General features: G+C 51.8%; 13 protein-coding genes across 19 annotated transcripts; 7 read left to right on the top strand and 6 right to left on the bottom strand.

The window, feature by feature from the left end:
- Nucleotides 1–1,541: 1,541 nt before the first annotated feature.
- On the top strand, nt 1,542–10,487 carry LOC128269374 (proton-coupled amino acid transporter-like protein pathetic). The gene is made up of 6 exons (XM_053006820.1): nt 1,542–1,661; nt 5,113–5,212; nt 5,316–5,386; nt 8,221–8,307; nt 8,377–9,186; nt 9,260–10,487. Exons 2-6 carry the CDS (start codon nt 5,204–5,206, stop codon nt 9,666–9,668), a joined length of 1,386 nt encoding a protein of 461 aa, XP_052862780.1. The 5' UTR covers nt 1,542–1,661; nt 5,113–5,203; the 3' UTR covers nt 9,669–10,487.
- A 371-nt stretch (nt 10,488–10,858) lies between these two features.
- Nucleotides 10,859–12,494, bottom strand: LOC128269375 (ras-related GTP-binding protein C). The gene is made up of 3 exons (XM_053006821.1): nt 12,353–12,494; nt 11,461–12,278; nt 10,859–11,397 (listed from the first exon to the last, which is right to left on the bottom strand). Exons 1-3 carry the CDS (start codon nt 12,353–12,355, stop codon nt 11,088–11,090), a joined length of 1,131 nt encoding a protein of 376 aa, XP_052862781.1. The 5' UTR covers nt 12,356–12,494; the 3' UTR covers nt 10,859–11,087.
- Nucleotides 12,495–13,778: 1,284 nt separating this feature from the next.
- LOC128268522 (phosphatidate phosphatase LPIN2) lies at nt 13,779–26,212 on the top strand. Of its 4 annotated transcripts, XR_008269151.1 has the most exons (6): nt 17,308–17,573; nt 19,356–22,381; nt 22,458–22,809; nt 22,874–22,977; nt 23,772–24,461; nt 24,957–25,097. XR_008269151.1 is itself a non-coding variant. In XM_053005643.1 (5 exons), exons 2-5 carry the CDS (start codon nt 19,524–19,526, stop codon nt 25,207–25,209), a joined length of 3,567 nt encoding a protein of 1,188 aa, XP_052861603.1. In that variant the 5' UTR covers nt 13,779–13,800; nt 19,356–19,523; the 3' UTR covers nt 25,210–26,212. The 4 variants fall into 4 exon arrangements, 3 of the variants coding, with proteins under 3 accessions (XP_052861603.1, XP_052861602.1, XP_052861604.1); XM_053005643.1 differs by lacking the exons at nt 17,308–17,573; nt 23,772–24,461 and adding an exon at nt 13,779–13,800 and having other exon boundaries at nt 24,957–26,212; XM_053005642.1 differs by lacking the exon at nt 23,772–24,461 and having other exon boundaries at nt 24,957–26,212.
- A 218-nt stretch (nt 26,213–26,430) lies between these two features.
- Nucleotides 26,431–28,124, top strand: LOC128279162 (unconventional prefoldin RPB5 interactor-like protein). Its single transcript, XM_053017881.1, has 2 exons — nt 26,431–26,499; nt 26,565–28,124. The coding sequence occupies exons 1-2, from the start codon at nt 26,431–26,433 to the stop codon at nt 28,122–28,124; spliced, it is 1,629 nt and encodes a 542-aa protein (XP_052873841.1).
- Nucleotides 28,125–28,171: 47 nt separating this feature from the next.
- LOC128277255 (dolichyl-diphosphooligosaccharide--protein glycosyltransferase subunit 2) lies at nt 28,172–30,824 on the bottom strand. Its single transcript, XM_053015700.1, has 3 exons — nt 30,727–30,824; nt 30,390–30,634; nt 28,172–30,328 (listed from the first exon to the last, which is right to left on the bottom strand). Exons 1-3 carry the CDS (start codon nt 30,737–30,739, stop codon nt 28,667–28,669), a joined length of 1,920 nt encoding a protein of 639 aa, XP_052871660.1. The 5' UTR covers nt 30,740–30,824; the 3' UTR covers nt 28,172–28,666.
- A 1,171-nt stretch (nt 30,825–31,995) lies between these two features.
- Nucleotides 31,996–61,287, top strand: LOC128279161 (uncharacterized). The gene is made up of 9 exons (XM_053017880.1): nt 31,996–32,053; nt 42,523–42,609; nt 49,228–50,965; nt 51,044–51,176; nt 51,250–51,540; nt 51,616–53,464; nt 53,591–55,436; nt 55,520–55,722; nt 55,801–61,287. The coding sequence occupies exons 1-9, from the start codon at nt 31,996–31,998 to the stop codon at nt 58,980–58,982; spliced, it is 9,387 nt and encodes a 3,128-aa protein (XP_052873840.1). The 3' UTR covers nt 58,983–61,287.
- An 833-nt stretch (nt 61,288–62,120) lies between these two features.
- Nucleotides 62,121–63,296, top strand: LOC128279160 (uncharacterized). The gene is made up of 2 exons (XM_053017878.1): nt 62,121–62,351; nt 62,423–63,296. The coding sequence occupies exons 1-2, from the start codon at nt 62,121–62,123 to the stop codon at nt 62,798–62,800; spliced, it is 609 nt and encodes a 202-aa protein (XP_052873838.1). The 3' UTR covers nt 62,801–63,296.
- LOC128267835 (ATP-dependent 6-phosphofructokinase) lies at nt 62,821–71,683 on the bottom strand. Of its 2 annotated transcripts, none has more exons than XM_053004779.1 (7): nt 71,352–71,683; nt 70,743–70,923; nt 69,027–69,523; nt 68,730–68,838; nt 65,226–65,414; nt 63,867–65,152; nt 62,821–63,779 (listed from the first exon to the last, which is right to left on the bottom strand). In XM_053004779.1, the coding sequence occupies exons 2-7, from the start codon at nt 70,890–70,892 to the stop codon at nt 63,638–63,640; spliced, it is 2,373 nt and encodes a 790-aa protein (XP_052860739.1). In that variant the 5' UTR covers nt 70,893–70,923; nt 71,352–71,683; the 3' UTR covers nt 62,821–63,637. The 2 variants fall into 2 exon arrangements, with proteins under 2 accessions (XP_052860739.1, XP_052860740.1); XM_053004780.1 differs by lacking the exon at nt 68,730–68,838 and adding an exon at nt 67,735–67,843.
- Nucleotides 71,684–72,594: 911 nt separating this feature from the next.
- Nucleotides 72,595–88,150, bottom strand: LOC128268025 (14-3-3 protein zeta). Of its 3 annotated transcripts, none has more exons than XM_053005020.1 (7): nt 88,027–88,150; nt 79,205–79,327; nt 79,006–79,119; nt 78,797–78,923; nt 78,603–78,726; nt 77,480–77,643; nt 72,595–76,672 (listed from the first exon to the last, which is right to left on the bottom strand). In XM_053005020.1, the coding sequence occupies exons 2-7, from the start codon at nt 79,264–79,266 to the stop codon at nt 76,517–76,519; spliced, it is 747 nt and encodes a 248-aa protein (XP_052860980.1). In that variant the 5' UTR covers nt 79,267–79,327; nt 88,027–88,150; the 3' UTR covers nt 72,595–76,516. The 3 variants fall into 3 exon arrangements, with proteins under 3 accessions (XP_052860980.1, XP_052860978.1, XP_052860981.1); XM_053005018.1 differs by lacking the exon at nt 77,480–77,643 and adding an exon at nt 78,105–78,268 and having other exon boundaries at nt 72,597–76,672; XM_053005021.1 differs by lacking the exons at nt 77,480–77,643; nt 88,027–88,150 and adding exons at nt 78,105–78,268; nt 82,887–83,002 and having other exon boundaries at nt 72,597–76,672.
- Nucleotides 88,151–88,699: 549 nt separating this feature from the next.
- Nucleotides 88,700–89,750, top strand: LOC128267536 (mRNA turnover protein 4 homolog). Its single transcript, XM_053004390.1, has 2 exons — nt 88,700–88,791; nt 88,861–89,750. Exons 1-2 carry the CDS (start codon nt 88,764–88,766, stop codon nt 89,706–89,708), a joined length of 876 nt encoding a protein of 291 aa, XP_052860350.1. The 5' UTR covers nt 88,700–88,763; the 3' UTR covers nt 89,709–89,750.
- Nucleotides 89,751–89,784: 34 nt separating this feature from the next.
- On the bottom strand, nt 89,785–95,363 carry LOC128279159 (mucin-17). The gene is made up of 4 exons (XM_053017877.1): nt 91,710–95,363; nt 91,442–91,639; nt 91,040–91,365; nt 89,785–90,969 (listed from the first exon to the last, which is right to left on the bottom strand). The coding sequence occupies exons 1-4, from the start codon at nt 95,361–95,363 to the stop codon at nt 89,979–89,981; spliced, it is 5,169 nt and encodes a 1,722-aa protein (XP_052873837.1). The 3' UTR covers nt 89,785–89,978.
- A 1,637-nt stretch (nt 95,364–97,000) lies between these two features.
- Nucleotides 97,001–97,815, top strand: LOC128267707 (tetratricopeptide repeat protein 36 homolog). The gene is made up of 3 exons (XM_053004597.1): nt 97,001–97,161; nt 97,227–97,412; nt 97,499–97,815. The coding sequence occupies exons 1-3, from the start codon at nt 97,029–97,031 to the stop codon at nt 97,735–97,737; spliced, it is 558 nt and encodes a 185-aa protein (XP_052860557.1). The 5' UTR covers nt 97,001–97,028; the 3' UTR covers nt 97,738–97,815.
- Nucleotides 97,816–112,319: 14,504 nt separating this feature from the next.
- LOC128279158 (multiple C2 and transmembrane domain-containing protein) lies at nt 112,320–121,759 on the bottom strand. The gene is made up of 14 exons (XM_053017876.1): nt 121,612–121,759; nt 119,332–119,531; nt 118,592–119,260; nt 118,340–118,531; nt 117,948–118,096; nt 117,565–117,883; nt 117,296–117,492; nt 117,037–117,217; nt 116,783–116,961; nt 116,162–116,281; nt 115,998–116,097; nt 115,824–115,930; nt 115,549–115,756; nt 112,320–115,463 (listed from the first exon to the last, which is right to left on the bottom strand). The coding sequence occupies exons 1-14, from the start codon at nt 121,757–121,759 to the stop codon at nt 115,383–115,385; spliced, it is 2,850 nt and encodes a 949-aa protein (XP_052873836.1). The 3' UTR covers nt 112,320–115,382.
- Between the last annotated feature and the right edge of the window lie 137 nt (nt 121,760–121,896).

Here is a 121,896-nt window from a genome sequence, read left to right as displayed (position 1 = left end):
AAAAATAAAACAGGAAGACTTTGCCACTATAGCACGGCGCAGAACGCATATGAAAAAACGGGCTCTATAGTGGGCCAACGTGTTAGAGCTTCTTTTAAGTGATCTCTCCCTCCCGGACATTGTTGTCAGGCGCGAGTAGCTTTCACGGCGCACAGTGCTGATTTCAAGTGACCGTAGTTAACGGCTTCGTGCGTTCATAAATATGACACTCGACCGACCGATTGGTGCATCCGCGCGATACTAGGAGTGGGACCGGCCCGTAGTTTTCGGTGGTACTGCTGTGTGCGCGAAAAGATCTGTAGACTAACTAGCTAGTCTACTGGTGGGCTTCTCGCTGTTCTGTCGCCATGGTGACAAGAACGAAGTTGCGCAGACTGAACGTGTTATCGATGACGTAGTCATCGACGAGAACTGCGCGCGCGCGCGCGACAACTAAGCGCGAACAAATACACGTTTGTTCTAATAGCAAATGCTGGTGCCTGCCTTCTTCAGCGTGATCAGTTCTGGTCTATTGCAACCCCCCGTTTGTTTGCTAACGACACACTATTTGCCCACCTTTTTGCATTCTTGATACACGCGAGCGAGCCCTGCTAATGCGTCGATTCTAATGCCTAGCGGTGATGTCTTCCTTTTGGTTCGTTATTTTGCAATTCAAAACCCGGCACACTGCTGTACTCGGTGTGCGATTTGTTCCTCCGTTTTGTTTTAAGTATTCCATCTTTAGCTTTGGCGGTCACACAACTATCGCCGCTGACTTAAGAAACGCAATGCATCATCATCGAACGCCGATTGCTTTTGAACTTTGCTTGGCTTACTTGATGTCTATTTCCTAAGCGGTGACGTCAGATGCACATGATACGGTCACCGAGTGACGTTGCAAAACACAATCTTGTGTCAATTTTTTTCAAGAAAACTGTGATTTACCCACACGCCCGATACATTTCGTCGTGGCATTTTTGTGATAAGAGCGATAAGAAAACTACACGCACACACATTTTTGTTTGGCCCATGGTGTTGGCGGCTCCCTCTCGTGCTTTCTCGTGGTGGGCCCAACTTTATTGAAACCCAAATTCCCGTTCGCATGAATATTATTATTTGTCCATTTTTGTCCCGTCGTCGCTAACCCTCGTGTCGGTTAAAACACGTGGCACGGGTTTGTGATTTTTCCAGTGACTGGCACGCCAATTTTTCCTATGTTGCATCATTTTCTAAAACGTTGGCCAAAACTTGCCTACGTATCACCGAAGGTACCGTTGCCGGAAAGAGTTCTATGTGCAGAAGAACCTCCAGAGAGCACAATCGGTTGTAGTAGCTCGAAATGAAAACCGCCCGAGAGAGGGCGCCAAGACAGAGACAGAGAGCGAAAGAAAGAGTTAGAGCGAGCGAGAGAGAGAGAGAGAGGTTCAATAAATTGTGACCTCCAAAAAAAGATTAGACTGCGTTTTCTCCGATAGGGCACCGATCGTAGTAGTAGTGGTGGTGGTAGTACTGCTAGAAGTGTGGTAAAACTCCCGCGGGGGCTACAAAACACGCTAGACACGAGCGTGGTCGCGGCACACTCAGATTCAGTTCACGGTTGACAGTTGGCGCTTGAAGTCGGCGAGGGGACTCTACGCGAATCAATCCGAGGCGGCGGCGGCGTAGCGATTCAAACGGCACAGGTACACCGCGGTTACTATGATAGAAAATAGGACACAAGAATAGCTCATTAGAAAGTTAATTTAGCCCAAGTTCAGCTTCGCTGTGCGCGTCTAAATGCGTCGCCCTAGACGAGTGTGCAATAAGTAGTGAAAGTGATTGCCGCGTGCCCAGACGGATGCATTACAAATGCAGTGCTCGAAACGCAGTCGAATTCTTGTGTCGGTTTTGCTGCGGCGTGCCGTTCGAATTAGAAGCCGATAAAAACGGCGTACGCTGGGTGGCGTGGGCCAGCCAGAGCAACGATTGTGGTCGGCGCAATTCTGAATACCATAAACTCGTAATCAAGCGTAATGGTTAGCGAGTATAGGGTTACAGTTTTGCGTCGCACGAGAGTCAATTTCTCATCCCATTAGCCTTTCCGGCGACGGGTATTACATTGTTTGGTTTTTGATCGACTCGCCGTAACTTTTAACGTACGGTCATTACGTAAAGTCACGGCGCTAGCACGATCGGGCGCCATGCCCTGAAGATCCGTTCCGTTTTACTTAGGAAGGAAGTTATGACGTCCAAACGAGCGTTATCGCGGCCGTGCGAGAAGAACTCCGTCTCAGCTAATCGGGATGCGGTGGGCAAACGGTCCGGCCCACTCTGCTGCGGCTCTGATAAGATGTACAAACTGTCGGTCAGAGCCCGGCCGTACTGTGGCGCAGAACCATCAGAACCACCCAGAGCGAGGTGCTAAATGTCGGTAGAGTAAAAGAACCCTTTAAGACATTGGTGCCAGTTTGCTAAAGAGAGGCGCAAATGGAATTAGATGTAATATGGTTCGGCGTGGTGCTGTCACGGGCCCATTTTTGATGTATTGTTTCCCGATAAAGTTATGCAGCTCGAACAAACCATCCTGAGTAGTTTCAAATCGCGAAGCATGCTTCTAAGTAAATTTTCTTTTATGATGAACCTGGTCCCGGCAATTTCATCAGCTTCTACCCAGGACGACGCTGGCCGCCGGGGTTCCACGATGTCAGCAATAATTTTACAGACTTGTTTCAGGTTTCCGCGACCACGCCACCCGTGTGCCACATGAGTATTCCATTTCACAAGCACTTTGTTATGCCAAGTAAACGAAATTTGCTTCGGTCAGCTATACTTTTTCGCAATGCCAGGAAACCTACCGTAGCTTACTTACTGAAAACTACTCGCCATTGAGTTCCACCACACACATACGCAAAACGGGTATTGGCACAAGAAAAAAACATTTGAAATCTATCGAACCATACAACGACAACGCTGGCTGGCTTTGAAGCTGGAAACCACAAGCACGGTAGCGAACGAAATCAATTGTTGAAGATTGGAGCACGCTTTACATGTCAAAACTAACAGGACATGCAAAACGCCACAAGAGTTATCAAAATACTACAATCGGAGTGAATTATCTAGCCCTTAACCCAGACCTCAGACTGTTCTGTTTTGCATTCTCGGGCTGGCGGCAAATATGCATAACACGTGCGGTTGTTTGAGCACAACATCTCGGCGCTGCGCTCTGTGTGTCAAGGTACAAAGAGTGTGCTGATAGTAATCTGCACCCTGGGTGCATCCCGGAACACAGATTGGATGAAATTTGAACCCTAAACTTCAAAATATCCGTGTCACAGGGGTGAAACACTTTCAATCGCAAAGGAAGTAAAACACACGTAAACGGGTATTGAATTAATTCTTTAATTAAAAACGCGCGTAGATATAATTTAGAGGTATGAAAAATAGGATGCGACGGGACGCTATCTGTAAATTAGACGGTCCAACGATTCCATATTGGAAACGTAATAAGATAAGATAGTAACCGACAGACACCGTTGGCTCAGTGACAATCAATAGCAAACGGAACGAACGTGGTAAGGTAACGGCGATGCGATGGAGAGGCCAAGTGGTCCACACAACGGCGGAGACTTTGTTGTCACCCGGCTTGGACCATAACGGCCGCCTGATGGCCCCATCCGTCCGTCCAATGTAGCGCAAATATTGATTGCGCCTATTTTAACGATTGTTTTGTTCCCAAGACCTTCCCGCGTCCTGTCCTGTGGTGGCTTCCAGCTGTTATTTTGCCGTGTTTTGCTTCGATGATGAGCGAAAGATTTCAAATTGTCTGTTGGTGTTGGTTAATCAGAGCTCATCAGCCTGTACGTGAGATTATCAACAGGCTGGATTACAACAATGGTTGCCCCTCAAAGTAGTATCCTGTCAAGTGAAGTACGGATACCATAAATTCCATCGAATTCCATGGCGCGTTTCGCGTTGCGTGTTGTCCTAGGTGTCATAACGGTGTATAGCTGTAAAAATAGACCACCTTTGGGTGCTCCTCCTCCTAAGCAGTAACTGCGTTCCGGGGTGGTTTGGGTCCTTGTTTCTTATCTTGTTCGTGACGTCAATGGACCGCAGTCTATTACGGGCGTGGACAAACAAAAAAAATACAGTTTATGTTTGACGTGCCTGGCCGCTGGGGTGTGATTGACAAGCTGCGCCTGCGGTCACATAGAAAACCACAGTTTTAAAAATGGTTCAATGATCTGTTCTCGTACTGCCGTGCCTTGTCGCTTGACAAAAATTAGCCTTGAAAAGGAAAAAATAAACCTGCGACCAGAAGCAAATATTTCGTTACCACAGCATAGAAGAAAGTGTTTGGCTCGGAAGTCGATAACACCCTTTCGCGCGCACCAATTTACCGCACTGTGGAATGTCCTCGTGCAGTTTCGGAACTAAAGTCTATTGGAACGAATCATCGCAGTTCGATTTGGTTTTCGATTGTTTAATTTCGTACTGCTCGTTATAAATATTCATCACGCCACCGACACTCCGACGGCTGTTGTTAATACAACACAACACAACATCGGCCCTGGTGGTGGTGGTGTTTGTGGCCAGCCCGCCCAGCAATCATCGTGGCACTAAAATGACAAGGCCAAACTATAATTTTGTCCATTATATTATCCCCTGCTCCTTTATCAATGATCGATCGGAATATGGTTAGACTTCCCCGGGTCCGTTCGGCGTGGACTGCCATTCAGTGATCGTCACTATGCATTCAAGATGGCGATCCAACGGTCGCTTCATCTTGCAACATACCGCGCACAAATTGAAGCCTAATCGATCTATCCCGCCGAGCCGGGATATGAATAAAGCCCCAGACGGCGGCGGCTGGCGGCATAATTTCCTCCAATTGATACACGGAACGATGGCCGTGCGCGGTCTTAATGGTTTGTCAATTATTGTACTCTCCTCCGGCGGGCTCCCGGCTGCTGCCACCCTCACTCGGTCACGGATGGAGTAATAAATCAAATTTGTTCCCAACTATCCGAGGTCGCGTATTTCGAACACGCAGACGCACGCACGGCGAGCTTAATCGAAAGTGGTTCGTTTGCACAACTATTGAAGACTAATTTGTTCCCGCTTTCGGGCCCTCGCTTTCTTTCTCTCGCGCAGCTACCCCTGAGTTAACCCGAGAGTTTCGTGTGAGTCGGCAGCCGGTGAGCAGCGCAGCAGAATCCTGGGATTCACGGCGAACGACAGCAAAATGGTCAACGTAAGTACACACTGTCTCTCTCGGGGTACTCTGGCACTGGCAAATTGGTGCGAGGCTCTCGAAATGCAATGAAATAATGCCCGATTTTTTTTCCACACCACAGGAATACACGGGACCTCCTCCGCAGGAGATGGAAACATTCCTGCCTCGAGATGGCAAGAACGGCACTACTGTGTAAGTGGTTAGTCACTAAGCCTAGGGTATCACGGAGTTGGCATCCCATTTTGGGATCATCTTGAACGTATGAATGTACAAAAAATGACAAATATTTCATAATCATGCAAGGGCAATATTTTAAAAGATTCCCCAATTACGCTTTCCATTCCATTCCAACCAAACATGTTCGCCCAAAGGCAGGATTCAGGGGGATTAATATGTTGCATGCTTCCCACGGAACGCAGACTGCTGCTGGGCGATCGATAGGGACGATCATAAATCAGTGTGAATCCTTTGCCTTTTGCATTCCTTGCTTTCTACCTCCAAAAATGGCACCCCAGACCAAAATGGTATAAACTCTCGGCCGACAAACCTGATTCCAGCGTAAGCAGCGATGGAACTAATTCGTGGAATAGTAATTCATGAATTCACCTCATTTTTAATAAACTACGTTAAGCAACCCCCAAGTTGCTCCAAGGATTTGCAAACAAATCGCAAACTCGGGTGTGGTGATAAAATTAAGGTAGAGCGACAGATCCGCCACGGGATGCCACCGAATGTTGGGATTAAAAATGTTTGATTTTTGCCCTGCACCGGCTCCCAGGGTCCCATCTGCTTGATCGATCGCGTGGAATTCGTTGTTGCCAGAAAGCAGCAACCGCGGTTCTGAAAGCGTGTGTCATGAAGTTTCACTCTTTCTCCTTGACTTTTTCATTTTCTGGACGTGGCCACTATATACCCCCCGCTGCTTGCTCGTAGACTGCAACGTTTTCCAACACGATCGTTCGGCAGCTAGCTTGGAGTTCGGTGGTACGCTGAAAGAACGAAATAATTTCGTACATTCCATCGCAGGTCGAGCGCAAATTATTAAACATCGGCGTCCGGCGTAGTCGTCTTCGTCGTCGGGTCAGTAAAAGCCGTCACGTAACAACTATTAAGAAACCCTTACCCTTTTCCACTTTGCCACTGAAGCAATAAAACATTGAAAGATGCAGTGCGCCCGAAAAGGACGAGATCGCCAGAAGATCGGTCGAAAGAGGGAAAATCGATAATGAACAGGCAATATTCGAACAGTGCCCGGCCAAGTCCGGGCCGCAGGGACTCGAAAAAGCGCGCCAAGAAACCGGAAAGTTTCACATTTTCGACAAGAGCTGCTGACACCGGTCCTCCAGGGGTGGACACCGAGGCGTGGAGAATAAATTAATTTTAGGATGATTGCATGGCCGGGAGGAAATGATAAATAAGCCAGCGCAGTGAAGATCAAAGACGCATTGGTTCACAGGACATTGCGCTTATAAGTCTATTCGAATGCGTAGTTTATGTGTCTAGTTTGAGAAGTTTGTATCTTCGATTCATTGAAACCATCAAACTGGGTTTCAGTTTAGCTGCAGAGCACAGCCGCAAAGTAAAACGGCTAACGATCGGTTATTACTGATCGTAATGCTGGCGGTTTTCCTCCTGCAATGGCCTGCAATTTCCACATATTCGCAACGCCGCTTTATATTGCGATGACAGAGACGCAGTGGAGCGGCTGCAGTGTGGTTGCACACCATGCACCATGCTGCGCTTTTCGATGCACCAGCCACATGGAGAGCGCACATAACATAAGTGGCAAGTGGACCATTTCTTTCACTCCTCCATTTTGGCTATTGTTATTACTCTTTTGCATACGCCTAAAATTGCACCATACCGTTTGTTCTCTCTTTTGCTACATAATGATCGTCCATTACGGGGCCCCATACGGGCGTATGCGCTTTATACGGGGGGCAGGGCTTGGTTTTCGTGGTCATGTTTTTAAGAGAAACCCTAAACGAAAGGATAAAGCTTGATAAAAACGTGCAATTATGAGTATGTGCGCGGGGGCTTTTACATTTCTCATACTCACTGGCAGAAACATTTTCCTCCTGTTGGCTCCTGATGGTTACTGTCGATCGTTCCCAATCCAGCCCGAGAGCCGCTAAAGTTGAGCGTGTAGCTGTAGCCGACGGTTTTTGGCATGTTTTTTTGCACCATGGAAAAACGCTACCAGTTTGAGAAACGGGCAGGCAAAGCAAAGACCGCAATCCGATGTTCAAAAATCGCAAGTACAGGGCCTGGCACAAGGAGCGGTGCGCGGTGGACAACGCGAAATTGCGCGGTTCCTCTCCTGATGTGTTCTTTCGTACCGTTGGAATCTGTCAAGCCGTGCCACTCAGGTGCTCCCTCCCCCTCGTCCGTTGCCGTCGTCGTCGCCCAGCACAAGACAAGATCAGTCGACACCAAGAAATGTGGGTTTTGTCCACCGTACCCGCGTCAGTAGGTTATCAGCGGTTCACCGAGACGGTTCACCTTTTCGGGCTCAGCGCATAAAACGTGGTCTGCGACCGTTGCGCCGCGAAGTTTAACCGTTTGGGCATTTGAAAACTACCCCTCGTGCCCCCGAAATACGGAGTGTCGATTGGGGCCACCAACAAGTAGAGAGGGAGCGAACTTTTTGCGTCGGCAGTGTTTCGGTTTTGTTGTCCCCAAACAGGCACGGACAGGCCCCCGGCCGTGTTCCAAACATTATCGCACAGTGCGTGTGTGCCTCTTTAACATGGCGTCGGCAAACAATAACAATAACATCGAGGAGAAAATTGGCATGGATATAAGGTGATGTTTTTCGTGTTTAGGCAAAAAAAAAGTGGATGAAAACTGTGGTTGGGGACAAAGAAAAGTGTTGTCGAAGAGGTTTGACATTTAACAATCAAACAACGTAGCACGGCATTCATTATAAGCTCCTATCTGCAATGCTTACTTTGATACTTTCGAGTTGCTCCAGTGTACAAAGAGGAATAATGCTCGTGTCCTTCATACGTTTTCCATCACCGCAGGTACAAGTTCACACCAGCCAAACCGGATGTCGAGGCTAACGCACCGTTCGATCCGTTCAAGGAGAGGAAACTGGAGCATCCAACCACGTGAGTAAATTTGACCAACCTGTGCGCCACAAAGTGTAACTCTCCGTTTTGTTCTGTCTAAAACCACAGCGATGGCGAAACGTTAACCCATTTGCTGAAGGCCTCCCTCGGCACGGGTATCCTGGCGATGCCGGTTGCCTTCAGTTACGCCGGATTGGCCGGAGGCATCATCGCCACCGTGTTTACGGCTTTCATCTGCACGCACTGCGCGTACGTGCTGGTCAAGTGTGGTCACACACTGTACCGTCGAACGCACCGGACCGCTATGAGCTTTTCGGAGATAGCCGAGGTGGCGTTCGAGAATGGACCGGCCTGGGGTCGCCGGTGGGGCATGTTTACGTCCTACTGCATCCGCTACGGTCTATTCATAACGTACTTTGGAACGTGTGCAGTCTACACCGTCATCATTGCCACCAACTTCCAGCAGGTGATTGAGCACTACGGCTACCCGGTGAACCTACGTGCCATGATTGCGCTCCTGCTCGTGCCGCTCATCCTGCTGTCGTGGGTACCGAACTTAAAGTATCTGGCACCGGTTTCGATGGTAGCCAACGTGTTTATGGGCGTTGGTTTGGGCATCACGTTCTACTATCTCGTCACGGATATGCCGTCCATTGACGAGCGGCCACTGTTCCTTCCCGTCGTACAATGGCCCGCCTTCTTCGCCATCGTCATCTTCGCGATGGAAGCCATCGGAGTGGTGATGCCATTGGAGAATCAGATGAAAACGCCTCAGAATTTTATCGGAATCTGCGGAGTGCTTAACCAGGGCATGGCCGGTGTAACGCTCATCTACATTTTGCTCGGATTTCTCGGTTACGTCAAGTATGGCGATGCGGCCCTCGGTAGCATCACGCTGAATCTTCCAACGGAGGAGATGTAAGTATGGGTATCGGCATTGGGTTCCGAACATTGATCGTAATGTTGCTTTTTTTTTTTGTTCACTTTACAGTCCCGCCCAAGCCGTCAAGATCCTGATCGCCCTTGCCGTGTACTGTACCTTTGGACTGCAGTTCTACGTGTGCCTCGATATTGGTTGGGTCGCCATCAAGGATCGTTTCACCAAGCGACCGCGGCTGGTGGAGTACGTCATGCGTACGCTGCTTGTGACCGCCGCCGTACTGCTTGCCGTCGCCGTGCCAACCATTGGCCCGTTCATCGGCTTGATCGGTGCGTTCTGCTTTTCCATCCTCGGTCTGCTCATACCAATCGTCATCGAGATGGTCACGTACTGGGAGGAAGGCTTTGGACCGGGCAACTGGATTGTGTGGAAAAACGTGGTGGTCGCACTGTTCGGAATCACTGCACTAGTCTTCGGCTCCAAGAGCTCAATTCAAGATATTTTGGCTCTATACTCCTAAAACGTTGAAATAATATGAAGACTAGATTTTTCAAATTTTGCTTTCAATAACAATTACCCGAGTATGGCTACTGTTTCAGCACAGCTTGCGAGTAGCTTTTGGTCTACTATATGATGCAACCCCCGGCTTAATCGAAAACCTACTACGACGGAAAAGAAACTTGAAACATGCGTAAACGCGAGTCGTTAGAATCGGAAGAGTCTTGTGATGCTTGTAAACCTATACATAGAGAAGAGAACCATGCGGAACTTAAGCCGAGCAACCATCGACACAAGTGCCTCCTACGAAACAGCAACGACTGAGAACGTTACCGTTTTTTTGTTCATTTCGATCATTTTCAATCCACGTAGTATGGCAGGCTACTGCAACATCATTTCCTTTCCGTATTACGAAATGTAGCAAGCGTAGCATTATAATGGATACTTTGACACAGAGAGACAGAAGAATTTAACTTCGCCGAGAAACAAAGCATATCGCCGGGAAGAGAACTATGCAAATGATCAAATCATCGCTAGGTTATGCAAATCTTTACTACTGTTGGTTCGTGTTTACTATGTTGCACGCGTGTTTTGTTTTTGTCCAACAAATTACTATATCTCCCTGGTCCAATGATACTGCGGCGAAGGCAATTTTTGCAACTTCTTTTCATAAAAGAAGCATATTTCCCGCCATTTGCCCTTTTCTATGCCTTTGTGTGAGTTTCCTTATTTGCTGTTTCAATTGAAAGCAGCGCAAAAAAAAACAAAAACAGAACAGTTTGCTTTGGGCACTAGAAGCAAAGATTTCAGTTCGAACCTTAGCGGCAATTGTACAAAAGACGCTCAAAATCACTAGTTACAAAATCGTTTACTTTTCTTCTTCATCAACCTTATTTTTTCATCAACTCATCTGCATGTTGTTTTTGCATCTTTATTAAACCATTATCAGTAGTATGAAATCATTTTCTCATATTTGGTTGGATTAGCGTAAGGAAGATTGAAATTTTTTAACTAAGAATTCCGTTGCGGAGTTACAACCAACGTTGTTCGTGTACCATTGTACCAGAAGTGCAACGAAATAGCAAACGAATAAACTAAAGCATACAATTGTGAATAATGTGTACATACCTTCGTATCACGCCACGGGTCATTTCATCTTGGGACTCGACACCTTCCGATATTCGGATCACAGCAATAGGCATTTCATTGAGAGAATTTGAATGTATATTAATTTGACTCAACATCATAGAATCTGCCATCAGAACGTATTCGCAAACAAAACAAATATTTCAACGCAAGAGAGAAAACTTTTAACCTAGTGCGTACACTGTACAAGATTGCTTGAAGTTAGTTTGGCTCACATTACATACTTCTTTTTAGCGTACCGTCTCTATCAATTTCCTTGCGATTTCCCGCTCGGCGGCTTTGCGTAACAACTCTTCTAGGCGCTTCCGTTCATTGACGATAAGGCCGCATTCACTTGATAATCACTCACATTATCTGACTCCTGTTCTAGGGCATCGAGCTTCTGGTGTTTAAAGCGGAGCTCGAACACTTGCGTTATTGCCTCGCGGAAGCAAAGAAAATTGTAATCGATAACTCCCTGCCGGGCAAAGCTTTCTTCGCGAATAATGCACACGAGAGCTAGGAATTTGTTCACTTCCCTAAGGTACAGAACCGTACTGTTGTTCATTTTGATGATGCTCGAACTTTGGTTGTCGAACGCTGGCACATCCGGATTGTCTCGGGACCTGCAATAATCAAACCGATTTAGCAAACAACAGTTGGCCACGGTACGGAACGGCTTCACTTACCCGTATATACACGACAAATCAATGACAACATCAATCATATCGCAACACAGCTCGTAACTCTGCATATCCACGGGCGTGGCATCGGTCGCAATGTAAATCTTCGATACCACATCGAACAGGAATGCCTTTTCTATGCCAGAGTTATGTATGAACAGATTCAACAGATTTTCCAGCGCAGCCAGCTGTGGAATCAGCTTTTGGACTACTTTTGAAAAAGCTTCGAAAATCGAGTGGTCATAAATCGACGTGAGGTGGAAATTTAGATGGACCCCTTCTAGGCCGGCATCGAGCAGATCGTCGGTGGCACGCGAATGAATGTCGCGCTGGGATTCCATCTTAAAATCGTCACTAACGCCATCCACTTTGTGAATAAAAACCTCAAACTTGATCCGTGGGTTGACCTTGTACGCTTTGGTTACGGTTTGGTTCAGCTTGGTCAGTGCCTCGGAATAGTCATCCTGTGCATCGATCACAAACACTAGCGCTCCGCAGCCTCCGAATATCATATCCGAATCGAACGTCGGGTCAAAAAAGTCGATCTGTCCAGGAAAGTCCCATATTTGGAACTGAACGAAGCTGTTGTTGTTGATGTCGTCCTTCACGATTTTATTGGTCGATTCCAGAAACAGTGTTTCGTTTGGAGACATCTTATGAAAAACCACCTTCTGTATCGAACTCTTGCCGGACCGACGCAAACCCATCAGCAGTATGCGGGGCTTATCGTCCGATACTCGGTTGCTATCGGTCTCGTGATCGAAATCCCCGTAACCGAAGTCTTTGGGAAACGATCCCACCTGTTCCTCTTCGTCCTGGTAACTCTGTGGTAATGGTAAACAACATTTGATTTTAGGCAAAGGGCCGAGCTTGACCGTTTTGCACAGTGTTTACGTACCATTATTAGCTGATATTTAGGAGGAACTGTCTTGTTTCTTGTTACGGACTGGCGAATCGCAAAGCGGCACAAATGTTAAAAAGCAAAACACACAAATTACGTCGAAGCAGCGACGATCGCCTTTAACCTTTGTGTACTGATTTGACACTTTTGATAAGGATTTCGTTTGACAGCTGTTCGATCAAAACACCCAAAGTTTCCGCCCCAAAACGCCCAAATATTCAAAGCGTGAATTTAGATTCTTTTGTGGAACAGGCGTTGAAGGATATTTGAAAAAGTACTGAAGGATATTTTGATTTCCTAAATTTATGCTCAGAATTTCCCGTTTCCACAAGATTCAGAAAAAAACCAAATGTCAAACCACATAAGGTCCAATACAAAGGCTATTCAAACTTTCGGACGTTAATTCGTTCACAGTATTTTAGTTATCAAAACATTATGTTCGTTTCACAAACATTGAATCATCGCCGTCAGGTTCAATTATGCACCACAATAATGGGTTCCACTTGTTGATCATTCCGTATGTTGAAAAAGTGTCCTCAAATGCCTCATTCATCTTTACGCTTCACTGTGTTGTGTTACCGTTTTATTTTTTATGCCTTAATTTTTTGTGGGTTCTATTGTTCTCAGGGTGTTCTCCCAGCACTGCGAACGTATATATACAGCAACAAAAAGCGGTAAACTCTAGTTTGTTTTCGGCCAATCTCGGAATACACACGCCATGCCGAACACTAAACTTTTGATCATTTTAGTTGCGTGCAGCATGTCTCAAGTCTTGGCAGCGCCGCAAGAAGAGTGAGTATGGACACGGATTTAAAAGATCTCCAATTGTAACTTTGTGCAACATTCTATGTAGAACAATCCGCTTTGGAAGTGCTGATCCAGCCGGTGAAATCAGCGCAGCAGCCGTTACAATGGAACCCGACAGTATGGTCGACGCAGACATACCAAGCGATTTGCTACTACGGAAATAGGAACCGTTTTCGTGTACTACGGAACAATAAACGGAAACGAGCAATTTGGTTTTTTCATCGTGCACAAATTGCAACACACAATCGAGATTCGTTCGCAGAGTACGCACTGTCGCAATGTGGCTGACAAATCTATCGCCTTCTCGCTTTGGCGGACCCGGACTGTCAGAAACCTGCATCAGCTGTCAGCTGTCGGGCCAGACGAGGTTCGAAGAAGAGTATTGTTAAAAAAAAGTTATTGTGCGCTCGGTAGTGAATAGAACCACTAGAGAGTGGTTAGGAAGAAAAAGTCGTATTGTAATAAAAAGTGTTGAAATGCGTGGAACTAGAAGCTAGACAATATCAGGCAGAGAGACTATTGAGACTGTGAGAATCACCAAATCCAGTGCACTGAAATCCATTTCTCGGGAAGCTTTAAGCACTATTCTAGAAAACTCGGTGCCTGACTTCCTGCCCTCAACCAATCTGTGGTTTGTGGTAAGTCGCCTTTTTTTCTAGCCCGGTATGACAATTTTGGGTGAGTAATCACCCATCCAAACTGTAGACACAATGGTTTGCCGCAGTTGGCACGAGCGGCAAAAGCAAATTGTGAATGCATTAAAATATGTGTTGCTGAAATCCACCCTTAAACGCGGCCACAGGAGAAGCATCCATCGATCGATAGCCTTAAGCCAAGACAAGGTAATAATGGCTTAACCCGCTTGAGAGCCGAAGGAACGGTTCCTTTGGCTGTGCATCTTTTCGAAAACAAAGAAGAGCGTCGCATTGCGAACGAACCTGTCCCGTGTGCAGCTGTTCGCGGCGATTTTTGCTGTGTGCGTAATGGGGAAACGTCGATCCGCGTGCCGTCGTCTGGTGGGACACATGTGTATTAATGCTACACTGAGACCCGCTCCGCTCCCCCGTGGCCGACCACTCCACTTAGCACAACATTGAACGCGTCCAAGCCCCATTCACACGCATCACCATCACGCCATCGTCGTACGATACATCAGCCGATGGCGGTGCAAGCACGGCACTTTACATGCGGTGCGTAGGGAAAACCTGCTTCATTTAATCGGGCTTATGATGCAGCCAACAAGTTTCGATTTCTTTTTGCAAGGCAGGCACCACCCCAGGCTGTCTGCGCGTTCTCGTCCTTTTTGTCAATGCGCTTGGGTGAAAATCAGGACGTTGTCTTCAATACTTTCGTCACGCCGCCGCGGAGGATCGATGACCTCTCGGGGCAAATCCTTCACGGAAGCGAATCGCGCGCATACCGGTTGTGTGACCTGAGTTTGAGGCGTGACCGTAATTGAGCTCCAAATTTGGGAGTATTGGCCGCCGTAAGGCTAGTAGCTATCTTTGAAATGTGTAACCTTTTTTTAGAAGCCTAAATTGCCGGAAAGGAAATGATGAGCATTTGAAGCGCATGTACCATGAGCGTAAGGCTTCAGGTGGCACCGTCTGGACTTTGGTTAAAGGGTACTGGGAAGATACACGACCAAGCTGTAGATGATTCATGATGTCGCTCAAGATCATTCGACTACTCCTTATCAGTCTATAAACCGAAATGTTATCTCATTGGACAAAAAGTTTGCTTTCTGAAACTGATAGACCGTATCAGGTACCGTTTCCTTGTTTGACGTCACTGTGCCATGAGGAAATAGCGAAACATAAGCAACAAGAGCGCCAGATAAAGCATAGCCGAAGGTCAGCAAGGGTGCAGATCATGGGCGCCACAACGTTACGCGCAAAACTTTGCCAATGTTTATTGATTTTTGCAATTTTTACATCATTGCTAAAAAGAATTATCGGTACGCAGAGGTGCCGGAAGCGGATTGGACTCCGCGATAACAGTGTGTGCCAATGACTCAACAAGTTTCGCCCACACGCACCTCGTATCTCATCAAAAACAAGTCGCGACTTCGAAAACAGAAAGCCGCCGGCGTCCGTTCTAGGTTCGAAACTACGCCGCAGCTCTCTAGTGGTATGGTGGCCCTGGGGGCATAACACTATATTGATCGTTGCATATTTGCGTTCCATTTTTGCATAACACATTCTCCGCCGCCGATCTGCGTGAGAACAGTCGGGACGAAGAAGCTGTCCCTGCGGAGTGGATTTTTTTGTCAGTCGGTGTTTTCGCCTATGTCTCAAAGGCTCTAAACGGGGGAGAACACGTTTTCCTATCAGATACGGCACGTGAAATCTTCAAACTATATCGGCAGCACAAGAGCTGTACCACACTCGAACCTTGCGGCCTCTTGATTATTTTCAATTTATTTAAAGCCATTCGACTTTCGCAACCGACGACTTTAAGGTTTGCCAAATCCGCCTCATTAGTTCGCGTAATAACAAGACCTGTTCGCTTCGTACGCGCTCTCGCTCTCTAATGCCGGCAAGTTGTTTATGTGTTCTAATGCCTCTAACCCTCGCATGACGCATTGTGTTTGTGCTCTGCTGGGGCGCCTCTAACCATCGTCACGATCGGATCGCGTTCAACCTTGGTTGGTACGTTGCTCGGCTCGCGTCGTTGTTTTTACCCGGCCACTACTGGTCAGGGCGCGCAAAGTTGTTTACTCGCAACTAGTCGTGCCCCCCAACGCAGAATTTCAACGCATAACACCTCCAACCTTATCACAGCGTCCTGTCCCGGGCGTATTACAGCAACTGATACAACAATGTCGTGCGAAAACATATTGCGAAAAGGTATTACTATTTTATCTCTCTCTCACCTTCCAATACGATAGAGAATACTTTAAACACCGTTAAGTCTTCTTAAGGTAACATAAAAGCTTCTACTTTTGGATTCTTTGGCCGCTCTCCACCCGCTGGCGGCAATGTACTACAAAAAATCGTTATCAATTTTGTTTTACACGTTTCTTGCTGTATTGTCTGTTTCTGCCACTTAATGCTCGAGGCACGTTGTAGGTGGTGCGCCTTGGCCATGCAGCAGCGTGTTCCCAATCCTTATTGCTTCCGTATTGCTGTTCCCCACGAATTGGCGACGATCACGTGTCACGCAGGGTGAGCCTTCGGCAAGCGGAATGTCGACAGCGCGAAACTGAATCAAAACAACAACACACTCGACCGGAAACGGTGTGCTTCGTTCGAATAGAAAGGTAATCTACAAAGAAAGCCACCTAGTCGGTCGTAGGACCGACCGACCGGTTCCCCCGGAGGGGCGACAGTGGCAAGGAGTTTGGCGCAGCATCTATCAGGGTTGTGTGGAAAGGTAGAGCGGTCTATTACGAGAATTGTGTTCAAGGACACCGGCACATTACTGGCGAGGAAAACATGTTATTAATATGCTGACGACAAAATTAAAACGCTTCGCTTCCGAGCAGTTCTTTTCCTATCCGCTTAGCCACCAGAGAGGAAATTGAGGTCGAGTCCGAGTGTGGTTTACGGTCATTGTCTCTAGTCTCGTGCGCCTAACCTTCGCCGATCATCGTTGTTCTGCACACACAGCCTACCGATCGTGCTCGATAAAACGATGCGCGGAATCGGCGGGCCGCATTTTATCGCACACGAAGCATTCGCGGAAACATATCCTCACTGTGCCTCATATCACCACGCGTTCCTAGAATTCATTGTGTGCGCGAGCGCTGTTGTTGTTATGAATGGGTTTGCAAAAACGCAAAATTTCGTCCGTCGCCACCATCGGAGGGCGGCCACGCATCTGTACCGTTGCCGTTACGAAACGGCCGTGTCTCTAGGCGATTATGGCAGCGGCGGCGGGTTGTTTTTAAGTTTTGCCATTTGTACAGTTCCGACCCGCGCTCGCATTCTGTCGGGGATCGTTCAATTGCGCTGAATTACAATTCGCGCGCGCGCGGCTAGGTGCCGATCGCGACACGCTTAGTGTGCACGACTACACGTAGGCAAGATGCGATACGCGAAAGTGGTGGCGGAATACTGAGACACCAACCACTATTCGCGCGTTGTGTCCGTGACCGCCGCCGCCAGCCAATTCGCAGTGGCCAGTCGCAGATCAACCGCGAACCGGCGTAGAAGTGTTTCTGCTTTTGCTTCCCGGTTCAGTGCTCGCGCGACTCAGTGCGCGGCCTTCGCATAAGTTTGGAACTGATAATTATCGTTCGAAACGGAAGATTAGTACGCATTAGCGATGTGATTAGTGAAAGATTAAACGTGAAAAAGAAACATTTAAACAAAGCGAACCAAGAACATCCTGCTCCTGTGAGAGGAGCTGAACATTGATATTAGAATTGGTTGTGTATTCAATCGTCGTAGTTCTATGTTAAAGAGAGGTAAAATGTGAAACTTGAGTTTACTATCCTGTTCAAAAGCTGGGATCACATTCAAACGTGAAGATCACGTGCCATGAAAGGATGGAAAGGATTTTCTTGTTTTCTGATGTGAAGCCTACTGAGGGAAATAATCATACTAAAAACAGTGAGTGGCCTACTACGTGTGTCTTCCTTCAGATTTTTGATACATTTGTGTCCTGGCCTGGCCGCCCGGCGTATGCCGAAAGTAATTTCCGACTTTGACACTGACCGACCAACCACGACGTGTGTGTGTGTAGCACGTTGTCAGCCTCAAAAGCGGAAACTATTTTTGTCGTTGGCAAAGGTTGATGTTTGTCCGTTTCGTTTTCGGTGTACCGTTTTTTTTTCTTCTGTATTTCCCGTTTTCAATTTTCGCGGTACAGTTTTAAAAATGTCGGAAGTACGCGGGGTTGGTGGCCTGTGGGGTCTCGGAATTTCACGCGCGTGCTACGGACCTTTTTCCTTTCCGCGAATGAGCACGCTTTTCAGAAATCCGGAAAAGACCGGTCACCGCCACCGTGGTCTGAGATGCAAACGGTTGCAAAAAGGATCGCAGTAAGCGTTTTCGAATTGCACTTCCCAAACAAGAGGCGCCCGTTTGCCGTCAGTGTCTACTATAGAACGATAATCATTCGAGTACGGAGTTTGCAAACCGCAGTGGAGCAGCAACAAGAGTAGCCTATGGTTGAGTGGCAGCAACATGACTCTCGCACCACTCACTAGTCCAAAGGTCGGGTTTGCTTTTCCCGTAAAGTAAAGCCATTAGCGCGGGGCGGGATTGGCCACCGCCGGCGATGGTGCTTCACTCAACAGGCGATTGACGCGAAACGCGACCCGCGACGTGGATTGGTCGATCGCGCCCCGTTTGCATCGGCGGTTTCAGCTGATCGGTAGAGCATCAGCTGATCGCGAATGAGCGGCTGTTACTTTTCTGCTGTGCTCGTGCTGCCTCGCAGGTTGACCCAAATCGGCTTTCAACGTTTGCCCCGCAACAAGAGGGCAGAGGTTTACACATGAAGGTGACTCTGTACACATCTTCTTCTTGTTAATAATGTCGAACCGCCGCCGCCAGACTCACTGCCGACGGCTGTGGGCCAGCCCCACTTTTGCCTTTCCTACGGTCATAATTTGGCTCATTGAAAATTGTGCCTAATCGAAAAGGCGTATTACGCGCTACCGTCGTCGTATTGCTCTAGAGTTCTCCTGCAGTGCAATTAATACCACCGAGAGCGAGCTCCAAGCTTGTGTGTAAAGGTCATTTTGCGTTATCGACTGAGACTGATTAGCAAGCCTTTTTTGCACACTCATTCTGTATCGCCAAGAGCCGTCCTCGTCGTTCTTTGTCAACAGCGCAAACTTGAGCCAACCCCAACATCCGCATCCGCAACCAACTCTCTGGACTCTCTCTGGACGGCTGGCTCAAAAAGTTTTGAATGCGCTGCTTGCTTTGACTACACCGATTACCGATTGAACCGATATCACCGAAGGAGCCGTATGCTTGACCATCGTATGCTCAACCAAAAAATAACATTTTCCATCCTTGACTGCGCTTTCGGGGCGCTATTGATTAAACGTGCACACCCAAGGCTTATTACGCAAGGTCAAAGTACGCGCTGTAAGAACCGGACGTGCCCGATCCGATCCGATGGGTGGATAAATACGATGTTGGCCTTCATTGCCTACTTCTTCCCGTTATTTTTTTAATCTAATCTTTGGCCGGTGTCTAATTTTCTTCCCATTTTGCTTTTGCTGACTTTTCAGATATCTGTACCGAACGTGAAACGTCAAACTACTGCGGTGTGTAATTTGTGAAAAGAACAGTGGCCGCCCCCCCAAAAAAAAAGGGTGAACGTTACCGAAGCTAAGCACGTGCCCGTGACGGCATCCGATTGAGTCATCTTTGGTGTCGCAGAGCCAAAACGCGCCAAAATGAATAGCATAGTGAATCTGTTCAGCAATTTTAGGGAATTCTACAGTGAAATCAACGGGGCCACACTGACCGGCGCCATCGATGTGGTCGTGGTGGAGCAACCGGACGGTTCGTACCAGAGCTCACCGTTCCACGTACGGTTCGGCAAGCTGGGCGTGCTACGCAGCCGAGAGAAGGTGGTCGATATCGAGCTTAATGGCGAACCGGTGGAGCTGCAAATGAAACTGGGCGAGTCGGGTGAGGCATTCTTTGTGGAAGAGTGGGACGATGATGACAGTGAGGTGCCCGCGCATATGGCCACCTCACCGATACCAAGCCATTCCTACCTGAGCAACTACGAGGGTGACGGCGCAACCGGTGCTGGCCCATCGGGTAAAGGAGCAGCCGGTAGCGAGGCTGCCGGTGGTTCCGTGGGGCCGGTGCAGCACGCCGAAGGTTCGGTTATGGTAATGATGCCCCTGGGAGGAATGGGTACAAATGATGTACCCATGGTTGTCGTCGGCGGTCTGGTGGACACGGAAGAGTCGATGCCACGGCCTCGCCGTAATTCGGTTGATCTCTCGAACGAAATGGCCGATCTCGAGCGGGCCAAATATGAAAACCAAAGATCCGAGTACCTCAATCGGAGGCATACCGATAATGTTACCAATAGACCGGACTTGTCGCTGACGAAGAAGGAGTACACGATGCAAAAGTTGCGCCAGGAATGGGAAGCCGCTACCGAAGCGGAACAGGAACAGATCTTTCACATGGAAGGTCTAGACGATGGAGCGCCTCCGGCTGACTGGCAGAACAGTACGCTGCTACCCAGCGGTGAAGCTGCATCCGGTGACGTTCCGAGCCAGCTCCGAGAGGATAAGCAATTTAAGCCCATCGATGCTCAGCCAACCACCGGTGCTAGCGGCGAGACACCGGAGATGCCTTCAACGATAGCCGGATCGGAGTTGATGGGTGATTTGGCCACCGCAGACAGTGGGCTGGATTCGAAATCCAAGAAAAAGCGCAGGAAGAAGTCGATTTTGAAAAAGAAAAATGCTCAAAGAAAAGGCTCGACCAGCAGCAGCTCCGGTGGCGGCTCGAATCATTCAGACCAGAACGATGCGGCGGAAACGGACAGCTTAGCAACAACTGCCTCCCAAGCCACGGTGTCCACGGGTAGCAGTGGTTCCGCCAACGTAGCTACCGGTGGGATAGATCCCAAGGACGACGACACCGGTTCCTCCTCGGTGGCCGCGAAAGAAGACCGCGAGTCACTAAAGACGAACGTGATGGTCCTTGCCACACCACACCATCATCACCCGGAGCTGGATATTCATTTCTTCAGCGACACCGACATCGGCAATGGCACCAGCCCACAGCAGTCGCGCCCTTCAACGCCCATCCAAAGCGACACCGAGTTCGAGATTTCACAGCGCGAAAAACCGGAAACGGAAGACGAAAGGTTGCTGTATGATTCGTGGAAATGGGGCGAGCTACCGACCAAGCCGGAATCGAAAGTAGGCGATCTGGAGGTGGCAAGCAAGCAAGCCCAGCACAACTCCATGCTGAACGGTCTGATGAGCTTCATGAAGTACAACAACAAAAAGAAACGGCAGAGTGTCCCGGACGGACTGTACCTGTCGGATTTGGATAAGCTGCGAGAACCGGAGATTGCTCAACTATACTTTCCACCGCTCTCGATTCGGAAGCAACAGCAGCAGCAGCAGCAACAGCGCGGTGGCAGCGCAGACGAAGAAGATCGTGAAAGTGGCAACGGAACATCGATACCTCACAGTCCCACCTCAATGGAGGAAGGTCCCGGTGGCTTCAAAGGTTTGGATTCCGATTTCGATGAGCATCACAACACGGAATTGCAGCGGAACCGTGCAGAAGGAGCACATTTCGCGGGCGGCGACGGCGGAGATCAGAGAGCAGTCGAATCGATTGCTTTGTCACTCTGTGGTGGTTTGGACGCTGCCGATGGCCCATCGGACGAACACTTTGAGCGCAATCGGTTGCAGTACTCGAATGTACTCGCTGATCCTGCAGTATTCGGGGACCCCGACCTAGTGGTCCGGATGAACGGCAAATACTACAGCTGGGCGGCCGCCTGTCCACAGGTCATGACATTGCTGGCGTTCCAAAAATCGCTTCCAACCGAACTGCTGGACGGGAAGAAGGGGAGCTCCAGCTCCGATCCAGAGCAGACGAAACCGGACGATGGGACAGAAATCGATCCGAGCGACGCGAACAAATTGCAGCAAATGCCACAAGCTCAACAGGCAACGCAGCAAAACGTAGCCGGTGGCCGATGGTGGTACTGGCGACGTTCGAATGAATCGAAACCGCCTCCGGCGAGTGATTCGCAGTTGCAACTAACTCCGACAACACCGACCGGGACCGATGGCAATTTAAAACCATCGACGGCTGTTGCAACGCAAACCACTCGTTCCAACTCGCTGGACGATGGTAATGAAGCTGATCCGAGTGCCACGGCAATCGTGGGCGACAATGCGATTCCGTTTGGGGCAGGAGTGGGAAAAACCGTCGATGGTCATAATGGTTCTCTTTCGTCCGACGATTCCGAGCTGGCGATGAACAAAACGCAACCGGTCGCCATCGTACCGGGAGTGGCGCCCGATGGCAGTGTCGACAACAGTATGGACAAGTTGCTCTTTTTGGGCGGAGAAAAGTATCGCAAAACACTGCGACTGTCGACGGAACGTATTAAAGCGCTCAATCTGCTGGACGGTATGAACGAGGTCGTGTTCAGCGTAACCACGGCGTACCAGGGCACTACCCGTTGCAAGTGCTACCTGTTCAAGTGGAAGCACAGTGATAAGGTGGTGATCTCGGATATCGATGGAACGATTACGAGGTAAGTCGTCAGTGAAAGTATCAACCCATCTTTAAAGCATCGGCGCTAATGACAGTCCTTCTCGTTGCACCCACAGATCGGACGTGCTCGGTCACATTCTCCCGATGGTCGGTAAATCGTGGGATCAGATCGGCGTCGCCCCGTTGTTCTCCAAGATCGAGGAAAATGGGTACAAGATGCTGTACCTTTCGGCTCGTGCGATCGGTCAGGCGAAAACCACTCGCGGTTACCTGCAATCGATACGGCAGGGTGACGTGAAGCTTCCGGATGGCCCGCTACTGCTCAACCCAACCTCCCTCATGTCCGCATTCCACCGGGAAGTGATCGAGAAGAAGCCGGAACAGTTTAAGATTGCCTGTTTGAACGATATCCGCGAGCTGTTTCCGGAGAAGAATCCGTTCTACGCGGGCTACGGCAATAGAATAAATGTACGCTGGGCAAAGGTTTGCGCTGTTTCCAGCCGCTACATTGATACTTTCCTTCCGCTTTTAGGATGTGTGGGCCTACCGGGCTGTGGGTATCCCGACATCGAGAATTTTTACCATCAACCCGAAGGGCGAATTGAAGCACGACCTGACCCAAACATTCCAATCAACGTGAGTACTTAAAACAAAAGTATTGCATATAAATATTATGCATTGTTACATATCATTGTACACTTCCATTCCTCACATACATATCGTTGCATTATAACACCACAAAGACTTAGACCTGAATATATTTTTGCATGACACTCCAAAGCGTTTGATGTACACCATAATAGAAATAGAAGACATATCGAAAAAATAGAATCGCATCGAATCGAAGATAGACACAGAATCACTTGGCCAATGAATGATCATGACAAAGAATCGGATCTTTTAGTAACTTACCTGCAAGAAGGGAGAACACAATTGAACTAAAAAGGATACTTATGACATGCTTTCAAATGGGTGTGGCTATTACATACCGGAATCATTGGTTCGATCGTTCGGGGAGGACACAAAAACAGCGGAAAGGGTTTTGCGGATAGCTGAATAATGTTCATCACAGAGAAATGGTTCACTTTACACGCTCATGAGGAACACACACCCCACAAACATGTAACCAAACATTTGCACGTTTGAACTGCACATTGAAATTGGTTAATAACAAATTGTTTCAAATTTACATCGGTGCTCGGTGTGCAGTGTTAGCATAACTATATTTCTTCTCTTTTGTTTTCAATACGGTACCCTAGTTTGATATTCTTCTGTGTTTTCTGTTTGTTTATTTTACGATGCTAAATGGCGCTCAATTCAACCCTCCAACCACACAACCGCACCGTTTCCTATGGGCGCGCCTTCCTTTTCTTGTGTTTCGTACTGATACCATATTACTCCAAACTACTCGGCAAACATTATGACGCCAGATACACCGGCCAGTCGCTCGTTGTGAACGATATCTTTCCACCGATCGAGCGCCCATCTCCGGAGTCTGATTACTCAGACTACGATGAGGATGAGGACGATTTTGATGAGGAATTCGTGTTTAACTTCGAAGCGAGTGGCGATGAGCAGCAACAACTAAAGCGGCAGCAGCAACAGCAGCAGCAACAGCTACCAGTAATGCGTTCACCCAACTCCGACTTTGCTGCGTATCGACCGTTGCAAGGATGACTTCGAAGAGAACACGGTGCCGGTGGCGTTCGAACTTGCCATGACGACCGGTCTATCAGCGTTTGCCATTTTGCAACCGTGCAACCGTCTCATTACTTCCCGGTGACGATTGTAACTCTTTGACTGATTATGTTCGCTAAAGCGAAAACGCTGTCCCCCGACTTTTCCGTCGCTTCCCGATTGTTGTGCTAGTTGTCCAGATTTGCTATTTGTGCCATGGGGACCACCGAACACGTTAATACGGGAGATAAACTAGAGGGGCTTTGGGTAGAATGCTAGTCGGTGGCCCATCATGAACCAAAGATATAGAGAGATCGTTGTCCGATGAGGGATGGCTAACCGTTCGATAGCCGCCTACCCCTTGTGCGATCAAGCGTGCCTCTCTCTTGGCACAAGTCTTCCGTCCGCAACCCTACCGGGTTGGGAATTTTGTTATAAACGTGGTAAGCATTTTGCGAATTGTATGAAATCGCGTCACCGTCTCACATTATTCGGATAACTCACTACTTACCCCCCATTATCATGTCTCTTGCTCTCTCTCTCTCTCTTTCTCCCTCTCTCTCCCTCTCTCTCTCTCTCTCTGTAATGCGCTCTTGTCTTATCATCTCGGATGTGAATTCTTTTTCGAAATTTGTCTCTTGGCTTGAACCATCTACTAACCCGTTCATTAGGTAAATCGCAAGTGTGTTTCGGCTGTACAATGCTCGGAGAGGTCTCATTGTGGCTCTACGGAGATGCACGCATGTAATATTTATTGGCAAATCATCGCTATTTTTTCCGCTTCCTCGCTAAACATATCGTGTCTATACTGACGGCAATACAATAAAATAAATCGTGGTATGCAAATCAACTCGACACCACGAAATAACAGACTAACAAAAACGGGATGCGTGTCTGTCCAATATCGCTAATTATTTCTGTTTTGATTCTTCACGCAGTTACTCTAATATGGCCTACATCGTCGATCAGCTATATCCACCCATTAAGCATATGGAGGAAGAGGACAATGAGTTCACCAGCTTCAACTACTGGCGTGAGCCGGTCCCCGACATTGATTTTACTACTGCTGCCTACGATTCTCCGTCTGGAGATGCTTCCTCATCAACCGCCGCTTCCGGTGTGCCAACGGGCAAGATAACACCAACGGCGACGCTGATCCAGCAAGCTCTGCCTACCATTCCTGAGAACTAAGCGTCGACGGAACACGTCGATCGATCACGCTACAGCTACAGAGCATCAACATGGGTTTAGGAGGAAACGTAAAATATTATAATAGCGTTCGCGATGATTAAGCTGTGTAGCTTCGATGATATTCAACGCTTTGCCACCGCCGCAACGCTTAGTTTACGCTCCCGTGACTAGAGGGAGAAAAGGCAAGATTTCTCCGGCGCCCATCCGTACCGTTTTCATACGAGCGCAGTCAGGGTGCATTCTAGTTTGACGACTTCGGTCGAGTTCTGAGTCGTGTTAAAAGTGGTTCCGAAAAATAGGCCAAGCAAATTAGCGACAAAACATTGATGTAATACGAGGAAAGCCTGTGCGATCTAAGCAATCGCGTGATAAAGATGGCACGTAAAAAAAAGGATAACTTGTTCTGTAGAAGCTTACGATTAAGGATCTTAGCAACAGCTGCTTTTCTATGCGCTGTTATGGAGCCGCCACGCAGAAAGGAGAATTGTTCCGATGTTTGGTCTGTTTGCTTGCTCTACAATATTCAAAGTGAATTATGTGATAATTTCTATTTATTTTTTTAGCCTTTGAAGTGCTGATAAATTTAAGATTTCTTTTTTTAAACAACAGCAAAGCATGTGTTACTCAACGTGTTGCATGAGAAATTTACTCGACACATCGGGAAGAGACAGTTAAAAGCCAAAACCAGTTTGATAGGAAAAGTAGCTAGCACTTTCCTAAATGAGAAAGCAACGCCACAAGGCAAACTCGCAGAATGTTTCGTTTAACTTTATAAAAGCAATAAAGCACACACACATCGAAAAAAGCTAAGGACAGGTTCTTTTGTTTCAATTAGCTTCTTTGTAATTTTATTGCAATTCAAGAAACAGAACGTCGGGCTGAAAGTTGTACACGAAAACATTAGCAAGTCGCATCGCTTTTGCTGGAACAAATGTAGAACGATCACATTATCCATATCTAGCAGGCAAGTGAAAAATAAATCGCATTGCAACGCATACCATACACTGCAAATACACACCAATGTTTCATTTATTCGCAGCCCGCCCGGGAAATAAAGTAACTCCGAAAACAAACGTCGTCATAATGTGTTAGGTACAATTGTAACGGCTCGATTTGAATTGTGCCAAGTGGAGGCTTGACAACTGACTTTGACAGTCCCACAGTTGACAGCGCGCGCGCTGTGCTGGGATTATTTGTTTACTGTTTTTTAACTCCGTAGCGATGGAACGTTCGGTGCCGACCGGTTCAATTCCGAATCACCAGTATTTGTATGGTAAAACGTATGCCGATGTAAGTAACTCGTAATTTTAACAACTCATAGAGAAGTTCTAACATTCACTTTTTGCTAAGCTTAGGCCCTTAAAAGTAATGACGAAGAAACGGCGCGCTGGACTGCGTACCGGCAGGAGCACGTGGAGCTGAAAGAAAACATCCGAATGTACCAGCAGTCGCCTCGAACGGACATACTTATACCGGTGGGCTCTAAAGCCCTGCTACCGGGGCAGCTTTACCACACAGGCGAGCTGTTGGTTAGCCACGGGAACGGATACTTTTCCGAGTGTTCCTCGGAGCAGGCACAGTCCATAGCTGACCGGCGGATTCGAGTGGCGAACGATATGCTGCAAAAGTATGAACGAGAGCGAATGTTGCACAGCGACAAGCTGGATGCGCCATTCGTGCGTGAAGCATTCGCCGACGGCGGCGGTCAGGAGATACTGGAGGTTTACGATGAGGCAGCAGAGAAACGCTGGCGTGAGGAACACCGTCACCGTGTGCGAGAACACAAGCAACGTGAGGCCAGGGAGCGGGCCGAAACGGAAAGTACAACGAAAAACGAAGACGGTGATGAAGACCTGCTTAGGCATCTGGAAGAAATGGAGCTACTGGAAGAGTTGGAACATGAAATTGACCAGCTAGACATCGCCCCAGACGACCCAGCCAATGAGCAGTTGCAACGGTTGATGCAAGGTGAAATTTCCTTAAATGAAAAACCACGGATTGCACACCAAGATACATCTCAAGACAATGATACAGAACAACAGAGCAACGGTATCAAGGAGCAAGAAGAGGAAATCGAAACCACGGACGACGAAAGCACCGGTTCCAGGGAAGATGATAAACAGGATGAAGATAATGATGAAAATTTGACCGCGGAGTTCCAACGGCTGTTGGATGATACGAAAAACTGTGGTGAAGAAGAAAAAATCAACATATTCCGCGCGAAGCTGCGAGAGGTGCGACAGCAACTGTACGCAAACTCAATTTCGATTGTCGAAAAGGTGGACCTCTACCAATTGCACGAAGAGATTGAAGAGGCGCTAGATTTTCTACAGCTCCCTTCCGAAGAGGATGGCGCTATAGCAGAGGTACGGGACGAACCTGAGCTAGAAGCACCCGCTACGAAACGAAAATCAAAGAAAATCAAATTTGCTGAGCATGATCAGATTAAACTGATCGATGGACGGAACTCGTCCGTCAGCGAAAGTGGCGAATCGACGATCAACGGTACTGAAAAAACGCTCTTTCTGCCCATTGTTCACTCACCCGACACACTGCCAGAAGCGTATCGAGCGCATGGCACGGGAAGTACTGAAGAAATACTGTCGCCGGCGGATATCTACAGGCTGTTTGAAATGGAAACGGAAGTCAAAGTACCGTCTACTGTGGGCCACAGAAAATCGATTCTTAAAAACAAGCAAATTTCCCAACAGGAAACGAAACAGGAAAATCCAGTTGTACCGAAGTCCAATCGAGCGAGTAGACCACTGTCAAAAGTTACGCCCTCCGTGGCCATAATTGGTGAGATAGTGGAGCATGATGATGCCGTCACGGATACGAAGGAACCGCCACCCGAAAGTGATCCCAAGCGGCGTACAAACAAAAAGGTGAGCCGTTTCAAACAGCAGCGACAATAGGGTTCGGGGATTGAAGTACTACTAAAAGTTTATTTCATCGTTTACCTTGTGAATTTCTACTCCTTTATTTAATGCAAATGTGAGAAACATTGGGAAACAAATTACTTTCGTTACACACCCTGCATGTCGACCGCGGTTTGTTCAGAAGTTGAAATGGTCCACAAAAAGAATTGGGCTGAAATGGGGGACGATACCCAACGTTCGCGAGATCCTCTAATTTCGATGTAGGGCCTCTTGGTAAATGCTCTAACTTAAGACTGGTTTGCTGATCCTGATCCGGCCCTGCTTTTGCCGTGATCCCGGCTGGATCACGTTTTGAACCTCTTTTTTTAGGGAATGATTTTTTGTTCTCATCTGTAACTTCCAGTCGGCATTACTTAATGACTCAATATGGTGTTGCCTCGCTAGGAGATCAATCATTTGTCAATCCCTCATCTGCTGCTTCTGCTTCACATTCAGTCAGTCGGAGAATTGTGGGTGTGCTTATTCGAACCTCGCCACAGCGCCGTACCGCGCAGATTCCCTAACTACCCCGGTCGGCTCTACTTCTCGCTTCCTCCACGAGCTATTTTGCGCAGCATACGGTTACCGCAGAAGAACGTGAACAGTGCAAGCGGAATAAGGTAGCGCATCGTTTCGAACATGTTCAACCGTAGCCAGAAGACACCGAACAGCGTGAGAATGGCACCGAGTCCAACGTGGAACCCAAGCGCACCCAGCGACAGGGGGAAGTTCTGAACGTTCACTCCCAGTTTGGCCCACAGGAAAAAGAGAATCACGAGTGGAGCCACGCACAATCCGGTGAACAAGTCGGAGACGAACCGGGCCGGACGCTTCTCCGGAGCACGGAACTGGTGGACGATTTCCGGCAGCGGTTGGCGTGAGTTGACACCAACGTTGGAGCTTTCCTTCGTTGCTGCATCCGTCAGGGCGAACTTGAGCTCGACATCGGCCACGTGCCACTGGAACGAGTTGGCCAGCAGGGCATCGCCGACAATCAGGTGCAGTTCGTACAGACCGCTCTTGTGGTCAAAGTCCGCCGCTCGGGCTCCAACATCCATCTCGAATTTATACGCCTTGCTCGAGTCGGTCTCGGCCACGAAGATGATCTCGTGCCGGGACTCTTTGTTGCGCAACAGCACGAACGCTTGGTGCACGGCGATTGGTTTGCCGCTCGTTTCGTCCACCAACACAGTCTTCAGGATGACTTTTTGCTGCGAATCGGCATTCAGCAGCGTGCTTATCTTGCCCGGGTGAGCCACCGTGTGTCGCTTTACGCTGGCAGAGGTACTGTCGGTATCACCAACACCGATCTCCAGCGAGCTGACGCGCACCTTGCCCAACACACTGACTCTCAGCAGCTGACGATAAGCGGGAGCAGCTTCGATGTCGACAAGGAACTGGCCGCGTTGCGGGGAGGCCGCCTTGAGGTTGTACGAGTAGAGCGTGGCGTCGTCCTTGCTTGGGACCAGATTGACCTTGCTGACGAGCGCCTCGTTCGATGGGCGGGACGTGACGGTCGTCGAAAGGGCTGCCAGGGCCGGGGACATGGGTTTGCCGAGCAGATCGCACACTTTCACCGTCAGCACGGGGCTCTCGGGAAGCAGCTGACCATTGTTCGCCAACCGTACGCAGATGGGAGCGATCGATTTTTGCGAGGCCAGCAAATTCAATGCGTCCATTAGCAGACTGACACCTTTGGGCGTTTGGACGGACACGCGAGACAGAAAATAGGCGGCAAACTTTACCGCCTGCTCCGCGTTGATGGGGGCCGGCTTGTTGAGGCTCGTGGCCAGCTTGAAGCCACTGTTTACGATCAGTGCCGTAATGCTCAGCCCGCCCTCGAACTGTAGCATCTTTCCGTCCACTTCATCTGCCTGCACGAACGCTTCTTCGATGCGATCGTAAGCGAACGCGCCAGCCGGGCCAAGTTCGGACGCAACGGCGAACGTGTGGCCGAGCGAATTCAAAGAATCATCCTTTTTCACCAACGACTGCAGGTTCTTGCCCAGCGCCGTTCGGGTTTTCTCGTCCAGCTTCACGCCGACCAGCTTGGCGGAATGGAAGTTGAAGTAGAGCTCTTGCGTCGATGAAGCATCCTTCGCGAGGGACGCCTTCACAGCCGTTTCCACTTTGGCCGGCAGTGCTTCCTTGCAGCCAAAGTTTTTACTGGCACCAATCAGGTAGAAGTTTTTCTCGAAATCCTACAAAGGGGATCATCGGGGTTACGGAAGACTCGTCGGGAGATACGATGCAGACACTTACGTTCAACTTCGATTCCGCGTGAAGCGCGAGCAAACGCTTGCAGGTGCCCACCACATCGTTGGCCGGAAGCTTTACATTGGATGATGTGAAGAACAGCGACTGTAGGTCGCTCGACTTTAGCCCTTCGCTGTAAACCTTCGCAAACCGTTCTTGGTCCTGCGCCGTCAAATGAGCGGCAACTGTGCGTTGTGTGGTGGGTACTGCGCCCAAACTGGTCCCAATTAAACTAACAAGCGTTATCAATCCTGTGAATGAAACGAGTTGTCGTTATGCGTGCCGGCTGAGCCGCAAGTGGCCGCTTGCGTTCCAGTTGATTCCGGCGCCACGAGTATCTTACCGAAAAGATTCATGCTGCACGTGCACCCGGAGCTACTGTTGCAATTTATAAACACGGTTCCTTCCGAGAGAGCGAGGGTTTGCAAGGAAAAACGCCTTTCGAGACCGGCCCGATGCACACACAAGATCCGATGACTTCTACGACACGTCAGAAGAAAAGCGGTGTTTGACAGCGGTTACCGGCAGCGCTCCTGGCGGCAAGTTTTAAATGACATGTCAGTGAGAAAAGTGCCATCTGTTGGGAAAAAGTTAAACTAAAATCATGGACAATTTCGGACAAAATTCATTCTTCTAGTTCTTATTTTTCTTCTTCTTGTTTTCGATTTCGAATTTTCCGAAAGAGCCCGGGAACGCAATGGAAAAGTTAGTCAGACTTTCAAAACAAGTTCAGGCGAACTGTTGGTAAACTTTCGAGGAGTGAAGTACAGTTTTTTTCGGTACACTGCAGATTGTTTTTAATGTGTTGCAGGCGTTGGACGCACGCACGGTTTGTTCCTGTGCTGTGCGTCACAGCTTTAGCGGTTTCCACCCTTCTATAGGGGTTCTACCCCAACGCGGTGCCGTGGAGGTGAGTTAACTTGCTTAATTTTCATAAAACGGTGATTAAAAAGGCTCACTTTGCGAGTGACTTTACGTGGGTGTTGTGTCCAGTGAAACCGTGCCCCAAGAATAGTGTCTGGCCGCGCGCGCGCCCCCTGAGAACCCCATCCGTTTGTTGTACGGTTTCGGTCGTTGGCGGCGGCGGATACCGATATACCTGTTGTGTGTTTCACGCGAGTGTTCCGTGCAGTGAGTAAGTGCGCCACCGCGCCGCGTGTGTTTGTGTGTGATTGGTCATTGTGAGCAACAATCCCCCTTTTTGCGGCTACTCAAGCACACAGTTCATAGGCGCGCGCGTGTCGCGACATCATCGCATTCCGGACCAGAGCAACGCACGAGGAGCGAGGAAACACCGCACCGACGAACCGACAGACCGTGTGAGGAGGGCATGGGAGAGAAAGAGAGCACCCATCGGGGCGCGGCGTGTGCTGAAGCTGGACAGAACGCTCCGAGACACTTGGCACAGCAAAGAGTGTGCGGATCGCGGGCAGGGAGTAACCCCTTGTTTGGAAGGCGCAAAAGAGAGCAGACGCAACACTTGCAGTCGCGAGAGAGAGCGAGAGCGTGTGAGTGAGACAGCCCGCTGTATGGTGCGCCAGAAAAAAAGGTATTTGTATTCCACCACACAACATCCGCTTTGCTTGTGTGCCGTTGCTGCTGATAGGCGGCGATGAAGAACGACGTCGAAGACGGCGGCGGCGGCTTCTGCTTTCTGCGTCTCTCGACGGGTAAAAGTGTGTTTTCTCAACCAGCCCGAGCCAACTGGTCGTCGTCTAGCGCGTCTTCTAATCGAATTGCAAATTCTTGCCATCGAGTGCTCTGTCACCTTCGGTCGAGCGCTCGCAGTTGATGTCGATTTTGTGTTCGGTTCGCGCGCGGTGTATATTTTCGCCAAAGTGAGTAGCACCCGAGGACCCAAGTGTTGGAGAGAGAGCGAGAGGGAAGCCGGATCGTGGGCACGCAGTTTCCTCCTCCTCTGTACGTAATGTCCCGTCGTTCGGCCGCCCATGTGTGCTGCGATGGTGCGGCTGTGTAATCGTGTGATACAGGGGGCTTTGCTCTCCAACGCATTCGCCGTTCGCTGGCTCGTCGTCGTCACCGAGCCGCGCAATCATCGTAGTACACATCGTCGGCACATTCGGGGTTTACATCATCCGCCGCGCGGTGTGTCGGTCGTTTCGCGCTTATTTTCATTGCTGCTCTCCGTTTTATTCGTGAATTAAAATCGCTAATGTGCTTCCTTCTTTTCCAGTTTCGCTGCGAGTGGCACTTTTATCACTTACGACGCGTCTGTGGGGTGTCCCCGGGTCCCATTGCTGGAAACGCCTAAGGTCCTGCTGCTAGCGACCAAACTTCCGTAACCCACCCGAAACCAGCACACACACACACACACCGGATCAAGCATATCGTAACTTTGTTGGGTTAGTTTTCTGCAACGGCAGGACGAAGCAAATCAAGGTCAGAAATCCGCGCAGTGCACACAGTCCGCGAAATAGCTGTTTTTATACGCATATATATTTACCAGTGTGAGCCAAAAGCGATGCTAAAATTTTGCTACAAAAAAAGAAGTGTAAAACAAACGGCAGAAGTGGCAACACCGATAGGTGCTGGTGGTGAGGGCGCCCTTGTTTTGGCCCAGTGTCAACAAAGTGTGAAAAAGTGAAAATTTCCTGTGATTCTCCTATGAGTATGATGATGGTGTAGTGAGGGCTGAAGGCAAATAATCCTGTGGCGGCCGTGGAGCGGCGCATCGTAAATGTGTTGACCGGGTCGAAGATTGTCCGGAAAGTGCGAAAAATCAACCGTGAGGAAGAAAAGTGCATGAGCAACCAACGAGAGACGGCAACAGCAGCAGCAGCAGCAGGAGACCATCGCCGGAGTCGACAGGCTTAGGCGCGCTAATTATGGCCCGCAAAAAAGGATCCGGCAAAGCAAGTACGTATGAATCGGGAAAGTCCACCATCGGCTATCATTCAGTAAAATCAAAGCGCTCTCGGCAATGTGACATTGCGGGCAATGCGAGAATATCCCCTGGTCATAAAACAACTTGTTGGCGCTTACCACTGGCAGAGACTGGAGAGCCCCGGGGTTTCGAGAGGCTGCACACACCGGGGTGTGGTACCTGCTGCAAATCCTTGTCCTTGCCGTTTTCAGGCTTTCGCAGCCCGAACCCCGAAAGGGGCCTGACTTTTCCAAGACAAAAGAAACGGAGCTAACGGGATCAGCGGCAGGCAGGTATTCGTCCTTTTAAAATGCTTGAGAAAATCTCTTGAGCCTCAGCAAGAAGGGGTACAGAAAAGGACGAATTTGAAAGGGGGAGAATGAGACAGAATGCGCGGCCACGAGAGAGAGAGCACCCAGAAGCAGAGCTGCAGTCAGCAAATTAGGCAATCAAGAAATGAAAGCCAATCTTCTGAAAGAGTGGACGAGGTAAGAATATTGGATCGGAATCGGAGAATACTGGATGGTGCCAATTACTTCCATTCCCCGTTATGAAAGCACGGGGCTCAACCATCCCGAAAGTACGCTTAGTAGCCCACCAAGCAGATACCAAGGGAACGGAACGTGAACCTCGCGAACCATGATGCGACCAACGTGGAGGATCGCGGTACAGAGGATCGCGCGGACCTAGTAAACTCGTACATTTACGAATCTATTTTCGCGACCGCGCGCATCGTCAAGCTGCTGCTGCTTACGGGCAACCCTTGCCCTGCGCGCTCTGCTCCGCCGCCGCGCCACACCGACTGGGGCAATTCCCATCCGACCGAGCGCCAAACGGAAACTCGAGAGCACACACAAGTGTGTTTTCTTCTTCGCGCGATCCCGATAGACCCAGGCCGCGACGTTGGTCTCGACGGCCCATCGCACGGGGCGGCCAGCCTTGGATCTGGTCAGCTGGTGCCAGCAAACGCAACGCGGCCGCGGTGCGCCGGGGAAAGGTGTTCCTGCCGAAATCCCACCGAAAAAATGAGGGACTACCACCCCATCGCGCTTTTATTAGCCGCGCGCCGCGTCTATTTAAAGAATATTTGCCAAAACCGAAAGCCCCCAGGCCCAGGCAGGGCAGCAGGCAGGGTGTACGACGACGGCGTACAACATCGGTCGGAACATCGGTAGAAATCGATCGCGCGAGGTATGCGCGCTAGGTCCGCAGGTCCGTTTGTGAGTGTTTTTATTTTTATTCCGCGTGTCACGCGGTGGCGGTGGGAGTGAGGTGTTGTCTACACACCGGTCCTCCGTACCACCGGTTGAGGCCAGGCCAAGCGGCGCTATAAGAATGTGGGAAGACCGTGTTAAAACTGTGAGTTTCCCATTCGAAATCATATTTAATGACCCCTGTTCTGCGTGCCTGTGTTGTTGTTGTTGCTGGGATGTCCTTCTACCGGGTCGAGGACACACACTGTCATCCACTACACCAAAAATGTGTCCTCCTTAGGCCCGCTGGCATGTCAAATGGTTTTGAGTGGCGAACACCCCGAGGAAACCATAGGAACGAGTCAAGGCCACACGTTCTCGGCTGTGTCGAACCGTGGGAGGGAATATCTATGTGTGTGTGTGTTCGAGGGACACAGGGGACAAAGTTTCCGCCTGCTTCCCTGAGCCGTATGCGCACCGCGGGTAAACGGAACTCCTGCGGCGCGCGCAGAAGTTGACACAGCAGCAGGTCCCGGGTCGAAATACGAGTCGTTGTCCCGGTCCCGGTTCGTGTCCTTTCCATTCCCTAGCAATGTGAGGTTTCCGATGCGCCCGAAACTGGCACCATCCAAGAACCCGGTGCTCATCTTTCCCGGGGGCGCCAAACATATCAAGTCTTTTGGGCAGAAATCTTCGATGACGAAGGTCGAACGTATAATTGCCGTTCCGCTCTGAAGTCTTTCCGGCGCTGCTCTTTTGTCTCATTTTCTTGCTGGCCGCACACACCCGATGCCCGACAGCTTCCTAATGACTCAAATTCGATCGGAATGCACCGCCTCGGAATAGGAAAACTCATGAATAAATAACCCTGAGAGCAAAGTCAACAACAACAACATCGCGCCATGGCACGATGGCACATCTTGGGCTATTTTCACACACCGTACACCGGGAATTCCCCTTACGTAATGGAGGGACCGAAACGCGAAAGAGCGAATCCGTCTCGAGAAACCGCGCGCACACACACAGAGCGGGCGGACCACCGAATGTTTGCTGGGAAATCCTCGGCTCGGCTCGCGAATAAAGTGTACTCTACCCGGTGGGTATTGGTCGCCGCCGCCGCGGTCGACATCGCGCGCCAAGCGCAGGCCAGGCGATAGAAATAAACTATCCGTAGAGGCTTAACGACAGCAGCAGCGGGCAGCACCTTTTTTGCGGTGCAATGTCGCGGATTTGCCGCTTACGTTGCGTTGTTTATCTTCCCCTCTCTCTCGCTCTCGCACTGTGTCTTTCTGTCGCTCGGTCCGCGTAAGATAGGGTTGGGATTAAGATTGGTTAGGAGTATCATTTAAATCCATAAAGATTCGAGATTATGCATCCGGAAGGTAATACTTTAATTGAAAATCTTTTGGGAAACTTTTGGGCGGCACGGTTGTTTTTGGCCGGTGATGCTTCCAAAGTGTGTAAATGGTGCTTCGTTTTGGTGGCGCGATTTGCGCAAGCTCACAAATAAAACCAGGTGTCTACCAGGTGTTAAAGTTGTCCGGTGTTTTCGATGAAGTGAATACCTCAAAATATTGTTATTCGAAGCAATCATCAGTACAACCATCAGCCAAATAGTAGTGGATTCCTTTCCAATACATTTTTCATATTCATATTCCCATCTTCATCTTCAAACCGCTGAAGCAGATTCGCAATCAGCTTCCAGACCACGTTCAAAACATTGCTTAAAATGTTTCCGAAGCGGACCGCTCAGTAGCTTCATCCTGTCCCTCTGATGAAACGTCTTGGTTGTTATTGGCGAAAAACGGTACTAATCAATTTTCACAATCATCTCTTGAACCCTGAATTTCTTATCACTCAGGAAGTTGTGATGCGATGCGCGAAAAACGCGGCAATCGCTGGGTGGCTGATGGTCCGAAATATATGGCCCCTGTGTGACCTTGCGTCGTTGATGAGACACAACTCGTCTTCTGTTGGCCTATTCTTGCCATTTCTGGTCAATCTTGAAACGTTCCAGTTGTTGAAAGTAGAGATCATCTGAATTTGGTGTTTGGTCACACGGTAGCAACTCATAATAAATGAATCCTTTCAAGTTCCACCAAACACATACAGTAGAACCTTCTTGGACTCTAGTCCGTTTGAGCTGCTGCTCGGTTTCGCACAATATTGTCCTATGTGACCCATTTCTCATCGCCCGTTATGAAATGGATCGATTTCCGTTCCGTTTGGCGAAGGCTTCACAGATGGAAATTCAATCCATCATGAGTTTTTGATGTTAATTGGTGTGCCACCTAAATATTGAGCTTCTTTTTGAATCCAGTTTGGCGCAAATGGTTTGCAACTGTTTTATGACTGTCACAACTGGAAGTGAAACAAACAAAATACCGATCACTCGATATCGATCACAATTATGGATTTTTTTTCGCCAAACTAATAATATTGTTTGTGTGATGTGGCGTGGTGGGCAGATGATAGAACTTCGACACGGTCAGGAATGTAGAACTAGAAGAGAATGGGTTTAGAAGAAGAGTAAAAATAACGTAAAGATGCCGACTTTGGAAGAAGGAATAACATGGCAATATTTGGCGATTGTGTCAACAGTGAGAAATAAGAACAGAAAAAAGAACAGCAGACAGCTGCTGAAGCGCCTTCTGGCGATGCTTTCGGTGCCTCGTTTTTGTATGTGGATCAAACTCCACGCTGTTGCATATCCACTTCGCTTCGCGTCTCCGCCGCGTGGGGGGGTCGCACAGCATACACACGACGATAAGAGACAGGTTGCCCGGCGTGGTGGTAGTGGCCGTTGGCAGAGCATCGTCATCATCATCTATGTTTCTCGGTTCCTGATCACCAGGAACAACCCCTCCGACACGACGCACACAGACAAAGCAGCGAAACCGGTCCGATCTCGACATGCCAACGACGACAAGGGGTTCCCTCGGCGCGTTCCGCGTGCTGGGAGCCGGTTTGGGCGCGACAACGACGGGGCGGCGAGTAGAGTGTTGTGTTGGCTGTTTTTTGCACACTCCGCTGGTCCGGGTTCAGGCCCCCGTGGCCGCCGCCATCATCACCCACCACGTTGCTGGTGAGGCAATTTCGTCGCGACAGTAGCGGCATATTTGATGATCCCATACTTAGAGCGCGTTTGCTGTCGCCTGATCGATGCCAGACTGTGAAGGCTCCTTTCAGATCCTTGCGGTCACGACACGACGACCAAAGTCCGGTCAAAGTCTCGAACACCCTTCTAGGGTATCCCTTCTGTAGCTCACAAGTTAATAAGCGTTCACCGGACCGATGGCCAGGCGAGATCACCTTTTTTCGATTCGAGGAGAGTCCCTGTCCTTCGTTCTCCTTCGAACCAAGCCAACCAAGGATTCCTCGTGGCTCTCCGTTCAGGTGCGTTGTTGTCTTTCGTTTATCACTTCGCCTTCGATTGGTGCTGGTGCCCGTCTCTTTTGGGCCGCAAAGGTTTTCGGAGATCGCCCGCTTCGCAAGTGTTTTCCGCGTCCCGCACTCGCCCAGACAAGCGCTGTGGTGGTGGTAACGGTCGGCCGGACCCCGGACCGGACCGGACCGGACTGGACCCTTTGGACCCCGGCGAAGCAGGTCTTTTCGGCTGTGTGAAAGGTACAGGTTTCTGTTGTAATGGCCGAACGCGCGGGGTCCCGGTGTTGTTTATTCGTTCATTCGTCGTTCGTTTATTGGCTGTGACGCCGTCGAGTCGCCTACATTGCCGGCCCCGACCCAGACAGGCTTCTTCTCCTCTCCTCTCCGTACCGAGTGCCGGGCCGTGCCTATTGCGTTTCGTTCGGGTTCTTTCGCTCGGCCGCGCCCCAAGTTATGTGTTCTACACTTCAAAGGTTTGACTCCGGCGCACGTATTCCGGCTTGCCGCTGGAATCCCGACAAACGATTCTACGGGGCGCGCGCTTTCCGGTTCAGGGTGCTGCACACTGAATGCCCGGAAAATGCACGATGGTTGAAGTTATCACGTGCATTTATTTTGACACTCTTAGTTGCCCCGTGTTCGAATTTCTTGATCGAACCGCGTAGCACACCTCTTCGGGGCTGCTCTACCGCCCAGGATCCAGATGTTTTTGCTGGCTGGCAATTTAGCACCCGCTCGATCCGTAGGAGGTCTCTCCTCCTACAGCAGCACACACACACACGGTGTGCTGGGGGTTCATTCCACCACGCTGCACTTTAATCGATCGCGCGCGCGCGGGTGCTCGAAAAACCAGTTTCGGTTTCTCCATACCACCCGTTATTGTTACGCCGCCAGCAAGACGCCGTGTCTGCGCGCAAGCACCGCGCCTGGGCACCGTGTTTCTGCCTGCGTGATCGTCGGCGAGGATCTCCGTCGCAAACTGCTCCGAAAGCAGCAGTTAGACAGAGAGATAGAGTTGGGACGGATAGACGCAAGGGAAGCCCGATCGTATGACCCGAATGGTGGTCCCGGGCGACATCTCATCACCGGTCCGCGGTGTGTGTCCAGATTACGGGTTCTGAACACAGAGCAATTGCCAACAAAAAGTTCTAAAACCGGTCACCATCATCGATCGTTCTCTTAGCGATGATCCTGAGAGGAGGTAGGAGGTTACCTACCGCCGCCGCCGGGTGGCTCCTCGAATGACGCATATTCCGGGCGGCACACCAGCTGCCCTTCTCACTAGCGGATGGAATTGTGGTTTGTGTTTGTGCGTCGTGTAGTAATAAAAGCTAATTTGCTCCGTTTTTTTGGATTAACGGAATAATGCTAATAGCTGAAAGAGAGTGTCGAGGTGGTCGATGTGTTAAATGTTTACGCTTTGCGACAGAATAAGAACTCACTCGGGGGCTATTTTGGGCCCCTGGATTGCAAAAACGGACCATTTAACGTTCATTGTTTCATTTTGTTATAAAAAAATGGCGTAATAGTTTTCAATGCTTGAATATTTATTTGGAAGGTTGATTCATTAATTTTCTCGGCAATGGCAATTTGAATTTCGGTCTTGAGGTCGCCAATAGTTGCTAGTTTTTTTTTTTTTTTTTTTTTTATAGAAGAACGGACCGGGCTAGTTGCTAGTTTGTTCGTGTAACATTTATCTTTCACCGCAGCCCAAAGATAATAGTCTAATGGTGTCAAATCGCAACTTCTTGGAGACTAATTCACAACACCATTTCTACTGATTATTCGATTTCCGAAGATGAGACTCCATCGACGGTTCGAAGAAAAATGGGCCGATGATGGGACGTCAGACCAAATTCCGAACGAAACAGTCACTCGTTGGGAGTGCATTGGCTTCTCTTGCACGACGTGTGGAATTTTCGAGCCCCAAATACGACAATTCTGCTTATTAACATAACCACCGAGGTGTGAATGGACTTAAATCAAATGAGCCATTTTGCCCATTTCGTAAGTTTCAAAGTTTTTACTATATGTTTACAATTTCCAGAATGAAGTTTGACGTTTTTAAAAGTGAAGTGATCGGTTGTTCAAAAAGTAAACGCTCTATATTGACCACCTAAGAGAATTGCTTCGGATGCTGTCGCCCGGATGCTTTTTTAGAATAAAATAGAACAGCCACAATAGCAGCGAATGGGAAAAAAGTTGTAATAAACACGATGGAGTAAAGTGCCGCACATTTTGGAGATGACGTCGGCGAGAAAATTAAGCATCAAACAGAAATGGCCGCCCTCTTGTTGGCTCGGTTGGGTCTAGTTTTCCGTTCGCATCCGGGGGAACCCAGCAGCCCCGTGTGGACCCGGACGACGATGGCAAAACATGTTTTTATTGCGTGAAGTTGCGTGAGCCAAATGAACCACTAAGATTCATTCATTCACCCTGTGGCGGCCTGGGCCGGCCGATCCGCTTCACGTTCGTTCGTTTTCGCATCTCATCTCATCGGTTCAAGAAAAGAGCAGCTGAGTCTCTCGCTCTCTCTCGCTCGCTCTGTCGCTGCCAGATTCCCCGCCGTTATGACGCGCGCGAGTCTCGTCATCTCGATGAGTCGGGCATCATCTCAGTCTCTGTCTCTCTCGCTTCCTCCCACGGTGCCGACACACCGATACGCGTTATTTTGCTTTGGCGCCAACCTGCCGATGCCGAGACCTGACCCGGGGGTGCCGGTCCACCGCCCGGCCCGGCCCGGCCCGGCCTGTGGTCGTTTTTCACACTTGTATGTCTGAGTTTCGTGTACTCGTCTGTGACTCGCTCGGTCGCTTGTTGCTCGCCGGCGGGTCGGCCCCGTGTTGCTTCATCCTTCGCCACCACCACTTCTTGGTGTTCTTTATTTAGCCGCGAGGGACGCCCAAAGGAATCTCCCCGAAGTGATCCCCGAAATCAACTGAAACACAAGCTGGCCGGCCAACTGGCGGCGGCGGCAGCAGCAACAGACGGCAGCGCTTTTTTCGGTCCGGTTTTCTCGATGCCTGGATGTTGGTGGTTGGTTCGTGTAATGGTTGACTGGCTGGCTGGCTGGCGGGCGTGTGTGTTGATTCAGGGCCGACCGTCCGGAGCCTTGGCGGCGGCGACGCCGTCGTCATCGTTGATTCTCGATGCTTTTCCTACTCGAATTTGTTTGCCCAGCCCCGGCGGTCTTCGGAATGGAGAAGCAGTGTGAAGAAGAGAAAATTGAGAAAGAATCGCGCCGCCGCCCTGGGGTTAACCGGGAAAAATGGTGCTTGTTTGGGGTGTGCACACACACACACAGCAGAGCAGATTGGAAGTCCTTTGCGCTGTTGTTGCTTCGTATTCGGCCTTCTTCTTTTCGGTGACCGATGCTGTTGCGCGCTTTCTCAGAATCTCTCTCGGAGCGAACGGAACAGAAAAACAACAATATACACAAGACCGGACCGGGGGACGCACGCACACCACGGCGACGGCCACGGGTGTAATCACGACGGTAATCACCAGAATGGCTGCTGACAACGACGACAACGTGTGGGAATGAGCGGCCTGTATCGGTCGCAGCAGACGAATAATAAGTAATTGGGAGGGAAAAAGGAAGAGAGGAAGGACCCGGATGGTGGAGACACGCCGGTCAGTGCCGACGCGAAGGGTTCGGACCAGCGCCTTGTGTGACAAATTGTGCCGCCCTGCGCACTTGTGGAATGATTCATGCCTAAGATGAACTCCGGTACAGAGGTTGCCTTAATTTAAGTTTTGTGATAAAATATAAATACTCGCCCCGAGGACCGATGCTCCCGATGAAAGACAGAGAGAGATATAGCGAGAGGGGTCCTCACAAGAACTGCCGATATCATGTTCACTCCGCCGCCGGTATGCCCTGGTACACTTTTGCTGTCTTGCCTCTGCGTCTCCGCGAAGGCTCCGGCGCCCAAAGAAGGAGCGGGCAAAAAAGAAGGTTGTGTCGCCAGGCAGTCGCCCAGCGAGCCGCGTTCAATTGGCTGGCAAACGAGAGGGGCCCCCCGACCGACACACCCGATGGTCATCTCCCCGTTCGTCGTCGTGATTCCTTCGAGACGCCATCGTTTTTGTTGTTGGCCGAAGAGGTTGGTCAGCCGAACGGCCGGCGGGGCACTAGCTCGCTCCGTTGGTGACCGTCGAGGAAGCGGCGGAATCTTCCCGTCTGTCTGTGTGTGTGAAAAGAAGAAGCGAGTTCGTGAGTACGTGTTTGAGTCATGAACACGCCGCCGCCGCGCATATCAGCGGCGGCGCCCTCTGATAACGGAGATCTTAGACGCCACAGACGAAGCGGGGCGGGGCACATGGTCTAGAAGGATATCGCCAACAGATATGCCTACCTCACTCGCTGCTCTGTTTACGCTGCTCCCCTAGTGTGGAGTTTCCCCAACATTATGTGTCCGATATTCATGAGCACCTACGAGGAACCCGGAACTCCGGAGGAAGACTTGGAGAAGGGGTGGCCGGGCCAAGCCTAAAAACCAGAACACCCGGCCGGAACCATCTGTTACTTCCGGGAACTCTTTCCGGGTGGGGAGGAGGATCGTGCATCTCCGAGACCGCGATGCGAATTTGGCATAATTATCCGATTCCCGTGTCCGACTCTCTCCCTCTCTCACACTTACGTCACTTCGTTTCGTTTCCTCCCAATCCACAGAAGCGGCGGCGGTCACCGGTCGGAAGCTGGGCCCGGATGTCAAGCAGCCGGCGGAGAAAAAGACGGATGTAAAAATCAAAATTAAAGGTAAGTAAGCAACAGTTTGTGTGTGTGTGTTTCGAGAACCAATTGTCCACCGGTGGGGCCACGAGAAAACATCGCTGTGTGTGTGTGGATCAGGTGGTGGCGATCGTGAGGATGTTTGTTTGTATTGCGATTGCTCATCAACATTTACATAATCAACAGATAGTGTGCAGAGCATGCGCATGCGCATCGTGCTATAAAGAGAGGGGCGGCCACCCGGTGTGTGTCCGTCTCTGTCTCTGTGTGGAGCTGCTCCTCCACAGGGTAAACAGCACGGGTGACGTTTTGTGGTACTGCCAGACGCGCTAAGGGAGGTGCGCGACTCCCAACGACGACGACGACGTGGACGAGAGAATGTTTGTCAACCCCTGACCGACACCCTGCTGGGTGGGGTATCCCAGAGCACGGAAACTACCAAGGCGCCGCAACACAGCACCGCCGCCCCAGCCGGGTGCGTTGCAGTCACGGCCACTAGCGTGTTCAATATGTTTTGCGGTTCGATAAGAAAACCCCATTAGTATGGTCTCCCTGAACATCAGTGGACTTGTTCCAAGGAGACTCCAATTTATAAATTCCATCCCTGAAGTGAGAAACTGAAAGGGCTGCTAAATACGTTTCCACAGCCGTTATGGCCAAAACTGTTAAATACGGTGGATACTCCAACAGTTCGAACATGCTGAAAAACCAGATGCTAACCCCTTTTTGAACGATTTCTGGGCACGAACTCGTTTCGGAGCCGAAAAACCCGGTTCAGAGCACTCTTTAGCCTCTTGGTTTGATTCAGGATCATGGTGATAGACCCAAGCTTCATCCATAGCAATGTTTCAATGCATAAAATCCACTTTATACTTTCGAAAAAGCTCAAAATGTTGCCGAAAAACTTGCATTAGAATTTACACCGGCGGCACCCATTTTACACCGAGCTTTCTGAAAGCCAATACTTCAGTCAAAATATTGGTTATACTATTGGCTCTTTCAGTAATTCGACGATTTTCCAATACGACGTCCTGTATTTTTTCTACGATTTCAGGAGGTGTGTCTGTTTTCGAGCGTCCTTGACATGGATCGTCGTCTCGGCTTGTACCGACCATGTTTAAATTCAGAAACACGCCTTTTAATGTACTTTGAATTGAAAGCGAAGAGTTTTTATATACTTTCAACATTCGTTCATAAATTTCATTTACTTTTAAACGTTTCAAAACTAAAAGTTAAATCACTGTGACACGTCGATACTACATGGCTTGTAAACAAAGAATGAAGTGACCGATTAAAATGAAACTTCACATACGTTCATATGAAGAGTGTACTAACATAAAAATTAGGTCAGTAGCATAGCTCTCCGGTAACGAACCGCAAAACTTATTGAACACCCCAACACACATTGGCCTAGGCGTGTGCGCCGTTTGCCGGAGCTGATGTCCGCGCGTGACGATGATGGGCGGCGGCAATGGGTAACGATCCGGGGGGGCCGCGGGTCGTCCCGCGGGCCTGTTGAATCAACTGTTTCATTCCATATCAGCCACATTTGTTGGAGAATGACAGATAGGAATAGGACGACGGACCGAACGGCGTGTAACAGAAAGAGAGCGGGACAGAGTGAGAGCGAATGAACGGGGGCAACCTAGCACAATTGAGGAGGACTCCACAGAACCAGAAGGCGAGACCAGAAAGGGGGTCTCGATGAGAGAGAGCGAGTGAGCGCGAAACATACGGCAAATTGGGTAGCACGACGCATCGTATGTACCCGCGCCCGGTCACCCTTCCGCACCCGGTTTTCGCAACCGCGACCGCGGAATCGCGCAAATTAAATTAGCGATAGCGCGACACCGTCGACACACTGTCCCCAGCAAAAAACGCCGCCCGGGGGATGCCACCTTCGAACCTTTCCTGATAAGCCCCGGCCCGGCCAAGTGTACGGAACCAATCCAACGACTGACTGGGATGACTGAAAATATCCGGGCCGTGGGGATGATCCCAAAGGAACGAGGGAACGATCTCCGGAATCGCACGTTGCTCCGCGAGACCCTCGACGGAAGCGCCGTGTCCGCGTCCGTCGAGAAGTTTCCCCCCGTCTTAGTGTTGTGGGGAGGAGAGCGATATTGATAGCGTTATCATCGTGATTCGCTGTGAAGCGCGAGCAGATGACGCAGTTCGTCGCCGGTCCATGATTAGTCCATGGGGATGAGGTTTGGGGGGGCTTTTCTCGCTTTCTGCCGCGCCAGATAAGCGGCTAGGCCGCAGACGGGGCACACCGACGCAGGCGGCAGGCTGCTAATCAGCCAGCTCGGCTAGCGCGCGGCGCTACCACTCACAGGCCCCCCGGCGGCCGTCCTGCCCCACTGGCCTGAGTCCTGTCGTCCTCTCGACTCGCCGCGTACAATATCGCGCGCACCCGCGGCCTAGCCCGTCAGTGCGTTAAGGGCGGCGGACTGAGTAAACGCACGGCGGACGTTGTGCGTTGTGGTGCCTCTCGGTGACGGCTGCCTCGGGTGCCACGGGTTTCAGTGGCCACTATCAGTCGTGTTCTGGTGTGTTTACTATCAGTCTTCAGGAGGCGTGAGCGCGAGCGAGAGAGACTAGAGGCTGCTGATTGCAACGCTGGCCAGTCGTTTATCTTTGCAAATATGTGTGCCCCAATCTAGAGTGGGATTTACACTCTTCTTCCCGGGGGCGGCGTCGGATAGACTTAGTGCACCAGCGAGCCGGGAGCCGGGGACTGGAGAACGAACAGAGGACAGCTCTGTGTGGGGGAGTAGTGCCTGCTGGCAAGTGCATCACATCATCCGCTAGGAAACTGAATGCTAAGTGCTGAATTTGGTGACATCCTGTGGGTTTGGCTGTGGAGAATGGCGGCCCGGCCTTGTTGCGGTCCACAGCGGCGGCAGAAGGTAAGCGGTAGCGGCGCGCAGTACGCACAGAAGTACGTGAATTGTTTAGGAACACACAGACGCCGTGTGCTGTGCTATGTGTGTGTGTGCTATCATGGACCACATCACGGAACTAATGGACAGTGCACGGTCCATGTCCTGTCTTCAGTGGCCACCGGGTTTGGGTCTGACTCTCCGTCAGACTGTTGCTAGCTCGTCAGTTTCTTACCTTGCAGCTCCACCGGGCCGTCATACCCCCTCGCCACTTGGAACGCGCGAAACGCAAACCGTTTTATGCGAACCCCCCGCCCGGGGTGGACTTTGAAGTTGAAACCATTTTTACTGCCGCCTCTGTTGTGGTGGTATAGAATCCGGCGGGGTCCGTCCCGCGGTCGGTCAAAAGCGCCTGTTATCAGCGCTTTTGTCGCGTTTCCTATTTCGCGAACATTGCGATGCAAGCGGGGGACAAACATCGGACTACCGAACGCGCCCTGCCTGCCGCGTATGATGGTGTGCGTTGGCCCCGGGAGAACTCCCGACTTCTCCCGATTATCAGTAGCCGGCCAGACTTATGGTTCCCTAAACCTATGGTTCTATTATTTCAATTGTTTTGGGCCCGGTTTTTTGCGGCTCGATTTAAGGGTTGCCATCGCCCTAGGAATGTGACGTTTGGCACCTCCCATGAGTCATCCGGCATTCTTCGTCAATTCAAGTGCGTCGGCGCGACCCACTCATCTCAAAGACACGACGTCCGACGCACCGACACCGACCGACCGAATGAGGGGTGTCCCTGGAGGGTGATCCGAATTGTCGGGGCGAATTAAGTGAATCGAAATCGACCTTCACAAACAGCGCACACGCACGCGCGAAAGTGCGATTGATGCGCCCGGTTGCACGCGTTGTTGGGTGGCACCAATTTTGCGGAAAACACGTGGTCTGTTCGAAAGGGATTCGCGACATTTGAATTTCCGCGTTCTGCCTATATTCGATTTTTTTTGCGGCGTTATGTTGCTACTCATGTCACTCATTTATGGTGACAAGTTCGGCCATAATGAGTGATCATTCAATTTTTGACAGCTGTTTTGCTTGGACGTGTTTTGGCTCATCTGGCTCTGGCGTCGGGAGTACTTTTTCATTACTGCCTGCAAGGCAGAAAAGAAAGGGGTTCTTGTATCGAATCGTTACTCGTGATGAAAAGGGGAGTTATTACAAGAATCCGAAACCCAAAAATGCCTGGATAAAGCCTGGCGAACCAGGTCCATCGCAACCAAAGCGAAATATTCACTTTGCAACGGTTATGCTGTGCAAATGGTGGGATATGAAAGGAGTGGTGCACTATGAGCTTTCAGAACCGAATGAAATCATTGATGGACAATCCCATCGACAACAATTAATGCATTTGCGGCATAGCTTTGGCCACGAAACGTCGAGAATGGGATAAAAGACATGATAAACTGATTTTTCAAAATGACAACGCTCGACCTCACCGGAACGGAATCGCGAGAATGTTTGAACAAACCACGTATGTACACCCGCGCAGCCGGCACGCAGCGCGGGCAAGGCCAAAAACTGCGTGGCGCGCTCGTCGCGCTGCTGCGCCCCCCAGAAGCAAAACACCCTTTCGCGAAGACGACGCGCCACACCACAGACCGACCAGGAGGCCACCGTGTTTCGGTGGCGGGGCTGGGGTGACGTTCATTAGTCATCCGTGGCCAGCCCAACAGCAGCCGGAGGAGCACCACCACAGCGATTTACGTCATCCGTAGCGACCAAGATAGGAGGAGGTGGCGGTGAACGTGCGCGAATCGAATGGCTGGGAATGGAGCAAAAAAAAAGCGTGACCCCACCGAAGGGGGAACCAGTGCGCAACTACGCACCACACACGAGAGGCCGGAAAAGACACACACACACGCGGGCGCGCAATGTGTGGTGATTACCGCTCTGCGCAAGTGACACGGAGACGTCGCCGGCGACGATGAGTGTTTCTTCTTGGTTTTATCTCTTATCGGCGAGCAAATAAACAATCGAGCTGAAGATAGAGACCGCTGCTACTGGTGGTGGCCGCCATTAGTTCGACGGTAGCAAGTTGACACGCGAATGGCCCCCACACAATCGGGGAGACCCGTGGAGCCGTGGCGGCGGCGGAGAGTACAGTTTAAATCAACAGACAGTCAGGTAAAACAGCTGTGTTTGCGGGGGTAGGCGGGGGAGGTGTCGCCAGTTCTCCCCACAGATAAAGAGATGGACAGCAGCATTCGATTCTATTGTTTTTAGATACGCTTAAAGTCGCGATCGCGCGTAACAGGAATCTCCAGAGGGAATCCTCTCCTTCTGCGGCAGCAGGGTGATGTCGTCGCTCCGCTGTAGGGGAGTCAATTTGTGACCACCCTCCCCAACCGCGACTGACCTTGCCCATCGCAGTCTGGGGTTGACTGGGGACCCGTCCTGGCCGTTGGGGCGCAGAAGTAGAACGAAAACAACACGAAAAAAAGCAAACGCGCTCGCGTTCGCGGGGCAGCTGACTCAACCTTTGGCACTCGCTGCTCATTGATCGCTCGCGATCGCCAGCCACACACACACACCCGAACGCACACACAGGCTGTCTTACTCGAGCACCCGCGGTGCTGGGACTTCCGTTCCGCGTTCGGAGCGGCTGCTTTTCGAGTGCGCATCGGCAGGCGGCTAATGCCTCCGCACGCCAGCGATAGGGGGGTAGCGCGCCCACCCGGCCGCCCACCCCGCCGTCTGGGGCCCCGGTTTTATGACGACTTAGCGGGCCGCTGCCGCCGCCGCAGCGATCGGCTGATGCGCGTTGTCGATAAATGTATTTTTGCACCCGCGAGCTGAATGCCGCGCGCGCTATTGGAGGTCCCCCCGCCGTCTCTTCCTCTCTCTCTCGCGTCCGACGGAGTTGCACAAACGACGGTGGACGGCTCGCGATTGGTTCACGTCGGCGAGAGACTGCGTGTGTTTGCTTGATCGCCGATGCCGATCACTGTGTGTGCGTTTGTCCACTTATAGGACGGACGGACGTGAGGAGGTGCAAACACTTAAAACGGTGACTCGCTGTTTTGTCAGGTCTCGCCCCCCCACCAGCCCCAGGCGACGATGTGACGACAGATTTTGGGATCGAGCGCAACGCGCCAAGTCCGAGAGGGCGCCGCATGTGACGTATGGCTGGCTGGGTCGATGGCGATCGCTTGCGTCAAGCCCCGCGCCACGTGCCACGCGATGACCGTCGCCCCGAGATGGTGCGATGTTGGGCCCTCCGCGTGTGTGTGTGTGTGGTAGGAAATGTAAGCGATCGCCTCCCACACCAACTCTCTCGCGGGTGGGGGACCTCGGATTTGTTGGCGAACCTTCCCATATGTCGCGAGCTCCGAGCCGAGGTGAGGTGTTCATTGCTGGGCCGTAAAGTAGCGCGGCGCGTGGCGCCCTTACCTTCGATCCTAATCCTTTAAGGGGGAGTGGAACCGTTTCGAGACATGCATTCTGCGCGCTGTTTGTGTTTTTCCCTCCCCCGGCGTGTTCTGGACGAATGACGTCAGCGTGCGCGGTGGCAGACACGCTCGTCGCCAGATGAGGTAATCCTCTTATTTTGCATTTTGTGGCGCAGCTGATGCGCCACCCGGTCTGCTCGCTCAGTGCCTTAACCATCCTCTTCGGTGTGGTGTGACATCAGCCACGTTCTTTACTGTGCTTCCCGTGACAAAAATATCGACTGACGAGTTCTCTGCGTTCCCCTTTGTTCCAGATGATCCAGGAGGGGGAGCTGCTAAGCCCAGTATGGAACTATCGGACTTCCATAACGAACGGAATAGCACGTCTTCGGTGAGCCAGCCAGCACACTATTCCGCGGTGGGCCCGGTCAACGGTGGGTCGTCGAGTATTGTCAACAGCACTGGGGAACAACGGAAAGCTGCCACCGGAGGAGAGCCCGTCACCAGCGCGATTAGCGGCCCAAGCACGACGACGACGATAGCGCAGAACGCCAGTGTGGCGGCGGTGGTGGCGGCGGCGGCGGCGAGCAACGTGATCGCCAGCAATTGTGCGCCATCCAATCACAAGTACCTGCATAAGAAGTTTAAGCGTATTGCCAGTGTCACCCCCACGGAGGAAGAGGACGACGAGAGGGAGCGAAAGGGCAAGAGCAGCGCACAGGAAGCCTCCGCCGTCGCCACCGCCGCCGGTGGGAGGCTACTAGCGCTCGGGAACGGGTTGATCGAAAGTTCCACCTCCAGCACGGCGAACACGGCGGCGTGGGTAGCACAGCACAGTCACACACCGCCGGGCACGGCCACCGATCCGTACGGTGCAGTTGGGCCATCGTATCCCGCGGTGTTGCACCAACAGCCGGTGGTGGTCGTACGTCCTTCCGCGACGGTGGCTCCCCTCATAAACCTAGCGTCTTCCACGGTGGCGCCTACACAGCTCAACGCCCAACATCTACGCATCATCGCCGACGATGATGAATGTGCCAAAACGGGGATAGTGCGAAAGTCGACCACCACCATCAGCAGCAGTAGTAGCAGTAGCCGTCGGCAACTGGCCAACGGGAGCTTTGACGTTCCCGGTGTCAACGAGCAGTCCCATTATTCAACGCTGCTACACCCTGTGGAAGCGGTTATCGGTTACAGTCAACAATCGTACCATCCTCAGTCGCTGCTGCTCCAGCAGCAGCCGGTCAGTAGACTTCAGAAACAAACCAGTACCACCAACAACAGCACCAGTAGTGTCACCACCACCGGGGGTGGTGGTCAGCCATTATCGGCGCTGTCATTGTCCGTCGCTGATAGCTGTGATTTGGGCGCCGGTGCACCGATAGTGGCCACCGTCGGAGGCGATCACCCGAGCCGGTTCGCCCGATCGCCCCAACCGCGGACGACCCCGGTACAATTCATCGTCGGCTATCAGCATCATCAGCAGCAGCAGCAGCCGGCGGAGTATCAGCTGCACCATCAGCAGCCCGTTCCTTTGTTGCTTCATCAACCTCACGCCGCCGCCGCAGGGTTGATGTACGCCGGATCCGGAGCCGGAGGAAGCGCCTACGTTGGTGATAACGAAGCGACCATCCAGCGCCACCACCACGACCGTCATAGCCGCCGTCATCATTCGGCCTCCGTCGGGGTGACCCGTTCTTCGTCGCCTTCGGCCGGCTCGTCTGGTTCACCGTCGCCCCCGGCGGTAGCAAGTGCCATAGCCGCAGCGGCAGTTGCGGCCACAGTTGGTCTTCCAAATAGTACAACCCTTCTAGCCGCGAGTGGTGCCGCAATCGGCCAGCACTTCAACAGTGCGGTCGCCTCAGCCATCGCTCCCGGGGCAGCCAGTGGTTCGTCCACTGGCCGGTACGTGTGCCCGTACTGCCAGATGAACTGCAGCAAACCGTCGGTCCTGGAGAAGCACATCCGACGGCACACGAACGAGCGGCCCTTCAAGTGTGTTCTGTGCGGAATCGCGTTCAAAACGAAAAGTAACCTCTACAAACATCGGCGGTAAGTAGCACGGACGGTACCTAGCACGCGGAGTGCACTGAAACTGATAATATTCCCACACACCCACTGAAATCGCAGGTCGCGAGCACATGCTTCAAAAAGCCAGGGCGAGGATTCCTCGGGACACCCGCTGCTGCTGGACGAGGACGGTGCATCGATCGGTGGGTCGGACATTGATGATAAGGAGCTGAGTAACAGTGGTTCCGAAATTGTGAGTATACGGCTTGGGAGCGGCCGCCCTTTGAGAGCGCAGTGGTTAATAGTGTTCCATTCTTTCGTGCCAGATGAACTATCGTGGATCTCCGATGGAGGACCGAGTGCACTCGCCGCAGCAGCTGCTGGTGGAGAAACCGTACAAGCCCAAGTTCCACAATGCAGCCCTGTATAGTAACAAATTCGACTGCAAACCAGTGGCAACCGTTGGCCCGGTCGGGGCCAATGTGAACGTCGTATACTCCAGTGCACCGCAGAGTAGCGTTACCAGTAGCAGTAATTCTGGCGTTGGGTCATTCGGATCAATCACACAAGCAGGAGGAGTAGGTCCTGCGCATGCCATCGTTGGGCCACACTATCTGGTAAGATCCGCCGCCGTCGGACACCAGCTAGAGGAGGTAGAAGGGTTACTGACCGCGAACGCGTTGGCCTTTCAGAACGGACAAAACGCAGAATCGCTCGAGCAGCACATATCCAAGCTTATCATGCAGAACGAAGCGATCGTCGACGTGGTGGAGGCTCCGTTGCAGAAGAAGTACCATAAAATAACGGGCATAAGCCGGGGCATTTCGGTTACCGGTGTGGCTCCCCCCCTTGGTGGCGGCGGCTGCGGCGGTTCTTCGGTGTCGGCGACGGGCAGCTGCAACCCTATGCAAGGCGGACAAATGGTAGCGGCGCACGATTCGACTTCCACCCGGCTTCTGGCCAATGCGTTGCTGCACAAACGGCAGGCAGAAGAACAGCTACTTCTGCAGCACCAGCAACACCATTTGCTACAACAAATGCAACAGCAGGAGCAGCAACAGCAGCAACATTACTTTCACTACCTTCATCATCCCGGGCAGCAGCAGCAGCAGCAGCAAAATGTGATAAATTTGGCCAGCAAAGCGATTGTGGCACCAAAAACGAGCGCCACTGTTCGGCAGCAGGCGCAGCAGCAGCAGCAAAGACAACCGTTACTACAGGTGGTATCATCTTCGCTGACGTCCGTCGGTGACAATGCCGAAAATGGCCCTCTACTGTCGAATGGCCCAGAAGGGGCGTCTTCTTCCGCAGCCGGCACCAGGCCCGGGAGCAGGGGCAGTACGATCGTGGATGCCGATGAGCCAAGCACTGGCGGCATACAGCCTTTGAACCTCACCAAAACGACGACAAACACGGCAGATTATTCGCTATCGCAGGCCTCGGTTCTCCTGCAACCAGCGGCATCAGCGACGGTCAACAGCGCTTCGGTAGACGGTGAGCCATCGCACGCATTGAAACCGTATCGCAAGCGAGTGCTAGAACCGACATCGGCGGTATCCGTGGTGTCAGCGGTCGTGGCACCGACTGTAACGATGACGTTCGTAGCCACGTCGTCGTCGTCGTCGATGGTTTCGGTGTCATCCAGTTCGGCAGCGGCAGCATCAACGGCAGCAGTGGATATGGCACAACCACCACCGCATCACGTTCCGTTGCATGTGCAAATTTCAACGGCCCCCAGTGGCCCTATCGTTCCTCCGCTGCGACCAACGCCGACCTCGACACCGCCAATGACGGTGGCGAACCACCCGCAGAATCCGGAGCGTTCCATCATCAAGGATCTGCTGCTCAACTCGCGCGGCTTCGGGGTGGTGCAAAACCCGGACGGTGAGAACGGGGAGAACCTGTACACGTGCAAGATGTGCAACGTATCGTTCCGGGACGTGGATTCGCTCAAGTATCACATGATCTGCCACTGCCAGGGTAGCGGGAGCAATCTGAACAGCCCCTCGTCATCCAGTGCCCCGATCAGCCCGGTCGGCTCTCCGTCCGCTGCGGCGGCTTACATACGTTCGCGCTCCGTGAGCAGCCTGAAGCATTTGGCACGCTCCTCCCTGAATCCCCCGGCCACCGCAGGACGCCAGCCGTCGTCGCTGTGCAAACTCGCCAAATCCCAACTAACGAGACCGCGGCCGAAGCCGGAAAATATATCGATCGCACCGGCAGCGCTCGGTGGCTCGTCACCGGCACCGCTGCATGGCGGCGACAGCGACGGTGCAGGAACATCATCGAGAAGCGCCAGCACGTCGTTCGAGTTGATACAAAATCCGCTCCCTTCACCTGGGCCCCTGCTCGGAAACACGCGGCTCGTGGATCCACAGCGTGGCAACGATGGTAAATCACAAAAGCACGCGCCGTTGGCGGTGGACGGTGGTGCGATGGGCCGCCGGGAACCGGAAAAGGGCGCTGACGTGCTGGTCGAAATCGATCACGAGGAGTCTCACGAGCGTGCGGCAATGTTCCGCCAGGCGTTGCAGTCCGCGGGTAGTGCGTTGATTGAGACCATCGCCAAACCACCATCGTTGGACCCATCGCAATCGGGTCGTCGTTCGGCACTAAAGCTAGACGCTGACGGTTACGGTGGCAGCGGCAAAGTGGCAACGACGACGACGACACACTTTCACTTTCCACCAATCAACCAGATTACGGCCTACAATCCGCTAACGCTGCCAAAGGGACAAGCCGCCAGGCAAGAGACTGCCGATCCGTCACTGGGCCAGGCGTCTCAGATCGTGCACGGTGGAAAGCTGATCCCCTTCGTGCAGGGCATGCCAGGTCCAAACACGCTCACCGCGGTTGCCGTGCCCGGTGGTATGGATGCGCTGCAATCTGTCCGCACTGCCCCCGGCGTCAGTACGACGGTGGTCAATCTGCAGTCGCTGCTAACGATTGTCGTACCTGCCGGAAGCTGTTCCACTGCCTCGAGCGGTCCCACATTGGTCACCAGTTCGCTACCGTACAAAGTGCACCCGTCGGCGACCGATAACAGTTCGTCGCTGCTGGCGATCCAACAGATCTCCCGCCTCGGACCGGACCCGGCGGCTGTGGAAAAACATCTCAACAAATTTTCTGCTGCAGGAGCAGCGGTGCCACCAACGAATCAACCGAAGAATGGATTTTGTCGTGAAATCTGGTCACCCGCCAAACAGCAGACACAGGCGGCACCGGACGTGCTGTTCAAAAAGAGATTCAACTTCACACGGATCGCTGATAACATAAGTCCACGCAAAAAAGAAACCCCAAAAGAAGTGGTGCGCGGCACCGCCAGCGGGCTCGTCACAGAGGGCACGAAAAAGATCGAAGAAGTGCGGTACTTCAACTTCGAGACAATGATATCAAAGTCGGAAATACTGATAAAACCGCCACCACCGCCGTCCGCCACCGGCGTGACACCGACACCGTCATCGGCGGCGCAGCAACACGATAGCGCACCGATCGGTGCCTCTCCGGTGCCGCCGCCGCCGCCGCCGGATCAGAGTAACCTGACGCTGACGCTGGCTGCCAGTGGCTCATTTCCGGCCCCATCGAAAGCGAACAAATTCCTGCGCCCCAACACACTGCCCCTGAAGCCGGGTACCTTCACACCGAAGCGCCACCATGGCATAACGCCGACCAACAACACGATGCCGCTGATTTCACCGGAAACCCCACGCCCCTCGAAGAGCTGCCGGGAGCTGTACTTTAACGGGCACGCGTACACGAACATTGGCCTGAAGTCGAGCACGAAACCGTTCTACTGTACCGTCAACAAGACGCAACCGTTCTACTTCCAGACCACCAAGCAGCTGTCGATGTACAGCAACTGGCAGGTCCACCCGGAGAACGACCCGCATCCGCTCGGTTTCGGCCAGGTGACGGTGATGGCGCTGTACGATTCGAATCAACAGCTCGACCGACGGTACTCCATAGCCTGCCCGAAAACGGCCCCGCTAACGGTGGTGGCCAGTCGAGGTGACGTGGCCATCAGCACCGGAGCGCATTCGCTGGCGGGGGAAGCCAATGTTCGCACCACCCCGGTGGAGGTGACATCGAGTGTCGCTGGTACGCCGTTCGCACTGACGACGGCAATAGTTGTCGCCCAGCCGCAGCAGCAGCCATCGGCTGGGGTCGATTGTGCTACGTACGGTGGTGGTGGCCACAACACTGTTACGCCGCCACCGTGCGAGGGAACACTTTCCGCATCCTCCGAAACGCCCATGCTCAATGAACCTTCGATGGAGGCGTCCACGATTGGTTCCACGTCTCGGCAACCGTCACCGCGCAGTGAGTCGGCTGAGCCACCGCTTTCCGGGGGCTTCGAAAGTACGGAAGAGTACACGTACGTACGGGGCCGCGGCCGGGGCAAGCACGTGTGCCCATCGTGCGGTATTCGGTGCAAGAAGCCTTCGATGCTTCAGAAACACAAACGCACCCACACCGATGTGCGGCCGTACTCGTGTCACTACTGTAGCTTCCAGTAAGTAACGGCCCCACCCTGTTTTCGGGTAGGTTCTCGAGGTACACACTTTTTCACCGCCAACCGTCCATTCTCTCTTGCAGTTTTAAAACGAAGGGCAACCTAACGAAACACATGAAGTCCAAAAGTCACTACAAAAAGTGTACGGAATTGGGCCTCAATCCGGTGCCGGTGCACGTCGATGACGATGGCGATCAGCAGTCCGTATCGAGTGAGCGTACATCGACGATACCGGGCGATTCCGACACTCCCACCGATATGGATGCCGACGATACGGATGACAGTGGTACGTAGTGCGGGGGGGCAGGCGCTTTGAGGACGCAAGACGGCACTCTAATCTACAAACTCTTTACGCCCTTTACAGAAGAATCCAAAAATCGACTGCCAGAGCACGAGGCAGCGCAAGGTTTACTGTCGCTGTCGATGACTCGGCCAACGTCGGCCTGCAGTAGTCTCGGTGGTGGTGGCGGCGGCAGCGGCGGCCCTGGGTCTACCATGCTGTCCCTGGGAGATGCAACTGCCGGCACGGCTTACGTGAAGCCAAGCCCCGTAGCCTACATGATGCCAGTGGAGGCCGTGGCCGGTCCTCTGATGGAGGTTCATTGTGGATCGTCGGTAACGCTGGAAGCAATAGCCGCCGAAGCTACGATTAGGCGAGACGCCCTTCCGACGAATGTTGTCCTGTCCGGCGCGTCTCCAGCGACAGCTGCACCAGCACCGCGGCGTGTGATTACGTTTGGCAGTGGACCGAAGCTGGAGTACAACTTGCTCAAACACGAGCAGTACTACTCGGATCCGAACGTGGGCCGAAAGAAGCGGGACTACGAACGATCGTTACCGAACGCCAGCGAAGAAGCAGCCCAGGCGGGCGACGCGGATGATGAGGATGAAACGGCCCGACCGATGGATTTGACCAAGAAACCGAGACAGTTGCTGGCCGAACGACGGGATGGTGTGGAGGAGGTGGTCGCAGCAGCAGCCGGCATCACTGCCTCCGACGATCCACGCTACGACGATGGTCGGCGGTTGTCGATCAACTATCATCCCCAAACACACAAGCACCCACTGGCCATGGTAACGCCGGCCCAGCAGTCGGTCGAGTTAATGAGTCATCACGGTCCGTTACAACAAAATGTGCACCACCTCCACGAGCAGCAGCAGCAGCAACAACAACAGCAGCAGCAGCGGTATGCGGGTGCAGTGCAAATGTCGGACGTGTTGACGCCAATCACGGGCACGGCCAACCTGTTGACCACACTCGTGTCCAACACGGACAAGATCCCCTTGATGATACCGTTCGAGCCAACCGGTGGCACCACTCCCAGTGGCGTCGATGGGAATGCACATTTTCACGAGTACCTGAAACAGAGAGCCCTGCAGGACACCAAGATTAAGCAGAGCCAAATGAAGCCCGGTTGCGGTAGTGGCATCCTAATGATGCGGGACACCACACCTCCGGTTCAGCAGCAGCAGCAGCACCACCACCACCACCAACAACATTATCCAGTGCAGCCGAATCTGCTTTTGCAGCCCGCGGTGGTAGACCCGAACCACCAGAAGCCACCGAGCCACTCGCCGGGGACTCAGGGACAACCGAGCGCCGTAATGCCGTTGAGCACAACGACGACGGTGATCGGTGGTGGTGGTGTGCAGGCGACAACGGAACGTGTTTACCGTATTTTCAATGGCAAGAACGATCGCCATCGTACCACGCCCAGCGCGATCGCGGTCACTCCTAGCAACAACACGCTTACGTCGAGTGCCATCGTGTCCACGGTGGGTGAGACCACGGTGGGTGAACCGAAAACACTGCTGGAAGTGCCACTTCCGGGGTCGATGATCTGTTCCGTGATTCCGGGTCCGCCGGCTGTAACCGTCACGAGCGCCACGGTGGCGCGTGTGCTGGGTGGAGCCGAGTGCCCTCCACTGCCCGAGAATGCTTCCCCGATGGATACTCTGGCTGAAATAGCGGCCGGTTCGCTAAAGCTGGACGTTACCAAGGTACCAACGACGGTGTCGGCGGGTGACAAAGCGGTGGAACTTTCGGCTCCCGTGCTCCTCCCTACCCATGCTCGTTCGCGGAGCAACAGCTCCACCTCGGGTGCAAACAATGGTGCGCCCGTGGTGCCGGAGAGTGCCAAAACGTTGGCTTCCGAGTATCTGAAGCTGACCAAATCGGTTACAAATGCGGCGGGCAAGCGCAAGCGTGAGGACAGCGAGAGCGGAAGCACTACCTCCGATCAGGAGGGCCCGATCGGTGTATCCGCGCCTTCGACGGTGGCTGCCATGCTTCCCGTCGGCAATAGCGGCGTATCGTCCGAAGGCAGACCGATCGCAACGGTGGCTCCGATCGTGGCAAACGCTAATCCGCACGCTTCCCAGCAACAACCGGGTGACGGGAGTGCTCCAGCGAGTGCTGGGGTGGCCAGCAACCCGATGGGGTCTGTCGCCGCACCGTCGGCCGCAGCGACGGACGTTGCCGCTGCGCAAACAATCGGTCCCGTCCGGAAGATGGTCGTCGGTGAGGACGGTTTCAAGGCTTCCGGTGGCGAGTTTGTCGCGGGGACGGCACCTACGTTCTCCCACCACATGCAGGAGGACGGTGGCCGGCCGGTCTGTGAAATATGTCACAAAAAGTTCCACAAACTGTCGCAGCTCAGCATCCACATGAACATTCACTACATGGAGCGCAAGTACCGGTGCGAACCGTGCGGGACCAGCTTCCGGTCGCAGGGCCTCTACCTGAAACACGAACGGTCGGCGACGCACCGCAACAAGGTGTCGATGACGAACACGTTCGGTGTGGCAACCGACACGAACCCGCGACCGTTTTACTGTCGCGACTGTGACGTCGGGTTCCGCATCCACGGCCATCTGGCGAAGCATCTGCGCTCGAAGCTGCACATCCTCAAGTTGGAGTGTCTCGGCAAGATACCGTTCGGGACGTACACGAAAATCGAAGAGTCGGGCATGAACCTGAACGAGATCGACACATCGGACTGTGAAAATTCACTGTCCAGCTTTCAGCGGCTCGCGATTCAGTTGAAGGTGAAGGATTCTTCCAAGATGCTTCCGGCTGGCGGCAGTACTATTGATGGCCGCCCACTGTCCAGTGGTGGTGCTTGTGATAACGAAACGGACAGTTGCGACGAAACCGATAACGGTGGTGTCGGGCCGTCCGAAGTGTCTAGTGCAGGTGCTACAGCACCACCGAGGAAGAGTGGCGCTGAGCCTTCGTCCGAAGACTCTTCCCAACCGGAGTCGCGCCGAGCTAATCCGCGGACATCGGTGGATAGCAGCAGCGGCGGCAGTAGTGAGCGGCGACTCGGTTCTCGGGTCGAGCCGGGTGACGGAGGACCGCCGCTGGTGCAGCGTAGTGAAAGTGATATCGAGCCGCGGAACATAAACAACAACGTGAAGCGCAAATCGGACGATACGCCGGCTGGCGTTGGCGGCGAAAGCTCGGCGGCTTCCGACGCTAAACGGTTACGGTACGCGAACGAATTGGACGCCAAGGGTTCGGCCAACCTTCATGCTGTCGAATAGATTTCCCTACCGCCGTGTAACGCATAGGTGAGTGCCAAATTTTACTTCTGTGGGGTGGGGTGGCAAAGTAAAACAAAACCTATAAGTGTATTAAGGTACTACCATTCTGAAGTGCAAAAAACACTACGCTGTGTAGTAGTGTGCCCACAAAACGTATGTGCCAATCGAACGCGCGGTTCCGTTCTTTCCTTCCCACAACACAAAAAGGGGTTCACAAACAGCAGCAGCGCAGGACCCTTCGTAGAAGGGACAATTTATGGTTCAATATGTTGCACAATAAGCAGTTACTGTTACGTCTGTCGGGGTTAAAATAGTAGCGGTTCGGTTCGGATCTGGCCATAGAGTGGTCACCGGTTAGCGTTACGTGCGCGCTGTGGTTTAAGTAGGATTACAACACACGTTCTGCCCCCCCAAATGAGGCGAACGAACCGAATATCTAGGATAGAGGATTCCGTCGAAACGTGTGGACAAACAGAAAAGCATATCGTGTGTAGGCATATAATCCGTGTACGAAGGCGAATGAACCTCACTGATGAAGTCACTATAAAAACAAACGTGCGAGTGACCAAATTGTACACTAACATCGAGTCGAGTTTAGTATCGAGGATTAACAGATACCCTTATTCGATGTAGACAAACCAGTAAGAAAACAAAAACATACACAAACCTCTACACATCGAAAGTGCGATAAATATGCGATAAAATTATATGAAAACATATATTATATATTTTTATACTGACCAAGTTTTTCGGTTCCTCGCGCCTCTTGTCACAGGCTTATTTTTTGAAATCCCTTGACCAAGAGCTTGAGGCTAAACCTCTCTTCCTTAGGAATTTTTTGGCTATTATATGGTACGTCCTATTGGAAGAGGCAAACAAAAAACGGAGAAGAAAACACGGTACAACTGACACTTTTACCTACCTTCGTGTACACCACAACACCGTCTTTATCAGTCGAAAGATATCCATTGATCCATCGAGATATTTGTTACTTTTCCAAAGAAAGACAAACAAAAACATAGATAAAGCGGGCTTTACACTCTTAGAGATCCGTTGTCGCATATCAACACCCTTTTTGCAAAAATCTATTGTCGAGAGAACGTCGAGAGAAAACAATAGATAAACACCACCGTCACCACACAAAACATTCGGGGAAAGGTTCGTGGAAAACCGTCGCGGCGTGTCGTCGTCATCATTTGGAAACATTTTATAAAGGTATTTGTTGGATATTCTGTTCGACAGCCACTTTAGTGTGTCTCACAAGTGAGCCAATTTCACTTGTATTATTTGCACAAGACCTTTGGGCGGTTTGTGGCGTCGTGCAAGTTTTGTTGGGAAAAGAGTGTCCACTTTTGTGCGTTTATTTGAGGCAAGAAATGCAAAAACACATCGATATATGCCACATTACACATCAAAAACATTCGTTCGCGACCCTACATTATTGTAGTGTAGTGCGCCAAATGCCCGAACAATTTTAATATTAACGTAGCGGCCAACGGGTGGGACCGATCCGATGTCAACCGGTGACCGAAAAACGTAACTATATGATATATGTATATAATGAGTTAAAAACCAGAAACACAAGCTAAGCCGAAAGCTATACTAGTAGATATTATACGACTCATTACGATATATATATACAGCAAACACGATATATTTCATAGTAAAAAGAAGGTGATTTTAGGATGTAAAACTCTAAATCAGTAACAAACGCAAAGTGAACGGGAAATACATCTACACCTAAGCATCAATCAAACTCAAGATGATAAAACAATGGAGTAAAAAGCTGAAAATTCCTCACTAAAGTAGTAACTCACAAAAACCAAAAGTCGGGCGAACAGTAGAAAGCAAATAATCATTGGCAACAACGCACACAACTTGTTATTGGTTTACAAAATATTGAAACAGACAGCAACTACTATTACTACTACTACTGTGTAAAACCCGCGGACCAGAACCAGAACCGGAACGAAAGAAACCGAGAGAGAGAGAGAGAGAGGGTGACAGAGGATTTTCAACTGTAGTCAACCGCCATGCGTTGTGCTGGCTTCTTGGAAGACAGAACACTAGACACACTGTTGTTGTGACCAGAAAGAGTTTGATTGAGGGCCAACAATGAATTGGTGTGGCGGAACGGATACAAAAACGGACTTGTGGACACGGATAAAACTAACATCATGTGCATTCTATTTTATGCAATAGAAAAAAGGCAAGTCAAACCGAGCGCCAGTCAACGGAGCGCCGGTACATGCTATCAGTTAGGGTTATATCTTATAATTGAGTAATATACAAACCGATATACGATCAGTAGAGCGAATGGCGGGTATGATCTTTTCCTTTTTTGATTTCCCTCTTCTTCTCAATGCTTAAAGGAATGTCCGAAAAATTGCAAAGTTAACAGTGATTATAGAGTGGAAGGCGAACGGTTTTTCAGATTCCCGTCGCAGGTGCCAGCAGGTAATTCCATCAAACAAGTTGCGGGTTTGTGTTTATTTTAGCATTAGAACGCAACGTTTATGGTAGATGGTAGTTATTTGAGGTAAAATCGTAGTCATTTCCTGTTCCTGTTTCAACAAGAATTTCAATCGCTCACTCGTGGCGCCGCTCTTTCTAATCTTTCTGCCTTCCCAAAGCTCAGCATTATCACACTAACTTCATTACGATACGCGGGGACAGTAGCGGACCTTACACACATTACGCTTTCGCTTCGCTTTGCTTTACGTGAACACCGCTTTGGATGATCTGCTGTCTTGACGTAGATAATGTAATCGTCTGCATGTGACTGTGTGTGCATAGAAGTGTAAGGTTCGAAGGGTTCCGTTGTAGAACTCGTGGCGCTCGATCGCGCCGTGTCATCTCTTATCGGAGAGCGCTTTGTTGGTGTACCCGGGGGAACAGATATGGCACCGACCGACCTACGGACCGCTGTCTCCGCTCCTGTTTTAACCTTCCTCAATGCGGAAGTGCCAGAGTGTGACCCCCCGATGCCTGTATGCGTGACGTCAGTGCGACGACGATCATTTTACACCGCGATCGGCTCGCCGGCCTCTCTCTGGTGGTGCCAGTTCGTGCTGGCCGAGAGCGTGATCACCGGTGGCACCACAGGATTTGGCCAGTTGCTTGTGGCAGAGCCGCTAGATGACGACTCCGACTCCGGAGAGCTGCCAGTTGATCATTCCCCGGGTTGATGTGGTGTTTCTATCGTACCGACATCATCCGCAGGATGGGCGCAGTTCGGTGACGACGGCGCCGACGGTAACGCTGGACAGCATCTGCACGATCAGTCGGTACGAGCTGCAGCAACATTTGCGTGTGAAACGCACCGAACGGCACAGTATGAGTGAGGACGCTTACAGACACTACCGATGGGTAAGATAATGCTGTCAGCCATAGAACCGGGAGCCGACGTTTCTACCGTTAACGTCACCGTTCCTTTGCAGTACAATGCAGCTCTGGCGGCAGAGCTGAAAACGATAGGTAGCGACAGCCGGGACGGGCGGCCACTGCTACGCGTGTTCCACTGGTACATCGAAACGTCAAACGAGGCCGCGTTTCGGATCGAGGGCAAGCAGTACGAGGCCGTGTCGTTTGTGCTGGCAGCCGAAATCGAGCACTGGTACTGTAGTGCAGGGGTTGGCCAGGCGGTCAGACACGGCAGGCGGGTCAGGATGGGGGATCAACCGTCGCTCCTGACACACGACGTAGTGCGCCACCGGCCTGCAACAGGGGGGAGCAACAATCTCCGGAAGCCACGAAAAACCTTCCTCCAAAGTATCGGCGAAGAAGTGGAGGAACCGACCGACACGGCAGGACAGTAATAGCAAGTGGCGTGTTTCTGTGTTTGCACAACGATGATAAATTCAGATTTTATTAGCTTTCCATATCTTTAACATTCATCGCATCCACCAGAAGGGAGAGACAGATAATAGACGATCGACGATCGGTCGAGAGGACCTCCTTCTTAACCGGTGGCGCATGGTACGATAGCTTTCTGCGAGTCTTCCAGATATTAAGGACGATCCGGCCACCGTTTGTTAGTAAGCGGTTTTGATTAACAGCTTGTGAATGTGGTGCGCTCTCGTGTACTTTGTTCTCGGTCGGGTGTGCTGGTACTGATAACGATTGCACGATTCAATGGGATGTCGCGTCGGAGAAGTGCGTTGTTTAAGGATGGCTAATAATACTTTTCGTACGAGCGACAGCTTGCGTAGAATATGAGTACGACACACACACACTCCCGACGAATGCGGAACGATGGCCAGAACGGAACGATCCTCTTCAACTCCGATCTGGGTTTTCTGGTCGCCGATACAAACAATAAATACTTGTTTTTAAAACATACAATGAAACAACAACATACACGAAAAGAGTGGGACGCGTCAAACACACGCGGCTGGCCTTTTTCTTAGGGGGTGGGTGGTAAGTGCGCTAAGTAACGGTAAATTGAGCTAAGATCCTAATTGTAAGCGGTTTGAGAGTAACACTTTTGAAGCGGTCTTCTGGTGGTCTCTCTCTCTCCGAATTCGCTAACGAACGAATGAACGATGAATGTGCCGGTCATCAGAGCATCGGGTTCTTTGGACACTTTTGGTTGAGGATAGAATTAGCGTTGCTAAGAAAACTAAGGAGTTCTCCCGGGAAGCACTCGGATCTCCTTAGGCACACGGCGAATCGGTAGACATTTCCTCCTCGACCGTAATGTATAAGCCCTCCTCCTCGTACGTGGAATCGTGTTTGGCCAGAATCCGCAGCAAGGGGCGCAACTTCAGCCACCACTGGTGCTTGGGGATGCGTTGTCTGTGTTGGGGGGGACGAGCGAAAAAAAGGAATGTTGTTATGAACCAGAGGCCAGGCCAGACGGGTTTCCCGTTCCGGTGCACTTACTCGAAGTTAGTTTCGCCAATCAGCTCCTTAAGCGGCGAAAACTTGTACTGCCGGCGGACCAGACCGAGCAGGCAGGCAGATTCGGGGCCTTTGGCGAGAATCGAACCGTCCGGCTTGGTGTTGGCCTTCAGCTGCTCCACCAACCACTCGACGCACTTGGCCGCCATCTTGGTGCCCATGTTGCGATCGAACGGCGTCGGCGAACCACCCTGCTGCATGTGGCCGAGCACGTTCGAGCGTGTCGAGAACAGGCCTTTGCCCTCCTCCGAGTACAGCCGGTAGATGAACTCGGTGTTGTAGTTGTCCGACGCCTTCTCGTTGCGCAGGATCAGGCCGCGCTGCACGCCCTCGCTCATCTTCGACGCCATGTGGTACACGTCCTGCTGCAGGTCCTTGATCGCGAACTTTTCCTCGTAGATGTAGGCCGCGTCCGCCCCGCCGGCCAGCCCGGCCAGCGTGGCCAGGTAGCCGCAGTAGCCGCCCATCGTTTCGATCACGAACACGCGCCGCTTCGTGCCCTGCGCCGACTGGCGGATCCGGTCGCAGATCTCCGTGATCTCGTTCAGCCCGGTGTCCGCGCCGAGCGAAAACTCCGTCCCGGGCACGTTGTTCGAGATGGTCGACGGAACGACGACGAGCGGGATGCAGAACTCCTTGAAGTTGTCCCGCTGGTCGGTCAGCTGGCCCGCCGCATGGTACGCCTCGAAGCCACCGATGATCAGCAGGGCCTGAATGTTGAACTCCTTCAGCCGCGCGGCGATCTCCTTGAACTTGCCCTCCGGCAGCGTACGCTTCGTGCCGAGGAACGCACCGCCCTGACCGACCCATCCGGTTACGTCGGACCACTCCATCTTCTTGATCTGGCCCCCGACCAGACCCTCGATACCGTCGTGGATGCCCATCACCGTGTCGCCGCGGTAGATGCAGTTGCGCACAAACGAGCGCACCGCCGCGTTCATGCCGCAGGCCGGCGCACCGATGTGCATCACGGCCATCGTGTACCCGCCGACCCCGCGGCCCTGCTCATCGAACGCACTCTTCGGTGGCTTCAGGCGCGTCAGCATCTTGTACGTTTCCAGGTTGCGCGCAAACGAGCGGCCCCGTAGGTTGACGGCCAGCTCCCAGTTCTTGTCCGCCATGGCCTGGGCGACCGATTTCGTCCGCTCGACGCACTCCATCAGCGGCACGCGCACCGCCTGATTACCGTCCAGCGACACCACGCACGGTTCCGTCTTGTCGTCCGCCTCCATCAGGGCTAGGACCGCCTCGGCACCCATCCGGCAGCCCTACACACGGGAGAGACTTTAGTACTGAGCAAATTCGAATTCGAGCGGTTAGTGAATTTGGTTTGCGGCTTACCAGCACACGATCGAAGGCGCTCGGGTTGCCGCCGCGCTGCACGTGACCGAGCACGGTGATGCGCGTGTCCTGCTGCAACCGATCCACCACGACCTGTTTCACCTTTTCCGCCGTAATCGGGTTACCATCGCGATCGATCGCACCTTCCGACACGATGATGATGTTCAAGCGCTGGCCCGCCGATCGCTCCTAATGGGGATTAGTGGCGTGGTTTACGAAAACAGGACACTCATTACTACCCTTTTTTTTCGAACTCGGCGCTGCTGGGTTCGCCCCGTCGGCACTGGGTTAAACACACTGGGTGGTCGAATGTGAACTGTGGTGGGGCGGTATAGTCGGCGGACAGGGGAAATGAATGATCGTGATCGAGGGAACGGGATGGGTGCGGGGAGCAGGAGCGAAAGATCGTTGGTGAAGATGATGGCAATGAAGTGAAACAATGGCGTATGGTACAGGTGTTCCGGGATAGCTCATCATCCGTCCGTGATTCGAACATGAACTCACTCGGGAACTCGCTCGATTGTGAACAAGCACAAACGAGCCGCGTTCGTAAAAGCCATACAAACATACATTGCAACACGGGACATTTAAGCAGAGAGTGGGTTGGCTTTGGCTTCATAACTTGCCGTATGAATGATTGGCGAATGAAGGCGAGCGTAATACTAACAAACAGTAACCGACTCGGTTGGTGGTGATTATACAGCAAGCTAAAGCAAAACATTACACAATCTCATGCACAACTAAAAGAAAACTTTTTTAAATTTCGTGACACGCATTTCGTGGAGTCCCAAAAGGCGCGTTGCTACACTCCAGTGCTACTATGATTTGCTACCAAGCATTATTGTGTGTGCAAAACATTTACGGGGACTACTTGATGCTTTTTCTTTAACCTTCTCCTCGGTGAGCTGGGTGATGGGTGTGATCCGTGTAGGACTTGCCTGAAAAACCTTTGGACCTCCCCGAGGGTAAAAAGCTTTTGAAAAAAACACATGGTGCCGAAGGTTTGAAGCTTTCGGGATAAACGGAAACATCAAAATGATGCCTTCAACAGCAAATAACGAAGCAGGTAAACTTAAAACTGGTAACGATCGACCTGCCAGCTGGCAGTGGATAGATTGATTGAGACTGGTGGATAGCTCTAAGAAAACGGACAGAAGAACAGTTGGGGGAGAAAGCGTGTTTTGTAGTGTAGGTACTGTGGTCGACCAGAATGACCCAAGGATTGGTGGGAACCGTTTAAGCTTCTGGGATCTGGGAAGGAAGATTCAGGGGTTTGGAACATTGAGGCTGTGTGACAAAGGAGACCCCGCGGTAGGTTTATGTGTGTATTGAAGTATATATGTGTGTGGGTGTGTGTTGGTTGGGGGGTGAAGGAAGTAGTATGGTATGGTGCGTACCTGTAGGATTTTCTTACACAATTTTTCTGGCCAATTATGCACTACTGGATCTTCCGGAATGAACACATAGTCCGCCTCGCTAGCTAAAGCAGCCATTATGGCCAGGTAACTATAAACACACATAATAATAAGTAATAATAATCATAATTGCTTTCGGGAGGGTCTCGGCGAGATACGTAGATATGGGGTCCGGGTGAAACACATACCGCGCGCGCTGCTGTTGTTAGCACAAAAAAACAAAACAAAATGCAAACGGATAAAAAAACGGACGGTACTTATGTGAAACCAAAATGGCAAGAATTCGACCTCAACTTTCGGCATGTGCTTCTTTTGGCCCGCTGCAGTAGAATATGTAGAGTAGAAGCCTATCGCATTTGTGACGTTCACGGTGGTGACCAGTTTTTCTTCCTCGGAAAGACGATTGCTTCCGCAGTTTTAAATTTTTTCTCCTTTAAGATTACTCTTCACAAAGATGGAACAATGCGCGAATGCGGGTATGGTTCTGTGGGGAACTGGTGCCATGAATAGTCGAATAGTCCGAATCGAACAGAACATGTTCTGCGGATGCTTGATAACGAAACGGTGAACGGTCTATGAGGACCCCGGTGGGGCGGCGCCTTTAAGATCTCCGTGGGATCTCCAATTTTGTGCCAAAAAAAAAGGGGGCAATATTTGGAAAAATTTAGTAGCAAAAATGACGACCACAACGAGAGGACACATTCATTCACTAAACTAATATCGACACACAGCAGAACATGATCTTTAACCGAGTGTTTCACACGCCAATTAAAATTTGGTTTTCGATGATGGAGCGCTCTAGGGTCTAGAGAAAGCCTCATGCTACTTTTGAATGAACAGCCAAATCGTGGTCACGAGTGGAGCTGTGAATCGTGGCGCGTTGGTGTGCGATCAGGCGATGATATTGCGATAAAGAAAAGCACAAAAATATTAAAGAGCCGAGCGGGGTGCCGAGGCTCTGGCCGAGCAAAGAGCGAATGATTTTTTTCCGGAACAGCTTCCGGTGTGAAACGCGTCGTGAGAGCATGAGATTGGCATGAAATATGGTGTGAATGCTGTTGTTGTTGGTTCGTGGTACTGTTCTATTCGCTTGCCTGTGTCAATTGCTTGCAGAGACGTTCCGGCCAATCGGGTTTCGGAGGGTCTTCCGGAATGAAAATGTAATCTGCTTCGACGCAAAGGCCGGCCACTACCGCCAGATAGCTGTGAAAAATATGAGGAGCACACATGGTGGAATCGGTGGATGATATTCGTGGCGTGGCTTGATCGTGTGCGCGTTTTGACCAATTTTTGAACCGTGATGCTGACCGTGTCCGTAAGATGGCAAATTTTGTAACAATTTTGGGTTCTCATCGAGGTGGATGGGAAACGAAGTAGGCTATGGCTGCTGACGAACGCGAATGATGTGCGAACGAAGTGTGAACGAAGTGTGATAGTATCTGGGCGTACAGGAGGGAATATTTAGCCACATGGTGGCCGTATCCAGTATAGTGGTTGTCCAATAGGTTCTGGAGAAGTACCCCGAGCTTTAGTTGGAGAAAATGAGTAACCCAAACTCGCAATATAGACGGGTCGCGGTACATGCACCGGTTGGTAACCGGTTGGTAACCGGTAACGAGTAACACAGGATATTCCGATCTAGAGTACATTGCAAATTTCCTTTGTGGATCCGCAGTAGCAACAGCAGGGATTCAGGATAACGCAGCGTGTTAAAAGGTAAGAAACGGATGTCAGATCCAGGCTTTGGTTGCTCGAGATATCGTCACCGGTGAAGTTAGCGCTACATGGGTCGGTCGTTTAGCACCAAGTGGAGAACAGGGCTACACTACAATGTGTTGTTCATGCGTACAAATTCGTTTTCTTTTCCAGTATGTACGTTCTTGATAACGACGTCACGCGGAGATCCCCGATAGCGGACCTCCGTTTTGGTTGTGGCACATGAACAAACGGGCGTTATTGGAGATGCAGTTGCGAACGATATGGTGGAACAAGAGTGGGTCAATTAGAGACGGCTAGTGGACGTGGATGCATAACATCTGCGAGAGAGAGAACACAGGAACCCGGGCGGGTGGGTGGGTAAATGGCTTGCCTGTTCCAGCTTGTCGCAGATTTTCGTCTCCCAATCCCGTGGTGGCGGCGACTCGGGAATAAATACGTAATCGGCCTCCGAAATCACACCGGCAACGACCGCCAGATAGCTGATCGCGAGTGTGTCGGTGTCGGGCAACGGATCAAGCAACCGTGGAAAGAGTACAACCAAATATAGTCATTGAACGCGCAGGGAGTGGCAGCAGTAAGTGCTTTTCGTGGACAGACAGACTATCAGGATCCTTCCAATTTTTATCGGGGAAATTTGGAAAAGGGGCTCCCGCTCCCGGAAACTTACCCGCAGTGCCGTCCCATCACTTCCATGATGAAGGTACGCTGGTGGGAGTACGCCGTGCTGACGATCGCATCGATCGCCTCGATGATGCGATGCAACGCGGAATCGGTGCCGATGGTCATGTCCGTGCCGCAGAAATCGTTGTCGATCGAACCGACCATACCGGCGATGTGCAGACTCTTGTACTTGATCCGCTGGTCCTGCGTGATACGATTGCTGGCCAGCAACTCGTCCAGCAAGCTGGCCCACTCCTGGCGGAACAGATTGGCTCCGGTGAGCGAACCATCGCCACCGATCACGACCAGATTCGTAATTCCACGCGACACCAGATTGTGGGCCGCCTGCAGTCGCCCGGCACGCTCCCGGAAGTCCGTGCAGCGGGCCGACCCGATGACGGTTCCACCGCGGTGGATGATGCTCGACACGGAGGACCAATTCGTCTCGACTATATTGTCTCCACCGTCCACCATGCCCTGGTAGCCCTCGCGGATGAAGTAGACCTAGTGTGCGATAGATTTTGGAAGATCCAGTGAGTTATCCAGGATTATCAACCAACGATACGGTACCGAAGCGAATTAAACTAAAGCAGGCGCCTGGTATGCCGTGGAGATAATGAGCAACCTGGCGTCTCCATCATCTTGACGAACAGAAACCGAGCAGGCACCAGGGTCTTATGTTTAAATCATTTTCAATTGCTGCGAATTGAATCCTCGCACAACATAACGGGTTCCACTTAACCTGTCTGACCTTTCCGCCCAACAAAAATGGGACACACACACACGCGGCTGCTACAGCTGTTAGGGAGGCAGAGGGCGTGTTGTATGTTTCGAAATATTGTGACCGTTTCAAGGTCACGATGACGGACCGTTTGCTTTGGGTAGTGTGTCTTGAATGATTAATTTCTTGGATCAAAAATCTTTTCTACTTGGGAATGACAAAATTTCTCGAGGTTTCATAAAAAAAAACCCAGGTGCCTGTCGAAACAGCCTTATAATGATGGCAAAACTTTGGCAAAAAAGGTTATCTATAAATCATGATAATTTCCTAAATTGATAAAGAGCCCAATAAACCATTTCGCGTTCGTGTTCGTGTGCGCCCTGCGTACCGGCCTTTCAGAACCTAAAGAACTGGGTCTATGATGGGTACGATAAGGTCGCGGTAGCGGTATCAGTACGTGGTACGCCGCTCTAACAACAACATTGGTGGGGCATGGTCATGGTCGAATGGCCGTGTGGACTCACGACGGCCATCCACTGACCTAGGCGTACATTTGAATGATATATTTTTAGGCTTCCGTCCGCGCCCTCCTTGCTGTTGGGCTTGGCCTTGCAGGGCACAGCAGCGTATCCTTGCGACGGACCGTCTACGTACGACCACGGCACACCAGTGGGGCCAGGATCAAGGAATATTGTGTTTTTGCGTCGTGCCGAAAGCGAAGCCAACAAGTTTAGTAGCATGTTCAACCAATTTTTCAATGGCCGTTCGCTGCCCTAGTGGGTGTGCTTGGGCACTCACTGGTAGTTGAGGCAGTTATTTTTAGATATTGAAATACTTCAAAAATGTTCGAACCTCTAGTGGTCGTCCGTTAGCAAAAAAACAAAAACGCTCAACTGACATTACTTGGGGGTAGCGTCGTAAAACAGCGTGCGCAGAACCGTGGACTTATTTATTGGACTGCTAATGTTAGTGTTATGGTAAAGTTCTGCTAATCTGGCGTACCTTGCATCCGACATAAATGCCCATCCGAACGACGGCTCGGACAGCCGCATTCATGCCTTGGGAGTCACCTCCGCTGGTGAAAACGGCGATACCTTTTCCCTTGTGGGCTCCATGCTGAATGAACCGTTGCACCTGACCACCGGACGACATTCTTTCTCTCCGGGTATGTTTTCCTCAGCAGCTTTTGGACCGAATCGAGGGGTAGCCCAAGAAATGGCGACACCAATGGAGAAATGAAAAGAGAAAGAGAAACGAATTGGAATACGGACAGCAGAGCGAATGAGACACTGGCGCTAGTCCTTGAGTAACACACAACACACACTTCACATGTCCTTAGAAACGAGCTTTGCGAAGGCATTAGTTTTAAATTACTAGCCTAGTAGGCGATAATCGCACATCGCACCGGGATCGGTGGTAGACCAACGTCGCACACTTTCACAGTCTAGTTGAGTGAGGCCAGAAACCAAAACACCACCACACGTTGGTCATCCTGATTATATCATGCCCTGTATCGCGCTATTTATTGCAGAAAACTAGAAAAGGCTCGCTCGCGGGATCGATTCCCGAAGCAACCAGAAACATCGCACAGTTTGGCAGTAAGACACTCACTTAGACAGCACCCTGGAAATGGTTTAACTAGCGTAGTAACCGTTGGAAATTCCGTACGCAGTCGAAGGAACTGGGAAGCAGAGTATCCGCGAACGAAAGCCGACGACGACGATCGGGCAACGCTCAAAAGACAACTGACTTTTCTACGGCCCGCAGATCCGCACCCGCGCGTTAAATAAACGAAATGAAGCCGGTGGCGAGCAGGACGAGAGGAATTGGTCTGGTCGGTGATGATTACCGCGATTCCTGCCTCCACGCACACGCACTCTTTTTCGCTCGTCCGTGCTTTGGAGCAAGACGCCGCTGCAATGCAAACTTTCTTATTGCTGCCTACTCTGTTAGAGGTGATCCAGAATGACATTTCAAGGTGACTTTAAGAGGAGGGAAAATATAAACTGGTCGCCCAGTGGTTGCGGTAGGTTGTCGGTAAAACTGCAGAACACTGTTTGATAGCATGGGCTGTGGAATTCCTCTCCATGTTGTTTGGAAAACTATCAAAAAACTATAAAGTGAGTGTTGAAATTAACAAAACACCAACAACTGAGTGGAAAGTGGCGAAAAGCGTGTTCCGTCGCATGTTACTTCTCCGAAGGATCTAGCAACCATTGGGCGGCCGCTTGTGGGGCTGTCAAAGCGCCGCTGTCAACAACAACCGGTGCACGAAAAGGAGGCGACCAAAACACGGGGTTGGCGCAAAAATTGCATCACTGTTGCACAATTTTCAAACATTTTTCCACCATTCATCGTTCCTGGTGGTGTGTGGAACCTTCGGAATATCGCCATAAATAGTAAAAAAGTAAAATGATTTCTTAGGCGCCGCCTCCTGTTTGTGTCTGCGATGATCAGTTTTTGGATGATTTATTTCATCATTGTTTTGCAGCACCAATTCAACTGGCGCCGTGCGTGTCGTTGATCCGTGTTTTTTCCCCTTTCAATCTTTTCCAACCTTGAGGTAACATTACCAAGCCTCACGCCGGCCTTTGGAATTCATTGAGAGTGTGTTTACAAAAGGAACCGGTTGCCAGTCATATGTCTGACCAAGGCGGAAGGTCTTTTTGCTCCCTTATGACTCACTCACGCGGTGGAATGTTGTGAGGTCACGCAGACTCGGTCCGGAATGCTGTTGCAATGTTAGATTTCACGACTTGGTCTGTGGTTTACTAAGCTAGTAGTAATCTGTTTCTGCATTTCTTTCGTTGCCAAAATAAATTCCAGACCATCGCGAGAAACACGTTGTGGAAGTTTAAAACATTTCGCATAATTTATTTATTACACTTGAAACAAACATTGTTTTAATTTCCTATACTTTCTCGAAGGGGCATGAGTATCACACCACATCCACAGCATTGTAAGCTAAGAATAACACACTTTCCCTTACAACAGTAACACAAATGGACCTCAAACCTCGATCTCGACCGTTCGTCAAACTTCTTCTACACCATTGGTGACTTGCATTTCCAAAACCCTAAGATTCGGTCAAATGCAACTCTGCAACAAAGCGAGTCACCGATTCGAAACCGGTCGGTCCGCGAGCTTCCTGACCATTCTTTCCAAAAGACAGGACGACACTAGAAAGGGGGGGTTAGGTGTGATCTTTAATGTCATTGTTTTATTTCTCGAATAGAGCGAAAACATAGTAAACTTGTAGTATGGTTGCGGGTTTTTTTGTTAGCGAGAGAAAGTAGCGTGTTTGCTTTCTGTTCTGTTCTGGTATCTGGTTGTTTCTGTTTTCCGGTTCCGGTTTACACATTAACTGGCGCGCGCTGTGGCGCGTGTTTATCCCACCACACCATCATCAGCTCCTTAGCTCTCCTCCTGTGTGGCTCCTCTTCTCTTGACCCGTGGCGGGGCGGGCGACGGTTAGTTAATAAAATTCTCTTCAACCCCCTTCGCTTCTTTGCTATTGTTGTGTTTGACTTTAAACAAGTAATGCAAGGTTTACGGTTTACCTCTTTTTTTTGCGTGTGAGTAGTGTGTGTCCTGTGTTTGCGGCTGAATCCCACACCTCACGTCACCTCGTAAGAAAAGCTTCTTTACTGACATGATTTCCTTCTGCGTTTGGTTCACAGTTTGTTATACAAGTTGGTTGCTCTTCGCTCTCCACAATGTTTGATTAATGACGACGACGACGACGACGATTTGACTTGGTTTTGTTGCTGTTGGTTGTTGTACAAGAGTAATAATTTCCATACGATGCTCTCTTTGCTTTGCTGCGCTTTGTTTTTTTCTTTGTTGTTTGTGTCGACAGATGGTCTTTGTCGACGCACCCAACAAGGATCACCCGAGGATCGTTGGCCGCTTTTAAACAGGGCTTCTCCACGATCGTCGTTTGGCTGCTCCTTGCTGGAGATTTGCGGCGTCCGCTTGCTTTAGCAATGTAATGATGTAAGACGACAGAATTTGTATTAACTACTACCTTATCCTCGCTCTCTCTCTCGCGCTCTCTGTGTCTTTGATCCCCTGCGTGCGTGTGCTCTTTACGCGAGCGCGCACGCCACACGCCTCTACATACAATGTTTCCGGTGGCCACGCAACAATCGCGTGCAACCGGAAGGGAGAGGACACTCTGTTTCGCGTGCTCTCGGGCACGAAACCAAAAATGGCCGCAAGAACCACGAATAAAGTGAACTAACACAACACGTGCTTCACAGCTGCGCTGCTTCTCTCTTATTTTCTTTCCACGAGGGGACAAACATATGGTTCACCATGAGTTTACCATACACACACACACAGGTATGGCTTGTTTGCCACATTCTTACAATATTACAACGAGTTTTTGTTTACTTACTCCATCGGGTTTGCGGGGGGAGGTTTGCTTTAACAACAATCATGTTCTTTTGGGTGTCATGTGTTTGTTTGTTTTTTAGATAAAAAGTGTGTATTAGGAAAATTTTTGGGGAGCATTCTTTCAAATGTACGACACATCACACACACAAAACGACATCATTTGGCTTCTCCACACACACACACAGTGGCGCACACGTTTTTCTGTTGTCTGTCTCTCGCTAGCGGCGCCATCCGGCAGTAAAAGATCGAAAATCCTTGTTTGTCGCTTCGACTTTTGTGCACCCGCGACGCGAATCCGGGGGGGAGGGATATTGTTGTGGCCACTCCAACAGCTCACCTACGGTTGTAGCGCACCGCGCGGCCAAATTTTGCTCGTGGATTTCTGTCTTTAGCTACCACGTGGAGAGTGTCTGGTGATGGGGTGGCACACAACTTCACTAAACATCACACTGGGGACCTTGCCCCAAGGTCCAAAAAGGTCCCAAAATGCGGGTGGGGCTGGGAAAAACGGTAGAGTGCGTTTTGGCCGTGTGTGTGTGTGAGATTGGGGGCACATTTCGACGGAAAGTACAACCTGGGTGTAGACAATTAGAGAAATTGTGTGTTCTCGTTACGAATTATCCGAACGCGGAACTGACCGCTGTCACAAAAACGGGTCCCGGCGGTTTCCCTACGGCGATGATAAGAGTGTGCTTTTGTGTGTGTGTGTATAGGGAGGGGGGGCTTAACAACAACGGTCTCACAACAATCTCTCTTCTCCACACGCAGATCAGGCACACGGGGTCGCGGCAAGCATCTCCCCCAGACAGGGGGTTCCGGTAAGTAACTCCTACGTTCAGAACGATTGACCTCACACTTGTTTTGCTCAATTTTCTTTCAATTCCGGCGCCCTCCGGTGCCCATCCGGCGGAAGAGTGGAGAGAATGTTATGATTACCACACACCCAACACGAGAGAGAGACAAAACTCGTGGGTCATTCATATCCGGTGGTGCCCAAAAAGTGACACTCCGCTTCCGCTTTTTGGTGGTGCAGCTGGTGGAGAGAAAAGGGGGGGGCTAGAAAACCACAGTGCGGGACACAACGCCACATTTAAACAATGGCGGCCGGAACCCTATCTCGGGCGGGGCCGGATAGGAGAGATAGTGCCACAGAGAGGAATCTCAAGGGGCGAGAGGGACGACAGGGATTATAGCAATAGAGAACATACATATAAACATGTACTTTTGTTGAATTTGTCTGTTTGCCACCTCCTCCTCATCATCATCATCATCATCAGCAGCGCTAGGCTCCTACTGCTTATCCGATCTTCCATCGTCACGGAACCTGTTTAACCTGCCTCAAATGCCGGCTTGTTCCTTGTCGTAGGTCGCGCACTCGCGCGCGCGTGTGTGTGTGTTTCAAGTTTTCCACAGCATATTGTTCCGTGTGACCACCAATCTTTGTTGGTTGGTTGTGTCTTCCTGTATCGTCCAGAGAGAGCGAGCGAGCTTTTGCTCCTCAACGCGCGCGTACGCCAATGAAACCAACACGTAAAGCTTTCTTTCTCGTCTCTTGCTTTTTGTGGCGCGCGTGTGGTTTGATGTTTTCACTTCCTTCAACACACACACACACACACAGGACAGTGCGACAGGTTCGTGTGCTTCTGTTGTTTTCTTCTTGAACCGATCTTTTATTCCTTTTGCTTGGCGCCTCACAGCTCTTTCTCTCTCTCTATGTTACTGCGCCACCGTCGACAACAACGTTGTGCGCGCTTCTCTGCTGCACCGGCACAAGTCGAGCGCCCTTTACACATCGTCCATCCCCCGACAACCAGCAATAAATTCTTATCCGTTTCCACCTGATCCTCTCATTATGAGTGCCTTCCTTAACATCTGCTTGCTCTCTCTTTCCGTTATGCTCGGCACGCGACTGGCGCGAGCGTACGATCGTTTCGAAATGGGGAATAGAGATCGCTCGCGGATGCATTTATTTCTCTGTTCCATCATCCAAGACGATGGCGCAGCTCCTATAGAGTAGCCGCAACCTCTGACCCTTTCTTGCTTGCTTTTTGCTGCTGCGACGGCGGCGGCAGGCTGATGCTGCTGGCTGCTGACTGCTGCTACGGCGGCGACGATGATCTGCTGCGTGTTTTGTGTGTGTTTTTAGAGCTACTTCTTGGCGGAAGCTAATCTCATCGCAACCATCCTCTCGCTCTTGCGCGCGCGCTTTGCTACCTGCGCGTCTCCTTCGCGACTTCTTTTGTGTTTGTTCTCCTTTTTTATCAATAGTCTCAAAACGGAATTTCTATTGTAGTTCAAGTGTGTGTTGCGTTGTGTTGTTGTTGTTGTTGCTGGTTTGTGTGTTGTGTGTATTTTGTTTCGCTTTAATTTTAGTTTGGTTAATTATCGCCACCTTCCTGTGGCTCGTCGCCGTCGCCCTGGGTGTCGGACGTCCAGAGCGTTAGGTTGTCCCGCAGCAGCTGCATGATGAGTGTCGAGTCTTTATAGGAATCCTCGTTCAGCGTGTCCAGCTCGGCAATCGCGTCATCGAACGCCTGCGTGTCCCGGGGGCCGAAAAACAAAAAGACAGACACATTAGAACGGTCGGTCGAGGCGTTTGTATGTGCCCAATTGGTTAATGCATCGAATGCGATCAGAATAGGTCCTCCTCTATCGTAATGTTTTGTTTTTGAAACACATGGCACAACATTACGAAAGAAGGCACAGCGCAACACTGTGGCACACAGCTTGCATATTGTTGTTGCTATCATTCAATCAAAATTAAAATAAAATACACAGTTACAGCCGCACATGGTGGTTATAAATGGTTCGCGAGTTCTCAACATCGCGAGAGATAGAGAGAGAGAAGGTTCCTCCCGTTACATAGCGCGAGAAGGTTAAAAGCACAGCACACACGCACGTTTCGGCAAACGATCATCGCATGTTAAATGTGAGATGCTATTAGGGGCTGTATTAGACTCGAGATTCAGAGGGGTGTAAATTAGCCATTAGTAAGAGGACATGCAATATAAACGGCAGTCGGTCGGAGAAGATCAGTAAAGAGTAACATTTCTCATGGGCCGTTAAAACACACACCGAACGGTGGACATTTGTTAGAGATGGCGAATCTGCGTGTCTCGGAAGCATTCGCGGCCAATTGCACTAATGAAATGGAGATGTGAAATGTTGTTGTTGCATTGAAGAGAGTTGCAGTGGGGTCAAAAATGCATTGTGTTAAAATTAATTCAATTAAATAAATGAACTATAAAATGCAAATGACAAATTTAACAATGAAAAAACACAATCACAACAGAATTATCATTAACTAGGAAACACGAGAGAAAAGAAGGGATGGTAATAACCTGCTTTGCCAGGTGGCAAGCCCGTGCCGGCGAGTTAATGATTTCATAGTAAAAAACCGAAAAGTTCAGCGCAAGGCCTAACCGAATCGGGTGCGTCGGTTGCATTTTGGACTTTGCAATATCGAACGCTTCCTGATACGATTTTTGCGAATCCTCCACCACGGCTGGAGAGAGAGAGAACAGAAAGAACACACAGGATTTGTAGTTTATCGTTTGGGATTTGGACCAGGGGGCGAACAGCATCGAGAACTCGACAGAACCACACAACAGCGGTATTAGTGATAGAAGAGGAGTGATGTTGGCGCGGGCGCCCGCTCGGAACCCGACAAGATCGCTTCCCGGACGGATCATGAGTGTGTGACAAAAAGGGGGCAGTGGGAAGCGCGCAATATCTCTGCTGCTTATTAGGCACAAGGAGTTAATTCAGAGTTATCATAGACAGACCCAATCAAAGGCTGTGTGTGTGTGGCGGGCGGCGGCCATTGGCTGTGTATTTTACTCTCTTTCGATTGAATTGCTCGCTGCTCCCACACGTGTGTGATGGCCACCTTCCTTTTCGGAGGAGGAGTACGGATTCTGATTGCAAAACCAATTCTGTATGCTGCTTATGCTTGTAAATATCGACCTGTTTAGCCAGCTGGCAGGCTTTGTCGGGAGAGTTTAGGATCTCGTAGTAGAAGACTGAGAAATTGAGCGCAAGACCCAACCGGATAGGATGTGTTGGTTGCATTTTGCCTTTACTAATTTCAAAGGCATCCTGGTACGCAGCTTGCGAATCGTCGACTACGGCTGTGTTGCGTTACGCGACGACGATGATGTTGTTATCGGCGATCGTGATTTTGTGCGCCACGAGAAGAGGGTGGATTGAGGGCGAATGAAATAGAGAGATAAGAGAAAAAACGGGCGATCGTATCATTAGCGCATTGTTCGATCCGCGCGGCGCTGTGTGATCGCGCGCGCGCGCGGAAAGGTGGGTCAGTATAAGCAGAGTAAAACGATACGTTCGCAGCGATCCATCTGGACCACCACGAAGGGAACGTATGGCAGGTTGAAAGGGGTGTGGAATGTGTGTCGCGTGCCCCCCGTCGGGGGGGCATCGAAATGGTCAAACGAAATGACTTACTGTGGCGGGTTTCGCCCGTAGCTACTTCAGCTAGGTATCTATAGTAGTCGCCTTTCATTTTGAGGTAAAACACTTTACTCTCTGGATTACTGGCTTTGGGAATAAGGAAATTGTCAAGGAGACCCTGAAGAGGAGAGAAAAGAGTGTCAGTCAATCGGTGTCGTTTCGGTTCGGCATCCCCAAAACCCACTTACCAGCACTTCGTAGCAGATTTCCCTCAGTTCCTTCTCAACCCGTTCTCGGTACTCTCGTGCCAGTTGCTGTTTGCGGGCAGAGGATTCGGTTTTCTGTTCGATCGACGATATCACCCGCCAGGACGATCTGAAAAAAGGGAATGGTGGACTCGTACACCTGGTGGTTCCTATCGGCCATATGGCTGCCTTCTACTGGGCGCTTCTATTACCTTCGCGCACCGACAACGTTCTTGTAGGCGACGGACAGCAGGTTCCTTTCTTCGTTTGACAGTTCCACGCCGGTTTCTGTTACTGATTTCATTGCCTGTGCCATATCATCATATCTGAAAAGGTGATCCGTGCGGAGAGAGAGACATTGGAATGAAATGTTCGGAAAGCACAACAGAAACACAATGGCAAACCACCTACCGTTCCGACTGTTCGGCTAATTTTGCCTTCTGAACTAGTTCTTCCTTGTCGACGGTAGACATTTTGAGTGTTGTTCGCGATTAGCTTTCCTGGTTTTCACTAGCTTAAAATGAGACAACCTTCCTGTGGAGAGAGACACCAAGGAATACCAAATACCAGCAAATTAGCAACTAGAAGTCCCTGCTCATCATCGTGACGACAATTGTTTGTTAGGGCGCGCGCGGGAATTAAAACCAAGGTTTCGCTGACGGAAGCACCGAAGAAAGAAGGAGAGCGGGGCGCAAAGTTTGTATCGTTTCGACTCAATAATGACGCACTGCGGAGACAACGCACTTCGGGGCCAATTTTGGCACTGGATCTCAGCGGTTTTGACAGCATCGCACATCGATACGATCCACCGTTGCTTGACGTGAATCGATCACGACAACGCCTACTACCGAACGAAGCATTTGGTCACACACAGCGGCGGCGGCAGCAACAAATGGTGACTTGGATTGACTGATTTTACCTTATTATTTCACGCATTCGTGTGTGAAGTGTGCCGAAAAGTGGGCACTTTCAGCATCCACAATTCAATTCAGTGCACCTAGTTTTTTGCCATTTTGCACGTCAAATTAGGACTTTAAAAATGTGCTTTTCGTTCTCACCCGTTCGTTAACATCTCGGCCGAGCGAAATACCCACACTAACGAGCGTGCGTACGACGACGTCGCGCGGGGTTCCATTCGCTAAACACACACACGAGAGGCCAATTTGCACACAAAAATGGGTGCTCATCGGCGGCGGCGGCTGCGGCTGCGGCCGAGTTCGCCCCATCTGATGACGTAATTTTTTGCCGACAAACGATGCAGAGGGAACCGAACGCTCGGAAGAAGAACAAACATTCGATGAAGTGAACACACAACGGCGGCCGCCGCCGCCGCCGGCCACAGAGAAATGGTTCCGGCGTGCGTATGGACGCCGGACTCGTTCGTTGTTCTTCTGTTCAAACATACACGCGGCGGGGCTACGCTGCTCTTTATCAAGAAAAATGCCGTTCGCCGGAAGAAAACCGTTCTCCAACCGCGGAGCCGATAGCTCTGGATTGGTGCGCGGGTTGCGTCATTGCTTGCCTTTGGGACCACATATACTTAAAATAAAACCAAACGAAAATAACATTTTTTTTCTTTTATCCCTCATTCTCTGTCTCTCTCGCTCTCTACGGACGTGCATTGCGGGCGGCATCATGTTTGTTAATCATCTCCTGGTGAGCTGTTGCGCCTCCTTAAAAGTGAGCAATCTTTAAAATCAGTAGTGCCGAGGGGAAGCTGACGCATTTTTCATGTTCGTAAGCCATGAGGGGGAATGCAAATAGAGTGTGACATACACCGCTGAGATACCGATTCCGGCACTCGGCATGGCATTGGTTGATTGCTGGGATCTTAGCTTTAAACAATTTTGCAAAAAAGTACCCACATTGGTGACCTTGGGGAGCGATGGAAGTGGTGGTGCTCGTCTGCTTCGTCGACTGGGGGCCCCCGTGAGATTTCTTTTTCCGAATCCGACTGGAGTGCGCTGGACATCTGGTTTTTCTCTTGCCTGAACGGTGAGTCATCGACTTTCGTCAACACCCAATCATGTGTGCAAAGAGAGATTTTGCATACCTACGCGGCGCCCCACACAAGTGTGAGGTCACCTGCCGCGCCGCACCATGCTGCTCCATCGCGTACGGTCGGCGTGTGTCTTTCCGGGAAAAGTTTCTTACGCACCCCACATACTAATAAATGGCAGAAAGGCGGAAACCGAAACCCATCCGGAGAATGGCCCTCAGAAATGCGCGACTGGTTTCCTCCGGCATTCTCCCCCCGGGTGCTTTGATGCTCTAGGCCTACTCTACTACAGCTAGGTGTGCCAGGTTCCAGTCGTTCAAAAAGGGAAAAATAGCTGATAGCTTTACGTCATGTTGCTTTGCCGTCGCCATAACATCAGACCCTCGCTCTCTCTCTCTCTCTCTCTCTGCCACGCACATCATGACAGGAGAGCTACGCGAATCGTCCATTTCTCCTCTCTCATAAAACTAGTCGTCCTTGCTCGTTGTTGAGGGATCGGTTCTCTCAACCGATTGCTTTTAGTCATTCGGTTCACAAAATGTTCCGTAAACCACAAACGGGAAGTGCGGAAGGATTCAGATTGAAGGTTCCAGGTGCGAACTTTTTAAATGGGTTCTTTTCGTATTTGCTGAAGTACATGCTTCGAAGCGTAGGAAAACAAACAAATTTCAATCTTCCCAAAATAAGTACCGCTCCCTGTTAACGAACAAAGTGTGTGCTGTTTGTTCGTAATGTCGGGTCGTAGTGTCTCTTTTTGGAATGTCTCTCTCATTAAAAGCCGATCACTGGTAATCCGAGCCCCCTGACGACGACGACGATCCATTTTTTCTGATTAGCATTTTTTAATTTTCACTCAGAAAGAAAAATGTCCTCATCGCTCGCGGAGTGGAGGGGACCAGGCCACCACACACCACTAAGAGATTTTCACCATATTCACCACCGCCTACTAATTGAAAAGTCTCTTCTTGCCTTCTTCCTTTGCACCTTATACACACACACAGTGATGCGCACGTATCCTCGAAACCACTACTTTAATGAAATCGTCGACGCTTGCTCAGGACCGAGAGAGAGAGCGTGCAATGAAAAAGAAAATTGTTGATCGATTGCTTCGATTTCGGTGCAGAGTTGATTATCGATTTGTTCGCGTGGCGTTGTCGGGGCCCAGCAAACAAAAAAAGGACATTGCTATCACGGGGCCGTTGTCGGAGGTCTCAGCTCCTGTTCAATCACACACACACGTACGCACGCACGCTGGACAGCAGAGAACCAAGGATGTTGGTGGGGCAAGCGATCATCATGGACAGTCATCACACACTATAAAGTAGGGGGCCAGAGGAGGTCTCAACCATCTTAGGCCATGGCGACTCGAGAAGTCCACGATGTCGTGCCGTGACACTAACAGCAGCAGCGCAGCATCAGCGCACGCCTTCCGCCCGTCGCTTGCCGCTTATGTGAAAATAGTATTCTTAATTATTTTCTTCCGCCCAAACGGTGTGAATGTGTCGTGTGGCGTGAGGCGCGGCGCGTGGTTGTGTGTCGGAATTTATGCGTTTTCAGAGAACACGCCACACCACATAACGCGCGCGGGTGGCGGTGGGGGAAACCGGCAGCGACGGTACACCGGCGTTCGAAAATGGCTTTTTCCTGTCTATAAAAAAGTATGAACCAGCGCCCCGCGCGCGGCCAGACCCACCCGCCAGCCCGCCAGCCAGCCAGCAGCAGCATCATTAAATATATCTTCCTTCGCCTTTTCCTGCCCATCGTCGTCGTCCTCTCGATGGGCCGGATGAGGAAAAATCAATGAGACACCACACACACACTCGCACACACTCGCACGGACACTCTGCATTCTCTAAGAGCAAACAACGGGGCGTTTGAACGATTTTGTTCAAGAACCAATTTTTTCGCCCATCCGAAGAGAATAGTAAAACACACGGGCGACGAGGAAAGAAAATTCGGTCCCCCACCACACGGTCACCTTCTCCGTCTGGCGGTCCAATCCGATCCGCCACCAAGAACCGAAAGAGAATCACACCGAGAATCAGCACCGCTCCCCAACAACAACAAATTTTTGGTCCAACAAACCCTACTCACTAATGGCACACACGGGGAACCAGCAGCACGGGCAACGTAACAAACGCACCTACTCTGGCGGTGGCACACGAATATACGCACGTCGTGAAAAGCTCGCACGAACTCCGGGACTGAATCTGGTCGATCGGCCGCCGCCGTGTCGTGGTTGGTCCCCGTTGGTTGGTCGGTTCAAAAATACCGACAACCGAGGCGCTGCTGCGCGCCCCTCTCGCTGGCCGCCCCCCACAGTCTCTCTCTCGCTCTCTTTCGGTCGGTCCCCGGGTCGGGTTCGAAGTGTCTCTCTTTTGCACACCAACACACGCAGGGCCCAACAAGAACGTTGCTGCTGCTGGGCATCGGATGCCGCGCGACCGGAGACCGAATTTGAGCCGCGTCCGCCATTCGTGTGCTCTATAGGAAGGCGCGCACATGCAACCGAACGTGAGCGGCGTTTGTGCGCGCGCCTGTGTGCGTGTGTCTGTCTGTGGCCACGGCCACGGGCAGCGGTAGTAGGCGCGGTAGCGGGGTGGCACATGCGCAAAAACCCACCGCCCGAGAGACGACGACCGTCGCGGTCCGTCGTCTTGGTCGTCTTCACACCTCCCGTCGTTGTAGCGGGGAACCGCGCGAGTTGGGAATGTCTCGGAAGGCTTCTTCGACCTGGCCAGACCAAGGCAGCAATCCCGTCCACATTATTTTACACGACATTATTAAAAGGACACGCGCCAGGATCGTCGTGTGTAGCGGTGGACGGAACACCCTCCAAAAACAGGGACCGACCGATTGCTGTTTTGCGCGAAATCCTAAAAATACGGCGAAAAGAATCGTATCTTCCGCCCGCCCATCTGCCGGAAGCATCATTAATCTCTTGTCTTGTGGCCGGCGCATCGGCCGGACGTGTTTACACGTGAGAGAATTAGTTGACTACCAATTAGTGCGCGACGCACACAGGGAGGATCTCTGGGAGGATCTCTACACCTGCGATGCGATAGACCCCACCAAGAAAGTCATTGAGAACCGATAACCAGAGTTCGGTTGCTGGCTGGACCCCAACAGACGACCCCAGCACCCAGAGGTACGGCGACGTTGATGGCGCACTCTACTGCGGCGGCGCGGTCATTAGAGGCACAGGAGAGACAACCCTTGTGAGAATCGAAGACGGTGCGCGCTGCCGCCGCCGCCGTGGAGAAGCAACCTTCTTCCTTGGTGGAAAAGACCTTGGCTTTCCTCCGCGCGGACGGTGGACGGTGGGCGCCCTGCGGGCAAACACCGACCGAACACAAAAGGCGAACCCCCCCCAATGGCCCACTCTGAACTCTGAAGACGATGTTGTGATTTTCATTACAAGCACAATAATGGGGTGATGGTACCTGCCGTGTGATGCTGGGCATATGATGTTGTTGCGGCGTACCGCGTACACCTCCAGTTCTTCGAAAGTGACATCCAGGGATTATCCGATGGCTAAAAATAGTTCCCATTTTGTCAAGGATACCGTGCCGCGCGGATTCTAGAGCGGATACATCAGTTTTCCCCGATTATCCATCCGATTGTTCCGGTTGGGGTCTCCGCCAGGAGTGCAGGTTTTTCTGTGCCCTGCGGCGCAGGCAGCTGGTGCCTGCTTCGGGTGGCCACGTGTCCACCACCGCACCGTGTGATGCAACACAGCGGAACTTCAATTCTTCTGCATCCTTTTCTGCTGCCTCCTCAAGAGAGCCGCCCGCCGCAGAGCTTCCGCGCCGTGGCCTAATTCGTGCAACAAGAATCGTCCAAGAGATTATGCAATCGTCGTCCGGGACACAACAGAACGGGGGATACTACTTGGGACGAAAAAATATCGAGAACTCGCTTATAACTCAAAATGTTTTATTGATTCTTGTGCCTTGTGCCAACGACTTTTTTCCAGTTTTTGAAAACATGCCACCAAACGTGGGTCGAGTTTGTGTTGAAACTGTGATGCAGGGCGCGAAGAATTGTCTCTCCACAAAAATCCGGTCGGGACCGGACTCACAGCATTACGCAAACGACGCACAACACCCAAATAGTACTCTTTGTTGACAGTTTGGCCATTTTTTGAAGGCCATTCATGATGCACCACACCACGATAGTTGGCCACAGTAGTATGAGGTTTTTTTTCCAACTGTGGTCTACGTCCGGAAACTGGTACGTGCGCGCCACCTAGTAGTGTGTTTTACGAAACACTTCCATTCATCTTATATCTTATCTCTGGGACATAAAATGCTGCCAGGGGGGAGAAGAATTGTGGCATTGTAAACAACGCCCAACAACCCGGGTGTTATCTGCAGCTCAAACATCTTCACACACCATCGTTGGGATAACGTGCTCCGTGTTGCGGGCCCAAAACCGGGTTGATCTAGGAACTATAGCTTTCAGAAGCCATCGCGACCGTTTACTCGCGTACAAGGCGTACAAAAAAGGCGAAATTAGGCACAAATATTATTGCTCCCCTGACACAGTAGGCTTCGTAGTTGGGTGAGCGCTCTTTTTATGATGCCGATAAGCGGCTGCTGCTGAGCAACCCAGATCCGCGCATTGAGATAAGATGACGTTAGATTGGACAACATAAATCGGGCCGATCATACGGCTTATCATATCGTCTCTCGGTTTTTTTTGCTCCTCACGCTGGGCGTGTTAGGAGATCAAGGACACAGTAGTTCCGTTCTGACCCGTTCCGCGTATTGCGTGTCCTTTATTGAAACGATCTCCAATTAGTTTTCTTTCAATGTGTAGAGTGGTGTAGTTGTTGAGCTCCCCACCCGTGTGTGTGGCGTTACAGTGCCCACGGGGCTCCGTATGCATGGGGTCTGCGCTTTATTGTTTCTCGAGTCGTGCCTCGTCGTCCACCTTCGGAATCGAATTAGCCTTGAAAATGTTCTAGCAATTACTCATATATAGATATCTGAGACACATCCAAGCACACATCTGTCACAACAGCAGATCCGCACGCACGCAGCCTCACCACCACCACTGCGCCACTGGCTGTCGGTATGCTGTGTTTCTTGGTGTGTTCGGCCGCGACAAGTCGACCGCGAACCGCTAGTAGTCACCGTCCCCGAGTAGTCACGGAACACGACGGCGTTAGAAGCGTGCTTTTTACCACCATCTCTAATCAACTGCTGCTGGGGCTCCATACGGGTCTCCATTACCTCCTCTCCCCGCTAATCGATTAGAGGGCAAGATAGTGAGGGAAAGAGAGACCGAAAAAAGGAGGGCCTCTCTGTTTGTCATCGGAACACACAGAAACGGAGGTGCGATTGAAACATGTGGACCAAAAAAAACATGACGGCCAAGAAAGTTATTGGAAAGATTGCGTCGGCCCCAGCAGAGAGAACTAGATCGAAGACGGTCGGAGTAGAATGGACCAAACAGATGATGATACAGGGAGAGAGGTTGGCCGACCAACACCCGACAGCCCATTCGGTGATAGGAAAGGAGGGTACAGAGGGTACACTACTGGCGCGTCCAGGCGTTCGACTAACGTAACTTCACAATAGATTACGCGCATTCCCTCTCTCGCTTGCTTAAGTGCGGGGCCAATGATGGCCGCTCCTGCTCACCGTCTCCTGTGATGCGCGTTTCCGGTGGGTGCACTATAGCATATCATCTAGTGGCGCGGCCGGTTACAAAACCGGTTTGCCGGACACACACTGCAGATTGGATGGGGCGGGGACCCACTCTCTCCCACTAGAAACGCATTCGAGACCCCGGGAGGAGGAATCGTGCAGTCATTTCCATGGCACAGGTGTGTTCCATGCAACCAACAGAGAGAGAAAGAGCGAGCGAGAGAGCACAACTCTGAAGGTTGCGCGCGGCCTACTTGTCGCGGCCTCACTAATGAGGCGGTAAAAGGATAAGGCGAGCCTTGCGAACGGCGTGTGGTCTGGTGTGCGCCGCTTTAACCGGTCACTAGCATGCAATACGAAAGTTCTAGAAAATCTTATCCGCAAGAGATAGTCGCCCGTGGGGCGCGCGTGTATGCTGTAGGCCGCGAAAAAGCGAGACAGCTGGCAGTGGGCAAGGCAGAAAGGCAGATCCGTCGGTCTGTTCACTCATTGGGGTGCGCCCCAGTGAGCCGCATTGTGAGAAAGAGTGGAAAAGTGGCCGGTCTCGCGCGGCATTCCGATTTTCCCGTTTTCCCAACCAAGACGGGACCGGGTGTTCGGCAGCATTCTGCCATTAAAAGTACAGAGAAGTATCAATGGCTTTCTCTCCCAACGAATTTATTGCTGTGGTGCCATTCGCTTCGTATCTGAGGAATTTTCTTTCAGATAAACAATAAAACGAACGATCAATTGTCGGACCTTATTCGGAGGCTTTTCCCGAGTCCGGTGCTGCATTTTTCCACAGTGTGTCACACGCGCACGTCGTGTTCCCAATGACGCACACATTCTTCCATAGGAAACGCACGTTCACAGGACACACACAAACACACACACGTGCGCGGATTCCTCATCCACGCATGGCAATGCAAGGATAGCAACATAAATTCACGTGCACACACACAAACATTGCCGTCCTTGCGCTCCTTCAGTCGGTGAACCGGACAAGGTTTGGCCGATTCCTGATAATGCAGAAGGAGCACGCGACAGAACGCACTGAGCAGAGCCTGCTCGAGATGCTTGATTAATTAAATCCGTCAAACGCGCACGCATGTCACGGGTGCGACTTCCGCCGTTGCTACGAAACGGGGTAACCGAAAGAGGGATGAAACGACACTCTGGCTCTGGCTGAGGATAGCAACCGTCGGGCGAGCTTTTCTCGGTCGATTTTCATCCCCAAAATGTCGGCTGTGCCGTCAGCCCTAGGCGCTCCCGGTATGTACCGGATTTTTGACCCGGTCCCGCAATAAAAAAAAAAACGGTTGCCGTATCGTGTGTGCCCCGTTAGAGACTCTCTTTCGCTCAAAATGGCTGCCCGACAACACCGCAGAGGCGCGCGCACACACGCACACACACGGTGTGTGTGTGTGCGAGGTGTCTCCGCCTCACGGGGCCTTTAGATGCGTCACACCGCGGAGCAATTTTTCTTCACGCGGCGCGCTGCCTTTTTTTTCGAGCCCCGGATCCATCGTTCCACGCGGTAATAGGGGACGACCTTGGGGTGCTTCCGGTAGCTGGGAATGTGGGTTCGATGTTCTACTTACTTTTGGTAAGAAGAGGCGATAGTTAACGTACAAAATAATGGCACACACTTTTTACACAGCTCGCAGCTCGTAGCACTCCTGATCACCAGCGGTTTTTACCATCAATCGAACGACGGCGAATAGCTCTGTTCGTGTGGATGGTTCGAACCGGTTCGCAACCCACCGATTTATGCTCACCGCGTAACGCCCCGGTTATGCTGCCAGCTGCGTAACGTGGGGGTGCGCAATTTGGATCGCTGGGGAAAATGCGGAACGGAGCACAAAAGAACGCCGTTTGATTTTGCTAATTATGTACGTGCTGGAGAGAAGGGTGAATTAAACATATTTTAAATCGTTGGTTAAATCCGCGAAGGCCGGTTCAAACATAGCAGGCGAATCGCGGTGTTGTCGCGAGTGAGACTGCCGTGCGGGCAATAATGTGAGCAAAATTTCAATCAGAGATGCCAGGCAACAAGTTAAAAGCTATTGTCTCACATTTAACTTTTTTTTGCTTTCGGAACGACCACAAAATTGTATTACAAAAGAATGAAACATATTTTCGTCAAATACTTGGTAGCCCTTAGCGATGTGCTGTGAGACTCACAGCAGGCTGTGTCTGTGCTGTGAGTGCGAGAGAATGTTCAACCCTGCGCGGTCAAACGTCAAACGCGCCGCGTTCTCACATGTTTTTGAACCATTCGTCCGGCGAGCGCGTGTTTTTGATAAACATTAGCACAATTTATCACCGGTAGACCACGATGCCGAAATCGAAGAGAGACAAGAAAGGTAAATTTTGACCGAAAATCTCTAGTAGTCACGACGATCACTGATCGGTGGACTGTGTGTTTCTTTTAGTGTCCCTCACCAAGACGGACCGGAAGGGGTTGAGCAACAAACAACAGATCATCGAGGACATTCAGCAGTGCCGGCAAAAGTACGACAATGTGTTTCTGTTTACCGTCCAAAATATGCGCAATAGCAAACTGAAGGAAATCCGGTCGCAGTGGAAAAATTCGCGCTTCTTTTTCGGCAAAAACCGTGTCATGCAGCTGGGACTGAACCTGGTCAACGATGATGGCGAAGGTGGTGAGCCCACGAAGCTGGAAAAGGGCATGGAACAGTTGCGCGAGCAGATGATTGGCCAGTGCGGGTTGCTGTTTACTTCCGAAAGCAAATCGACCGTGCTGGAGTGGTTCGAGTCGTACGTGGCCAAAGAGTACGCCCGCAGTGGATTCCGGGCGACGAAAACGGTCAAACTGAAGGCCGGCCCGTTGGAGGAGTTTTCCCATGCCATCGAGCCGCACCTCCGGTCGCTCGGGATGCCGACCAAGCTGGATCGCGGCGTGGTGACGCTGTACAAAGAGTATAAGGTGTGCGAGAAGGACAAACTGTTGAGCCCGGAACAGGCGCGCATTTTGAAGCTTCTCGGGAAACCGTTGGCCAAGTTTAAGGTGATTGTTAACTGTTGCTACACGGCCAAGGACGGCTTCGAGGAGATCAACAAACGGGACATTGAGGTGAGACAGAAGGCCAAGAAACCCACGGCAAAGGCATCGGCCAAAAAACCGATCGCCGATGCTATGGAAGATGATGATGAGGATGATGATGATGAGGACGCGACGACGGATGATGAGGGAATGGAACTGGGTGATTCGGATGAGGACGAGAAAGACGAGGAAGACGATGAAGACGATGAAGCGTAGCGTTGTTACGTAAAACCAATAAACTGTAAGATACGCTAATGGAAAACGGACCGAAAACGGATCAGAAGCTGTGAGTTTCGTTCGATCTTTATTGAATTAATCACTAAAATAAATAACTCTCTACATTTGTTACAGACTAACGACACAATCGTTCCCGGCCACACGCGCCCCGGAGCGATTCCGTTTGTTAGCAGGTTTTTGTGACCCACCGGGGGACGCGGGGGGCGGTAACTGCTCTTCTGTCCCCTCGCATTTGCAGGTTCCCTCGTGTTAGGGTTCGTCCTTTGCTTTCGTTCGATCGTCATCCTCCGTCTTTATGCATCGGCCACGGTAGCAAATTTCCGTCTCGTGCGTGATTCCGTTCGACACGGACGTCGGAATGACGAGGGAACCCATCGGGTCGGCGACGGCCAGCACCGGTGCGTACTCCGTTTCGCTCGGTGCCATATCAACGCCCGTACTGATGACGCGCTTATCATCGCCCAGGTACTCGACACCAGCCGCTTCAGCCGCCGCCGCCGGCCCGGTTTCCTCGGTGGTCGGTACGTCTGGTAGCAGATCGTCCGGATGTTCCGCCCCGGTTAACGGGTCGTCCTCCCGATCAACGACCTCCTCCGTTTCGGGATCATTTTCGGCCATTTGGTATAGGTCGGAAAGTTGCTTTTTGACATCATCGAAAATACCGGACGCTCCTCCCGTTGTGGAACTGGCCACCGTGGGCACCGACTCGTCCGTTGGTCCATTTGCCGTTGGCTGCGAGTCAGCCGTCGGATTGCTGCTTGGGTCCTCGGGTAGGTCGGGCACCAGCGTCGGCACCTCGTCGGTTGTCGTTTCGTCGTCCTGTGCCGTCGGTGCCGCCGTAGACTCTTCCTGGGCCGTATTTTCTCGCTCGTTACCCTCCAGGTCATTCTTCGCCAGGGGCAGTGTGGCCCGGTCGATGTTTTTCACCGGATAGTGCAGATGCGGCCCGGCACCGTTCAGGGTCTGTGTCGCGTGACGATCGATGTGCTGCGATTCGGCCGCTTCGAACGAATCGATCACCCGCGGTCGGCTTCGTTTGCGCAGGAAATTGTTGCGGAAGCTGGAGGAGGTCCTATCGCGATCGGCCGCTTCTTCCACCTTTTCGGCGACCTTCGAGGGCGTCGCCGCCACAGTAACGCTCGGCTGGGATTCCGTCTTCTTGGGGGCCGCGGTATCGCCACCGTCCTTAATGAAATCCTTCATAACGTCATTCAGCAGGTCAGCAAACGAGGGAACACTACTGCCAAAGGGTGGTGGTTGGTTAAGTTTATGTAATTCTGGTCCCGCCCTGGTCAAACCCAATGCTATACCTATTTTCTGTACTGTCCTCAGCGTGGCTATCTTCCTCGCTGCCCTTCTGGTTGAGGTTAGAGGTAACGTTCACAAAGTACATCTCACTGTCCGGCGAGACGGCGGTGACGATTTCCGTTTCCGGTTCGTGCGACACATCTTCCGGCTCTTCCGGCTCGTCCTCGGTGGTGTGTGTGGCCGGTTTCAGCACCGGCTGGAAGGAGTTCTGGTTCAGCTTGGTCGACCACTGCGACTCCTGGGGCTGCAGCGTGAAGCGGGTCCGTTCGCGAATCCGGAACCGTGGCCCAGCTACCGGCGGTTGCTGCGTAGTAGGCGGTGCGGTTGGCTAGAGAAAACAATCCATTAGTACCAAGGCCGTGACCTTCTTCGATTGCCCTCCTCCCCCCCGGGGTGGTCACTACCTCCTGTCGGGAGCGTAAGTTGCCGGCCGCCGTTCGCCGCAGGTTGCCCGCTCGTCCAAAGCCTCGCGTGGACGACGTGTCCGGAGAGGCGGCTGTGGCTGCGTTCGGTTCGATCGGTTCCGGTGGCGGCGTTGTCGTCGTGGTCGGTCGCTGTCGTGTCCGGCCTCTCAGGATGTCTTGTCGATTTTTGGTACGCAGCTAAAATGAGGGAAAGTATTGCGGGTTAACTTGTGGCCAATTAGCGGTCCGGCAACCGTGTGCACCGTACAGCATATGATCCTTGCGTGGGCTGCTCCGCGCCGTCCGCGTTCGGGGAGGTCGTGGTCGGGGGCGACACCGTCGTGGTGGCGGCATACAGTCTCGATGGTCGGCGTACGAAGGCTGGCCGGCGTCCGGAACTGCGCACCGGTTCCGCCGCTGCCGGGCTCGTTGTCGTCCGGACGGTTGTCGTCCGTTCGGTGGTCGAGCGCCCAGCGTACGGTTGGCGGGCCAACAGATTTGGCCGGCGTCCAGGGCGGACGGGCGTTTCCACCTTCTTGAGTTCCATCACACCGTCCCCAGTCGGTTCGCGACTGTAGTTCCGCTCGTCACTGTCGGCCTCGGTGTAGAACGAGGACGTTTGGCGCGGTGCTTCCGTTGGTCGCGACAGCGGAATCACCGAGTGGTCCAGCGGGATCACTTCCCGCGAGCGCGACGGATATTCAGGCTCCGGCTCGGTGCTGGCCGGCCGGAAGTAGTTGGTCGTTTGCGGTGGGCTGGCCGTCGTGGCGGTAACGTCCGGCTCGTACGGTTCCTCGCTGAAGTACGTCGAGTACTTGCGCGTCACCTCGTGTTGTTCTGGCCCGAGCGGCACTTCATTGATCAGGGTGGTGGCAATCAGCCGATCGGTTTGATCTTCATATGCGTCTCGGTAGAGGAGAGTGGTTGAGGATGGTGTCGTTGTTGGCGGGGCCACGGTCGTCGTCGTTGTCGTGGTCGGTGTGGTCGCCACGGATTCGCCGGTGGATTCCGGTGCGCTCTGTGGCCGTATGACGGGATAGTTTTGCTTCAGCACGTCCCGCTGGTAGTCGAGGTCCTGCTTCGGTGCCGCTGGCCGCGGTGTGTTGGGCCGGCTGCGGCTTCGGGTACGCCCGATCGGTCGCTCATCGTTGTTGGGCACGTAGCGCGATCGTGACCGCTGGCTCGGAGCTCGGGTGCTGCTGGGGTAGTCTCCCGCCGCATCAGGGGCCGGCGTCGTCCGGGATGGGTGTGGACGACGGCCTCGCTGCAGAGGCCGTCTGGTGGTGGTCACCGGCGTGTCATCGTCACTGGGCGTAGTCGTCGGACGATGCTTCCGCGAATGCGGAACCCGTGTGACCCCGTCCCCGTTGGTGGTGGTCCTTCCGTTGGCCGGCCGGCCAGCCCACTGATCGTCCATCAGGGCGTTCACCAGCCCAGGTAGATTGGCACTGATCGGGGGCAGCTCCGATGGGACGCCGTACTGTTCGGTAGCCGGCACCGGTTCCACCGTCGTCGTCGGTTCACCGGTCGTGATCACCTTTACGGAGTAGCGTGGCGGCGAGTCCGTAAAGTCCGTCTCGTACCGGTACTTGTTGATGTACGCTCCGGGGCCGCCGGTGGAACCCAGCTCCTGGCCACCGAACTGTGTCCGGTACTTGGGTTCCCGCTCGAAGAACTTGCTCTTCTGTTCGAACTCCCGGAAAAAGGCATCCTGCGTGCTGAGCGTGCTGCTCGGGGCGACCGTTGGGGGAGCGACCGTGCCGGCCGTAGTCGACCGCGACCCCGGCTCCGCGCTCGTGTAGTATGTGTTGACAAACTTCTGCCTCTGGCCGGTGCCGGTCTGCTCTTCGTGGCCGGCTCCGATCGCGTTGTAGTAGTTGTTGCGGATCGCCTGCCGTTCGTGGCCGCTGGAGCTCGACGGCAAAAAGGCCGTCACCGTGGTCCGCAGCATCTGATCCGTGTCCTCGACCGGGGTGGACGGGCGCGGCGAGAAGAACTCCAGGAACGCGCTGTCGACCAGTGATTTCGTCTGCGCCGATGGCCGCACCGAGTCGACCAGTTTGAACTTGTGCACAAAGTGGGTCTGCTTGGCCGGGCCGTCCTCGTACGTTCGCTCGGTGGACACGGCGGCCGCCGGCTGGTGCTGGTACGGTCGGTGCCGGCTACGGAAGTTCTCCTCGCGGAAGTGCGTTCTCATGCGATCCGCCTCGAGCTGCTGCAGCCGCTGCTCGATCGTTGTCGGCTTCTCGGTCGTCGTTGTGAGGAAGGTCGTGGTGATTGGCGTCGTGGTGATCGGCGTCGTCAGGTCAGGATCGTACGCGGTCGGGATTCGCTGTTCCGGCATCGGTTTGAAGTCGAATTGACGCGTAACGCCGGTTCCGCTTCGGAATGGCCCGTTGGTCGTGGGAACTGGTTTCTTCGTTTTGGCCAAATTGAAGTACTCCTCATTGACGGCAGAGGCGGTCGAGTGGTGGCGCGTTGGAACCGCCGCACTGAACGAGTTGTACTGCGATACGGAGCGTCCGTCGGGGGGTGAGGACTGCGTCGCGACCGATTGCGTCGTCGTGGGGCGCCCGGTAGGCGATGAATAGTGGTCGGCCGGCTGCTTGGTGGTCGCTACCGGCTCACCAAAGTTCAGTGTCGAGGGCGTGTAGTACTGGACGTGACTCTGGGCGGGCGTGGGACGAGTGTAGAACGGGGTCTGGTCCGGCGCGAGCGCGTTCCCCGCGGGTTGCTGGCGCACGATCACCGAACCGACGTGCGGTGCCGGGAGGGCTATCTTGGAGTAGCCGGCCGGGGTCTTGTGGCTGAGCGGGGCCACGTAGAACGGGTGATCCTCGAACTTGCGGTTAGCCCGACCTGCCGCCGCTGCCAGTCCGTCCACACTCGAAAGATAGGGCAGGTCGAAGCGCGAGTAGCTCTTCGGTGGCGTCAGACCCGCTGGGCCGATGAACACCTTCGGACTGTTCTTGCCAACCGAATCCAGTACCGCAATCTCGTTGACGTTCTTGAGGCCCCCGAGTGCGTCACCCGTCGACAGCTTGTTCTGGCGGCCGTCGTTGTACAGAAACAGGGCAAGCGGTGGCTGGTTCGGCTTGGGCTTCGTCGCTGCCGTCGGAGCCGTCTGCTGCTGCTGCTGCACCGTCGCCGTCGTTGCCGTGCTGGCCGTGTAAAAGTCGTTAATCAGCGACGGGCTGACCGGGTGCGGCAGGGTGTTAAACCGAGCACCGGAGTCCAGTGAGGACGCTGGCGAGGACGGTTCCTGGACCGTCTTCTGATTGAACAGCGTCTCTACCGGGACGTACAGGAGCTGGACTTCCTCCTGCGAGACGGGTGCCGGCGGCTGGCGCTGTCCCGTCGGTTCCAGTTCCGGTGGCTGGCGGATGTGCTGGTACGAGAACGGCTGATCCGCCGATGGTTTGTCGTCCTGAGTCAGCGGGAGAGCCTCCGACTTCGGGAAGAACTGCTGCTCGAACGGATTCGCGGACGACTGTACGGGTGGCGGTGGTGGCGGAGGATGCTGAATGGTTTGGCCCACGAACGCCGGTCCGGCCCGCTGGTGGTGGAAGGTCGGCTGGCTCGAGAGGTGGTGCGGGAATGGCTGCAGTTCCGGTTGCTGCGGTTGCGACTGCAGCACGAACCGGTTCGACTGCGGGAACTGGTGGTTCAGGAAGGTGAAGTGGTGCTGCTGCGCCTGCGCCACGTTGTCCGGCCCGAGGAAGGCCGGGGCCTGCTGGTGGCCGACCCCGCCCGGTGCCGTGAAGTAGCTGAGCACCCGGGCCCCGCTCTGGCGGTCGATCGGGCGTGAAAGTGGCACCCAATCGTTGCCCGGTCCCGTTACGACGCCGCCGCCGCCGGTACTGAATTCGGTCAACTGGCGTGACCATCGCTCACCGGCCTCTGCCGGCAGCGCCAGCGCCATCGCCAAAACCATCGCCGTCAAGGACATCGTCGTCGTCGTCGGTGCCGTCAAGGTGTCTTTCGATCGTCGCCGCTGTCTCATCGCCGTTGCGCTGAAGGGAAGGGAAAGGTGTGTTTAAGGGAAGGTGTATATCTATAATTATCTCGTTGGTTTGCGATTTTTCCATTCTTCGGCACTTGGAAAGTGGCCGCCCATTTCTGCCTCTCTCTCTCTCTGGCGCTCTGTCTGGTGTGCAAATTCGCATTCCTCGCAAAAAACGCAAAGAAAAGAAACGGTTTCATGTTTGACGAAGCGTATCATTTGCGTGCGCTCGCAGGGGACTTAATCGCTAACTAATGTTCCCCGAGCCGGAGAGCATTGGAGACGGACCGACGGACGGACCGGCGGACGGACGTCCGCCCGGGTGTGGGTGCTGTTTTCCCTTTTCATTTTTCGATTTTCCAACTTTCGCCCCACGTTTATCACCCGTCGCAGCGCTCTCTCTCTCTCTTTCGCTTTGATGATCTGTAATCCGTGAGGGATCGCATGTTCAGCGAGTTTATGGTGGCGATAATAGAATGAGAGAGAGATAGAGAGAGAGAGAGAGGAGGGAAGGGAAAAATGGGAGGTTTATGTTATGTGGGCGCGATCGAAAATGAGAAGAGAATTAATTATAAGCCTCCGCGCATATGCGCACGCGGACGGACGAGGGAAATAACTAGATCGTAAACCGAGACCATCCAATAAGTTGTGTGGCCGCTTTATGGGCAGTTTTCCCAGCGTGAAGAGCGTGAAAAATATTGCTCCACGCAAGCCCTAAGGGGCACCCTAAGATGGTGATTAGCCGAGCAGCCGCCGAGAAGCATCGATTTCACTCGACGATTTTCTCCTAAATTTCTCCGCGGCACCGCTTGAATCTCGGACCCAGGGGGCCTTATTCTGGAGCTATTTCAGGGCTTGTTGTTCGTGCGTTTGTTCGGTTCGTGAGACACGTCGAACACGCGTGTGCCACGCGGTCGGCGCAAATACCACGTGCGGTGCCGGGATCTGTTTATCTGCTTTTTGTTTCGATATCTGTGAATCGTGTTCGAGCGATGTTTTTGCACAACAAAGTTTCTTAAAAGTTAGTTTCTTTTCTACCAAAACGGCTGACATAGGTTAGTCCGGGTCCGTCCGGCTGGCGACATAAGAAGTGTCGAGGTTCGTGGTCGCGGAATCCGAACTGAATGAGTTGAGAGTACATTGACAAAATCTTAGCATCCTTTGAATTGCGCTAACCACACGAATCCACCGGCTCTCAGCAACCTTTGCCTTTTCCAGCTGTCAACGCATCCACAGCAAATCTTTCGCACTCGTCGACTATTCAGCAGTTACAAGTCCAATTCTCTAGACCTTGTCGGTCGCTGTCCAATTCGTTTCCCCACCATAATCGGCTAAATAGTGTTCAAAACATTGCTACATTGTCAATCAAACTATCTAATGCAATCCGGCACTGTTGCTTGGCGCTCTTGGGCAGCTCGGTAAACCTGTTGCTCATTCCGGTCCACCGTTCCTCTGCATCTAATCAGGATTCCGGTTTCCTTTAGAACTTGCCCTGACTAACTTGATGTTGCGGAATTCAAAACATTCATTGCCGTTGAGCGGCTCAGTTGAGCGATAGAACCGAACCGGTGCGGAGGCCGTACGATGAATTCGCTGTCGAAAGATTCACTCTCGGAGCGCGATCGGCAAGTGTTGGAATCGATTTTTAATCCTTCGCAAATCGGTGGCGAAGAGTATTTGCTGCAGGACGAAGAGAAGCACCTGGAGGACCCACAAGGTGACACGATCGAACTGCTCAAGAAGAAGTGTTGTCGCTAATCGCTACCGTGTGCGCTATTCCAGATGACGATGCCGATCCGCGGGTAAAGGAATCGCAACGACTGGAGATCGAAGCCATTGCACTAACGGACGCCGGAAAACTGAACGAAGCTCTGGAGGTGTTTGGCAAATCGATCGAAATTGCGTCGCACCGTCCAAGTGGCTACAATAATAGGGCTCAAGTGTACTGCCTTCTCGGGAAGGAAAATGGTAGGCGACGGCTAGCACCAGTCCAGTGAACGTTTGATCATTTTGTCGTATTTTGGTTCATAAACTTTCCTACGTTCCTTCGGCAGACGCGCTGCAGGACATTGAGCGGGCACTCGAGCTGTCGAACCGCGCCGGACGAACCGGATGCCGAGCCCTGTGTCAGCGTGGCATTTTGAGACGCAAGAGCAACCAAATTGACGGGGCCCGGGAAGACTTTGAGGCGGCCGCCCGGCTGGGCAGTCACTTTGCACGGACCCAGCTCATCGAAATGAACCCGTACGCGGCGCTTTGCAACCAGATGCTTCGTGAGGTGGTCAAAATGTGAGCCCGAAACCCTGTCCCTGTGTGCGTCGTGTATTTTTGTTAATAAAATTCGTTACTTTACCCTCAACCAAATGTCAAATCATAATTCACCAAATTCGGTTCGCATATTCAACGTTGTCAAACCGCAACCGGCATAATTTAACCCCCCGGGGGGTGCATTTATCAGCAGCCGGAACTGTGGCGACCATCGGGTCTCCCCTCGAGCGCTGCGTTCAAGGCTGGAGCCGTTCCACATCCGGCTCCGGACTTTCTGCGGTTACATTCAGAGGTACGCAGGCACCTGGCCTCAGCACCTTTGGCTCATCGATCTGTTCGTTCGCGTCGCGAGTGTCCCTGCGAAGTGCATTTATTTGCGCACACGAGTTCGAAATCGGGACACAGCGCGACAAGGGCCAGGTATTGGCAGCAGCGTGACTGGCCGTGCTGGAAGCTGGGTGTTGCATAAAATCCGGTTTTCTTCCGAACGGTCTCCAAACGGCCCTCCGGCCCGGCTTCCTGTTGTGCTCCAGACTTCGTCATCATCGTCGCTGCGCTGCCTCACCTGCGTCAGCCCTCGAGCTGCAGCAGCGCCTGCCGTTGGTGAAAGTGATTGGGCACCGTAATCGGAACGATCGGGGTGAAGAAAAAAAAAACGGAACAACACCACTAGGTTGGTAACAAATTGAAATGATTTCGTGCCCGGCCCGGTCCGGTCTTGGACTTTGGGGCCCGAAAGTAACGGCACCGGTTTTGGGGGTGGTGTTCTATCATCCGCTCCCTTTCGGGCAGGTTATTAATCTGGCGCACCGGATGCTGTGCCCGGGGGGCCAGCGAACTTTTGCGAACTCCGATGCAATCGTTTGCACTCTTAAGTGGCCCGTGCCACGCCACTCGCGGGAGCAGGTGGGAAAAGTCAATGAAAGTAAAAGCAAATATTCCATTGTGTAGTCGCGTCTCCGCGTCGCGAAAACAAAAGCCGCGACCGGTCGCGGGGGTTCACAGGTGTCGGTGGTGGTGTGCCGTCATGTGTACTTAGCTCCTGCCGGCAGTTCGAGTTCGTTGAAAAGAAAATTAGACTTCACGCGAAAATGAGCCGCCTTTCGCGGAATTACGTGCCCACTGCGTCCGCTTATTATGCTGTCAGTTTTCACAAATTCTGGCCACCCAATGGCGGGGGCCATCATCTCACCACCATCGACAGGGTGAAGCTTCCTCGATAAGCATCGTTTCCATGCATTCCGAGGGTTGATGGAGAGTCATAAAGCATAAACCACCACCAGCCGGCTTGCGCGACCTGCCCCCTGGTGGTCTTTGAACGTGCCTCGGGAAAGGTCAGATTTGTGACGAAAAAACCGTCCAGAGGGTTTGGATTTTTTGCCTATGACACCGCAAGGTTAAGCACCTGAGCATCGGACGAATTGGTGGCCGGACCGTTTAAAGTTCAACCCAAATCAACGTATCAACGCGTCGTCATGTTTTGCTACGATCACCTGCTGGACCCTTTCCCAGGTTCAGGTTCGGGTTCTCATCGGTTTGGATGGTAAGCCCTGAATGAGATGCGTTTGATGCGATTGGCATTTATTCCGTTGGCCCGTCTGGCGCGTGAATTACTTCGAAAGTGCACCAAATTTGGGGCATCACTGTGGTGTTGTGGAGCAAATCGTGGTGAGATCAGATGAAAGTTATCCACTACAAGCTAGCGACGCTGCTTGATGAGCTCAGGGCAAGAAAAGAAGCCAAATTTTAGAAGCTGTTTTGCGATAGCATGGTGTCGATCCCTTTTTGGTATTTGGCGATTCAGTTTTTCCTACAATGATTCATACACAATAGAATTGCGCACCACACTCCGCCTGTAAGCTGTTCCGCCACACGTCATTTCTACGCCTGTTGCTCGTTTTAATCTGACACCACAAATCGGTGACTCGGCTCGCGACACGACTCGACTCAGACGGAACGGGACAGCCTTGAAAGCTCTTCAGGAACGGTGTCGGCGGCGGCGGCGACGGCGACGGCGAGGAGCAGGGCGTTGGAATTTCTCCCTCCTCTAATCACCACGACCGTCCACTCGCCCCGCCCGGCCAGTTGCGGCACAGGGAAGGAAAGGTAAAACCAGATCTTGAAGCAACTGGCTGGCTGGCTGGCTGGCTGGCTGACTAATCTGCGGTGCTACTGCTACGGCTGGCTGTGGTTGTCGCCTCGCCAAGGACGGACCCGCTGACGCTGATGACTAATCGCACGTTGAATTAGGTCTCTCTCTGGTAGGAGGGCCCGCGGTGGATTGTGAAATGTCGCAGCCGCAGCCGTCTTGCCGAGTCTGTGAGCTACTCGTGTTCTTCTCCACCAGTCCCGGGTCTGGGGTTCGGAGTGAATGATGCATAAATGGAGTTTCAGTGGTTTGATGAGCTGTGGCGCGCACCAGGCCCCCGACGAGTTTCTCTTTCGTTTGTAGCAACAAACCGCAAACACCGCGCGTGTCGCGTGTGTAGACGGACAATAAATGGCAGCCGTCAGGGGAACAGCGAACAATTGCCTCTGGTGCCTCCGCGCGCTTGATCGTGCCCGCCGCGGGTCTTAGGTCGGAGCCCCTGGGCCAACCGTCCCACGAGACCGAAGCTCTGTGTGGACATCATTCCATGTTTAATGTTCTGCTGCCAACTTGTAGCCGAGAGCCGTTGCACCGGAGCACAATGTCCGGAGACCGTGCCAGCGGTCAGCTCGGGCATCGTGGCCGGCTCAGCCGCAGCTCAGCGCAGGATCGGGAATTGATATTAGCTATTAATTTGCCGTTGATTTGATTGCACCACCGAGTCGGACGACCGCGACGACAGAAGAAAACAATGAGACGAGAAAGACATTCTTCGGTGGCCACCAACACCGATCATCGAGTCTCTCGAGACTCTGTCGATCTATGAATCAAATCCCTATAATCTTCGAAATGAATGTTACGATCGCGCGGGATCGTGTAATAAGCACGTTCACCAGCATCAGCATCTCGATCGCGTCCTTGAACGGCCCCCCGGAGCGGGTGTGCGTGCGTGCGTGTGTGTTGTGTAATATAATGTAAACCCCGAGGAAGAGATCCGAATCGCCAGGAGTTGTTTGATTCGATTAACGCCGATTGCGCAACGCGTGCGTACCGTGCGGATCGAACTGGGTTACGCACTCTCTGCTTCGGGCTCCTGGCTTTCGATGGTCACATAAAACCCGAGAAAGAGATCGGCACCGGCGACCACGACAACGACGACGATGACGACGAGTCGTAAAAGTAGAGCGGCAGTGGGATGAAAATGAAAGGGAAATCCGGCTCCAGTTCGATCCGGTGGCCGGGTGCGCTCTGGGAGAAAGTGTCGCATTCTTTTAGCGTTCAGGTGTAACGTTACATGGGAGGGGGGGTGGGGCGGGTTATGACGTAATTGTTGTCTCGCTCTTTCTCGCTCGTAAATGTCCGCGAACGATCGTGATCGAAGTACGATTTGTACGACACGCGTGTGCGCGAAAGAGGATTTCGGGTTTTCCTTTAATTGAAAGTTGAAGAGATTAAGCTTTGGTTTTTGCAATAACGGGCACGGACCCGGCCAAGGATGTAGATTAATAAGCTAATATTGAGAGGCCACTGCGCTGTATCTTTTGGGATGGTTTGTACACCATTTTGGTTGGATCTGGGTTTGGGGATGTTAAAATAAGCCAAAGAGAAGCACGAAAGCTGCCAACGATATCCGAATCACGATCCTCAACGGAATGGATTGCGTGAAGTGATCCTTAACTGACTCGTCCATCATCCAAGTAGATAGAGTCCGTATCCAACTAGAGTTCCCCGGGCTTTAGCCTTTTTTGGGCTTGCCAATCACGGGTTTCTTACTGATACTTTTGCACTGGAGATGTGCGACCGCGACCGTTGGAATCGAAACGATGCAGCCAGAAGGGGCCACTCCGGAACAAAATATTCTATTAATGTGCTGTCTATGTCCTTGATCGTTTCCTATGGATCCAAAATGAAATGAACCGATCAAAACACTCGCGGCATCCAATTCTAAAGGAGCGTGGATACGCTCTGGTGAAGCCGTTGCCGTTACCTCACGGAAGTCACCGTAGCTAGAAGGTGTGTTTGACGAAGAGGAACTACCAGTCCATCATCACCTAGTCCCCCCGGCAGCTAACCGTACGGAAGTGATCGTGATCGAATCCAAAAAAAAAGACTGTGACAATGTTTTCGCACAATCCGTGAAGGTCTTATTTGTTTTGAGGTCTCTAAAGGATGGCGAAATCTTGCGCATATTTCAATCGGCGCGAGTATCGCACGGGACCATAATGATGCTGCCCGATTCAGAAGGAAACAGAATCTTGATCCTCCAAAGCACCTCGTTGCCTCGTTGGCTGTGGGCGGTTAAAGTATTTAGTTTGTTTTTTGTGGCCCCCTACATAGTTGCACATGTTGCACTCGGCGCACATCAGCAGTAGAGGGCTGCAGCCCTCGTTAGAGCACTGTTTTTCCTGGCGCCGCTTTCGATCGGCTTCGGATTTTTCTCTCCCGGCACCGGCGGAACCTTACCGTCAAGGGCAGCCCGGGACCGAAGCGTGGCGGCGCACAGCAACAGTTTAGCCTTTCTCTGCGGCGCGGCTAGAAAGCTAATCAATCATTAAATGCGTTCATAAGCGCGATCGCACACACACGTGGCGGCGTGTGGCGTCACTGGCGCTGGCCGGGGCTGCTGTTTCACGCTGCAGTGACCGTTGGAATTTTCCTTCTCCCCGGGCGGCCAAGCTGGGTACCGTTTTTCTTTCTGCCAAACCGTGGCGTCCGAGCGAACGTTAAATGGAAATGGTTTCACATCGGAACGGGGCGCATTTCCCTCGGTCGTGTTACCCGTGAGCCCGGGTGACATGTTCCCGGGGTTCGGGAAAGTCTGCTGCAGCCAGTTTTGCCAAACCAATTTAAACGCGCTTTCGTTGTCACCATCGGTCCAAGCAACGGGCTTGTTCGGCTTGGCCCAAAAAAAAATATGTTTAATGATCACAACTTCAGCAGCATCGCTCTCGCTCTCTCTCTCGGTGGTGACAGACCTGTCTGGCCCCTCGAAACTTTCGCTTTCCATATCTTCTTGTTCTGCGCTGCGTGCTGTTATTATTTTGCTGCGCGGATGCGGACCTTTCCTTCCGGACGTTGGTAAAATGAGTGCTTGTCGTGTCGCGAGGCACTTGTCGTTTCGCCGGATTTTAATGGCCGCAGGCCACAGTTCGCAGTTCGCATCTTACCTCGAGTTTTCGGGGTGTCCGGTGGCTGCTACGGTGACAGCTGGCTGGTTATGCACGTCCGATGCTGTCCGATCGAGCGACGGAGGGCATCAACGGTCTCATTCGAGGCACACAGGACTCGAGGCTTATAGACACACACAGAAAGCTCGGGGCTCTCGTGTTCTGTTCGATAGTAAACTCCACAAATTTATCAACACACACTGGACACACTGTTTGAAAACTCGTTGGGCTGGATCTTCGATCTTCACACACTAGACCATGTAGGGCCACGTGCGCCTCATACTTCGCTCGATCGCGTACAGCTTTCGCTTTCGTTCACTGAGTCAGTCACCGAAGGTTAGACCGAACCGAAGCGGGATCGATCATCACTCATCTCTGGGCGCGCTGGAGACACACGCACTCCACACTGGCCGCCTAGCACTCCCCCCGGGGGCGATCGGATCGTTGATTGACTAGCAAGACAGATGCGCTTGCGCTGACTTTGTAGGAGGTTCGAAACACCAAAACGGCCTGTCGGAGTCCTGAGCAGGGAACCTCGATCGGGCGATCGAGGCGATCTGTCCAAAAAGCCGGCCTCTCAGGCCTTGTGGGGTCGGTCGGTTTTGCGCCGCGCACGCAGGGAAAGAGAGAGCGAGCGTGTCTTGCTTACAGCGTGTCCAAGCGCAGACTAACTTCGATCGGTGCTGGTAAATAGAAAGGCATTCGGTGGCGGCGGCGGCGGCGTTCCGAAGCCCGCAGACTGCGCGCGCGGGTCGCTCTGTGCATCGTGCCCACGACCACGATTCCTCCGATGGAATGGTTTATTGCCAGTTTGCTGCCGCCGTGGTGGGGGACATCAGGCGGCTCTTCGTGGACCGCTCGATGGGTCGGTGGGGGATGCTGCTCCGGGCAGGCCAACAATGGGGCGTATATGGGGTACCCAGTCTTCTCGACCGGTCCGAGAGGTCTCCCATCGTCCGCGGTTGGGGTCGTGCAATTCGAAAAATGAGCGATTTGCAAAAATTAAAACGGCACACGGCGGTGACGACGTTTCCTAAGCCAAGCGACCGTTAAGGTTTGGTCACACACCAACACTGTGCGTATTTTGAGGTTTGTTTTTGGAAAACTATACCAACCACAGGTCGTCGGGGTTTGTAAAATATGGTAAAAAATTCCTTATTTGTGCCCAATCCACAATCTTCTCATTCATAGGTTTTGTGGTGTTAGATGGCGTAAGCTTTCGGAATGCTCGTGTTCCGCAATGTTTCGGCATCAATTTGCCAACGCCCTGCTGCGATTAAGTGTCTTTCTTAACAATTTCTGGGTGATCTGGAACCCAAAACCCGGAGAAGCAATCGTTGGGGCTAGAGTAGTAGCGTCTCATGATTATGCGCCACATTCGCCAATGTCTTCATGATGGCTTCATTCCCTTAGTTCAAGATCGATTGCGATTGACATTCTTGATTTTCATGGCCCATGGTAAGCGGCTTCGAAAATGGATCAATTTCCTTGCACCTTAGCAGCGTTTCGGGGATAAATTGCTCACAAAAAACACGACATCAAAGGTTCCATTGAGTCCTTTCGCTTTGCTTCAATCAAAGCAACATTGGCAGAAACGTCATCAACGCTATCAAGTGCGATGTTGAGGTCAAATATGAGTTTTTAAATAATTGCCATGCGATATTCCGATATATAATAAATCCGATTTAAAGTTTTTGGGTAATAATTAGATTCGTATATCGCCGTCAATTCGCTAGGAAGCAGTTTAGGCGAAGTTTGTTTGCAAAGCCGCGTCCAATGGTTGCTAGATGCATCCAAGTGAGTGGACCTATCGGAATCGTGGTTGGAATGGGTTAGATTTGGTTCTGGTGGGTTGTCCATCTGATCCTTGAGTTCCGTCTTTTCTATTGTGTGGCCACCGCAGTGTAGACTTGATTGGTACGCCGCAAATCGATTACCTCATTATAAATCGCGCTGCCTTCTTGACTTGACCTACGATCAATTGAGAATTATAAGCGGTCGGCTCAAGCCGTATTCGCATTTATGATTTCAACTTCCCGGTTTGACTCGGAGACACTCTTTGCTCAATTGCTGTTTACTGTTAGTCCTTGGTCAGGCCACGTTGCTCGATTGTAATAAATAAATATCACAAGTTATGTAATGGTCTACATCGGCTGGGCAAATTGGTGTTACACATAACATTTCACTTTCTTCACTGTTATTTGGCCGAAAAACGGTCCAAATTACCCCGTAAAAAGGGCTCCTCCAATCGTTGCCCATTAACGATCTCTTCACCGGCCAGAATCCAAATGGCGGGTCAGCGCTCATAATCAACACATGTTCCCAATGTGTTCGCCGCCAAATTATCAGTGTTAATGTTAATGTTACAGTTGCATCGAAACGAATCCATACCTCACCCTAACACAGCCACAGTTTCAACACCGCAGACTCTCTGTGAGATTCCCAAAAAAATCACTGCATTAAACAACGGCGCCATTGTGGCGCAGGGAGTTATGTGATCGCCGGCCGCCTCGGCGTTGTTCTGGGGCGTGCACCACCCAAAAACCGCGGGGTGAATTAATCATTTGTGATCGATCAATCGATCGGCGCAAATTCCTTTATTGATTGATAAGTGGTTAGAAGACCTCGCGCCAGCACCAGCGGCTGCGGCGGGTGGTGTTTTCGCAACGAGGCCACAGGCCACACCATTTGAGGTGTATGTATGTAGATCTGAGTGGCAGATTAATGGCGATAACGATTGTCTGAAAATGGGTGGTGCTGCCGTGTTGTGGGTGCCTTACGAAACTCTTCTCTCGCTCTCTCTCCATCTGTCGGGTCGCAACCGATCGATCGCATCTTCGCATTGTGTGTGGAGTATTTTTGGGGTCTGCACACCGGTAAAGACGATCCGACCGGGGCGGGCGCTGATTGAAATGATTTCAAAAACCAAACATGCAGACATTTCATCACCATCAACCAACCTCGGCACAGCGGGCGCTCTGGCGCAATTGTGGTGCCGGGCTCCTGTGGTTTCGAAGATATCGATGCACCTGTTTTGCGATCGCATAATCCAAAATGCACCTAGTGCCCTCGCGGCTGTTACGGCTGATGGGGTAACGGCCGCAGGAGGTACCAGCTACCGGATCATTGTTGGCCCGGTCGGCGTCACTTTGCGCCGTTGTTTGTTAGTGTTTTGTTTACCACATCGCCGACCCGTATTTCGCACCCGAAACGTGTAGCCCCAACGGTGGCCCGAGGGCCGAGAACAACACCACATGCACCGGGGGAGCTCGGGCTCGGCAAGTGTAAACCGCACACTTTCGCTGTCTTCGCTTCAACTTCAGGGGTGTAGCAAGTCTGCGAGCTAAATCTCAATTAACCCCCAACAACAGCAGCAGCAGCAGCCGGAAATCGGTGGTTATCGCTTGCCGCCAGCCCAATATAGTACGGTCCTGGGTCCTCCTGCGAGAAAATTCGAAAGCACTCGGTTTAGCACCCCCTGGCTGAACCGACACCGAATCGGATGCTCGGGAATCGGCAAACGATCTCGCCATGATCTCTCGCCGGAAAGCGCAGCGCACCGAAACGAACCACGTACCACGGTGGTGGTGCCATGCAAAAGCCGCAAATTATGAAGCACGGACGCGGGCTCTCTGGGGCGTTTGTTGCCGGAACGTGTGTTGAGAAAGGTTGAAGGCAAGCAAGAAACACACACACACACGCCTGGAGAGATGATGTATGCTGGCTGTCTCGGAAGGGAGCAATGGGATCACTTAAAATGATCGCGCAATGCGAAAGGCTGCCCGAGCCCGAGCACCGAGCATCGCGGCCATTAACTGCGCGCCTTTGCGTGACAGCATGTCCAGTTGCGTTTAGGGTGATGCAGCTGCACCGTAAAGATTAGCTCTGCGCACCGAAGAAGAAGAATGCAAGGATCGAGTGCATGCTGGTCTCGAGCACGCAAAAACGCAAACCGTTCGATGCACGCTCGTCCGGGGCGCTCGTTTCAGGTTTCTAACTTTGCCAGGTATTCAGCTCTTTCGTTTCGCTCACCGGCGCTCACCTAATTGATTCTGATTTGGTTTTAATATTTTCCTAGAGTTTCGGAGCGGCGGCATATTAAAAACTAAAAAGCTCTCTAACGGGCTGGCATAAGGGCCGTTCTTAGTTGAACCGTAATTTCCCTCGGTGCTCGCGACCTTATGTTTATGCGGAGGGTTAATGTTTTTTTCTCCCAAGTCTCTCTCCCTTCCATGGGGACGCGCTCGGGGCGCTCGTAATAACACACAGAGAGATGAATGGTGCCCAACGATTTCACCGCGACCCCCAGGTTTGAGGTCTGATTTTGGTCTGATCTAATGTGCGCCTCTGCGGTAACAAGCGGGTGCGGCGTCGCCGTCGTCGTCGTGGTATGCGGCCCAGCTTCTGAGTGGGGGCTCGCTGCCTGCGCTTAACTTCCGAAAAACCTGTTCTTACACACCGCGGAGGCTGGGCCGGGCCGGACGCAGGGAGCCGCGGGATCGAGCGGGAGAAAGTTAACTCCCTTTAAAGATATATTTACCGCGTGTGGGCCTCTTACAAAACGTCGCTTCGCCTTCGCGTCGCGCAAACTGCGCGGAGAAGAGGCGGCCGTAATCAATGTCGTCGGATGCGTGCGCGCTTGTGTGTAGGCTATTGGAACACCATTTCCATTTCGGGAGGGTGTCAACATGACGGAGCGGCGGAGCGTTACGAAATGCGCTGCGCAATTCCAGTCTCGAGAGGGACGGAGAGACCCGACAGAAGGGTCGATCGATTTCTGCATTCCAAGGATGGGAATTTGGGCATCACCAAATCCCGACGACACCCGGCCGGGGGGCACCAAATGCATCTTCAGAGTGGCACACCCGACCGCTTTCGCTCCGGACCGATGCAAATCGGGGGCTCCCGCGCGGCGCAACTGCGTTTCAGGAAGACGCGCACTCACGCACTTGCGTAATCGGTCGACCGATATGCACCGTAGAGAGCCCCACTGCGGTCACCAGTAAAATATGTGTGCTCCCAGCAGCTCCGCTTATCGCTCGTCCCGGGGTCAGTGGAAATTGGAAAAACCGTAGCCGCAGCTTCGTATTATGTGACCGCGATCCGAATACGAAACGAGAAACCTATAATACGAGCAGCATACCCAAGGACTGCGCCAGGGCCCCCGGTGGCTCTTTAACGGGCGACCTGATCCGATCGTCCGTGTCTTCGAGCTGCTTCGAGCCAGCGGACATGCCATGCTGCGAGCGGTGATGTAATCCGCCGATCTGTCGAACGGCTTCAAACCAGATCGATGTGACGAGTTCAATTAAAATGTCTTGCGCCTCACCACACACACACACACCAGCAGGTTGTATGTTTTTTGTAATTAACCAGTCGGAATTGCGCTTAGTTGAATGACAATTTCCTGTGGAAAATCGCGGCTTGTGGGAGTGCCAGCAATCGCTAACAAGAAGTGCGCGCGGTTGATAAAGTGTCCGATGATTGATTGGTGGAAAGCTCGCTCCGCGGGCCACTCCGAGCTCCTGAGGTGGCTCTGATTTCTATCACTTAATTAACGATGGGGCCATTATGCGCCCCACCCCCCCTCCTGCGGGTTAACAAAACCGATTAATTTAACAATGGATGGTCACATTGTATCTGCTAATTTCATCGTCATCAGCAGCAGCAGCGCCGAGCGCAGATCGCAGAGTTTGTTTACTGTTACCTTTTAAAAGCTTCATCCGTAACGAGCCGCACCGGACACAAATACGGCGAGTGGCCGAGTGGCCGGTGGAAAGCTCGAAAACCTGCACGCGTTTAGCTGCACACACACACACACACCGAGAGACAGAGAAGGAAAGCCTTGGGGATTTTCATTGTGCAGCAAGCAGATGTTAAGGGTCAAGTTCGGTCCGCAGCATCTCGGCCATGCGCCGCGCAGCAACCTTCGGAACGGAACGGGCCGATCGATCGATCGACGGCGTAATTTGTTTGACCTCGCGCCAATCGCCTCGGCCAATGTTACTATTGCTGCCGGCCTGCCGGGCCCCGTAGTCGTATTGTGCCAGGAAAAATGCACGACGACGCTCATTCGCCAACGTTCGTCGCCGCGCTTGGCATTGAAGTCTTTTGTTACCGGTGTGCCGCCGGTTTGAGGCCGATTGTCGCCCGTGTGGCGTGCCCGTGTGTAGGCGAACGGACGGAACGGAAGACGCTTTTCGAATGGTTTTCGCGTTCGAATTCCGCTTCGGTTCCCGGCCTAATGTACATTCAAGGTCGGATTCGATTGAATTAATGTTTTTAAGGTGCAGCCGAGAAGTAGCGACAAGTTTGCCGGATTTTTCATGAATTCTCTTCCAGCTCCATGATAAGCTCCGATGAAGCGTCGCACAATGTTTGATCAATTTGGGGCGTTGTGTGTTTCTCACGGAGCTTAAGAGTCTAAGTCTCGTCGGCGGGAGAATCGGGTAATGGCGAAAGAAACGTCTTCATAACGCGGCCGACTGCAATGGTACAAAAACCCAGCCGATTGCCAGCAGATACACCGTTCATTGTGAGCTGCGGTAAGTGTGAAATCTCGTGTCAACGCCACCGCCGGGGCTCACACCATTTAGATTTGGGGACCACTTTTCCGGGGGCCGATCTCGGAATATCCCTCGAAATCTACGGTGTTGCGCACTAATTATGTACCTGTAGACCGCGGGCAGGTTTTAATGGGCTCGGGCGCCCGGGAATGGCCCAGGGATTGTTCCTGGGCCGCAGCTTGGGCAATCACACATTTTTTGGTAACAATCAAAGATTCCCTGGGCGTCAGATGGGCAACCGCAACCATTTTATGTTTCGTCCGGCGAGTGGCTCGCCTACTGAGGGGCTGAGCTAATTGATCTCGCTCGTCGCTGTTGCTGCTCGAATCGAAGTGTGCGTTAATCGAAATCGAAATTTGGACGCGTTTATGCTTTTCCACCATTTTCTCGCCACGCTGGTTCCGGTTTTCTGTCGTCTCTTTTTTCCTCCGTGTGCTGAATATTTTCCATTCCGGCGGCGGCGGCGGCGATGAACGATTCAATTTAATGTGTCAGCCTAAAACAATAATGCATAACGTGCGCGTGCCGAGAGCGCTGATTGAATTGAAAGATGGCGTAATGTTTTCGGGCACGGGAAGTTAATAGAAGCATGTGTGTGTTCCATTTTTTTCCATTTGCGTGCTTGTTTTCACTTTCACTGAGGGTTTGTTTGAGTTTCGGTGAACCGTGAGAACAGGCAGGCAGGCAGGCAGGGGTGCTCCAGCAGAGATCCAGCTTTTCGCGCGTCGATGATTCAAATCGAATCGACCGACCGGGTGAAAGGTTGCTCCACCGAAAACATGGGAGGGTTTGTCCTGCGGTTCCGTTTTGCATGTGTTTTGCCCTTGTCGGGTCGCCGTCCCAGGCATCGCTAAATTGAATCAGCTCGCTGCCGATCGTGTTGAGATATTTTCATTACTCACCTGCCTGGCCTCGCCTGTCCTACCTCGCCTGTCCTGCCACCGGCCTGGGCCGATACTTGACACTTTCTCGATGACCTCAGCACAGTCGCAGAGTCGCGGACTGAGCAGGAAAGGGTCGCAAAGTGGAAAGTGAGATCGAAAAAGGGGCTTTCATTTTCGTAATCCTCGTATTTCTTGGTGGTGCCATGGTGCCTCGGGGCTAGGGTGCGGCTCCGATGCCGTGTGGATGCTGCGGGGGTCAACCCACGAGAGGCCGTGCAACGATTGTTGACACAATGGGAGCCGATATATATGCAACCCACTCTCAACCCCTTGCGTGTGTGTTTGTGTTTCTCCCGTAATGTTTGCTCAGCAAATGTGGGCACAATGTTGGCCCCCGGCCGGTGAGTGGCAAATAACACAAAATACGAAAGAAAAACTATTTAATTCAACAATTGAAACCGCCCCGACATTTGGCATTATTCGCGGATGTTTGACGGCCGATGACGGAAACGTTCGTGAAGGTCGCCCGGCAGCAGCGCCGCCTACTGGATTGATGAATTACATAAAACCAGAATCCGGAAGGAGAGCCTGGGCGTTTGGCCACTTTGGGTGTCTTTTGAAGTCGTACAACGCGAAACGAATATTTAGTAACGAAATGCTGAAATTCCTTTTGAACTAAGCGCACCGCGCAACTCGATAAGATTCTCAACCTGAGCCGTCGTCGTCGAGGTTTTATGTTGCGATTCCGTGCTCAGATTGGCCGGCTGAAACTGCGAAACTGGCTGCCGCGGCTGGCTTGTTGTTGGCCAACGGCGGCGGCGTGCCAGTCGAGTCGAAGGTATTCCGGATTCACGCCGATACCGGTTTGCCCGCGATCTTACATCGTGCGCATCATTACATCACGACAGCAAGGCGGCTCAACTACAGCAAGAACCACTGACCGACCGGGTGCTGCTGCCGCCGTTGCTTGACCGGGTCCCGGTGCTGGGTTGTTTTATTTAATTGTGCGTAAGAAAATATTACCACCGAGTTGCTGGCGCTCGGCCGTCGGTGTGTGCTCGCCGCCGCGGAACGGCGTTGTGCAATCGCGTATCGATAATACTGTCTGTGGCCAATGGGCGCCGCCAGCACCGCCGTGCCACGTGATACATTTACATACAACCTCCTAATGGGGTACCATGGTTTTAATCACACAAACGCGCATCAGACGCGGAAATGCAACAGATTCCTGGAGGGGTCTTGTGTGTTTTAAGTTTCAACGACCAAAACACGAAACTGCAATGGAGCCGTTGCGCCACGATATTCGGTTACCAATATTGACTTTCGATCGGAAGACGGAAAACGGAAGAAACCTGGGCTGGGTCATCTTTCAAACGGTGTTCCGCTGGTACGAACGCTGGTTCCGGTCGCCGTTCCATCCACATTCCATCGGCCGTGGGTTTTCGGCAATCGCCCGGCTCGGCCCGTGTGACGACGTTATGTCATAAAACGGTGACATGAGATCCGTTACCTTCAGTTCCGTCTTAGGCGGCGGCGCACGGTGCGGCGCGGGCTGTGTGCCATTTAATGGAATGAAATATGGCCACGACGGACTACATCGCGTTTCTGCCGGCGATGGTGCTTTGATCGATCGACGGATCGGGAGGATCGAAATAGAGAAGATTAATTATCACCACCAGCAGAGCGGGCCATGGGAAGCGCCTTTCTCGTTTGCCGCGTCGACACACGGTATCTTCGCACATCGCCTTCGATTGAGTCTTCGACAGCGAGTCTTCGGACCTGAAGATAATGATAGTCCCCCCCCCCCCGGGGGGGTGCCAAAACAACACCCCGCGGTTTTTTTTTTTTAATTGGGTTTTTTTTTTTTTTCAAAAAAAAAAAAACGATTACAATGGATTTGGAATTGGTTGTCATCAACTTTGTATAAGAAATGTACGCTCAACCGATCAGCATGCATGATGCTGCATGCATATGGTGCATTGGTGCACCAAACGAACGCTAAGCTAAGCTCGAAAGGAAGGTAGCTGAATGCTGTGAGTGCTGCAACAAGGGTGCGCAATATGGAGGTTGTGACAATTTTCGGTGTTGCTCAAAACAATGCCCTATGCGCTGGTAAAAGATCATTCACCGATCGAGAGCTAGAGCCGCTACTGATCAATTCGTTGTTGAATCGCAAAACTTTCACTACTACGGCACCCGCCAGTGGCGCTTCAGTGACTTTTTTCATACCGCGAGGCAATGCTTTGCGATCTCCATTACGGGAATGGTCGCCCGATAGAGTGTGCTAGAGAGTGTGCTAACAAGAGAGTTTAAGTATTTTGCATTAGCATTCATTTGCGTAACATTACGTGGCGCGACTATTGTGGACGAAGACATCTGCGGTCATCTTTTCGGTGCGGGGCTACTGCTATTGTGTTTGGGTCCTTTGGGCTGCGCTCACACTCCGATACAGCTTTTCGGCCTCATTTTCGGAACTGGTTAATGATTTCCTTCTTAGGGTTCTCTCTCTGAACGACAGTTAGTCACTGTCGTGGTGCAGTTTAGATCTTTGGTCAAAGGCGAAGGGACATGCAGCTTGCTATCTGATTAAAGCGAAAGAGAAGAATTGTGTGATTTGAAACGTGTAAACTACGATCTAAGCTCTTTTCTAACTATGACAAGCTCCATTTTGCGCTGTTAATGTGTGTAGTGTAAAGTATTCTGTGCGCCCTGCTAGCCGAAACAGTAAAAAATCTTACGCGCGGAACAATAACACGTTTGCCTAGTGTAATTGGAAATGGAATCGTTGCATTTGCTTGGGGTGCTGGCCCCGAAAGTTGTCACACGCATCATGTACCTTAGGCAAGAAGCGCAAATGTTTGATGTTTAGATCTGGACTGGGCTGGGCTTCGCTCTGGTTTCGTTTGTTTACATTCATGCTGCTCGTTGTTCTTTCGTTTCTATTTTGCTGTGTAAATAATGCTATTTTTCCGTAAACAAGCCCGGGCTGCAACCGGAAAACGAGAGCAAGCGAATCGAAGCCGTAGCAACGATGAAGCTACTCTAACGGAACGTGTCCTGTTCTGTCTATCTTTGATGGTCACAGTATTTCAGATCGGCCACGTTTCTTGGAACCGCAGGCCCTCTCTGCAAGTAATAATAATTCTTTGTTTTCCCTAGCTACTTATTAGGATCGATATAACTCTGCTCAATCGGCTGAAGCATAGCCTCTGTTTTCTGTAAAACAGGGCCCGTATCACGCATAGTTTTTGTACGATAAGTAATGTAATTTGCAACGAAGTAGTAGTTCGAACGGTACGAACCAACCAATCGCGTAGAAGACACGGAGGAGACGGAACCACCAAATGGCCTTAAAAATCGCAAGACTAACCGCGTTCAGCTCTGCAACCGCGCAACTAAAGTTGAAGGTAACGTTGGAGGATCGCAACGTATCGTACCATACGCCTTGCCGGGGCTGGTGGGCTGCAAATTTTTGGCTTCGATTACTAGAACCACTAGCTACGTAACAATGTTGTGGTTGCGATGATGTGACATTATCCCTTCTACGTGACGCTATCAAATAAACGTACCACCGTTGTGTAACAAATAACGCTACGCTACGCCAAAAACCAAGGCATTTCAGCTCGTAAATCTTCACCATCGTTCTACTGCTACTGCGATCGGTCGGTGTGGTGTTGTGCATGACAAGGTCTCAAGTCTTTCTTTTCCGCAAAACAAGCAAGGGGTGCAATCGAGAGGAGTGCATTGCTCAGTTTGTTAAGGCCATAATACGCGACCGGTGGTAGTACGGAATTTATCTTTTACAACCAACAAAAAGGTACACGTGTCTGGTGCTTGTGAGTTTCCGATCGAATTAAATTAAACAGTACCGCCAAACGCAACCCAATGCATCACCGCCATGGCCATCGTCGGCTACATATGTACATCGTGCTATTAAATGGTGCATTTTTTACATTTTAATGCTTGATTTGTCCCACACGTAAAAGAGCACACACACACACGATTGATTCTGAAATGGGTAAATGGGAGGTGTGTTGAGAATTGATCAAATGGAATGAAAAAGTGTGCTTTATACTACTCGATTGACGCTTAACTACGCTACGACTATGTGTGTTCGCGGGACAGACACTTCATGGAACTTGTTCGGCCTTCTTGTTGATTCATTTATGGGAATGCTTGTTTCATGATGGTGTCTTCTTCTATTTCTCTACGTTGGACGGAATTCATCGACGTTTGTTTCTCTCGTTCGATTGAAACGGATTAACGAAACCCGGCAAACGCTCGATGCAAATAACAAGCAAAATGTCTGTTCTTTAGAAACATTAGAACGAAAATATCTGCACAAGCGACGCCTCATGATTCGATGCATGTGCGATGTAACAATGAAACTCAACAAAACCCGATCCCGATGCGTTTTCGTTTTGATATCGCGTAATGTTGATTGTTGTCGTGATTTGCAACGGGATAGACTTTGATACGTGTACCACTAGAGTATTTATCGATTCGAGTTCCTTGATTACTGCTACTGGTTCCGGTTCCGGAGAAGAATGAACGAGAGAGTGAAAAGGTGAAGTGAATGTTTTACATGCCCCACTACTTATTGTTCTCGGCATCGTTGGGAAGAGGGCACTACCGTGTGGCTCCTAACCTACAATCGGGATGTAACTAGCTAACTGTATATTTTGCCTAGTCGCACATAGGCAAGTCGACAATAACATTAGTGGAAAACGATCAAGCGATGAAGAGAGCTGGAAGAATTGGGAGTTGTGGAACTGTAAGAGGAGAACAGCATAATTTCTCAGCGCAGTAAAGCTATCAGTAGTATCAGGAGTAGAGCAAACGTTCGACGTGCTTGGCCCCCCTCAATGGCGCTAGACATCCTTTGCGTCCGGTTTTGCTTTGCTGATGCTCAGCGCTTTCCTAAGATGATCCCTGAGGTATCGCCTCAGGGTGGTTTGGTAACATTACGACACTTTGTGCTTCTTCCGTGGGTCCCTGCGTGTCATTTCGGGCGTCGAATGGAGCGGCAACTCTCGCCACATGATCTGGCACAAGCGGAAAATAGAGCGAAAATGAAGGCGCAATCGATTGCAGAACAGTAGCAGGGGGACGGTTTTTGCCGTTACTCACAATCTCTTCATCGTCCGGCACTCGTGATAGCAGATCGAGCACTTCGTTGTTGGGCACAGTGTGTGGTCGGAAGAACTTGCGGCTGAACTTGATCAGGCCCCAGAGAAGCAGCAGCACCCGAACCGGGATGTAGTGCAGCACTAGGCATGCTATAAGCAGCAGGAACGCCGTTAGCCATGTCAGCTCCGGTACCGAGAAGTTGAAGGTGCTGCAATAAGGGTGGTTAGATTAGGGTTAGGTTGGTTGGCAATACGAAGGCGAAGGTCGATCGTTACTTTTTAACACTTTCGCCCAGTGACGCCAGAAAGCCGATGGTATTTTGTACACTCTGCGACACTTCCTGTATCGCTTGCAAGCGTTCCTTGATTGTTTTCTTCTCCTCCTGTTGGGCGAAATCGGTGAATTGGATTAGTGTCAACCTGTTGAGCATAGGAGTAGGAGTGCCAAACCTTTTCTTTATCTTCCTCGTCTTCATCATCGCTAAGTACATCGTACTCGTCAGCGGTTGATGGGGATGAACTTCCAGTTAACCAGCGTATCAACCAATTTCTGGAACAAAGCAAGTACGTTAATAACACCTATCAATCGTGGCCACCTGAATCGGCTAACTTACTTGAGAAGATATAGCAGAGCTACCGCCGGGATGGTGGATATATCGAACCAGATGCAACCGCAGATCCATAAAATCAGCGCTATGAAAGACCGTATCGGGGATTCCCACTCAAAGCAACTCCTGGGGAAACAAGTCGGAATACATAAATTAGCCAACTATCAATTTCTGTTGCACATAGAGCTATGCAATTTCAGTCAGCAGCACTATCAAAGCCTAGCAACCCGTGACCACAATTCGAATAATGAATGTCACTGTCGTTTTGCTCTTGTGTTACGGTTTCAATAAGGAACCTATTGGTGAGTCTCTGAGCGGTTTATCATCTGGAACTCGGTTTGGTTGATGCAGTTCGCAACGCCAAGTTGATAGCTGAAGTATAAAGACTCCAAACCAATCAGTGTCCACCATGTACCATGCGCCTCCATGGGACTTTGCAACATAAAGTTTCGAGCGAAAGTGTCGCTCAACACCTAACTATATGTTCTGTCGTTTGGTCGCAAGCTATTACCATTTTAATTATTTTTTAGCATTGATACAAACAACATAGCGTTCTCCGCAGGCCATCCACCGGTACCTACACACATGTGAAAACTAAGCGAACCAATGGCCATCGGAAATACTTACTGCACAAACTGTCCCACTTCGATAAAGTACATAATGACCGCTTTCAGCCGGGTAACGTTGCGCAGGAAGAGCTGTCGCTTGAACTTGGCTTCCTGTTGGACGAGTTTCTCTTCCTTCGGCTCGAGCACACGCAGCGCCGCCCGCACCTTGTTCCACATCACCGTCATCTCCAGCAGAATCTACCGGTTGGACCGGGGGAACGAAAGGCGGATGTAGCTCGGGACGGTATTCCGACGGTCACCGGCGTAACCTACCTGAGGTTGGGTGCCCTTGGCACGGCAGTACATTTTCTTGTCCTTCAGCGCGTACCACCGTTTCTCGCCGTTTCGTATCCGCAGCAACGGTATCACCACCTTGCCCAGAAACTCCACCTTGTGGTCGCGGTCCTCGTCGTAGACGGTAATTTCCAGCACCGACGACATGTCTTTCACGTTGCTGGTACCGCAGCGTAACAATGAAGAACATTGTGAGGGTGACCGTTCAATTCGGCTAGCCGACCGAAGTGGCACTTACAATGTGAATATTTTGTTCCAGTTCGGTGTCAGCGTTTTGTATTCAGTTTGCGTCTGCAGGCGGGCGTTGATCAGCTCGAGCACGACGAACGGGTCCGACTTCCCGCCAATGTCGGCGGCCGCCAGTCCCGTTGCGCTAAAAACCTTCACCGTGAGATGTCCAACGTCGCGCAGGTTTTGCAGCGATTTGTGCCATATCTACGGGAGAAAGAACTCATTATTAGCGGTTGTTTTTGTCCCCGAAGCCAATCGGGGTGGCTGTGCACATACGTAGCGACTCTGAATGACGCCGCGCTCCTTCGAGTCCTCTTTGTAGGAGGTAAGATCGGTTATGGTTTCCGACGCCGTCGTCCCGCTGATGGTCAGCATTAGGTGGACCTCGCCGGGGCACTCCTCCAGCGGCTGCCAGATGCTGTGTGTGCGCTCTCGCGGAAGACTGCGTAGGTCGATTGTGCACTTGCCGTAGGTACTGTACTTGCCGCAGACGACCAGCTCCAGCAGCTGGTCGTCGTCGAAGAGATGCAGATCGAACTGCTCCAACCACCGCGCCCGGTACGATGGCTTCGATTTGTATTTCTCATTACCTAACCTACGGGCACACAGAGAGGGATGTGGTCAGCTCCTTGACCTGCCTCCGGTGGTCCTGGGCTTACCTAAACCTAGCGTAGATATCGTTCAGCCCATTGTCACCATCCGGTGGTAGCGCCTTCGCCTCGATCAGCACGATCGTCACGACCGAGCTCCAGATCTGGGACTTGAGCCGCCGGGACGCGTCGGCCAGCTTCGGGTTGCGCTGAAAGTACTTTCGAGTGTGAACGGAAACGGAGAAAAAAAGAACGGAAAAACGAAGGTTTTTGTGCAACTTTAGAGCAGAAATAAAGCATAAACTAGAGAAGGCGTGTCGGGTCGGGTCTGACAGCTCATGCGACAAAATCCAAAGGAAAGACTTGCGGAAAGAAGTAGGAGCAGCCAAAAAAAGGGTGGCCAAAAGAGTGGCGCAAAAGTAGTGGACATAGAGCGAGACATAGGGCATAGGCTGGCTTACTTGCTCTTTGTCTTCCTGGGTTTTGGGCCACAGCGTAGCGTTGAGCTTGATTTCCCCCAGATTCTTCGAGGGCCGCTGTGCGTCCTCCAGTTTGATCGTCAGATCCTCCGCACGGTTCAGCTCCAGCGAGGTGAGACTCAGCTTGGCCGAGCCCATAAAGTCGTCCTGCAGACCCCAATCGTAGTCGAACACCTGGCGGAAGGCGACAAGGGTTAGGGCATTCGCTGGACAACCCGTTACCCATGTACCTACCTTTATCACTATCGGCTGGAATGGGTCCTCCACCGGCACGACAAACGTTTCGTCCCACGTCGGGTTCAGGTCCTTGTGGACCGTTTTCGATTTGTACAGGAGCCGCCCGCCAACTTTAAACTTGACGTACGGATCGCTGGTGCCGCTCTTGTCCATCGCCACGAGCCCGTGGCCACTGATCAGGTGGACGCGCAGCTGGAAGAACGAGTGTTGCCTGAGCTGCGTCTCGCGCCTCCGCTGCTGGTCATCGGCCGGCTGCATCCCGGACGGTCCGGGCGGAGCCTCCGCCACCTTTGCCAGCCCGCCGATTGTCAAGTGGCCCAGCACACTGCCGACGGCGCTGGAACCTCCACCCGTTGATTCGATGTCCGCTTTCGTCGTCAGCACCTTCAGCACTCCGACCACGGTTGAACAGCTGCTGGTGCCGGTCTCCACGGTGCCGCTACCTGGCGCCACCTGCGCGTCACCCTTTTCGTTCGCTTTGGCCAACGGAGAATCGCCCAGGGTTTGGGCCCGGTGTCGCGGCGACTGGTGCGGTGTGGCGGAGCTACTGTGCTCGGCGGAACTGTTATCGGCCGCGTAATCGCTCTGGCTATCGCGCCGCCCCTCGACTTCCTGGCACAGCGATCCGCGGAGGCGCTCCTTACTTCTCGCCCGGGACCAACGGTGCTGCCAACGGGGACATTGAGACGTCAGTAAAGAAGTCTCCCAATTGGGTACCAGAGCGTGCGTGGACTTACCCGGAGTGTGTTGAAAAACCCGTGCGTTCGCTGTATGACCCCCGGTATCGTGGGCGCGTTTGCCGAGCGGGCCCGCTGTGGTGAAGACTGCGGCGAGTCACCGGAACCGCCACAGTCGTTGCAGCTCAATTCGGACGCCGACTTGCTGAGGTGCTTCCGCAGCGAGGAACATTTGGATTCTAAATTCAGTCGAGAACGTTCTATAGAGAATTGAGGCAAACAGGTCCAATGTACCAACACTATGGAATGCAAGCAATGTACGGGGGCAAGAGGCATCAAGTGCGGTGCAGTGCGATTACGAAGTGCTCGATTTCACTGACCGGTTGACTGGTTGGATCAGATTACCGTCATCAGATCAGAGACAGACAGATCTCGCTTACCGACCATATTGTTTAGTCGAAGTCGACTCGATGTCGAGACGTGATAAGATGCTGCCTTAATGGCTTGTTATGAAGGGACAGCTTACGCCGGTTTATGGTTAAACTCTGCGATCCAACTAGTCTTCGGGAAAGCTCTAGGATGATGAACCGTTCCGAGATTCATCCCCCTCCCAGTCCGAAGCGGGCCACAGGCGCCCAGCTGTCGACTGACGACTTTAATGGCCGATTCCCACACAACTTCCCCGTGTGTGCACTCTGCTCCGGAAGGTTCACGGAGGTATCACGGCGAGGGCCTCTCCCCGAAGCATGATTTAATTACGGTTCTCTGTTCCTAGCGTGTCTCCAGCGGTGTTACTGAGACCAATATGAAACACTGTTTCGCTGGTTTTATGGGCAAACGAAGCAAAAAGAAGCTAAAAATATCATCACTTTCTGTTGTAATAATCTTTTATTACGCCATGGGTCTGCGTCATATAAAAATCTTCAATCAACCAGTCGGGCGTTAATTCCCCCCCCATTGATACGGAGGGAATTGATTTTATTTAAACGCAGCCCGTGCCCGCGAAGGAGCAGGCTTCGACTCCGCCCCATTCAGGAGGTGGCTTGTCGTAGTGCATCAGCGTAATTTTGTCCCGGTTCGCCTGACAGACGGTAGTTACGGAAGTGTGCGACCGAAGCACCGACACCGACCCCGATGGCGTGACGTGTTACCATCCTTTTCTTCGTTTAAGGGTAATATATTATTAATCGGATTTGGCTCAACACACAAGGCATAGTGACTTCAAAAGGAACTACACACAACGCGAGGTAACGAGCCGGTCGACAGATTGACGAGCCTTCTTAAATTATAGGCATGCTGCCTAGCAACCGTTGCTACCTATATTTTGCTTAGTGCACAAGTGTGTCTTACTAGATTCTTTTCCAAGATTATTTCAAAAGAAACGCATTTCTTGAGATTACTAAACAGAGTAAAAATGGATGGCTAGTTAACCCTTCAAGTTGGCCTAAGCGTGCCACAACAAACAAGCTCTAAGACTTTAACCGAACCACCAAAGTAACGCGCTTGTCTACGTTCAGACCGGTCCTTTGTAACTTTTTATAGCTTTCTTCCGTCTAATGGCGCTAATTGGGTGTTGTTAATTGGTTACTTCATTACATCCGAAAGTGCCTTGAGCACCGTTCCCGGTTGAGTGGCCGCCAAGGGCCCGACAGGGCGTTAGAGCAAATCATTTTCGCGAAGAAAGATAAATTGTTGCTCGTCCATACATGTCAGAAGGACGGCTCTTCGTCGGGTTCATGTATAAAATATATTTGTTGCACAAGATAGTTCACCCTGATACAAGTGTGTTTACATGAGTGATTTGATAAATTGATGATAAAGATGCAAGAACTTTTTTCGGATTTTCTTTGTATTTTTCAACATACTCACTTTGTAACTCTACAAAGTAAAAATGAGGGAACAAAAAGAAGTCGCTTGGGACCTTGGACCTGTTGAGTAAGGTGGATGGTGGATGGACCCAAACCGTAATTCGCGGGTTGTCGTCATGGCAACCACTGAGGAACGTAATGGCAACGTGATGGCAATGTGAACAAACGCGGCAGCCAAACATCGACATCCAAACTCAGGAGCTTTCATTTTCTAATGCTGCCATGTTAAGGTCGTCAGACGTGTGGAGGAAATATTTCAAAGCACCGCCGTATGTTGGGATTTCATAGGATATATCGCAACCTTAACAACAATTCGCAGAGCTATGCTCCGAGTCCCGGAACTCATGCATCGCACCGTATATTGGGCCCTCTAAAGGCAAATTATTCAACAGGGCGCTCTTGTAAGCAACTACAGGCGTGAGTAAATGAAGGCAAAACGAAGATCATCTTACACAGGTTTGCGTATACTTACTGCTGCCACTGCTGCTACTTCCGCCACCGCTACCGAAGCCGGCTTCCGTGTGCGCGTTGTTGGATGTGGCCGGTGACTCGCCGGTCAGGTCACTGCTGCCGACACCTGCCGCTAAACCGCGGCCCAGTCCCAGCGTCGTGTCTGCCATCCCGTTTCAGGCCTTTTCTTTTACGACACCGACAGTTCAGAGGATCCTTTAGAGGGTATGTCGTCCGTGGCCGTCGCGTGGGGGCCGTTTTAAATGATTTAGTGTAGATGAAGCGGAGAGCGTCGTGTGTAATGGCC

The sequence above is a fragment of the Anopheles cruzii genome, chromosome 2, assembly GCF_943734635.1.
Source record: "Anopheles cruzii chromosome 2, idAnoCruzAS_RS32_06, whole genome shotgun sequence".
In the NCBI taxonomy this organism is placed as follows: Eukaryota; Metazoa; Arthropoda; class Insecta; order Diptera; family Culicidae; genus Anopheles; species Anopheles cruzii.
Note: the sequence above shows the minus strand (reverse complement) of the source record. Positions and strands in the feature narration are given on the sequence as shown.

Bases quoted from the DNA above. Each gene is read 5' to 3' on its own strand.
- LOC128269374 (XM_053006820.1), top strand. The intron at 5,387-8,220 runs GTAAGTGGTTAG...CCATCACCGCAG, and splicing joins GGCAAGAACGGCACTACTGT to GTACAAGTTCACACCAGCCA. The intron at 9,187-9,259 runs GTAAGTATGGGT...TTCACTTTACAG, and splicing joins AATCTTCCAACGGAGGAGAT to TCCCGCCCAAGCCGTCAAGA.
- LOC128269375 (XM_053006821.1), bottom strand. The intron at 11,398-11,460 runs GTAAGTGAAGCC...TGATTATTGCAG, and splicing joins GATTTGTCGTGTATATACGG to GTCCCGAGACAATCCGGATG.
- LOC128268522 (XM_053005643.1), top strand. From the start codon at position 19,524: ATGAATAGCATAGTGAATCTGTTCAGCAATTTTAGGGAATTCTACAGT. The intron at 22,382-22,457 runs GTAAGTCGTCAG...TTGCACCCACAG, and splicing joins ATCGATGGAACGATTACGAG to ATCGGACGTGCTCGGTCACA. The intron at 22,978-24,956 runs GTGAGTACTTAA...TTCTTCACGCAG, and splicing joins ACCCAAACATTCCAATCAAC to TTACTCTAATATGGCCTACA.
- LOC128279162 (XM_053017881.1), top strand. From the start codon at position 26,431: ATGGAACGTTCGGTGCCGACCGGTTCAATTCCGAATCACCAGTATTTG. The intron at 26,500-26,564 runs GTAAGTAACTCG...TGCTAAGCTTAG, and splicing joins ATGGTAAAACGTATGCCGAT to GCCCTTAAAAGTAATGACGA.
- LOC128277255 (XM_053015700.1), bottom strand. The intron at 30,329-30,389 runs GTAAGTGTCTGC...TCCCCTTTGTAG, and splicing joins ACGCGGAATCGAAGTTGAAC to GATTTCGAGAAAAACTTCTA.
- LOC128279161 (XM_053017880.1), top strand. From the start codon at position 31,996: ATGAAGAACGACGTCGAAGACGGCGGCGGCGGCTTCTGCTTTCTGCGT. The intron at 42,610-49,227 runs GTAAGTAAGCAA...CCTTTGTTCCAG, and splicing joins TGTAAAAATCAAAATTAAAG to ATGATCCAGGAGGGGGAGCT. The intron at 55,437-55,519 runs GTAAGTAACGGC...TCTCTCTTGCAG, and splicing joins TGTCACTACTGTAGCTTCCA to TTTTAAAACGAAGGGCAACC.
- LOC128279160 (XM_053017878.1), top strand. From the start codon at position 62,121: ATGACGACTCCGACTCCGGAGAGCTGCCAGTTGATCATTCCCCGGGTT. The intron at 62,352-62,422 runs GTAAGATAATGC...GTTCCTTTGCAG, and splicing joins CTTACAGACACTACCGATGG to TACAATGCAGCTCTGGCGGC.
- LOC128267835 (XM_053004779.1), bottom strand. From the start codon at position 70,892: ATGTCGTCCGGTGGTCAGGTGCAACGGTTCATTCAGCATGGAGCCCAC. The intron at 69,524-70,742 runs GTACGCCAGATT...ATCGCACACTAG, and splicing joins GCATTTATGTCGGATGCAAG to GTCTACTTCATCCGCGAGGG. The intron at 63,780-63,866 runs GTAAGTGCACCG...CCCCCAACACAG, and splicing joins ATTGGCGAAACTAACTTCGA to ACAACGCATCCCCAAGCACC.
- LOC128268025 (XM_053005020.1), bottom strand. From the start codon at position 79,266: ATGTCTACCGTCGACAAGGAAGAACTAGTTCAGAAGGCAAAATTAGCC. The intron at 79,120-79,204 runs GTAGGTGGTTTG...TCACCTTTTCAG, and splicing joins TTAGCCGAACAGTCGGAACG to ATATGATGATATGGCACAGG. The intron at 76,673-77,479 runs GTTATTACCATC...CGGGACACGCAG, and splicing joins CTTGCCACCTGGCAAAGCAG to GCGTTCGATGACGCGATTGC.
- LOC128267536 (XM_053004390.1), top strand. From the start codon at position 88,764: ATGCCGAAATCGAAGAGAGACAAGAAAG. The intron at 88,792-88,860 runs GTAAATTTTGAC...TGTTTCTTTTAG, and splicing joins ATCGAAGAGAGACAAGAAAG to TGTCCCTCACCAAGACGGAC.
- LOC128279159 (XM_053017877.1), bottom strand. From the start codon at position 95,363: ATGGCGCTGGCGCTGCCGGCAGAGGCCGGTGAGCGATGGTCACGCCAG. The intron at 91,640-91,709 runs GTACGGTGCACA...CCCTCATTTTAG, and splicing joins CCACGCAAGGATCATATGCT to CTGCGTACCAAAAATCGACA. The intron at 91,366-91,441 runs GTAGTGACCACC...TGTTTTCTCTAG, and splicing joins ACTTACGCTCCCGACAGGAG to CCAACCGCACCGCCTACTAC.
- LOC128267707 (XM_053004597.1), top strand. From the start codon at position 97,029: ATGAATTCGCTGTCGAAAGATTCACTCTCGGAGCGCGATCGGCAAGTG. The intron at 97,162-97,226 runs GTGACACGATCG...GCGCTATTCCAG, and splicing joins GCACCTGGAGGACCCACAAG to ATGACGATGCCGATCCGCGG. The intron at 97,413-97,498 runs GTAGGCGACGGC...TTCCTTCGGCAG, and splicing joins CCTTCTCGGGAAGGAAAATG to ACGCGCTGCAGGACATTGAG.
- LOC128279158 (XM_053017876.1), bottom strand. From the start codon at position 121,759: ATGGCAGACACGACGCTGGGACTGGGCCGCGGTTTAGCGGCAGGTGTC. The intron at 117,493-117,564 runs GTATGTGCACAG...TTTCTCCCGTAG, and splicing joins GCGTCATTCAGAGTCGCTAC to ATATGGCACAAATCGCTGCA. The intron at 116,282-116,782 runs GTAAGTATTTCC...TTGTTTCCCCAG, and splicing joins GAAGTGGGACAGTTTGTGCA to GAGTTGCTTTGAGTGGGAAT.